At 56.2% G+C, this 112677-nt stretch overlaps 29 protein-coding genes across 29 annotated transcripts; 11 read left to right on the plus strand and 18 right to left on the minus strand.

Moving 5' to 3' along the window:
- Window positions 1-956: 956 nt before the first annotated feature.
- Window positions 957-1678, plus strand: INS49_001399 (uncharacterized protein; the record flags this gene model as incomplete). Its single annotated transcript, XM_043162228.1, has 2 exons — window positions 957-1114; window positions 1258-1678. 2 exons carry the CDS (start codon window positions 957-959, stop codon window positions 1676-1678), a joined length of 579 nt encoding a protein of 192 aa, XP_043030734.1.
- Window positions 1679-2028: 350 nt separating this feature from the next.
- On the minus strand, window positions 2029-2880 carry INS49_001400 (uncharacterized protein; the record flags this gene model as incomplete). Its single annotated transcript, XM_043162229.1, has 3 exons — window positions 2029-2255; window positions 2447-2553; window positions 2732-2880. 3 exons carry the CDS (start codon window positions 2878-2880, stop codon window positions 2029-2031), a joined length of 483 nt encoding a protein of 160 aa, XP_043030735.1.
- A 1397-nt stretch (window positions 2881-4277) lies between these two features.
- On the minus strand, window positions 4278-5947 carry INS49_001401 (uncharacterized protein; the record flags this gene model as incomplete). The annotated part of the gene is made up of 3 exons (XM_043162230.1): window positions 4278-4319; window positions 4396-5319; window positions 5393-5947. The coding sequence occupies 3 exons, from the start codon at window positions 5945-5947 to the stop codon at window positions 4278-4280; spliced, it is 1521 nt and encodes a 506-aa protein (XP_043030736.1).
- A 1532-nt stretch (window positions 5948-7479) lies between these two features.
- Window positions 7480-10108, plus strand: INS49_001402 (uncharacterized protein; the record flags this gene model as incomplete). The annotated part of the gene is made up of 5 exons (XM_043162231.1): window positions 7480-7849; window positions 7908-8868; window positions 9104-9455; window positions 9517-9596; window positions 9655-10108. 5 exons carry the CDS (start codon window positions 7480-7482, stop codon window positions 10106-10108), a joined length of 2217 nt encoding a protein of 738 aa, XP_043030737.1.
- A 2583-nt stretch (window positions 10109-12691) lies between these two features.
- On the minus strand, window positions 12692-15367 carry INS49_001403 (uncharacterized protein; the record flags this gene model as incomplete). The annotated part of the gene is made up of 2 exons (XM_043162232.1): window positions 12692-13037; window positions 13101-15367. The coding sequence occupies 2 exons, from the start codon at window positions 15365-15367 to the stop codon at window positions 12692-12694; spliced, it is 2613 nt and encodes an 870-aa protein (XP_043030738.1).
- A 2364-nt stretch (window positions 15368-17731) lies between these two features.
- Window positions 17732-20181, plus strand: INS49_001404 (uncharacterized protein; the record flags this gene model as incomplete). Its single annotated transcript, XM_043162233.1, has 3 exons — window positions 17732-18467; window positions 18523-18616; window positions 18669-20181. The coding sequence occupies 3 exons, from the start codon at window positions 17732-17734 to the stop codon at window positions 20179-20181; spliced, it is 2343 nt and encodes a 780-aa protein (XP_043030739.1).
- A 529-nt stretch (window positions 20182-20710) lies between these two features.
- Window positions 20711-21570, minus strand: INS49_001405 (uncharacterized protein; the record flags this gene model as incomplete). The annotated part of the gene is made up of 4 exons (XM_043162234.1): window positions 20711-20756; window positions 20847-21014; window positions 21303-21327; window positions 21414-21570. The coding sequence occupies 4 exons, from the start codon at window positions 21568-21570 to the stop codon at window positions 20711-20713; spliced, it is 396 nt and encodes a 131-aa protein (XP_043030740.1).
- Window positions 21571-22147: 577 nt separating this feature from the next.
- Window positions 22148-24306, plus strand: INS49_001406 (uncharacterized protein; the record flags this gene model as incomplete). The annotated part of the gene is made up of 4 exons (XM_043162235.1): window positions 22148-22175; window positions 22232-22329; window positions 22454-22586; window positions 22646-24306. The coding sequence occupies 4 exons, from the start codon at window positions 22148-22150 to the stop codon at window positions 24304-24306; spliced, it is 1920 nt and encodes a 639-aa protein (XP_043030741.1).
- Window positions 24307-25384: 1078 nt separating this feature from the next.
- INS49_001407 (uncharacterized protein) lies at window positions 25385-26046 on the minus strand (the record flags this gene model as incomplete). The annotated part of the gene is made up of 2 exons (XM_043162236.1): window positions 25385-25874; window positions 25928-26046. 2 exons carry the CDS (start codon window positions 26044-26046, stop codon window positions 25385-25387), a joined length of 609 nt encoding a protein of 202 aa, XP_043030742.1.
- Window positions 26047-26622: 576 nt separating this feature from the next.
- On the minus strand, window positions 26623-27982 carry INS49_001408 (uncharacterized protein; the record flags this gene model as incomplete). The annotated part of the gene is made up of 4 exons (XM_043162237.1): window positions 26623-26859; window positions 26914-26973; window positions 27025-27387; window positions 27449-27982. The coding sequence occupies 4 exons, from the start codon at window positions 27980-27982 to the stop codon at window positions 26623-26625; spliced, it is 1194 nt and encodes a 397-aa protein (XP_043030743.1).
- A 626-nt stretch (window positions 27983-28608) lies between these two features.
- INS49_001409 (uncharacterized protein) lies at window positions 28609-29283 on the plus strand (the record flags this gene model as incomplete). Its single annotated transcript, XM_043162238.1, has 1 exon — window positions 28609-29283. One exon carries the CDS (start codon window positions 28609-28611, stop codon window positions 29281-29283), a length of 675 nt encoding a protein of 224 aa, XP_043030744.1.
- Window positions 29284-31613: 2330 nt separating this feature from the next.
- INS49_001410 (uncharacterized protein) lies at window positions 31614-35734 on the minus strand (the record flags this gene model as incomplete). The annotated part of the gene is made up of 4 exons (XM_043162239.1): window positions 31614-31700; window positions 31777-34669; window positions 35008-35148; window positions 35703-35734. The coding sequence occupies 4 exons, from the start codon at window positions 35732-35734 to the stop codon at window positions 31614-31616; spliced, it is 3153 nt and encodes a 1050-aa protein (XP_043030745.1).
- A 493-nt stretch (window positions 35735-36227) lies between these two features.
- INS49_001411 (uncharacterized protein) lies at window positions 36228-37439 on the minus strand (the record flags this gene model as incomplete). The annotated part of the gene is made up of 3 exons (XM_043162240.1): window positions 36228-36281; window positions 36350-36830; window positions 36907-37439. 3 exons carry the CDS (start codon window positions 37437-37439, stop codon window positions 36228-36230), a joined length of 1068 nt encoding a protein of 355 aa, XP_043030746.1.
- A 1123-nt stretch (window positions 37440-38562) lies between these two features.
- On the minus strand, window positions 38563-39362 carry INS49_001412 (uncharacterized protein; the record flags this gene model as incomplete). Its single annotated transcript, XM_043162241.1, has 3 exons — window positions 38563-38736; window positions 38772-38909; window positions 38976-39362. The coding sequence occupies 3 exons, from the start codon at window positions 39360-39362 to the stop codon at window positions 38563-38565; spliced, it is 699 nt and encodes a 232-aa protein (XP_043030747.1).
- Window positions 39363-40187: 825 nt separating this feature from the next.
- On the plus strand, window positions 40188-41919 carry INS49_001413 (uncharacterized protein; the record flags this gene model as incomplete). The annotated part of the gene is made up of 4 exons (XM_043162242.1): window positions 40188-40648; window positions 40724-40908; window positions 41103-41300; window positions 41348-41919. The coding sequence occupies 4 exons, from the start codon at window positions 40188-40190 to the stop codon at window positions 41917-41919; spliced, it is 1416 nt and encodes a 471-aa protein (XP_043030748.1).
- A 3638-nt stretch (window positions 41920-45557) lies between these two features.
- Window positions 45558-51061, plus strand: INS49_001414 (uncharacterized protein; the record flags this gene model as incomplete). Its single annotated transcript, XM_043162243.1, has 4 exons — window positions 45558-45998; window positions 46056-50448; window positions 50550-50953; window positions 51038-51061. 4 exons carry the CDS (start codon window positions 45558-45560, stop codon window positions 51059-51061), a joined length of 5262 nt encoding a protein of 1753 aa, XP_043030749.1.
- Window positions 51062-52190: 1129 nt separating this feature from the next.
- INS49_001415 (uncharacterized protein) lies at window positions 52191-57437 on the minus strand (the record flags this gene model as incomplete). Its single annotated transcript, XM_043162244.1, has 1 exon — window positions 52191-57437. The coding sequence occupies one exon, from the start codon at window positions 57435-57437 to the stop codon at window positions 52191-52193; it is 5247 nt and encodes a 1748-aa protein (XP_043030750.1).
- A 766-nt stretch (window positions 57438-58203) lies between these two features.
- INS49_001416 (uncharacterized protein) lies at window positions 58204-59613 on the plus strand (the record flags this gene model as incomplete). The annotated part of the gene is made up of 1 exon (XM_043162245.1): window positions 58204-59613. The coding sequence occupies one exon, from the start codon at window positions 58204-58206 to the stop codon at window positions 59611-59613; it is 1410 nt and encodes a 469-aa protein (XP_043030751.1).
- A 542-nt stretch (window positions 59614-60155) lies between these two features.
- On the minus strand, window positions 60156-60954 carry INS49_001417 (uncharacterized protein; the record flags this gene model as incomplete). Its single annotated transcript, XM_043162246.1, has 4 exons — window positions 60156-60567; window positions 60647-60745; window positions 60826-60846; window positions 60911-60954. 4 exons carry the CDS (start codon window positions 60952-60954, stop codon window positions 60156-60158), a joined length of 576 nt encoding a protein of 191 aa, XP_043030752.1.
- A 1048-nt stretch (window positions 60955-62002) lies between these two features.
- Window positions 62003-62870, minus strand: INS49_001418 (uncharacterized protein; the record flags this gene model as incomplete). Its single annotated transcript, XM_043162247.1, has 3 exons — window positions 62003-62277; window positions 62328-62452; window positions 62524-62870. 3 exons carry the CDS (start codon window positions 62868-62870, stop codon window positions 62003-62005), a joined length of 747 nt encoding a protein of 248 aa, XP_043030753.1.
- Window positions 62871-63149: 279 nt separating this feature from the next.
- INS49_001419 (uncharacterized protein) lies at window positions 63150-63847 on the plus strand (the record flags this gene model as incomplete). The annotated part of the gene is made up of 4 exons (XM_043162248.1): window positions 63150-63185; window positions 63269-63336; window positions 63398-63445; window positions 63517-63847. The coding sequence occupies 4 exons, from the start codon at window positions 63150-63152 to the stop codon at window positions 63845-63847; spliced, it is 483 nt and encodes a 160-aa protein (XP_043030754.1).
- A 1964-nt stretch (window positions 63848-65811) lies between these two features.
- INS49_001420 (uncharacterized protein) lies at window positions 65812-68840 on the plus strand (the record flags this gene model as incomplete). The annotated part of the gene is made up of 2 exons (XM_043162249.1): window positions 65812-66299; window positions 66356-68840. 2 exons carry the CDS (start codon window positions 65812-65814, stop codon window positions 68838-68840), a joined length of 2973 nt encoding a protein of 990 aa, XP_043030755.1.
- Window positions 68841-71331: 2491 nt separating this feature from the next.
- On the minus strand, window positions 71332-71999 carry INS49_001421 (uncharacterized protein; the record flags this gene model as incomplete). The annotated part of the gene is made up of 3 exons (XM_043162250.1): window positions 71332-71337; window positions 71394-71485; window positions 71903-71999. 3 exons carry the CDS (start codon window positions 71997-71999, stop codon window positions 71332-71334), a joined length of 195 nt encoding a protein of 64 aa, XP_043030756.1.
- A 1658-nt stretch (window positions 72000-73657) lies between these two features.
- On the minus strand, window positions 73658-75982 carry INS49_001422 (uncharacterized protein; the record flags this gene model as incomplete). Its single annotated transcript, XM_043162251.1, has 2 exons — window positions 73658-75786; window positions 75883-75982. The coding sequence occupies 2 exons, from the start codon at window positions 75980-75982 to the stop codon at window positions 73658-73660; spliced, it is 2229 nt and encodes a 742-aa protein (XP_043030757.1).
- A 7753-nt stretch (window positions 75983-83735) lies between these two features.
- INS49_001423 (uncharacterized protein) lies at window positions 83736-84744 on the minus strand (the record flags this gene model as incomplete). The annotated part of the gene is made up of 2 exons (XM_043162252.1): window positions 83736-84001; window positions 84471-84744. 2 exons carry the CDS (start codon window positions 84742-84744, stop codon window positions 83736-83738), a joined length of 540 nt encoding a protein of 179 aa, XP_043030758.1.
- Window positions 84745-89851: 5107 nt separating this feature from the next.
- On the plus strand, window positions 89852-90604 carry INS49_001424 (uncharacterized protein; the record flags this gene model as incomplete). Its single annotated transcript, XM_043162253.1, has 1 exon — window positions 89852-90604. One exon carries the CDS (start codon window positions 89852-89854, stop codon window positions 90602-90604), a length of 753 nt encoding a protein of 250 aa, XP_043030759.1.
- Window positions 90605-91470: 866 nt separating this feature from the next.
- INS49_001425 (uncharacterized protein) lies at window positions 91471-98040 on the minus strand (the record flags this gene model as incomplete). Its single annotated transcript, XM_043162254.1, has 14 exons — window positions 91471-91519; window positions 91701-91931; window positions 92010-92976; window positions 94193-94348; window positions 94415-94523; window positions 94546-94748; window positions 94818-94860; window positions 94923-95557; window positions 95614-96650; window positions 96679-96768; window positions 96878-97032; window positions 97104-97570; window positions 97703-97781; window positions 97951-98040. The coding sequence occupies 14 exons, from the start codon at window positions 98038-98040 to the stop codon at window positions 91471-91473; spliced, it is 4311 nt and encodes a 1436-aa protein (XP_043030760.1).
- Window positions 98041-101948: 3908 nt separating this feature from the next.
- INS49_001426 (uncharacterized protein) lies at window positions 101949-103203 on the minus strand (the record flags this gene model as incomplete). The annotated part of the gene is made up of 4 exons (XM_043162255.1): window positions 101949-102703; window positions 102770-102836; window positions 102896-102958; window positions 103042-103203. The coding sequence occupies 4 exons, from the start codon at window positions 103201-103203 to the stop codon at window positions 101949-101951; spliced, it is 1047 nt and encodes a 348-aa protein (XP_043030761.1).
- Window positions 103204-106616: 3413 nt separating this feature from the next.
- On the minus strand, window positions 106617-110696 carry INS49_001427 (uncharacterized protein; the record flags this gene model as incomplete). Its single annotated transcript, XM_043162256.1, has 6 exons — window positions 106617-107227; window positions 107349-107943; window positions 108005-108304; window positions 108355-108448; window positions 108537-109038; window positions 110531-110696. 6 exons carry the CDS (start codon window positions 110694-110696, stop codon window positions 106617-106619), a joined length of 2268 nt encoding a protein of 755 aa, XP_043030762.1.
- Window positions 110697-112677: the final 1981 nt, after the last annotated feature.

Consider the following 112677-nt stretch of genomic DNA (forward strand, 5'->3'; position numbering starts at 1 on the left):
GGCCTGCTGCCGGCGTCTACTTCGGTACCGCGTGCCTAGGTGGCCAACCAGCGAAGCCTGCCTTGAACGAACTACAAGAGGTCGCCCGCGTTCATCTGATGGCCACGCTGCTCACAGCTGGTAGGAAAGCGGACCCTGGCCTCAAGTCCAGGCCGGCCCGTCGTTGATCACACTACGCCTCGATCGGCTGCTACTGCAACAGACATGGAATCTTCAAAGCTCAAGGACGAGGATGAATATATGTCAGAATAAGGTCGATGGGTTTTGAACCTGCCGTCTCCATCGCCCCTGGACTCCGGAGCTTCTCCAGAGAAGCTTGGCCCTGGCTTTGACTCAAGGGCCTGCCTACATCGCTGCATGGATCCGTCGATCACATAGTCTACGTGCACACACGAGGCAAGTACAAACAAGGACCACAAGGATTCGCAGCTGCCATCGTTGCGTTGCCGCCAGCACCTACCTGCCTTGCATCTGAACATCTCGCAGAATTGGTTTTGAATTTCGTTTTCGTCTTTCCTTCCCCTAGTCAATTAGCTAGTACTCTGCTGCACTCTTCTCACTTACCTTCGACAATTGCTACGAGGTCCTGCCCCAACCCTTCGGATTATCCCCCTTATGCTGCCTTGGTCTCCTGTCTTATTAGGTTCGGATGGGTTGCTGGCTACCTAGGTAATTCTTATGGATCGGTCAGCAAGCCGTCTTTAACTGGCAATATATGTTGCTGTGAACTTCTTCGTAGTTTCACAGTTGATGGATCGAACGCTAGCTCGTAGGGCTTTCGATGGGCTGAATGTCCCACTTCGGCCGCCCGGCAAGGAAGGGCAGGTCTGGGTCTTGGCTTTGACCTAGGTAAGTACGTCATGTCAACATATCAAGGTACCCGCCCTCAATCCCAACCGCCCGCAGACCAACAGTCACTCCACTTGCAGCATTGGCATACGATGTACACAACACCCATGTTTCTGGCACGGGCAGCCACGCGGCCACTCCCAAGCTCAGTCCTGCCAAAGGCTGCTCTGAACGCAAGACCAAAGGCCGCTTCAAGGCCCTCCCTACGCGCCTGTTTCTCATCCACGCCCAGCCAGCAGCAAACGAGGAATAGAGTCTACTCGTCGTAAGTCGCGCCAGCTGCATTGGGAGCCGTGAGATCCAGCCTCGTGCTCGACAGTGCCCCACCGTCCGGTGACACACATCTGCTGCAGTCTCATCCGTGGCAACGCATCAAGCACAGTGACAATGCATGCTGACAGACCTCAGTGTCCGCAATGAAGACCAGTTCAGGACCTACCTCGCCGCCTCCTCCAGCTCCCGCAGGCCCCTCCTGACACTATGGAAGACGAGTTGGTGCCAAATATCGCCCCTGTTGAAGTCACTTGTGGACTCGGGAGTGGGCGAGGCGGAGGGAGGTGTTGGCTACTGCGAGGTCGAATTTGATGCGCCGGACGTAATGAGCGCTGGGCTTGGTCTTACTTATATGATCAGCTCTGTGCCCACACTGATGAGCTTCGACGCCGGCGAGGCCCAGGTCGAGACCAAGGTCGCAGATGGCAATCGATTGAAGGACCGGAGGTTCCTCGAGGAGTGGATCAGGACCGAGGCCAGGCGCCATGGTGGGAGGGGAGGCGGCGGCGGAGGCGGGCCCATCTTTGGCGGGCTCTTTGGAAGCTTCAAGGGCTGATGTACTTCAGACGTGCACGACTGCCGCGTGGGCGGGACTTCATGCTGTGTTGCCGTCTGAGGCGTCGACGGTGGCCTCGGGATGGAGACACTGAGGGACAAGCGCGAGGATGCCGTGGGCTGCGGGCGGATGTGCTACCTGTACAACGTGGCCTCAGCGAGTGGAGTCTTGAGCCGTCTATTATCTGAGCCTGGCACCCGACTGAGGCTCCCTTCTAGTTCCTGACACCAAGCAACAAGAACCACCAAGGCGATATGTCCACAGACCGATTAAGAAGCCTGCCCCTCCCGGAACAGCTCGGCACGAAAGGAGAAAGGCGACGGCAAGCAAGCAAGCAGAACACCACCCAATTAAGCCTGGTAAAAGACCTCCTCAACGGGCTTCCACCACGACGGCTCGCCGTCCTCGCTGCTCTTGGCCCCGGGGACCAGCGACTCCTGGAACTCGTCCGTCATCTTCCACCACTCCCGCACCTTGGGGTTCTCCCTCATCCTCTCCATATCCCCGGCGTAATCGTATCCGACGTATTTGAAAGTCGCAAAGAGGATGTTTGAATCGGAGTCATGGAAAATGCTGTCTGTAGGAAACTGTCAGCCCGCCATCTGGCCCTGGTCGACATGAGGTCTTGAAGGAAGCGCAGCTGGGGAGCTACAGCCAGGGGTGGGCCGGGTTGCTTCCCGCCCCCGGATGACTCGGGCTCGCGGGGCCAGGAGCAGCTGTCAAGCGCGGGACGGGGGCCAAGTGATCTCATTGACGACTAAAACCTACAGTCGACGATGTTGCAAGCCTTGATCTGCCTCAGCACCTCGGGCCAGACGGCCGCGTGCACCTCCTTGTACTTGTCGTAGTACTCGGGCTTCAGCTTCACGATTTGCCTGCGTCGTGGGGCCGGGTCAGCAAGCCAGCTAGCCAGTCATCGGCGGGGTTGTCCGGAGCTTCTCTCGGGGATCACATGTCCTCTGATGGGAATCCATCCTCCCCCGAAAGCACCGAAGGTAAACAATTCGTCCCTGGACAGCGAAGCGCCAGATGTAAACAAACACCGTCACTCACGCAAATCGCCTTCCGGGGTGGCGGACCCTCGTCTGGGCCTCGGAGAGAGGCGTGGCTGAGGGGTTGTGGGACTGCGACTCGGGTATGGCGGAGGGCTTGGCCCAGAGGGCCGACGAGGACCCCGTTGGCTTGGTCCAGAGTTCAGACATGTTTTTGCTTTGGGAGAATGTGTATATATGTATGTATGTATGTATCCTCGTCACCAACAGACAGACAGCTTCTCCAGGCGCCAAATAAAAACGGGAGAGGATTCTGGAGGCTGGAGGGACACCGGAGCTCGGGGGAGGATACAGCAGGTAATAAGCGGGGAAAGGGGCGGGCGCGGGGTTCGAGCTTGGTGCTTGCGCGTGTAAGTGTGGGCTATGAGTCCCACCGTCTGCTGACAGCTAGCTGTATGTACAGTTGTCTGTCTCGGTGTCGCAGTTGAACGCGGACGGAATAGGACCTGGGCTACTTGACTCCCGAGAGAAATATGTCCAGCGCTATGCCGCTGGTGAAACAAACAAGTACTACAGAAACCAGGGGCGGCTCGTCGTTGCACACGAGGCCAATCCGAGGGTGTATCAGCGAGATCATCCTCATCCCATCTACAAAGGCCAACCTTGTGTGTCCGTGTATGTGTCTCAACGGATTCCTGATGGAGGAGGCCTGCGCACAGACAAGGGGCGAATGGAACTTAGTAATCCGAGTGGCTTCTCCTGTCGCGCGCATCGGGAGATTCCATGAGTCTTGGTGTTGGGGAGGTTGTGTCCGCGGTCGGCCGTGCGGTCAGGCCCGAGGCTCACAATCTCGCGGCATTGAACTCCGAGCGGATCTGCCCCGGGGGGATCCGCTGCTGCAGCTTGACAGGCGCTGTGGCATGTTGCGGTGGGAAGGAGCTACACCTTGGAGGCGCTATGGAGACATTAACAACAAGAATCAGAGTTGGGAATATTACCCAGGCAGCCATACATGCCTCAGTGTGAACGAATGCTTTCAACTTCTGCAGCCAGCATGCTGCATGGGAGTGGACTTTTCTGCCCGGCTTGGGTAGGATTGCTGCCGGGCCTGCATTTACCCAAATTTGAGTATGCGAACCTACCGGATGTTCAGTGGGAGAATCATACCCCGAGTGTTATACAGCCTCGACACAGGACATGGAAGAGAGGGGCCTTAATCAAATACAGCTTCATTAAACGGCGGGGTGTCCTATTTCATACAAGGGAGCCATATATAAACCTGTCCTTTCCGCGGCCGTTGCCAACGACAAGAGCCCGACCTGTTTTGCCCAACGCTTTTACTCTTTTTATCGACAGAATTACCATTAGATTTCCATTGACTCCGCCTATGCAAATTCCTCAAACGAAACACACTTGCCGCTTCCAACCGCTTTGCCCGTGTGCCTAGGTGCTACCGCACCTGCAACAACGCTACATTGCAAGCTGCTGTGCGGCCTAGAGGGTAACAACCAGGTAGAAAAGTCACGGCCCCATATTATAAGGAATTTAAGTTGTAATGCGATGGGTGGGAGCTGCTGCTGAGCACAAAATCCGTGTGCTTGTCCTTCCTAGGCCCACAGAGCTTCGACCAAGTATATGACACCGAATATCTGGACCCGAGTTAGGATATTGGGGTGTGGTAGGGCAAAGCATATGCCCTGAAGCAGCCTCGCGAGATGAACTTACCAAAAATGCCACACTTCCTCCCACTGTCACGACTCTGAGAGACACCTTGCCAGCGATGGCGCGCCCACCAATGACCGCGACACCAGTACAGCATGCATGACCCAGCACGGCTCCCAGGGTGACCCACCAGTAGTCCTGTCCAGCTGCCATGGCGATCGTCGCGATCTGGCTGCGGTCGCCCCACTCGCCCAGGAACGTCATGACAAAGGTCTGCACCCACGCTGGGCTCAGAAGCAAAGAGAAGAGGTTGCTCGCGCCGTCGAAGACGGCCCCGAAGGCGCCCCGGCGGGGACTTGGGCTCCTCTCAGGCGAGGCGGACGGGCTGCGCGGCGGCGTGGGGAACCGTGACTGGGAGCGGGACTTGCGTGTGTGCGTCCTATTCAGACCCATCTCGAGCGCATAGGGTGATATAGAGGACCGCCTCCGGCCGGCCTTGCGCGCCAGGGTCTCCTTCTCCTCGAGCTCGAGTTCCACCTCGGCCATCTCGGCTGTCACTCCCTCATCCGGGCTCATGGCCAGCCCCTCCCTCAGCATGCGCGCGCCAAACACGAGGAACAGCGCCGCGGCCAGGAAGTTTGTCACCTTCTTAGGGATGAGCGTGGGCACGGCGTGGCCGAGCACGGCGGACAGGATGGTCATGGTAATCAGTGCGCTGAAGGCGGCGGAGAAGACGACGAGGCGATCGTGCTTCATGGCCATGAGCGCGGCGACAAGGAAGGTCTTGTCGCCTATCTCGGAGACGAGGATCATGGTGTAGGAGAGGAGGAAGGAGTGGAACGGCTGGATTATGCCGTCGGGGTCATCGATGGGCAGCTTGCTAGAAGACTTGCCGGTCGAGGGGGAGACATCGAGGTGATTCTTGTTCGCGGAGTCGGGTAAGGGAAGGGCCTGTTCGGAGGTCTTGCCAGGGAGGTCCGAAGGTTTCTGGAAAAGGAACATCGTCAGTACGGTTGAGTACAACACAGCAAGAACCGATGCAGATCGTAGTGGCACGTACCTCAAGCCCGGAGAAGTCCTCTGTCTTGCCATCCGGCTTGCTCTTGTCCTTGGTGGCATCCTCCTTGCTCAGTATCTTCTCTTGCTCGCTGTGTGGCAGTGGAGGCGCCTCTTTTGGCGACTCTGGCTTGTTCTCGGCCTTTTCACCAGTCGCGCCCTCCTTCGCCTTGCGCACCTGATCCTTCTCGCTCACGCCGCCGGACGTGCCGGTGGTTCCCTCTTTAGCCTGTGACCGATCCGGATCGTTCATAACGCCGTCGTTGGTCTGCGGGATCTTAACACCGTCGACGATGGTAGGATCGACGGGGCGGCCTTCGAGGGGTGGCAACTTCTTGAGGTCGCTGCCGGAGGTCAGGTGTTCGACCTCGACGAAAGGGCCTTCGTGAGGTCTGCCATCCTTCCCGTCCACAGGCGCATCCTTGGTCCCTATCTTCGATGAGGATCCCGTGGCTGGGTTGAGAGGTACCGAGTCTAAGGACGAGGCCAGGACGCTGGTGGCAGCGAGGGAGGACAGGAGCAGAAGGCCCAGGGGCGCCCGTCGTTGTCGGATCCTCATATTGATTGCAGCGAGCGTGGCAGACAAGTAGTCAAGAGGCAGAGGACTTTCAGATTGTATTTCGGTGTCGGGGTCGACGGGGAGGAATGCTGCTGTCGAGGGACGGCCGTGTTGAGGCGGGACGAATCTCTGACACGGCAAGATGCCCTACACTTTGGCCTCTCGAGAGTCAGGTTTGGCAGATGGACCAACCAGCCAGACAGCTTCTCCTGGCTGTCAACAAGGCCTTGGATCGAGAAGGCGAGGAGGGGTCCAAAGGTAAAGACGGGACTGATAGAAGGAATAGGGACTATAGAAGTGTTGACTTTTTGGGAAGGCAATGATGTTCGTTTTTCCCGGGTCAGGGGAGACGTTGCCTGCTCGGGGCGACGGTATGGAATAGCAAGGCTGTCAGTGGCCACTATGGGTACCCATGCAGGGACAGTACCGCATACAGGGTACCATAGTACAGATATAGCACAGCACCACGCTTCGCACAGCCGGCTCGGCCAGGGATCTACGTAATCGTACAGATCTGCATACGGGAAACACGACCTGCCCAGGCCAGCCAGTTTGCCAGGCCTGCATGTGAATAGGGGGAGGGCCAGACCACCACAAGATCCCATCACCCAAAAGATCTTGTGCGATAGCATAGTATGTCTCTGTGGCTGGGTAGCTATATTCTCGCTGATACCCTTGGGGATTTGATACATCGACAGCTCAAATCTGCACACAGAGGCCCGAGTGGTCTTCGAGTCCAGTAGCTATTCGGTTCGAGACCACGTGTAAACTCTGGTACAGCGTCCGGGGAACCCAAGCACCGGATCTGGCCTGAACAAGATACACTTTCGCATGGAACCGGTAGAGTAGAAATGTCTCTGCACATGCCCGGTATCCGAGTGCCTGTCAAATCTTGAGACTCGCCTGACCTGTACGGTACCTAGGTGCGTAGCTGGACACGCCAAGACATCACTTTCCTTCTGAGGCTTACTGGGTACGCAAGTACTTACCTATCTGCCTGCATGAAAATCTACCTGGTGTGCTCCTTCTGCAACAAAATAGTAGGCGGGGCCAGAAGACACGAGTGTCACAGCTTCTGTTCAAGTTAATGGATAAGAGACGCGCTACTGTGTACCTACCTGCCTGGTCGACGCAAGTCTGGATTCAGTCAGTCGCGTCCGTTGGAGACTGGGTTTGCAACCTGGGGCTAAATCGAATTCCCTTAGTGGCTACACCCCTGCTCCTGGCCCTGGTGGGCCTGGCTTTTTCCCGCCCTCTGCCTCTCCCCTCTCCCACTCGCACTCCCACACTCTCTCCTCAAACCCTGAAAACCCCTATCCCTCTCGTCTCTGTCCATGACAGTGGCATAACCCTCGCCGCGGCCAGAACCTCCATCGCGAGCATCTCTCATCAGAGATATTCAACTCTCATCTCTAGGTTTCACGGTGTTTTGGAGGCCAATTGGCAGCATGCCTCCACGGACAAGAGGAGGGCGCGCTGCTCCCGCCAGCTCCGCTGCTCCCGGCAGACAGAGCACGCGTATTGCTGCTCAGATGGAGGCAGCACAACAAGCCGCCGGCCAGCCCGCCCCCGAAGAGACTGCGCCCGCCCCCGAGCCCGTCATCACTGCTGCTGCTGCTGCTGCTGCTGACGATGACACCGCCCATGATACCGATGCCTCTCTAAATGCCTCTCCTGGTGATAATGATGATGACAACAACGTCGATGACGACGCTACCCCAGAATCTCCTGTGCCTCCAAGCTCTACTAAGGGTGGTCGCGGCACAGGCAGAGCCCCAGGTGAGCAATATGCTCGTCGAGGGACGCGCCGCGCCTTACGCGAGACCATGGCACCCAGCGTCTACAGCATACCCAGCTCTGGCGCGCCCGCCTCCTTGCCCCCGACCCAGCCTGATGCGAGAGGTGAACACGAGCTTCTGCATAGTTTTCGTCATGCTCATTTGCTAACCATGACCAGAAGGACCTATGACGCCGCACCAGGTGAACCCGGCTGTCACATATGATCACCCTGATGCGGGAACTCCTTTTCTCACGCCCAGGACCAGAGACGCCAAAGTCAACTTAATGAATAAATTTGTCGACAGGCTCTACTACGCTTCTACGGACATGCTGACCCACCTGGCTCTTGAAGGTCCTGAGAGGGATGAGGCCTGGGGAGACGAACTCCAGACTCACAAGGACATCTTTGAAAATTACTACAAAGTCTACAATGAGAAGTCCGACGATTTCATCGACATCAATGTCGTCTCGGACAAAACAAAGGCTGAAGAATCCCCCCTCTGGTCAAGGATGACCAAGGCCGTTGCAAACGCCAATCTTGCAAAACTGCTGAGCAGCATTCAAGAGCTGGAGGACGACCCGAACCTGGTCCTCGAGCGCCTGCCACGCCTTGAGAAGATTGATGGCCACTTTCCGGTTGCGTTCGTGCCCGGAGGCAGTAAAGGCTTGGATGCCTCCGTACCTGATGATGATATACTGAGGCAAGCCTTCCACATCCGCACCCAACGTTACATCGAGACCCTTCGCGGGGTGCAGAACGCCGTTCCCCTCCGCCTCTTTGCTCGCGTCTTTCTTGATATCAACCTTGAGGGCGTGGATGACGACTCGATCAGCGGATACATTGAAGGAGCGCCCCTCAGAGCTTTCCCCGGATTCGATATCTCCAACGACAACGCGCAGAAATACCGCGATGCCATCGACGGGTTCCGCGCCATGATCTTGGAAATGGACACGACTGCCATCATAAGTAACCTAGACCAAGAGTACCCGTTCCAAACCTTCTTGGATGAGCTGAAGGATTGGATCAAGTCATTCGAGGCCAAGCTCGGCGCACCCACTCAGCCTGTGTCCCTGAACGGTGACGGATCCTACTCTGTGGAAGAACAATTACAGCAGGACATGAGAGCTGCGCACATAGGAAAGTGAGTTCACTGGTCCCATTATATCACCCACCTTCCACACATCTCTGGGTTGGTTTCCAGCGAGACTGACTCTTGCCTTGAGATTCTCCCGTGCCGGTCTTGAACGTATCCGCCATCACATGAGGAATGCTTCTAGCGGAGAGCAACCCTTTGATCTCTCAGAGAATCGTGCATCTCCAGCGCCCTCATCCGCCAATTTCAGCCTAGCTAGTACTGACAACTTTGCTGCCCAAAGGGCCCGCGATCTTAGCCAAGCTGCAATCAGAGGCAACGATGGGTCTATGTATGCAGCCGCCGCCGCCGACGCTACGAGACGAGTTCGTAAGCGAGGTCGAAAGAGCGGTCCCGAAGAAGACCCCGCAAGCAAGCGAGCCCGGGCGGCTGATGCCGCTGCTATGCCTCCTCCTCCCCCTCGCCAAAACGCAGGTGGAGCGATTCCTCCATCTTCCGCAATGCCCGAGCCTATACCTGGGCTCATCGATGTCGTAGCTATGTCACGGGCCTCCCAACTTATCTCAAAGGCCAATCGAAAGCCGTCGCAGCCTAAGCAGAGGAGGCCGTGGACAGCACACGATACTCAGCAACTCGTACGAGCGGTGAATGTGTACAAGGCGAAGTGGAGCACCATTGAGAGGGCTATCAAGGAAGATCACATTCCCTTCAATGTTCCAGAGCGTGATCAGCAAGGCCTGCGACAAAGCTCGCCTCGTCAAGGTCGACATTTTGAAGTAAGTTACTGCCACGGGCTCGATCCTTTATTGTACGGGACTGACTCGGGCTACGCAGGACCGATTCGCATCTTCCGCCCGGGTTTGACCTTGTTGTATTAGGCAGGAAGGAGAAGGATATGGTTATTGCTGCTGGAAGGAACCCCGAGCGCAGAGAAGAAGACAATGATCCCGACCAGGGCCCACCACGCAATACGCTTTATGACCCCGCGGCTCATCAGAGACAAGCTGCCAATGAGGCACCAGTGCCGCAAGATTACCAGAGTGTCGCCGCCGACGCTGTCGATGACGCTAATCTCCGAGCCCTCCAAGAGGCCCAAATGCAACCCGAGGCCCCCATTGGGGGAGGCGCGCCCACGGCTCCAATGCTGGCGCAAGAAGGGATTGGCGGTACTGCTCCCAGCGAGTCTCTCGGCGATTTCGAGCCTCAGGACCCGCTTTCAGTTCCTAATGGTGCCATCATTGACGGTGCTCTTTCTGAGGCAGGTCCGAGCAACGCGGTGAACGCATAGGATGTTTTTCAAGCCGCACTCGACCTTCGCCACCATGGGAACGATCACCTCAACCCCAGCTGGTTTCAGACCAGCGAGTAACGGCATGATGAGCTCGCTGTCAAGATGGTTAGCTGCGAAATTGTGTAAAGATTACCGCTCGTCATATCACTATCACTCTACAAACCACTCGAGGACAACAGCGATAGAGTCCACAGTGAAGGGCAAAGACGTTAGCCGCAGATCTGTGGAACGGCGTCTTGCATCACAGCAGCCGTGGAATGCAGGCCAATGCTGAAGTTGAGGTCCACAGATTAGGAGAAGTTTGATGCTCACCCGTTACCCCAGCCTTTTCATTCTTAGACATCCGCACGGCTTCGTGCGAAAGGACCGGCGTCTCAGGCTGCGCAACTTACTGGAGAGCACTGCTAGCTTCAATGACGTTGTCACAGTCTTGTGCAATGTTTTATACCGAGGCCAAGTGGACTGTGGCTGCGAGGCGAGCGTCTTTGTTGTGACCTCCTGTATGATACTTACGCTCATCCACATGTGCTCATTTTCCTCATCGCCTGTTGCTTTGATATAGCGTGCCATTCTCACTTCTCTACGTCTATGCTGCGATTCTGGAACTGTGGATGCCCAAAATGTGCACCCTCAACAATGATACAAGGGGCAGATACTACCTTACACTGGTGCGATCTCCAGCACAACACGTGAGGCACAATTTCGTGCGTCACTCGCCTCGGCTTCGCACGTGGACTGCCGTGAGCATCATTTTCAAGATGAAGCTGGATGGTTTCACGGCACCGCAAAAATCGTTGAACGTCAGGCTGCCCGATTCTCATACCCGCTCGCTCTCCACACGTCATATCACATCAGCGATTCTGCACACAAGCCTGTATATATCCTTGGCTCAGCACAACCTTTCCGTACAGACACCTCGTCGTCCATCGGCCTCGCTGATCGGGCCGGGAGGGCCCCTTCTAGATTCAAGCAAGCCAAAGTGGGTGGCCCTCCGAGCGCTTAACGGTGACCGCCTCTACACTGAACCACGCCCATCGATTGCTTGCATTCTCCCTTACCAGAACCAAGCAGGCGGTGTAAAGCTTAAGATATCCACAGGCAACCAGCGAGATAGTGATTTACGACATTGCTGGTCATCCCTTGCCTCCCATGGATCAACACCCTAGCCGCCCAGCCGGCCTTGAACTTGCTTCTGTCACTGCACGAGGGGAAAGAAAGGACACAGAAATTTATCTACCTGCTTCGAATCATCAATTTTAAGCCCAGACAGCAATCAGAGGCGTACACGATATACCCTGAGAAGTGGGCACGCAATAATCCCTCGCAATCTTGACCTACCGGGATTGTTCCCAAGAAAACACGCCCCATCTCGCACTTTGTTCTCACCCCTCCAAGATCACGACAAAGCCAGGGCCCAAACTCGAGGTACATCATCGAACAGAGCCCAGTTACACTGAATAAGAGACACAAGGATAAAACAACAACCAATAAAACCTGGCGAGATGCCCTACTCCGACTCCAACTCTCGGCCACCTTCGCCCGAGCCCGCGCCAGCTCCTCCCCCAAACTCCCCCAGAGACGAGGCACGAGGTTAGCGAAGGCTGTTCGTGATGGCGGCGGTCCCATTGGGGACACGGGCGTGCTCTGCCTGGGGGACTCGTTCTGTATCGGCGAGAGCGTGGACGCCGCGGTTTTCCGCGACAGTAGCAAGGGGGTTCGATCACCTGGGAGAACATAGAGTGAAGTGAATCAGATCACAGCCATTACCAACGACCCTAAAGCTTAGACCGCGGAGAGGAAGAGCTCGTGGGTGAGAGCAAGGAGGCAAAGTCGTTATGGTGGATAAACGTCAACTTTTTAGGAGTTTCTGAAACGGTTTATTATTTCCAATCCAGTCCAGTCCAGTCCAACTCCGCCCCGTCCAACGTGACAGGGTCCATCCGCACAATATAAGCGCAACCATGAAAGGGGTTATAACCACTGCCCCAATGCTTCCTTGGGACATCCGGAAGCCACCTCATGCCTCGGCTCCCCACTTCTCTCTTTCATAAGATACGAACGCGGAAAGAAGCATCCTGTTCCGCTGTGCTGCGTGCGTCTAAGCCCCAGTGACATCTAAGCGCAAACATACCACTCCAAGCGGTGAATGATCCCTCGCCCTGTGTAGGATGTGCGGAATGCGTGCCTGCCCTTGTCCTTATGCTCCTCCCGTGCCATGTCCATTTCCTCCTGCGCCGTGACCCGAAAACATGTGATGATGATTAAACAAAGAAGCAACGCAACGCCAAACGACACGATGATGTAGAGACAGAGAGGGGCAAAAAAAAAATAAGGGAGGGGGGAAAATCAAGACTGATGCGCGTGGTATCTTAGCGAGTGTGTGGGTATCGAGTTGGAACAGGGCCGCCCGTCCCAGGTGAAAACAAATATGCATGCGCTCAAAGCGGGAATCAAAGTTTGCTGACGGGCGATCTGAAGGGTGTCTCGTCTCCATCCTGCGCATGTCGAGCTTGTGAGTGTCCATTTGCGAGCAACCACGCATTTTTTGACAAATCTCGCGGCTTGATGGTGTCAGGCTTATCATCGGTCACGGTCCTCATCTGGGACCCGAGAGCGAGAGGATGACGCGGAAGCATTGGTGCCAAAGCTGCTGGATAGCAAACCGAGCCAGCCGTCTGTTCTTCCGGTCCTACGAGAAATGTTTCGCGGTGCCGGCGACAAGATGCCCTCTTCAACATCCGCATCCTGGGCAGTCGGTGACCTCCTCCCCGAGCCTGAGGCCTCTGGTTCAGCGTCATCCTCTTCGTCGCTATCGTCGTGATATGCTTCGTATCTCGGGCTGGATGGCGATCCGCGTGCGAGAGATCGAACGACGTCGCCTTTGCAGATGGGACACGTGCGCCGTCTGGTTGTCAACCACGGTGTGCTACAGACAATCTGATTAGCGAGATATTCCTGAAGGCACGTTTGGGATTGGTCGTGGACTTACATGCACTCGGCGTGGAACTCATGACCGCAAGGTAGACTCATGACACGGCTGACACCATCGACATATTCTTCCAAGCAGACTACGCACTCGACCTGTCGTCCCATGTACTTCTTCCACTGGCTCTCCTTCTCATGGGGCGGCGACGCACGTGATGGAGACCTTGATTGCTGTAGCGGCGAGTCAACACGCAACATATCGTCAGCTTCCGGAACACCAGTAGTAGTCCGTGAGCGCGGTCTAGGGCGAGATGAACTTTGCAGCAAAGGCGTTGTCGGCGACGAGCTTGTAGGTGATGGCAGCCGTGGTGTCTGGCTAGGGGTGGTCGATGCGACGGTGTGATATGTACGGACGGGCAAGCGCTCAACCACGGACTTGGGAGCGCGCCACCTCCGCCTTCGGATCTTAGCCCGCAGGATGAGGAGCGCGTACACAACGGTCAACGTGATCAGTGGGCTGACAACCAATACCAGGAGTGTGTCGAAGAAAGGCGCAGTGCTGCCGGTAGGCGTAATGGTAACCCACAAACCCTCATGTACAACCTCCTTGGGTGTGGGCTCCTTGGTCAGGGGCGTATTTATCGGCTTTGGTGGAGGGTTTGCTTGAGCGAAGTCCGCCCCGTCGTCGTCGCCAAAGAGCTTGGACATCAGGCCTGATGAGCTGCCTTGATGTTTTCCTGTCCTGGACGATGGAGTTTGCCTGTCTTTGGACGACGTAGGAGGATACTGGCCACTTCCAGGCGTGATACTGCCACCTTTTGGCCCGTTCGCGTCCTTCGGCGATGCGGACTTCTTATCTGATCCTTTTCCGGAGCTCCCTGCCCCTTGCGACTCTCCACTCACATCCTTGCCCTTGGTATTCGAGGCCTTGCCTCTGTTCGCACTCTTGTCTGCCCCTGTCCCGGAAACATCCACCAAGTCAGGATCACGCCAGTCTTGCACACCGATCTGGAACCCATCTCCTGAGGTCTTCTTTGCCGAAGTCGCAGCAGCTTTGTCCTTCTTCGAGGCCTTCTCTAGGCTGCTGCGAATCACCTTATCCTTCTCGTCACTCCAGTCATCAACGAGGACCCAGTCATGCTGACCGCTACTCGGAGGCCGGCTCTGCTCGGTTGCCGCCCTGGGCCCGCTGCCATCGCCGAACAAGCGTGCCATCCAGCTCCTCGACCGTTGTTCTCTGGGGAGGGTGTCGTCCGCAGCAATCGAGGACTCTTTCCTTGTCACCTTCGATTTAGCAGACTTGGACTCAACCACAGGTCTGGCTGCTTCTTGGGCAGTATTAGTCTGGGTCTTAGCCTTGCTCTTCCGCAGCTTGTCCGACTGTTGCACCTTGAGAACCGGGTTGCCATTCTCGTCGAAGATGTCTTCGATAAAGCTCCCAGGTTGCATCAGAGAGGAGAGGAGGTGGGCCGTCGTTCGAGAAGTGAAGATGGCGGGGATGGTGACGTTGGAGGTGTCGCCTCGTGCGAACATTTGGATGAGCGGGCTGCCTTTCTGGTTGTCCCCAACAATAACACCAACAGCGCCTCGCCGCTGGGCCCACTTGACCTTTTCCAGGAAGCCACACCCTCCGCGACTGAGCAGAACCACCTTTCCGGTAATCTCTGCCGTCTCTTGAATGGACTGTATGTCGGCATGGCTTGACGTCACCGTGGTCATCTCGTAGCCGGGAGCCTTGGAGGCGAGCGTCTGGTGTAGGTAGTCGTCGGTGCCGTCGTCGACAGGGCCGGTCCTATCCTTTTCCTTTGTGTCGATGACTGCTGCAGGGTCAACTGCAGGACCCTTGGGCAGGTTCGACCTCTTTGACTTCTCGCCCTTCCCAGCAGCGGCGACGGCTTTGGCCTTTGCGCTCATGCCGCCGGTTGTACCCTTCAAGCCTATTATGGCTGTCCCATCCCCGTAGCCGGGCAAGTCGCTGCAGCCCAGTTCGCCTTCCCCCTCGCCATCCGGGAGGTTCTCATCGGCAAAGCCGCTCCCGATCCACAGCTGGCCGCTCAAGCCCTTGGCGGGCAGGGGAGGGCCGAAGGCGGCGGGTCGTGCAGGGAAGAAGGTGCTGTTATCGTCGGTGAGGGAGATGGCGGCATTTGGCGGGAAGAGGGTGAAGGGCGCGGTGAAAGAGAGGAAGGACCGGAAGGGCGTTGCGGTCCTGTGGGGGCTCAGGGGCGCGGCGGGCGACTGGTTGGCATCCCGCAGCGAGACGACGGAGCGGCAGAAGAGGAAGAGGGAGGCGGCGAGGAAGAGGACGAGGATGGCTATTCTCGGGGGCCGCATCTCGATGGACAACAAAGCAACGAGCGGCACTGGGCGTTGTCCGTGGAGGATGGGGGAGAGGAGAGAAGAGGGACAGGGGGAGAGGAGTCAACAGAGCGATTGTGTTGTCGTGTGATGATGGAGTGGGCGCAGGATTGCTGGGCTATGAAGCGCCGACCTGGGCCGGCCTCGAGCTGGCAGACAAAACAGCCGCGGAGGGGTCAGTGTCTTGCAGGTCAACACGCGCGTAAATCATTCGCAAAGGTCTATGAACACGACAGCCGCACAAAAGGGGCGGGCCTGGGAGAATTATACACAATGTAGAGATCGTCGAGGTCTAGGTTTTGCAGGTGTCGAGAGAGAGGGAGAACAAAGGAGGGCTAGAGGGTGTAGATCCGGCGAGTCGATGTAATCGGACGACAGGGCAGGTGCCAAGCCGCGCTGTTTGGGGGAGGAGAGGTGCTGTCGGGTGGGTGGGCAGTCCAGGTCACCATCCGTCCCGTCGACTGACTGACTGGCCGGGCTGCATGCACCGTACTACTGTTACGTAGAGGGGAGGGGCTGGCCGCTGGTACTCTCTGTACCCGGGCGTATGAAAGCATGTACCCAGGTACCCCAGCTCAGCCTGTGGCAGGTGCCCACCACTGCTGCCCCCCCCCCCAGTGTGAATCAAGACGGGGAGACCAGGAGACCAGGAGACCAGGAGACCAGGGGCCTGGCACCTGTGCTCCTGTGCAGTGCCGCAGGCGGCTAGTCCAGACCCATAACGTTGCGGCAGCGGCCTGAGCGTCTCTGTGGTGCAGGTGGGAACATTCACGTATACCCAGGCAGTCTGGGCCCTGCAACGCCGGTCGTCCAAGTGGTGCCTGACTCTCGTGTTCTCGACAGTGCACGAGCTGTGGCTGATAAGCCGGGTGTTTGGTGTGTGTGGTGGGTGGGTGTTTGAGATAACTTACCTAGGTACCTCACCACTGATTCAACTCCTGCTCTTGGGTTACATTTGACCGGCCTTCACATGGGGCCACGGGATGTCCAAGGATCATGGGGCAGCCCAAGGGACCAAGTACTCGTGAGCCTTCGTACCTCATCGAGCCCAACTCCATGGCATTGGACTACAGAGGACAGTCTACCTAGGTACAGTATCTACCCCTTCCTCGGAGATTCCAAGTGCAAGGTACAACGGTGACCTTCCATCGCCTCGCCTTCGAGGTTGGGTCCATTTGCGGAAGTTGACTGTACAGGGCAAAGGCGCCCAGTGGTCAGACTGTCCTGACTGTGGGCACGTAGTCTGTGAGAGACATGATTCCTTTGACATGGCTCACGTATCGTAGTGTCCTTGGACCGGGTGTGCGATTTGATCAGTGGCTGCATTCGATGACGGCGACAAGGGCACTTTATTAGCAGGTGTCTATCCCAAATGACGTTTCCGGCCGCCTCGAGAAAGCGTCCCACCATCCCACCCTTCCCGCCAGTCCGCCCGGCCACTCGCGGAGCCCTCCTGGAGTCAGAGGACTGCCTGTGGCAAGCTCCTAAGCTTTACAAGCGCAGTCGCCGGACGAGTCAACGACCGCCACACCCTGCAGCATGGCAACACAGAACTGAATAGCACGGACCAGGACAGAACAGAACAGAACAGAACAGAAGACAGACGACCTGGACTACTTGTAGTCAGTCTAGGTGTGCAACCACAGACAGCAAGCGTGCTTCACTTGTACCATCGACTCCCGGCGGTGGGGCACTTGTTGTTTTAGCTCCACCTTGTCTCACCTGTCAGAGCCATTACTGCTCGATCCGGGGCCCCCTTCGTAACCCCGTGGTCCGGAGGCCCCAGCGCCCCTCGGGAGCTCCCATATGAATGAGCCCCTGGCTGACATCTCGATGAAACCTCTGACAAGGGGCTTGTTTATCCTCTCGAGAACTCGGAGTAAACGCCCAAGCTACCCAGGTAGGGCCACACACATGCTTTGACATCCGAGGCCGTCTTGATGGAAGCAAATTATAAGCTTTGAAACCCGCAATTGACTGCTAAGTCAAGCACAGTTGCTTGGCCTAGGTACCCAGGCAGTCTGCCAGGTCTGGTGGTGCCGCACAGCGGCGCTGGCTCCAGGCCAAGCTCGGCAGGTCAGGTACTGGGCGTGCATGTACCTGCGGTAAGATCGCAACTTCCAATTGGTCCAGTTCTACGCGTTTGCATCGCGACTTCCACTGCAGCCTCAACACACGGCAAGACGCTGCCAAGCACTCAACGTCGCCGTTGAGCAAGGCATTTCAATCTTTCAGGTTTCTCACAATTTGACATGAAGACCACTTCATGGCTTTTTATCCCCCACGATAAGTCTCGTGACCCGTCATCTTGAGCACAGCACAGATGCTCAAGACCCCACCATGTCTCGATTTCTCATGCCTTCGGACATTGGCCTTCTGGTCCTTGTCGAGCTTTACACAGAAGGCGCCGTTCCTGGCGACGGCATCATCCCCGTCCTGTCCTTCCTGGCTTCTCACACCGGCACCGACGTAAACAAAGACCTGCCAGGCCCCCAGGGACTCTGGCAGAAGGCTCAAGATGACATCGATCTTGTGAAGTCCATCAAGACCTTCGAGTCTCTGCTGCTCCCCTTCTCTACCGCCGTCGGTCTGCCCGGCCGCCGACTCTGGGATCTTTTCCTCTCCAAATTATGGGCCATCGATTCGTTAGACGCTCTACATGACTTCTTTGACCGACGGTCATCCCTACTCGCAACCAAGGAAGATATCCAGCAAATGGTCGATCCCGAGCCCGGCGCCCAAACAAGTAGAATACCCCTCGTGCCCAACTCCCCTCTGGCCTTGTTCATTCGGCGAGCACAGCTGGAGTTCAACAGGCTGCAGTTCTCGGATTCCTCGAATTTGTGGAAGGATCTGATCGTCTACCGACAACCAACAGCCTCAGCCTGGACCAGACGCAACCCTTCCTCGGGCCCAGTCCGGTTTGACAAGGTTCTCGACATCTGTCGGCAGGATTGGGGAGAGGGCGCCGCCTCTATCGAGTCTATTGCCTACGGAGATTTGAGCTCTTCTCATGTTCCCGTCAGCGCTCACTGCTTGGATCGCCTGATCGAGTTCCAAGTGGCTCAGATGCAGAGTAAGTACATGCCTCGCTGAACTATCCAGCAGCCATCTAACACAGCCGCCACCAGGATATGGCCTTCGCGTCCCTCGACCAATCCAGAGACAATTTTCTGATCTCCTGGAATCGAGCCGCACAAACCCCAAACTTGGGCATTATCTCAGGTGAGACCATCGATCACATCAGCTTGGGCGCAACCACTCTAACCCGGGCTAGGTTCCTCGAGGCTTGGAAATCAGGAGACTACCCCACGTCGTTTGATTACCTACATCGGTATTTTGACTACACCATGCAGAACAGTGACAGAGAGCACTACCATTATGCCTTGTTGAACCTCGCTGTGCTCCAAGCAGACTTTGGCTGCTATAAGGATGCTGTGTCCACTATGCTGGAGACAATTGCGACCGCCCGAGAGAAACGGGACCAAAACTGCCTCAACTTTGCCTTGAATTTCTTCTACAACTTCGGCCTCCAGCATCCACGCCTGGTGGAAGATCTAGAGTCGAGCAGCATCAGTGCCACCGGCCGGGAAACACTCGCCTTCCTCCGAGTGAAAGCCAAGGAAACGGGAATGTGGTCAACCTGGAGCTCAGCTTTGCTGAGCGAAGCTAAGCAGGGTCTGCTGAGTGGCGATAGTGTTGCCACTGCACTCGAGAACATCGCGCGCAGCTCACATCTCCTGGTCGAACGGAACCTCGTCAACATGATTGGCACCCACATATCACTCAACATTGCCGTCTGGGACAGAGTCGGAGTTGCCTTCCTGTCCAAGATGATGTGTGAGGTTTTTCTTCGTTGCCATGCGCCCAACGCCATGCTGGATGATACACTGAAGATCACATGTCGGCTAGCAAGCATCCTGGCAACCAAGGGCAAGTACAATGAGGGAATGAAGTTTCTCGAAAGCATCAACGAGGACTCCCTGCGGACATGGAGGGCCAAGAAATACTGGCAGAAATTGCGTGCGCTTGTCAAGCTGCGCAGAGACCTCCACCGCAATGATTTAGACGGAGTAGAATACCTCCTCTCACAAATCATGCAGTCCAAGCCTGACGACCTCGAATCCGATCTCACCTTCGTCGTCGACTCGCTGCATTACGAATTGCTCATCCGACGTGGCGACCTCCAAGCCGCCTTCGCCAAAGTCGAACAGCTGATTTCCGACAGCCACGACCAGGACAAGGACGTTGGCGTCCGAACACGCCTGCTCCTCATGAAGGCGCAGCTATTCCAAAAGGCAGGGCGTCCCCAGCGCGGCTTTTCTGCCGCCATGCGCGCTGCCAACCTTGCCTGGAAAGCACGGCTTATGAATCTGCTGTGGCAATCCATGGGTACCATAGCGGACGTGCTTATTTCGCTCGACGAGTTTGAGGCCGCAGAGAAGCTTCTCCTTGTCGTCATACCGCGGTGTCTCGAATGCGATGGGTCTTATATGGCCGCGACCATGTACTCCAGCCTCGCAGATGCCCACGTAGGCACCGCAGGCAAGATGGCGCCAGCGCCTGGCGCCGGTCCTGGTCCTTCGAACAGGAGGACGGAATATCTCAATAAGGCCATGGGAGCCTTGAGACGGGCTTTCGATTACTACGCAGCCGTGGAGGACCTACAGAAGAAGCTGGAGGTAACCGCTAAGATGTCGACGATCATGAGGGTAAGAGGCGACGTCAAGGTTTCGAATGACCTGGCGGCTAAATTCATCGAGCTAAGGAGCGAGGCGACGAAGGTTTGAGCGACGCCAAAGGCGTCGTGTATGGAGGCACATCGTTCGTCGCCAATGCCCACCACCCAGCCACTTCTCGACACGGCCAGCGGGCCTCGGTAATCGCATCCGTCACAGAGAATGGGCTGCTTGGATCGCCGCGAAGGGCTTGCTTCTCGGAAGTGAACTGGGTGTGGTTTGTCCAGGGCAAGGTAGTTGTCAGTCAGTCGCATCAGGACATGGCTAGGTCAGTCATCTTCCAATCTACCTTGGCTTGACGGCAAGTGGATAGAGATCATCGCGGTGGCTGCTGAACATGTTCAAGAGAGCGAGCGACACCGTAAGCGTAAAGTGAGCAAATTGCCGCTGGTAATATAGCATGGCCACCGTGTAATTCAGACACAAATGCCCGTCATATATGAATGGTATAATCGATTGCTGTGACTCTAGGAAAACATGTACAGGTCGATTTGTCTGCGACGGTTGTCCGGCGCTCTATCTCGCCATGCCAGCTCTCGCAGGCTCCTCCTCCATATTCTGAAATAGACTCGTCCCCAGCTTAGGTGGTCTTGTCCTTGTTGTGGTAGTTGACTGAGTCGTTCCAGCTGCGAGGAGGTATTAGCGAACTCCGTGCCAGACTAGCCGCGCCTGTCTCGACTCCGCCCAGGCTGGCGACAACGCGGAGCCAAACTTACAAGAGGGTCTTGTCGCCGTCTCCCCAGGGGAAGTTCTTGGTCCGGATGTTCTGGTAGGGGTACTCGGTGCGCTCCTCCAGGGGGGGCATGTGAGACCAGTGCTCCCAGTGCTCCGTCCACAGCCAGTAGGCGTTGGCACCGGCGAGGGCGAGCCCAGGGATGCAGGCGCTGTAGTTCGAGTTGGTTAGCACTCCGTGTTTCATGATGGCTGCGGCGGAAATGCCGTCGTCGTATGTGTGCCCATCGCCCTTCCCTCCGCTGGCCCGGCTTCTCCCGGCTGCTCCCTGGGGAAATCGTGCTTGCCGTCCCCAGGACGCTGGGCCGCCCTTCTGATTCCTCTTCCCCGATGGCCTTCCTCCGTCCCACAGTAGGCTTCACAGCTTCGGTTCGCGGAAATGCAATTGGCACAGCTTGGTGATGAGGGATGTACTCGGGGCAGTGAGGGTGATGTCATACTAGATGGAGATCTTCTTCCAGAGTTCTGTACGGGCCCCGTGTCAGTCTAGCTGCCCCTCTGCCAGCCAATTGGCCGGCCCCCGTACTCCTCGGGCCCTCGGAGAGACTCACCAGTGGTGCCGGCGGCGTGCTCCTTGACGGCCTCGCGCTCCTTGACGAAGGCGTTCTCGCCGGCCTTGGGGGCGGGCGAGCTCATAAAGCGGCGCTGGACGGCGGGGGAGCGCAGGAAGCGCGGCGCGGAGCGCATGATCTGTCGCTGCGGGAACATCTTCGGCGGATTCTCGATGGTGGTGTGGGAGTGGAGAGGCTCGATTGTTTTCGGTAGTGGGTATTTCGCTGGGGAGAGGAGGGATTCGGGCGGTTGAGGTTTGAATCAGACCACTGACGATTAGGAGATGGGCGGCCGCTTAGTCAGCGAGCTCATCCCGGCTAGCCAAGCTCTGGCAGCTGGCTCTCTCCCGCTCTAGCGCGACCGCGTGTGGGGTTCGCGAGGGAGATGGCTGAGACGCCGCTCCTGCTGTAAGTGGCGAACGCGACTCGGGAGCTGAACGGCGGATTGAAATACGCGGAGGATATCTGTTGCCAAGGTTGAAACATCGCCGTGATACTGTGGGAATTGGGGAGATCAAGCTGTAGTCTCATGTTCCTGAGAAGATCCAAGCTCTCTTGTTTGGGGAAGTCTGTTTCTGTTACCCTGCCTCTCTGCCACCTTTCTCTTCCGTCTACTTGTTGGGATGTCCGCGAATCCCGAAAACCGCAACCACTCGCACGGCGAGACGACAGGAGACTGAGACAGGCAGTCGAGCACTGCCGGCCGGACCACATGAAAATTTACAGCCGCAACAATGGGTCTGCGTATTACTACTTGGAATGGTGAGCCCCCGCACCTTCCTGTCCTGGTGTTGGTCCGTGACTGACCGGCGTTGCAGTGAACGGCATCAGGTATGTTGCGCCTGAGCTGGGCTGCAGGCCGCCTCCCAGCTCTCTGTCTTACACATATCGAGAGGGATACGGACCCAATGGCCATGTGCTTATCCTCTTTCTCCCAGGAACCCGTTCGGATATGCGCCATGGAATCAGAAGCGGTCTTTCCAGGCAAGCTTCCCCATACTCGATCACTGTTGAAGACGAGGAAGACTGACAGCCCTTAGGCCATGTTTGACATCCTGGAGGCGGACATTGTCATCATGCAGGAAGCCAAGATCCAGCGGAAAGATCTGACGGATGACATGGTGCTGGTTTCCGGCTGGGACGTCTTCTTCAGCTTACCCAAAGACAAGAAAGGTAGGTGCACTGGGCTCGCATGTTCTTGTTCCTGGACATCCGCGCTGACATTTTTTCAGGGTACTCGGGAGTTGCAGTATACACGAGGAACTCAAAGTGTTGTCCCATCCGAGCCGAGGAGGGCCTGACCGGAGTGCTCTGCGCCCCTAAGTCTACAACCAAGTTTCGAGACCTCCCCGCCGATCAACAAATTGGCGGATATCCCCGCGAGGATCAAATCATTGGACCAGTAGACGAGGTGATGCTCGATTCCGAGGGACGTTGTGTTGTCCTCGAGTTCCTTGCCTTTGTCCTCATCGGCGTCTACGTGCCTGCCACCCGAGACGACACCAGGACTGATTTCCGCATGGGCTTCATGAGTGCTCTTGATGCGAGGATCCGGAATCTTGCTGCCATGGGCAAGCAAGTGGTTCTTGCGGGAGACCTTAACATCATACGTACAGATATCGACACCGCTGGTTGCGCGGAGCACCTCCGAAAGGAAGGCATGACCTTGGAGGATTTCCTCTCCTCCCCTTCAAGGCGCTTCTTCAACCAGCTCGTCTTCGAGGGTCAAGTTATCGGAGAAAGGGATGAGGGACGAGAGGAGCCTGTGATGTGGGATACCACCCGATGTTTCCACCCCGACCGACAAGGCATGTTCACCTGCTGGGAGACCAAGAAGAATGCCCGGCCTGGCAACTTTGGCAGCCGAATCGATTACATCCTATGCACGGCCGGCTTGAAAGAGTGGTTTGAGGACGCCGATATTCAGGAGGGCTTGCTGGGATCCGATCACTGCCCTGTCTACGCGACCCTAGCGGACTGCGTCAGGAAGGGAGGCCAGGGTGTCCATCTTTCAGACATGATGAACCCCGAAGGCATGTACAAGGAGGGCAAGCGGCTCAGGGATTGGGACACCAAAGATCTGCTACCACAGTCAGCGAAGCTGCTGAATGAGTTCCACCGTCGCCGCAGTATCAAGGACATGTTCACAAAGAAGCCCGCTCAACCGACCGTAAAGCGAACTCCGAACCTTCCCACCGGCACCGAGTCCGTCGGCGAAACTGATGAGCTCCCCAGCACACAGACATCCAACGTTCCACCATCTCCGTCCCCTGCCGCCACCCCCATTCGGCCCTCAGCTTCGTTGACGACGGACTTCAAGTCCCCAAGCAAGACCACATCCCCAGCGGCTCTTCCCAAACGTAGCGCACCGAGCGTATCAAGTCGGCCTCAGAAGAAAGCGAAGACGGGGACGGGAAAAGACACAGTCAAGTCTGGTCCGGCGCAGAGCAGCTTGATGGGCTTCTTCAAGCCCAAGACATCGGCGCCGAAGGCTATCGCGGAGGAACAGGGAGAGCAGGAGAATGGAAAGGCGGCTTCGACTACCATATCACAGTCGGACGGTACGATTGACCAAGACGAGGAGGCAGACGAACCTGCAAATGGTGGCGAGGGAGACCGCGGGAGGGTGTTTGACCCTGTAGAGTCTAAAGAGTCGTGGTCGAAGCTGCTGGGCAAGAAGAAGGTCGCACCGCTGTGCGAGCACGGCGAGCCCTGCATCAGCTACGTCGTTAAGAAGGCCGGGATCAACTGCGGCCGCACATTCTACATGTGCTCACGGCCGCTGGGGCCGTCCGGGCAGAAGGAGAAGAATTCCCAGTGGCGCTGTGCCACCTTCATTTGGGCGCGCAGCTCGGACTCGAAGGAGGGGGGCACACCGCAGCAGCAGCAGTAGTCACATGTAGCTTAGGGCACACACACCAGACGCACGAGGCTTCACATCGCACACACGAAATTCTTTTGGTGGCCTAAAGCCTTTTTTTGATTTTGTACTATCTGGATCATGATGACTGGCCAGTCGAGCCGGTGCGAACCGAGCCTGAATCCTGTGGTGAATGGGGGGTTATGCTGTCCGTTTCCATGGTAACATCCTTTCCAACGCCCTCACCGACGCCGTACTCCAGATTCCAATGCATTAGTGGAACTCGCCCACCCCCTCGTAGTGTCGTGAAAAGTCAAACCTGAATCCATGAAAAACAAACCTGCATGCCCTACTGACGAGGCGTGCCAAACTTTTGAGTGATGATGAAAGGGGTGTGTCGTCCGTTTTCATGGTGAACTCCTTTTGCAACGCCCTCAACGGTGCCGTAGTCCAAATCCCATGCATTAGTGGAACCTCCACCCCGTTCCAGTGCCAGTGAAATCAAAACTGCATGTCCTGCTGACGAGGCATGCGAAATAACTGAGTGATGATGAGGGGGGAAAGTGCCGTCCGTGTCCATGATGAAAGTCCATTCTGACGCCCTCACCGACGCCATACTCGCAGGGCTCCATGCATTTCCCAGATCCATCTCAGCCCCCCAGATCCTTCGTCGTCGTTCGGCTGTACTAAGAGATGGTGGTCGTGGTTGTTGGTGTGTCTGTCGTTTCGAGTTTCCTTGGTTTGAAGATGGCGCCTCCCTCATCTAAGAGCAATGGCACCCCAAGACGTACACTCGCTCACCTAAGAGCAAGGCACAAACCGTACTTCGAGTCGACCGCCTTATGTATACCTTCGACCTCCCTGATCGTTTTCCTGGTGAAGGCGTGGTGCTGCGATTTTGTGCAGAATGCACGATGTCGATCAATGTCTTTTCTTTCTTTTCTCTTTTTCGTTTTTTTTTTTTGGCTCCACTCTATTATGTGTTAAAGTGCCGTGCCTCCCTTCCGAGACGCCGCAAATTCACAGATTTGAGTGAAGGAGAGGAGTGAGGACGTAGGTATAGTTGTCCGGGTCATCTTGCTCCGTGTGTCTTGCTGGCTCGCATGTCGCCTCACGGGTTCATGTCAGCCACATGCTTCGCTAACTCCTGGTAAAAGCCCTTGACCTCGTCGGAAGCGGCCTTCCACTGACGAGACGCCTCCTTCGAGACTTCACCGAAGGAAATATCGGGGTTCTCTTCGCGCATCTCATGCAACTTTTCCTGCATGAAAACGGTCCACGGTGTGGGTGGACGATGGATCTTGTTGGTGCTCGCACCTGAGGCAGCAGGGTCGGCAGAACCGGCAGGGTCGGAGGGACCAGCAGAGCCGGAGGGACCAGCAGAGCCGGAGGGGCCAGCAGAGCCGGAGGGGCCAGCAGAGCCGGAGGGAAGAGCAGGGACGGAGGGGCGAGCATTCGGGAGCCAATCGAGATCGGTGATGTGCTCGTATCGACCAGGCCTGTCCATCAGTTCCTGCTTGTAGAAGACAGGACCAATGCAAAACATGCGCGCATTCTTGTCGAAAAAGACAACGCAAGGCTCCCCACGGATGGCAATGTGCCTTCAGAAGCTTTGATCAGTCATGCACCTCAGAGCTTTCGCGGCCAGACTTACTGATATCTCGGCGCGATGCGCGACACGACGTCCTCCTGTCCCAAGCTCTCGTCAATGTAGAGAGCCATCCTGCCCTGGCCATCATGGACGGCAGTCACCTTGGGCTTCATATCAGCCATCCTGGGTCCTGGTGTTGAAGTTTGTGCGTAATTTGGCTGTAGGAGAAACGCGGAGTGACCTTGACAACGTCTAGACTGAGGAGATCGTCAGGGAGGAAAGATACAAGTTTGGATATTTGAGAGTGTGGAAGGGTACGGGTGCGGGGGCACGAGTATGGAAAGGTACGAGTTGGAAAGCTACGCGTGTGAATAGATGGGTGAAAACGTGGAATGGTGAAAACGTGGACTGGTGAAAACGTACAGGGGTGAGTGTGTAGTGGGGCAGAGGGTGGGAGACTGGGACATTTCAGGTAGTTGTGTTGGAAGAACCAAGACCTGCGTTTGTGGTCAGTCAAAATCAAGAAGGGCTTGATTGCCATTCGCAATGGAGCACCCAATTATGTTCAATGAGCGGACTTCAATTCAGGCTCGTGTCTCTATCTCATGCTGTAGTCTTCTCGGTCACCTCGGTCTGGTAATTCAATCCCAAGACGCATTCGACTACTCAACTTGCCATGAAACGCCTCGATCTGATGTTTTTCTCAAAGCCTGTTCAAATACCGGGTTTACCGGTTGACCTTGATTCATTACTTTCCCTCAGGGCACCTCCTCATTCTCAATGTTCCGGTTCATAAGAAGGCGGATGCCGTGATCAACAGTAGGGACATTGTGCGGCATGTTGGTCTCGTGATGCTTCATTGCCCGGTTGAGGTCCTCTGGCTTGAACTTTCCTGTTCCGCTTCCGAAATTGACCTGCCTCGTGGAAGTTCCTGGCTTGATCCACACATATGGCCGAGTTGCGTTCTCAACCGGCTCATCGTGGGGCAGTTCTTTCTGGTACATCTCAGTCAAGACACACCACGTAAATTAGAAATATTCAGTACTCACCACAATCGAGAAACGGTCATAATTCTCACCAGATGAAAGTGCAAGCGAATCTCCAAGCAACTATAGAGATAGGTTAGCGCTGAGCTAGATAGTGAAGATGTCGATTCAAACCTTTTGCTCTTCCTGAAATTCTGCCTCCTGCTCCGGGCTTCGGTAAGGCATACGGCCTGAGTTCATGACGATGTTCTCGGCATGAACGTATCTTCTGGTGTAGTAGTCCCGAATCTTGACCAAAGACGCGGGCAGGAAGAACTCGTTCAACTCGGCAGAATCCTTCGGCTTGTTGGGAGAAAAGTACGGACCATCAAAACGCAGAAACTTGTTGTAAGAAGTGGGGTAACGGATGTCTGGGTCGTATCGCCAGTTCAAGGGCTGCAAATCACCGGTCTGGGGGTTTTTCTCCGCGATAGGGACAACCTTGCCATCCTTGTACTTCCGAGGCTCCTGCAGCTCAGGGTTGGGGGCACCTCGAGGCTAAAAGTCAAGTCAGTCGAGGTGAACTAGCAGCGTATGTGTGTGGGAAAGAGGCTCTTACACCGTAGGGAAGTTTGCCTGGACCAGGGGGTCGAATCATTCCGGCGGGATTGGCCATGGCCGCAGACCACACGAGGCCTGTAGTGAACTCTCGCTGCTTTGAGATGCTGTTTTGAAGGGAAGATCTGGCAGTATCACCAAGTCCGATGCCATGTGTGCGGTGGTAGTCCAACCAGAGGCCGACTCTCTTTGCGTACTCATCCACGAAGTCTGCAGCGTAGCGCACGTCCTTCATGAGGCGCTCCAGACGGGGATGATAGCCTACGTACCGCAACTTCTCTCTGTCGCAGATGTCGAAAAGTTCGTCAGTCAAGTCGATAAGTTTCTGCTCCTGTCCATTGAGCTGATCCAACAGTCGGGCGACTCTCAGGATGCGTTGGTCCTTCTGGACTCCTCCCTGTCGGAGGATCTGGATGAAGTACTTGTTTCCAGCCATTCGCATCGAAATGTCGTTGCGGTACGCCTTACCATCCTCTCTGCTGGCATGAATGACTCTGTCGGGGAGATAGACCTTCCCATGATTCTCGATGTCCATCTTGGCTGAGTAGCACCGGCCAGGGGCGCTGAACTGTGGTGGGTTGCGACTTTGGGTTGCAAGTTACGAGTTTTGCGTCGCGTGTTGCAAGTTTTGCGTCACGCGTTGCGACTTGGAAAAGGTAGGTCGTGGGTAAGAAGGTGGATGGGTGGTCGCTGACGCGCGAGGTTTGTTTTGAGTGTGTGTGTAGTGGGGCAGTGAATGGCAGCTGTGGGCAGCTTGGGGGTAGACAATGGCGAGGGCCAATTGTATGGTCCCTTCGAAATTCATCTGATCTTCCAATTAGGCCCCAAGGGAAATATTCTGATTGGCTGCCAAATGAATAGCAACAACAAAGGTACAATGCGCTTCTCAATTTTCATCCCATCCCTTTCCGTAATATTTCAATACAACCACCTCCTTTCTCAATCAGCGGGCCTGATTACAATAAGATTCATCTTTCGCTTCTTTCCTCTCAGAACTATTTAAACCCTCTCTCCCATCCTTCTTCATCCATCGATCTCTGTGAGACCTACCTTGCCCCAGCAACATCAACCTCCAGCAACGCCAACCTCAGCGAAACCAACTTTCAGCAAAATTGATCACTCCAGCAAAGCCAAACAGCTGAAACTTCAATCGCTGTCATCATGGCCACTCTCCAGCAGAATCTGGTCGCCTCCAACGCGGCGCTGAAGAGGGCTTCTCTCCCCATCGATTTCCATGTTTCCCCCACCCTCACCTACGTTCTGAACTTCATCGGAAGCAATGGCACCATCCCCAATGGCACAGGCAACCCTTTCGAGTTCCTCAACATCATTGACAACATGGGCATCCAGCTCCATGCTCACAACTCCGCCAAGGTTTGCGCCGTGGACGCGGTCGCATGGGATGGCTTGGGTCAGAATGACCAGCAATTGATCATCAAGATTTTCGACGAGATCACCCGACTGCAGTGCATCGCGGTCCGTGACCTCTCCTGTCCATCCCGTCTTTACGTTGGACCCGAGAAAATTCTTCGAGCTGTCGATGTCTTGGTCACCAACATCAAGCTGCCCCGCCCGCCTAACCCCTTCATCATCTACCGCACCGAGCGACACCAGACTGTCAAGGAGGCAAACCCAGATGCCAAGAACAACGACATCTCCAAGATCCTTGGCCAACAGTGGCAGAAAGAGCCGGAGGAAGTTCGCGACGTGTACAAGCAGAAGTCTGAGGCCATCAAAGAGGAGTTCATGCGCCTCTACCCTGACTACAAGTACCAGCCACGCAAGTCTTCCGAGGTCAAGCGCCGCAACAAGAAGACTACGAACAACTCCGAGTGATCACTACGAGCGGCTCAAAGATCGATCGGCGATGGGAGAACGAGAATGTTTGGAGTCGACTTCAGCCGCCTAAACAGGGCCTCGACAGTGGCAGATATGGACAGTGGTCATCCGTTGTGGCAAACAGTCACCAGGATGTGGTACATTCGGGATGCACCGACACCATCGGCCACCGTCATCGGATCACGACAACAACAACAAGAAAAAATCACAAAAAAAAATAAGGGCACAAGGGCATCGACATTCAGGGTCTGGACAGTGGTTGTCTAGGGCACCAAAATGGTACCCAGGACGTGGAACATTCGGACGGCTTTCACAAAAGTGGGCAACCTCGTCGAGAGTCAACAGCTGAACAAAAGAGATCGGCCTTCTCAGGGGGCCTTGGAGGATCTGGGCAGTGGTCGTCCGTGGCGGCTCATGTCGCAAGGGCGTGGAACACTCGGACTTCACTGATTGATTGATGGTTCTGCACAAAATGGAATGGACTCGCGGGACAACTGCACATTATTCTTAGGTACATAGCACTGGAGTCACAGCTCGAGCATCACCAGCTCGCAGCATTGAACCAAATGGAATTCAATTGACTCACAGTTTAAAATGAACGCATCCCCACCTGCTCGTGTGAAGCCGCCACCCTCCCTTTGGAGGCCCTCCCTCATCAGTTCCGTTCCCTGTGACACCCTCCCAAAGCCAGCAGGCACAACAAGAGCAAGTCGGGCGCGTGAGCAGTCACAACTACGGGGACAAAGGATGGTGTGTAGTCAACCGGCCGGGCGCCAAGAGAAGACAGGGGACCCGCCGTCATGCATGAACGTCGATCTTGGCCCGAGGTTTAGCCCGGGGTGCTGCAGAGCCGCAAACTACGGGAATCTGTGTGTGGTGGGACCCAGTGCAACGCTAACCCGCAGCCGGATCGACGACCCCCACAAACTCTAAAAACCCTGTGCCTGAGACCGGACACGGCGTGACGGGCGGGCGGGCGCATTGCGCAGCTCTGCAGGCTTGCCTGCTCGCCCATGTGCTTCCCCCCCCCCCTTCCCTCGCGCAGCTTGCCAAACCATTTGCCCACTTGGTGCCTGGATTTCCCAAATCGCACGATTTGTGCGTGTGCCCCGAGCTTCCTAAGCCCTGGTCACCCATGTCTGCCCCTCCACAACAATTCTCGAAATGCCAGCCCCTCGACCTGGGGTGAATGGCCGAGGGAGCTCCCCTCAGCCTGCAGGAGAGCTTCACTGAGCTGGGGCGGGGTCGTCCTGGCCCAGCCAACCGCACCGAAAACCTGGCCAGTGAGCTGCGGCCAGAGCTCCAGGCCCGCCCGATCGGGAAATCCTGACTGGCCTGAATATTTCCCACCCGGACCTGACCAATGAGAACATCAGACCAGGGCGTGTCACCACGGCGACCTTTCTACACCCACGCCCACACCCGCACCTTGCTCCCCTGCCCTCAGAATTGCAACCCCTCAATTGCAGCAATACGGGCAGCAATGGTGGGACAGTGGATCTGATGGGTGTATGGCCTACGAAGAGCTCAATTCACCGGGCATCACCTCCCCCGCCCGTCATGGCCCAGCTCCCCTTGGCACCTGGGCAGCTGGGCCGGCTCAACAAAGCCAGCACTCCCAGTGCACCCGCCGGGCTTTGTTGCACCAGCCTATCCTGCCCAGAAAGCCAAGAGGAGGGAGCTGTGTGCGTTGGCGGAGTGGGGAGGAGGAGGGGGCCAGGGGCAGCTGCGGCTGGCTTTGCATATCTGACCGACGGTGAGGATACGGGCTTCATGTGTCTCACCCCGTGACCGGTGGGCAATGCGGGCGGAAATGCAGGCGCCACATGCGTATGCACGCAGGGACCCTTTGAGCATTAGCTGCCGTTCTTTCGGCTCCCGCTCGCCCGCCCCTTGTTTTAGTCCGCGCCACTCTTGGCAGCTAGCCTAATGCGTCCGGAATGAGTCCTGTATGCCCTCGACGCCTCAGACGTCGCCCTCATTACTGGGATCTCCAGGGGCGTGTCCAATCGGGGCGCAGTCTGCAGTAGCTGAAGGGGTGGCTCGGCCATTTCTACGGTTGACATCCGGGCATAACCCAGGAAATCAGCCACTTGGACCTGACCGATCATTGATGTGCGTGCAATGTAATGTGATGGCTCGGTCATTCAATCTAATTTCTCTCGTAATCGCCGCGAGCACGGCCTTCCGCCGATGGCAATGTTCCGCAGGGGACACCAGATGTCGGTAGAGGACGAGCATGCTCGTGTCTCGGCAGTGCACAGATCCCAACTTCCAAACTGAAGAAAGCCTCCCTTCCCCGTACCTCAGCTCCCCTTTCCCACAATTTATTCCTCCTGGTACGAAATCTTGCGCATCTCTCCCAGCCGGTGCCGGGCAGATGACAGAGCGTTCTCGAGCTGTAGGATCTCGACCTGTGAAGACAGACACGTCAGTAAGTCCGTTGCTTGACCTATCATCAGAACCAAAGAGAGTCGACCCAGGGCTTACCTGCTGCTCCATCTCCCGCACCTTGAACTCGTGCGCCCCCAGCTTGGTGTAGTCCACCTGCTCCTCCTCGCCCTGGCGGTCCTTGATCATGGCTTGCACCTGTCGCACCAGGCTGCGGCACGCCGCACCGACAGCCTTGCTGGCCTGCTCCAGGCTCTCCTGGGACTTGCTCATGAATCCAGCCTTGACGCGAGATGCGGCCACCAGCTGCGCCGTTGAGGCTGCCACGTCGTTAGACGCCACGATCAGCTGCTCTGGGCTGTTGCGCCCAGAGAGCACGCCGTCGGCCGTCTCAATCAGCCGGTTTGTGGAGGTTGCCACGGCCTTAGCGGCCGAGATGAGACCCTCCGTCCATCGGTTGTTCTTCTTGTAGAATGCCGTGCGCGAGGATGAACCGCGGCCAGCCTGCACAATTTCGTCCTGCGTTGCGGTCGCCGCTTTGATCAAGCGCGTGATGGCGTCTGTGATTGCTAGAGCTGCATCCAGGATGGAATCGTGCACCTTGAGCTCATATGACGAGTAGCCGTCGCGAGGCTTGTTCTTGAGCTTCGCCAATCGCGCCGCCGCCGCGGCGATCGCATCGGCAGCCTTGCTCAGTTCTGACTCGACGAGGTCGCCGAGGTCACCCTTGTTCGCAAGCTTGCCAAATCCAGGCGCAAATGTCTCGACCAGCTTGTTCAGCTTCTGGAGGTTCATCTGAACATCGTTGTTGCTGTTGATGACAACATCGGTCTTCTGGATAGGATCCATGCCTTCCAGCCGGAAGCTTTGCAGTCCACGGAAGAACTTGACCGTCGACAGTGCAGACTGGCGTGCCCCGTTTATCAACGACTCGCCCTTCTTCTCATCCGTGGCGAGGCGGGTGAGACCCTTGGTATTGTTGCACACATCGGCGATTGAGCTGGCGTACACGTTGATCGCCTTGATCAGATCGCCGTAGGCAGCATTAGGTCCATCGGCAATGAAGTTGTTGAACGCCGTCGCGAACTCCATGGCGCTCGAGGATGACTTCTCAATCTGAGAAAGCACATACGATGGAGATGCGTTCTGGTTACCAGCTTGCATGGTGGAGTCAAGCTCGTAAGTGGCGTCGTCCACACGAGCGACACCGGACTGGAGGACTGAGTCGATGATCTCGTTGATCTTGTCCAGGTTGGCCATGATGAGGGCGTCCAGCTGCCCATCGAGGACCTGGTCTGTGTCTCCCTGGTTCTGCTTGAGCTCATTGAGTTCAACCAGCGCCTGGTCCATGCCGGCCTTGTAGACCTCGAGCTCCTCCTCCTTGTCACGCAGAAGCTGCTCTAGGTCGGCGCTGCCGTTTCTGACATTGGCCTGTGCCTCCTCGAGAGCACGGTTTTTGTTTCGCAACGCCTCTTCGAGATCTGCCATCTCCCGGTTGTACTTGGCCAGCATCGTAGAGAGCTCGTTGCCCTTGCTCCGCTCGAGGTTGTCTGCGCGGTCATGTGCCATGCGCAGTTCTCGCTTGAGCTTCTCGAGCTCGTCCTTGTTTGACCCCGTAAGTCGGTCTTTCTCATGAAGCGCCCGGTCTCTCTCGCGGATCATGTCTGCCAGCTCCAGGTTTTTGGTCTTGATCTCGCGCTCGAGCTTCTCACGTCGGTCAATGGCTTCTTGAGCCGATGCCGCCTTCAGCTGTACAGACTTGAACTTCTGCAGAAGATCGAGGTGTTCATGCCGCAGCTGCGAGTACAGCTTCGCCAGCGCCTCGTACTTCGTGCGCCAAGTGTTCACCTGTTCTTGCAGAGCGCGAACCTGGTCGTCCTTGCTCGAAATCTGCTGTCCGTAGTTGTTCTGCAACTGCTGCAGTTCTCCCTCGAGAGACTTGACTCGCTGGTCATACTGCTGTAGCATCAGCTGGTCCTGTTCGTACTGAGCTCTTGCCCTGAGGTTTTCCTGTTCCAGCTCTGCAAGGCGTCCCTGCGTAAAAGACTGTGCCTGCTGAGCCATCAGAGCTTCTTGCTGCATGCGCTGTTGCTCCGCTAGTCGTCGCTGCTGCTCCTCGAACTCGCGCTGTGCCTGAAGCGCCGCCTGCTGTTGCGCCTGCTGTTGTGATAGCTGCTGCGCCTCCAGAACTCGCTGCTGTTCCTCGTATTCTCGGTTTTGGCGCTCCAATTCGTTCTTCCAGAACTCGGAAATTTCGTCCGGCTCTTCGTTCTTGGGCTGCCGCGGGGGTGTTGGTGCTCGCTCAATCTCCTGCTTCGGCCTTGCAGGCAGCTTTGGCGCATTCTCGTCCTCAGCAAGCAGGTTTGGTGGGTCCTGAGGCAACTTGGGAATTGTGATCAAGCTCGTGAGGTAACGAAGATTTGAGCATTCGTAGTAGAATTTGACCAAGCGATAATGCTGGGCGTCGTAACGGGAACGAAGCGGCTCCAACACTTCCACGTCACCGGTCATCGAGTGCATGGCTCTCAGCATGCTAGTGATAAACTTGTAAATACCATAGCTTTCTGCCACCAGCGGTACCAGGGCTGATATCCTGCACTCGTTGCTGCCGACGTTGCGGAAGTGGGAGAAGATCAGTTTCTGGAACTGGTCTATCTTGTCTTGAAGGGTCGCGAGGTCTGAGATGGTCTCATAGCCCTCGTTTGGATCGTTGGTTGACTTCAAGCTGAGGTACTCTTCGTACTCGAAAGTTCCGTTGAACTCGGGATGTTGCTGGTGAAACGAGAGCTTTGCGAGCAGGAAGTAGACATATTCCTTAATAAGCGCGCCGTATCCACGCATGCCCTCTCCGGCCATGCCTCTGTTCAGACTCTCGATCCATCCTCTATTCGCCAGAGCTTCTCTGATTACGTTGGGGTGGCCTTCTTGAATGACCTTGTGGACCATAATCAAGGCTTTGAAGGTTTGGACCTCGTCAGCAAGAATGGGCTGTCTACAGATATGTCAGCGCATTTCCCATTAAGTGCAATCGCAATGGATCATCGCCGCCACTGGTGATGTCTTCTGCTCTGTCCTCACGATGAAGCTTCCACTTGGAAGATCGGCCTCCTCTTGACTGTTGCCTCCTGTGGTTTGTAACCAGCGCACCAAGCTGTGATGGGGGACCATGGGCCGCCACAGCTTCGCCTGCCATATGCGCACTTCACACGACGTGCGTGCGTCTGATCTGGATGTTCGCGCTTCCTTCTGGGAGATGTTCCTTGTAGAATCGGTGGTGGTATGTCTCCTCGTCTCGGGGGTGGAAGAGCACACGCTGGGGAATAGACGCACACTTTCAAGCCGGCCCAGAAGGACTGGCCGGACTTGTGGTCCCATGTGTACACGATGCAACTGCGCACATGCTTTCGTTTGGGTGCGGTCTCGTCCGGGTTCGTCGCCTTCTTGATGTTGATTGCCAACTCCTGCTCGGACCTGCGCAAAACTTCCGGTCAGTCTCGTATTCCACAGAATGCCTCCCAGAGCCACGGAGTCGATCAAACTTGCTTGGAATGGTCCAAGCTACGAATAGCAGCCATCGAAACGGTCTAGAATGGTGTTGCTGAGTGTCTCGAGGCTGGTTCCGAGGTTTAGGCCGATGTGTTGGGGAGCTCCGTCATCAGCCGGGCCGAGAGCTGTGAATTGCCTCGTCTCGAATAGGGGCAGTCGGCAGGGGTAGGTCATCCGAGGAAGCAAAGATTAGGAAAGAGATGCAACAAGAGTTAAAAGAGGTTGCCTGCGACACAGAAGAAGCTACGAGGTGTCGCCAAGCATGATGGATGCGAGACACGTCGTCAGCGTGGAGTATGATGCTCTAGGCACTGCCCACTCTCCTGCGTGCCCGCCTGTCCGCCCGCTGCAAGCTCTCAGGCGCACCTTCTCCACAGCGCCGGAGCCCAAGTCTTGGGGGCAACGTAATTTCTTATCTCCACACGGCCCCTAGTGACACTTAGCCTGCCATTGACCGGCCCCCTGAATGGTGAGATTACTCTTCATTGCAGAATAGAGCCGAGATGAACATGGCAGTGAGCAATGAACATCTCAGTCTCGTGACTCGTAAATAGCTGTGACTCGGGGCTTATGAGGTCATAGGCTGGGACGACGACAACACATGCATCGGGGCTCGCACTCCCGGGAATTGAAGCCGAAGGGTTGCGGCAAGCAAGAAGACGGCCCGACCGTGTCTAAGCCGAACCTTGTACTTGGGTACCAGGAGTAGGTATGGAGTAGCACAGTGTCTCTGTGGTTTTTTGCGAGGCTACATTCAAGAAGTGAGACAGCACATGTCGCGCATCCGAGTGGCTTACGCATCTCAGAGTTGGAGCACAAAGGCACCCGTATGATTATTCCAATCCGGACCTAACTCTCGTGCTGCCCATGACCAGATACATTCTTGATGCCAACGCCGATCCTATAAACCTGCACCTGGAGCGCTTCACGCTAGGTGCGGCTGCGCAAACTTAGATTCCTTCTCAACGCCGAAGGACAAAGACAAAGAAACCGCACTCCTGTGTCTAGACACCCATGGTGAAATCATGTTCGATGCCTGGCGTCACGCTCGCGATGAACTGTAGTCGAGCAGAGTCAGTATTTGTAGCCACCACCAGCAGGTTCCTTTCGCTGCAGCGGTACATACCTTGAGGAAGACCACCAGGTACTGATCTACCCGAATGGCAACCTCGTCGTCCGTGTCATGCCCGACCTCCTCCCACTCATCCCCACTCCCCTTGCTCTCCGCCGCATCAGACGCGGCGCCACTCACATCGAGCTTGTTGATCTCGTCGACGAGGCCCTCCATGCCCTTATCCACAGAGCCCGTGGCTGTGCCAGCCTTGAGCTTGTCGCGCCGGATCTTGAGCGCCGCATCCGCGCGGTCCAGGAGCGTCTTCATGACTGAAGCGTGCTTGCAGGGGTGCACAGAGGCCATCTTTATGTTGTTGGCGAAGAAGGGAAAGTCCTCGAGCGTGACTGTCTTGTCTTTGTAGTCGCCCACAATATCCTCCATCATTAGGTGTGGTGGGAGTGGTTGGCTGTTTGGCAGGTAGCCGGACATGTAGAGCCGTGGTGTGCGGTAGTAGGGCGAGTACATGATGTAGAGTGTATATGTTCGACGGCCACTGTTGCAGAGTATCAGTCAGCTAGAGTGCCATGGACATGTATCTGCGCGCCAGCAGCTCCGTGGCGCAGACATACCTGTTGAAGCCATCGCCTTCCACATCCCGGATGATGGCCTCATCATCGTCCTCGTCCTCCATGTCAGGGATATCATCATCATCCTCCACGACCTGCCCGTCGCCCACGTTGCCAGCGTCGTCTACCGTCCTGATCTCCCTAACCTTCAAGGGCTGGCTACTCGACAGTCCGCCCGTCCTCAGCCAACCGTCCTCATCGCCGCCCTTCTGGCCCTGGAAGTCGTCGCCGTCGTTCACGAGCGCCTCCTCGTGCCCGGCATCACCCGCAAAGTCGGCATCTAACCTGCGGTGGCAGGGCACGTTGCGCGTCACCAGGAACTGCTTCGCTGCGGGCAGGTAGCTGACGCGTTTCGAGGAGGGGTCGGCGTCGGCCCAGGACCAGGTTGGGAACTTGAAGACGAGGTAGTCGCCGGCGGCGAGGAACTCCTCCGGCGTGATCTGGCCGGTCTTGCGGAAGGTCGAGGTGTTGCTGACGGGTGTATATGTGTCCCGCAGCTTGTTGACGATGGAATAGAGTGGGTTGCCGATGTTCATGGTGGGGATTGCGCGATCGGCGCCGGGGGTTCGCCTTGTGAGATTCGGTATTGCTCGGAGAAATGAGGGGTTGTAGAGAAGCTGTGTGTTGCAGAAGAAGGGATGTCTAGGCTAGGTTCGCTGATGAAGAGGCAGGAGGATAGTTCTAGGTGGATGTAAAGTAGGAACCCGCGGTCTTTTGGTCCGTAGGTCATCAAAACCCGAGGCTGCCTGGCGGCTCGATAAGAGAGGGAAACACGTCTGATGATGCAACTGACCAGGGGACAAAAGGCGAGATCACATGGGACGAGGGGCAGCTGCTGCACCCATCCAGGCATGGGTTGCTTGTCCTGCTTGTCTCAGCTGGGCTGCAGGGCTGCCTCGCTCAGGTGGGGGTCAGCCTGGCTTTCAGTAGTGGATACCCGGTTGTCTCCTAGCGACGCCGGACACGCTCTATGAAATGGCGGCTTTATGCTTGCATGAGTCGAACTGTCAAAGGGCTGAAGCGAGCAGACCGTATTTACCAATGAAGCATACGAATCCGGACCACTTAGGGTAGATTTAGAGGAGAGCCTTTGAAAGATGTTGCATGCTTCGAGACCAATTCCATACATTGCACTATCCAGGCACCTTGCTCTGCCTGCATGACTTATAACAGTACCTCACTTCAGGAGTTATGCTTTTTTGGGAATCATCATACGTTTATTCTGTCTCATTATGAATAGCACCAAGACTGGACATAAATCTTTGATAGCCCTCAGGCTTAATCTCGTTTGGAGAGCTGCAACTCTACCAGAAAATGGGGCCCCAGACAGCTTCCGGGCAACCTGGCCAGCCGTGGGCGCTACACGGCTACGGTATGCCAGCGTCATGCTCGCGTGACCCATCCCTACTCCCCTCCCTCCTCATCATCACTACTGACTTCCTCGCCTCTCTCGATAGCCTCCTGTCTCCTCTTCGCCGCACGCTCCCTCTTCTTATCCAACAGCTTCTGTAACCTCTTACCGAAGTTGAACACCCCGTTCGTGCCCGCGCCGCATTGCGCACAGCTCGGATCTCGACGATACCGGTTCAGCGCACAAGGCTCACAAAAGTAATGACCGCATCGCGTAATAACGGGCGCCTTATAAGGTCCTCGGCAGATCTAGCAGACAAACGGGATGTTCTCCAGCAGCGCCTCCTCCGCGTCGTCCTCGTCCTCCGCGTCATCCTCATCCTCCGCCGTCCTGTTCTTCCGGTCCGCGCTAGCCACCACTATCCCGCCGAGGTTCTTCTTGCCCTTCATGACGTCTTCCCACTCTTTATCCAGGGCCCACGACTGCTTATAGTCCTCTCTGCTGTGGAAGAACTTACAGTTGTCGCCAAAGCCGCGAAGCCGGTCTGCTTATAGTCTTTACACACGTCGGGGGCGTAGTCCATAACTATGATCGTGCAGATGTTCGTGGGGGCCTTGATAGGGCCAACCGTCTTCTTGGGTGCATTGGGGTTCTTCTAAATGAAGGAGGTCTGGTTTGCCAGCCCCTTGTATGTGCCATCCGGCGCCTATGTCCCCGGCACGGCTCGAGTTAAACCCAGGAGGTTCTTTGCTAACAGTGCATCCTTCGCTTCCTCGTCATACCAGTTACTCTGCTTCATAGCATCATTGGAGTTACTTATGGGTACGCTGCGGTCGGCACTAAAGACAGAGGCGGACAGGTCCTTATCTACCGCTGGGTTGTCCTTTGAAGATGCTGTGACAATACCCGTGCTCTTCTTCCTGCGCTTGACCTTCCTGCCTTGGTCATCTTCTGCGGAGGTATAGTCGGAGTCATCGCTATCGCTGTTTGCAGGTGGTGGCGTCGCAGGCCTCTTTCTGAAATTCATCTTGGCCTTTGCGCCTCGCTTCTTGAAGACAGCGACGGGCGCCGCAGGCGTCTCTGACGATGCAGCCTTGTTCTCCTCCATAGTTTCTCGTTTCGTAGTCCTCACGAGGTGCTGCAGTGTCAGGATGAAGTGCCGGTGAAAGTTTAATCGGGTAGAGGTGCTTACATTTCAAAGCCGATGCAACGGCGGCTAAGAAATCGCCGCCGCCGAAGCAAAGCAAAACGTCAGGGTCAAACAACGGGGCCGAACGGGGGTTGCAGATCTGGTTGGTGTAAAGGCCGGCGGCAGCGGAGAGCAAAAAGCGCCCCGACGAGGTCGTTGAACAAGGCGGCTATGTCATTGGTCGTCACACAATGGGTAGCCCGTGCTCATAGTTTGTCGGGTGCCTTTCTGCCCTCCGCTCCGCTCTCATGGTTCCTTTAGCACTCTTGAATGTCTCGTACCCCCTGACCAATTCAAACTTGGAATCACCCCTTGAGTTAGCAAAATTTCTCGCTGTTCTGTTTGCTCTTTTGCGAGCATGCCCGACTCGTCGCACGTGGAGAAGACCCGGGCCTGCGCCAACTGCTCCCCGGGCTAAGGTGAGGTGTGTCTGGCCGGCCACACAAGATGACAGTGGCCATGTCTGCCAAAGGTTTGCTATTCTCTCCCTGTATCTTGGTTCAGGTCATCCAACCATCCTGAAGATGCTTTAAAAACAGTCTTTCTTGCTCTAAGTCGCGCCCTGTCTCAGACAAGAGGCGAGGCAAGGCGACGTAAGCTCCCTGCCCCTCCCCTACCTCCCCAAGGCGAAATGGACGGTAACGACAGAATCGAGAAGACACACTGACGAGTCGCTCATTTGTAGCCGCGCAAAAATAATCGTAAAAAAGCTGGATGACATTGCGATGCTCCTGGATCGATACCATGAGCGCCCGGCTCCTGCTGAGCGGTAGACCGAACACGCCTCCCCTCTCGAAAGAAGGGAACAGCAACACACCAGCCACAACGCAAGCATCGGACCAAGAGTTTTCCTCAATCCCATTGATCCAGCCTGTCCAGGCATCATTTCCACCGCGATCTGGCTCTATTCCCATAGTTCCAGGTTTCGAAATCCCTTTCGTTGAAGCGGACCAGGTCCTCCAAGAATACGTGACCTTCATGCTTCCTCAATTTCCTTTCGTCCCGCTGCCCTGCCACAACGCCTACGACATGTTTAAAGACAAGCCGCTCCTTCTGAAGACCATATTGCGGGTTTGTAGGCCTCCGAAGCCGGAGGCATCCGCTGCTTTTGAGAGCCGGTTGCGACAACATATTGCACATCAGACTGTGGTTCTTGCGAACAAGAGCTTGGAGCTTGTCCAAACTATTCTGGTGTTTCTTGCCTGGTGAGAACAACCAATGATTCGTCTCTCCGCAGCTGTTTTGTTACATATTTGGTTACTGATGGGCTTACTTGCCAGGAACAATATATATTTCTACGCCGCGTGTAAGGATACAAGCCTTTTGCAACTGGCGATAGGCCTGGTCGGGGATCTGGGCCTCAACAAACCCCGCCGGCCCGTGAATTCCACCTTTGCATCCATCGTCGAGGACGCGGCTCAATTGAGAAACGACCTCCCACCTCAGCCCAAGCAAACCAGCGACGGTCATCGAGCTATACTAGGCGTGTAGTATATAACGTCTTCGTGAGTCCGCCCCCCCCCCCCCTTTTGTCTCTCGCCTTCCACTGTACTCATCACGCAGCCCACTTTAGATTGTGCGGCCTCGTCGGCACACGATCGAGACTCGAACACACCTCACACTTGGACCAGTGCTGTAAGCAACTGATACAGGACCAAGAGTATTCTACTGACCCATTGCTGGTGAACCTCGTCCGCTTGCAGAATATCGCGGCTAAGGTGAATGATGCTTTTTGGGAGACCATTGAAGTCTCCAATGATGGCGTCCATCGGAAGTTTTACTCTATAGCCGTAGCTTCTATTCGAAGGGAGTTGGATGATTTCATGCAACAGTTACCGGATCATCTGAAGTGGAACCGTTAGTCTCTCCATGATCGCCGGGAGTCACAGCTGACACCTATCTAGACCTCTTGCGATCCCACGGCGCCGCCCTTCGCATTCGCTTGTTCGAGCCTTTCAAACACGGTGACAGCAGTGACGTACTCGAGAACACACAATTGAGATGTCGCACCATGTGGGATTGCTTAGAGAGCACGCAAGCGCTTTGCGACGCTTTTCGCTCGGTGCCGGTCGAATCCTACCCTTCTCTCACTTTTGTCTCCATTCTTCATCTTGCTCTGGCCATCATCAAGGATTTCAGGCTTCTGAGCGTGGAAGATCGTGGCTGGGACTTGGAGACTGTGCGGACGATATACAACCTTCCCGAAGTTCTGCGTCAGCTGAGCAAACTATTTGGGGCCGCCAGCTGCCTGGGTAGTCCCCGATGTGCAATCGTGCTCCACGGCCGGCCCATTTTCGCCGAGTATGCCGAAGCATATCGAAGTATCGAGCGCTGGTACTTGTCAACGCTGAATCCGGGGGTCGCTCCTGCAGATCCGGCAATGATTGGGGACATAGTTGCGCACGGCGGTGGCCAATATGAAGGGTTCGAGTTCTGGAATCAATTGTGGGAATTTGCGTATGGACTGGCGCCCTAAGATCAATCGGAGTTCACACTCCACTACTATAGCAAGTTTGGGGGTTCAGGGGACAGAATGTCTACAATTATGTTGATACAGACAAAGGTCAACATTCGAGACGACTCTGTTGATATATTCCCTAATGGTCTATGTCCGAAAAGAAGTCCTTGGCCTCTTCCAAACAGAAAATCAGTCTGTACAGAGAGATTTCCTCCAACGAGTGTTAAGATCAATAGAGAATCCTTTCCCAGTCACCCTATTTAAGAGAACGGATATTCGCACAGAAAGAAACGGATGGTATACAGATATATTACACGCTTATTATGCTTATACCCAAGACACCCATCTCACGAGAGGGAATACAGAGACAAGGCAGCTATCCTTAATACATTAATTCAAAGCAAGACAGCGCTACCTTTTATGTAAGGAAGAGCTCCGAATGCTTTTGAGGGAAGGAGCGTTTTACTGGATAGATTTCTCTGGTAAGATGGCCCATCTGTTCAATGAAAACCCCTATGTCTAAAATAAACACTCTATTCAAAAGGAAGATCTCTGTTTAGGCTGGCCTTCTGTTCAAAGAGACTCTATTCGGTCTATCAAAATACTGATACGCCTATTTAGAAAGGGCGATTCTGGCGATACTTAGATAGACTGGCCTTATATGCTAGGCTTGCAGGCGCCGTGTCTGCTGGCCCCTCCGACCCGCTCTGGGGAGCGTTTGCAGAGGAAAAGACTCAGGCGCAATTGAATGCATCGTGGTACTGTTCGCGGAATCTCAGGCAAACCTCTCATTCAATATTGCGCCTCATGTAGATTTTGTCCAAGCCCTCGAGATATATGCTACTTTCTGTGCGCGTGAGGCTATGATATGGACGCATGTGGAAAGCACATGAATATAATCTTATGTCCACCAAGTGCTGCATGCTGACTGACCTAGACTAATTAGTCTATTCCGTAGTGGGCACATTCTCTTGCAGGGGTGTGATGTCTAGAGGATGACGTCTCCTTGGTTCAGATCGTACGGCCCAGGTTGTGAGCTCATACCATGTCTCTTCCTTCGCCGGCCTGTCGCAGCCGCATGACCGCAATCTAAAACTTTTTTTTCTTTCTCTCTCTCTCGATATCATGAGAGTTGACGTCCTCCAAGTAGGTGATGCACAGACTAACAGTGCCGGCTGTGGATACGCGAGTGCACGCCAAGGCCAGAGATGTGCAAGGGGGACCCCTGAGCGGTTAATGAGTAGAGCGTGTTTTGTTATGCACTCTTCTTCACAACAGGCAGAGTTGACTCACCTCCTGCCAGCGCATCGACGATGGGGTGGGTGGTGAGCACTTGCTTCTTCAGGACAGTCGTTTCGGTAGCACGAAACGCTTGCAGGTTTGTGTGTGTGCGCGCGTGTGTTGTGAATCACCGTGTCTAGGCTAGATAGAGGCTGAAGGCGTGGCCGCGTGGTTGCTATGGAGAAGGAGAGACAGCTAGCTGTGTCGCGCGTGAAGGCCCGCACGCATGCGATGTGAATACGGGGAAAGTGGGCTTTGTGCATCCCTCGACGCTGAAAGCCCCAGTGCTCTCACACATGCACATACCCACAGACGACAGATTCCCGTGTTTCTCCCTCAGCAGCCGAGATCCCGCTTGCCAACTTCTGCCGGACATGCCTCTGCTCCACACCTTGATGAAGATGCGCCGTGATGAGCGCACGTTTCACACGTGGCCGACAGCCGGAACCAGACTTTCTTGGGGGTCGGGTCAGGCTCGGCCGGGCTTCCTGTGTCGATGCACGTCACACTGTTCTTATTGGCACGTAGTCTACCTTGTGTGTCGGAATGGGTTGTCACTTTGCTAGCGGCAGCACGGGAGAGCGAACTGCCAACGCTTGCGCAGGACCTGTGAGCGGTGTTTCGATGTTCTAGTTCCTGTCGGGCTGGCTCCTGGGGTCGGGCGAGACTGGATGTCCCCTGCAGCAAATTACTCATCCTGACAATCCCGCTCGTCCCACCCCGGTCTGGCCTGTGTTGACATTGAACATTGGCCGATATTGGTGCTGATGTTGATTCTGCTGATCCCGCATCTGCGTTGTGGCAGTGAGTCGGTTGGGCGAGTGAAGATTGATGGTTCGCAATTCTACGGTGTGCAAATATCTAAATCTCAAACCACCGTACCCAACTCATCCCGGCCTCGCGCGTCCTCTAGGTGTTGGCCCATGTCCCTGGGTGAATATGGAAAATGTGGATCACAGGCTCAGCAGGCGATTTCGTTTAGATCCCCACCCTGCTCTTCCGGCCCTGTCGACGAGGTCTGTTCCCTTGACCTCAATCTCAATCTCTCGCTTGCTCGCGCGCCCACCCCCTCCCTCTATTCTCCTTCTTTTGCTCCTCGCCCGCGCCCCTTCCCTCACCGAGACACCGTTGAGAGTGAGAGAGAGACTGTGTGAGAGGGAGAGAGCCGAGTCGAGGCCAGACATCTTCTTCTTCTTCCTTTTACCCTAACCTTCGACCTCGACCTCGTTTCCCCCCTTTCCCTTCCCACTCCCCTTCGCCCCCGTAGCTCCAGCCAGACTCTGCCTTCCACGCTGGGCTGGGCTGCGGCTGTACTGTATCATTGTGTATCTTACTTGACCCTTTTTTTGAGTTATTGCTTGCTTGCTCTTTGTTGCTGTTCTCACCACGAGCCGGGACCCTGTTCTCCCGCTCCATCCACTCCCTCCACCAGCACCAGCAGCGATTGCGACCGACCTTGCTGGCTTGTCCTGCCCACCACAGTCGTCTTAACCGGCCTGTACTGCGGTGTCTCTCAAGCAGCAACCCGAAGACCGATTTATAATTCTTCTAATCGACTCAACTGGAGTCAGTTCGACCGATTCTTTACCACGACACGATTTCGTGCCGCGTGGCGCCGCTTTTTGGACGCCACCAGTTCGCCCGCCTTGTTCTGTTGCGCCTTTGGCCACGCCCCCTAATTCGTTGTCGCTACCCTGCCCACCCCGGCTCGTCCCAACTCCGTTTCGATCTTCCTCCTGCAGGTTGCCGCATTCTGACCTGCCGACCTGGACTGAGGGGCCTTGTTGACTGCAACCATCCCACCTGCACCTGCACTGCTGGGACCGCTGCACCGCACCACACGCCACAACATAAGACAAGCAGCCAGCTGCACGCCCAGCTCGACACCCCCCCTCCCGCTTATCACGCAAGCCCGCTTGCTAGCCGGAGCCTAGGGACTGGCCCAGGTCAACACGACAACACGACATAACACACAACACCCGGGACCAGCACAGCACAACACAACACAACAACGCGGCTCATTCGTTCATTCCAGTCCTGCGTCTTTTCGCTGACGGTCGCCGTTTTCTTCACCGTCTCGTTTTTCTATTCACGGCCCGCCCCTTCGCGTGCTGTTTCATCTCTTTGGCTGCCACCACTTAAACAGGATTTCACGTGTTTTCCCCCTTCATCTGGGCGGACTGGATCCAGCGCGGGGTCACTCTCCCGTAGGGTGGAAAGGACAATTTCCCCTTCGGGCAGTCCTCAACGACCCGACTCCTTCCACAGACCTCCACGCTCTCGTCTGCACTCCTTTGTCCATGGTCTAACAACGCCTCGTTGTTCGAAGGCATCGTGCTGCTTTTTGTGTCGCTAGCACACAAATGGCTACCTCGATGGCTTCCGATAAGCCCTCCCTGGTCCTCGGCCAGGGAGAGCCCGATCCCTTCCTCTCTACCGGCACTCCTACCATCCAACGACACGCCGGCTTCGACTCGCATACCTTTGCGCTCGGCCCTGGTGCTTCAGCGACCTCAGCGAAGCATGCACTCGAGGCTCACCTTGCCGACACCGACAGACGCATGGAAGAAGCCGGCAAGCTCGGCACGGCCTTGGTCCAGCAGCGCAAGGAGCTCGAAGATCGACTCAAGGAGGTGGAGCAACTCGAGGCCGAGGAGGAACTGTCGCCGGATCTCAAGAAGAAACTCACGAGCATCGAAAAGGACTTCAACGAGGTTGCGCGTGAGAGTGCTAGGGCGTTTCTTCCCAAGCAGCGACTTCCTAGCAACGAGGTGGCTGTGGGCACGCCTTTCACTCCGGATAAGAGCGGAGTTAGGGTAAGTCAACGTGAATCCGTTGCAGATGTGGGCACCAGCTAACGACTTTCTCCTCAGAGGTCCGCCAGCCCTTCAAAATTCGACAAGTTCGAAAGTCTAGCCACTGGATCGCCCAGCAAGTTCAGCGTACCGAACCGCAAGTTGCGGAACCAGCCTGCCAATCGCATCCATGATATCGAATTTGCCGCCGAGATCAGTACATCACTCATCACCCAGGTCCGAAACCTGCAGGCCCTCCTTCAGGAGAGGGACGAGGAGCTCAAAGATGCCAAGTCAGACAAGTCCGGCCTCCAGAGGGAGGTGGAAGGCTTCCAACAGCGGATGAGGGACCTGGATGAGAGCGAGATGCGCTACAAGGACGAGAATTGGAACTTGGAGACGCAAATCCAAGAGCTCATGGCCGCGCAAAAGGATGCCTCAGACCGGGAGAAGAAGTTGACGAACTCACTCAACCTCCTCCAGGCCGACAAGAACTCGACCCAACGGGAACTCGACGAGATCAAGACGGCGCACTCAAAGCTTGCTGATGAACATGCGGCAGCTGTCAAGCACCACGATATTGAGCTTGGCATGGCCAAGCGCAATGCAGTGATAGCCGAGGGCGAGCGCGCAGAGATGCAGCGCAAGATCGACGAGTTGACCAGCCAGAACCAGGAGCTTGCCAAGGCTATCTCAATGGAGAGGGGAAGGACCAGCCAACGAAACACACCCTCTGGAAGTAGTGAGGATGACCTGGAGAATGCCGGTGGTAACCTGACCCCGGAGCACTCCCCTCCTCCTTCACCCATCAAGCCGACCCCCAGACATTCGGGGCTTGAGAGCGAAACTTTGAAGACCTCCCTTCAGCATGCGCAGCGCACGATCCAGAGTCTTCGCACCAACGTTCACCGAGAGAAGACCGAGAAGCTCGAGCTGAAGCGACTGCTCCAGGATGCCAGGGATGAAATTGAAAAGATGCGCAGCGATCCTGCTGAGCGACCTCACCACAGGCGTGCCAGGGAGGCCAAGTCCCGCGAATTCAAGAAACCAGCGAAGCTTGACAAGCTGGGCACTTCGCGTGCCGTCAAGGCCGAGATCCTGCACTTGGAAGATCCCGAATGGGAGGAGGTTGCGACTCAGAAGGGCTCTCCGCCCCTCGGGCATTCATCCCGGATGGCCGATGTTGCTTTTCCGTCTACCGAGACAGATGAGTTTGAGACGGCTAATGAGGCGCACGAGACTACCGACGCTTTCGAGACAGCTCATGAGCGTGGCACTGAGACTGACGACTTCCAGACTGGTGCAGAAGACTTCTTCAGTTCTGACACCGAGACTGAGAGTCCCACAAAGAGGGCCACAATTAGGGCCAATGCTCTCAAGCGAGCACCTATCCTCGCGGCCAACCAGCAGTACTCGTATGAGAGCACTGCTTCGACGTCTGCGAGCGAGGACGAGGGAGACTACATGGATCCCACGAGGACGCCCAACTCTCCATCTATGATGCGATTGCGTTCCAGTCGTAGCACCATGTCCCGACGCTCAAGACAGCTCAGTGACGGGCCCTCTCTGCAAAGCAGCCCGGCCACCAATCCCAACGGCAGCTTCTCTGGGCCAAGTGGCATGCCACAACAGAGCTTGTTTGCCGAGCTTAATGAGCTCGAAGGTAGCGACGAAGACTCGGTCATGAACACACCCGGCCAACGGAGCCTCCGCTCTGTCACGCCAGGATCGACCGCAACAGGGCGGACCGCGTCGCTGGCTTCTGCTGTGCCAGCTGTACCCAGCATTCCAAGGGCCATGATGGTGGATAGCGGCATGATGACGGAGCCGGTCGATGTACACACCGTCTCAGCGGCCGGGACTTTACAAAGACCCGTGTCCCTTGACTCGGTCGCCAGCGCTGTTCGAGACCGTCCTTCGTCGACAATCTCGTATAGTGATTCCGTGGCTCAGCATGATTCCGAGATGGATGAAGCATCCGCTCAGGCCACTAGATCCCCGCCCACAATCGGCGCCATACCAACGCCGCTTCTGCCACCGCCCCAGACGCTCACCATGTCTACTGTGCACGCCGAGGAGGTTGAGCCCCTGGCGGAGCCTGAGGCTGTACCCGAGCCTGTTCTCCCTCCAAGACTTGGCCTGTCCGGCGTCGTCTACGAGCACGTTGAACCCATCCCTGAGCCTCAAGTGGTGCCTCCTACATTGAGCATGTCCGACCTGGTCGCCTGGGAGGTGGAGCCGATCGCCGAGCCTGAAGTGCCACCTCCTGCTCCTCCTACTTTGACCATGTCATCGGTAGTGGCGGAGCATGTTGAGCCGCTGGCTGAGCCGGAAAAGCCACTGCCTCCATTGGCGTTCTCCTCAATCTCTGCCACGGACGTCGAGCCGGTGGCCGAGCCAGAACAGCCGTTGCCGACACTGGCGCTCTCCTCAATCCTGGCTGCAGACGTTGAGCCCGTGGCCGTGCCCGAGGTTGAGCCGCAGATCGTACGTGTTGTGGAGTATGTAGATGCGCCAAAGCCACCACCCGCGGAGCTGGTACTCTCCTCGATTTCTACCGCGGAGATCGAGCCCGTGGCCGTGCCTGAACCTGAGCCGCGAACGGTTCGCGTTGTGGAGTACGTGGACGCGCCAAAGCCACCTCCTGCAGAACTGGTGTTCTCCTCAATTGCCTCTACAGAAGTTGAGCCCGTGGCTGTACCCGACCCAGAGCCACGAACAATCCGAGTCGTGGAGTACGTGGAGGCCCCCAAGCCGTCCCCGGCGGATTTGTCGTTTTCCACCCTCGTGGCCGAAGGCATTGAGCCACAGGCAGAACCCGAGACTCCTCTCCCTTCACTTTCTCTGTCTGCGATAGCTTCAGAGCACGTGGAGCCAAGAGCTGAGCCTCAGCCGCTCCCAACTCCTCTCTCAATGTCCTCCATTGTGGCAGAGAACGTTGAACCCCGAGCTGAGCCTCGGCCTGCCTTGTCTGTCTCGGGTATTGCTTCTGAGCACATTGAGCCAAGGTCAGAGCCCAAGACGCTCCCGCCCCCGCTGAGCGTATCGTCTATTATCTCCGAGCACGTCGAGCCAGTCCAACCTGCTCAACCCAGCGAGAAAGAAGTCGTCGCGAGAAAGCCTGCGCATGCTGCGCTCGACTTCTCATCAATACAGTCCCTGGACACTGCACCGGTGGATTCCCAGTCAAGCACCGGTGGAAAGCAGGTTGTTGCTCCGCTTGGCTTCTCCCGCATCGAGTCGTTAGACACCGAGCCTGTCTCGCCTAGAAGCCCGAAGAGGAATGCATTCATCATCCCACGAGACCAGGACGAGCGGACGTCGACTCCATCAAAGGGTTTCTTCGACTCTCTGTTTGGACGAGGCAAGGGCCAAGAACCCGAGACGCCATTCATCGCCGAGGATGAGACTAGACAATCGCCAAGAGACACACCTTTGACGGGGACGCCAGAATCGCAACGTCCATTCCGGGAGATCTCGGCCAATGCCAACACCAACGCACAGCCTACTCTCAAAGAGAGCGTCAAGATGTCTGACTCGGGTGCTCAGACCTCACTGACAGCCGACGTTATTGATCAGATACTCCAGGCTAAGAGCAGACCACAAGCACATGGCCACCGGAAGTCCGACTCTGTTGTGAGTGCGAACAGCGTGGGGACACCTGGCACTACTGTCCGCGTGCAGCAGTCACATGAAAGCCTGAACAGTATCCTCAAGCCCAAGACTAGAGCAATGGAGGCCGGCGCCGAATTCGCTGCCGAAGCTGCCTCTCGCAGACCTGACAGCGCATCCAGCGCTCGTGCTTCGCTGAAGAACGCGCCGCCACTGCCGCCGAACCATAAGGAGGCCATTGAGGCTGCAAGAACCGGCACTGCCAACAGCGGACACGGTACAATTGGCAGCATGGGGCCACCGCTTTTCCCTGCTTCTGCTTACAAGAACCCGTTGACCAGGCCTAGGACGCCTATGTCAGCCAGGTCCGTCAATGCAAGCGTCAAGGGCACGCCGACGCCTCGCCAGGACAGGATGGACTCTGCGCACGGAACTGTAGAGGTCCACTCACCAACACGGCTCACGGCGAGAAGCCGGAAGTCGTCTGTCTCGAGCTTCGCTTCCGAGGTGGACGCGCGCTTCCAGAACATCGGTGGAATGGGCATGGATCCGCACGGCTTTGGGCCCAACACCGACCCGCGCATGATTCAAGCCATCACTCAAACCATGATTGGCGAATACCTGTGGAAGTACACTCGCAAGGCCGGCCGCGGCGAGATGTCGGAGAAGAGACACCGTCGGTATTTCTGGGTCCACCCGTACACCCGGACTCTGTACTGGAGTGATCGGGATCCCAGCAATGCTGGCCGGTCCGAGCTCCGAGCCAAGAGCGTGCCGATCGAGGCGGTGCGTGTCGTCACAGACGATAACCCCATGCCCCCTGGGCTGCACCGCAAGAGTCTTGTTATCATTTCACCTGGTCGAAGTGTCAGTTTACCTGTACCACAGGCCAGCGGCACGAGACATGGTTCAACGCCCTCTCTTACCTGCTTCTCCGGACCAATAGCGAAGGCCAGGCAGATACGGAGGAGATGGTCAACGGCATCACCAGGGAAGATGTTGACGAGTTCAACCCACAATACGGTCGCCGCCCGGCAGCTGGCACACGGCCACGGGCGCCGCCTTCCATCTCGTCATACACCTCCCAGGGGACGCGCAGCCACTCTGCTATGAACCTGGACGTGCCTACCTTGACGCCGAACCACAAGAAAGCCTCATCTTCGGCCAGCATCTCGCGGCCGTCCTTCACTGGCCGGCTCAGCGGGTACTGGAAGTCCACCCAGGACTCGATCAGCACCCTGAAAAGCCGCAGCGGTCCCCAGGACCAAAGCAGCTTCTACGACAACAATGAGGTGCATGATAGTGCGGAGGACCTGAGGTTGATGTACGAGAAGCAGGATAGGGAGGCCGACAGGCTGGATAATGTCCGGTCATGCTGTGATGGTAAGCAGAGACGACATGAATGCAGACAAGTTTATAGATCAACCTCGCTAACATGAGCTGAACAGGGAGGCATGATGTTGGCACCCTAACTCGCAAAAAGGGTAGTCGTCAGTCCCAGCACGGTCACGACCACTCGAGTATCCACTCTCACCCGTCTCGAGCGAGTACGCCCGGCCCCTCATTAGGGACGATCAGATCTGGGTCATGATCTAGTCATCATCCAGTCTTTATCGTCTCAGTCACTCACTGATTATATTTCCTTTTTTTGTCAACGGAGCACACATACGGCAAATTGCAGATCGAACGCGGTCCAGAACCCGCCGCTTCTATGCCTATTACTACTTGCAATACATCCAAACCGCCCACAACGAGCGTCACGTCCTCAGAATCTCTTTTACGAACTTGATGATGCCTAATCTTCTTTTGCGTGTCTCGGCATTGGAAAACTCGTTCGGCATCTACGCACCGACTGGTCTCACATCAAACTCTTTACTGATACCTTGTGGGCCTGACCTCGTCACTGGTTCTCCCACCTGAGCTTTTAGCTTGCTGCCCGAATGTCTGTATTGCAGACCTGATCGGAGGACAACCCTACCTGAGGTTTGTTTCCCATTGTACCAGTACGCACACAGGAATGACGGGGCAGCTGGAAAGGGGAGTTTGCGGAGTAACGTGCTGCCGAGGATTACCCATTGCTACATTTACGTGCTTCCTTTCCTTGAGTCTCTTTTTCTTGCTACATCGATCTTGAACTGATGGGATGGAAACGGTACGGAGTCTTCTTTCTCTGCTGCTCTCTATCATATCACACGGCTCGAAATTGATTGTCTTGTCATCTTGCATTGCGACAGGAGGAAATGGGAGGAAGGACGGCGGTGGTAGGTAGTCCCGTTGGTAATCGCAGCAGCGGAGGTAGACAGGCCACTTGTCTAGGTGATTGAATGACGATCCTGTAAATTGCACTTTCTGGAATCGCTCGTGAAATTAGAGGCTTGAATTCTTGTCTCGCACAATGATCTGACATTTAGTCACTATGTTGCCCCTCACGCCATACCGCCCTGCGACGCCGTAACCACGACCTTTTCCGAATGCCTTGCCTTGTATAATGCACCCGAGGCATCACAGCCATGACAGCGTCCTATCTATCCTACTCCGGCCATCCGACCATAGAAACCAAACAAAGTAGACCACCGGTTCATCCTAGCCAAGCGCTGAGCTTCACCACTCCAGCTCTCCCGCCGCGGCAGCGAGCCTCTTCACAACAGGCTCAACGATGCCCCTCTCGCTCCTCAGCCTGGCCTCCTGCTTCCTCCGCGTGTAGAAGACAGGGCAGTCCTTGCTGTCACAGGGGACGTCGTCCAGCGGCGACAATCTCGCGCAGCTCTGGCAGACCTTGACGACCTCCATGTACCTCCTCTCCTCCGTGTTCAGCCTCGTCTGCAGCTGCAGCAGCGACCCGGCCGTGTCGCGCCGGCACCTCCAGCAGAGAGCGACGTCCTTGCCATCCTCTTGGCGGCTACCGCCGCCGCCGCCACCGTTGTTGTTATCGTTGACCTTGACCTTGGCCCCGCAGACGACGCAGCTCGCGCTATGGAGGTAGCTCTCGAGGGTAAACTTCTTCCTGGCGCCGGCGCCCCCCGCGGCCTGGGCGTCGACGCGCCGGATCCGCTGCACCTTGGGCATCTCGTCGAACCACTGGCGCACGTTGGCCCCGACCAGGTTGAAGATGCGCTCCAGGGGCGGGATCAGGTTCTTGGTGATGTAGTACTCGGCGTCCAGCGTGACGTGGTCGTTGTTCAGGAGGTCCTCGGGCGCCACGCACCGGTCGATCAGGCGCGCCCCGGGCCCGCCCGTGATCACTACGTACGGCACGCGCTCGCCGTACTGCGGCTCGGCCCTTGCGTCCTCGAGCATGCGCTTTGTGGAGATCAGCGCGCCTGGTGGAGGCGGGCCCTTGTCAGAGTACGTCCCCAAGCGAACCTCCTTGGCGAAGCAGAAGTCCTGTACGGATACCTGCCCGCGCATGATCTTGTCGCACTGGCTTTGGAAGTAGCTCTTGATCTGGCTCAAGTCGGCTGTCTCGAATAGTATCTTCAGCGCCTTCTCCTCGATCTTTTGCTCGGCGGGTGTTCCATCGCGGCGGACGGTCTCGATGCCCTTGGCGTCAAAGTCAGGCTTGACTTGATCGCGGCTCTCGTACTTGTAGCCAACATAGCGCTTCTTGGCTAGCAAGACGCAAGGGTGGTAAACCTTCTCAAACTTGAGTTTGATCGGGCGTGGGTTCATATCGGTGATGGCCTTGGCGATCTCATTACCTATGTCGAATGCTTGCAAGCGGGTTCGCCCCTTGAGATATATGAAGAGACTGTCTGTGTCGCCGTAAACGACTTCGGCACCCCATTTCTCGACCGAGTGGATGTATGCAATGGCACGCTCAAGGGTTTCGCGGCCAGTCTGAACAATGCTATCAGCTATCTCGGAACAGGGCATGCGTCCAGAGAACGATGCTGACGTGTATCCATAGGTGACGTTTGCCAGGAGCTTGAGGGCCAATTGCCTGTTGTTCAGGAGCTGCTGTAGCGTCTTGTCTTCCCTGTCTTGCTTCATACCGCTCTTGACCATGACCCTGGTTTCCAGGATCTCGGTAAGCATCTTTGCCAAGAGAGACTTTCGAATTTCGACTTTGGCGTACATCATGCCATTTGGTGTGATGTTGATATAATTTAGTAGGAGTTCGAGCAGCCGCTCTTGACGTTTGTAGTCGGTGAAACCCATCTTGCTTGTGCCTCGCCAGTTCACGATTCGTCCCAGGAAGGTGGAGTAGCATAGGTTGTGTGCAATCATGACACTGGGGTACAGACTCTGGAAGTCCAAGACCAGCAAAGGGCTATTGTAGAAAGCACTCTGAGGCTCCATGACCAGAGGTAAACACTCCAGTGCATTTTGGCCGCCGACCTGCTTTCTGCTCGGAGAAACAAGGACGAAGTTCTCTGGTTTAGCAATTCGGAACATGATGGACTCGACCTTGAACTGTGAGCCTCTCGAGAAGACCGAGAAGAAGTCGACGCCCAGCAATCGAGCTTGCTCGCTGGTACGAGGAATGAGCTCATTCTCTTCAAGTATCTGGATGTCCATCTTCGTCCGCGTAAGGTAATACCGCAAGACTTTGGCCAGATCTCTCTGACGGCCGTTGGTGTACCAATCCGACAGTGTCCGCCATGAGTAATGAGGGATGCGCCGATGAAGCAAATGCCACACCACATTCTCCATTGTGTACTGAAGAAGATTTAATTCCCCTCGCATTGCCCTCCAGATGTTGATCATGTGGCGGCCTGTGACGCGGATGGTGGATGTGGTGTTGAAGCCCCAACGATCGGCCTCTTTGCCGAAGCGACCGTGAGACTGTGTCTTCATGCGAGAGAACTCATCACAAAGGTTGTAGTCATACTTATGCCTGGCTCTCTCGACCAGATAGCCCCAAGAACTGCCGTGCACCTCAAAGCCTGCAAGGACATCAGGATCACGAGTCCTGACAATTTCGATCATTCGGACCATGGCGTCGAGTTCTGAAGGCTCTTCTATCACCTCTACTTTCGTTTGACGTCGTATGCGCCGCGCGATTTCACCATCCTCTGATACCACAACGATACCAGCCAGAGTGCTGTCTGGTAGTTGGCTGCCGTCTTGCGAGTTCTCGTCTGACTTGGTAGCCCAAAAAATACATTGTATCTCGTCTTCTTCTGGGTTAGGAACGAGCCTTCCTCTGGAATTGACATGAACCTCGAGACTCATAGTACTCATATACTGAGCCTCATGTTGTACACTGGTGGTTCTCTTCTTCTGGGAGTACTTGAAGCCATGCTTGTTCTTTGGCGTGGCCCCAAGTATCTGCGAGAGGAAGGGCTTCTGTGTGGCAAAGGCTCCGGCAGAAGTAGCCTCTTTGTTCGGGGAACCAGGAGTTGGGGTCTCTTTCCTCTGCTTCGCCAACCACCAGTCATAGACTTCTTGAAATGTCGGCGGCGGCCCTGCAATTTCCCAGCTCCTCAACGAGCATTGCCGGCTTCTCTTCTGATACTCCTTCTCAGGCTGTTTCTTGCTGTTCGGATTGCCCTCTACACCCAGGCCGTATGTAGCAGGCGATTGGCCAGTAGCGTCGAAATCAGGCAGGAAGGGCAAAGAGATCCCCTCAAGGCGGAACTCTCTGCCGGCATACTCCCTCATCCTTGGCGGCACATCTTTGTCCTGGCTGTAAAATGCGTCTTGGTAAATGACATCAGGCAAGCTGTTGCCTTGCATGGTGGCACATACGTCTGCTGCTGATGGCGGCGGTTGATCCAAAACGAAGGTCCAGGATTCCCCAAGGTCGGAAAGTATCGTCGGCGATTGCGCTTGAGCTGAATTTGCCACATGGGTTTTGATGGAGGAAGTAGAAGACACATGCGGATAGGACTTTTCACTGCTCGAAGTAATAGGGGAAGCCTCCTCAGCTGAGCTGGAAAGCTTGTGGGGCTTCTTGTCTGCCTTGGTCTCATCGCTCTTCTGTGAGCTGCTCTGTTGGCTCAAGCGCAATTTTGTAGTCGGATCATTAGGGTCCTTGACAACAGGGAAACCAAGGCTCTGGTAGTCCTCTCTCTTGAATTTGGTACCATTCCTAGGATTCTTTGCTGTCTGTGAGGATTGGAATCTCACATGTCGCTGGGTGTTTGTACTGGGGCGACGTTCTAAAGCCCTCACGTCTCCGTTGACGAGCGCCGTCGTTGCCGACAGGGCTGGTGCAACAACAGAGTCGATCTTCGGTCGTTTGGCACTTGATGGCTCGATACTCGGCTCATTCGGCCGCTTCGATGGGAGGCTCATACTCTTCAGCCCCGCTTGGGTCAGGGGATTCTTGGAGATGAGGCCATCTTTGTCGGCTGCATCGATCAACTCCTCCGTAACAGGAAGCGTGGGTAGCTGGCCCGTCCTCTGGCCACTGAAACAAACACCCTGAGGCAGGCCATCGAAAACTTGTGGTCCAGCAGACCCAATGGTTTCAGACACATACCGACGACCGACTCGTCTCACAGAAGGCCCGGAAGTGGTTAGCTTGTTGATTGTCGTCCTGAGCGTCACTTTCTCAGCTTCAGCTGTCTCTACCTTCGGCTCTGCAGTCTGTTCAGAAGTATTCTGGGCAAGCGCCACTCCTTGGAACAGCTCCTCGTCCGAGTCATCCGGGAACAAATCCGCATCGCCCTCTTGGGTTGCTGCGAGGATGCCCTTCTCGTCAACTACCACGTTATTGGCGGGATTCTGGTCCTGTTGGGCGAGCTGAGACGACTGGCCCAGGCTCGGTAGCAAGTTTTGGGGGAAGAGATCTTCGACAGACTGCAGCGTTGTGTTTACAGTCTCCTCAAATGGTATGGGCTGTACAAAACCGTCGAAAGATAGTCTGGTACCGTTACTGGCTCTCGCCTCCTCGGTAACAAGGTTCTTGATATCTTCCACATACTCCTCTTCGTGAACCCATCCCTGGGGTTGGGACTCACGGGGATCGGCGGACATAGACACAAGGACTTCAGGAGGAAATGGACTGCTGCCTGGGTTCGTGACGTGCATCCTTCGTTTCCGGCGCTTTGTCTCGTCTCTCCATAGACCAGCCATACTGTGCACCAGCTTCATGCTGGCTGGAACAGGGTGGTCCCTCTCAACAAAATCATGGTGCAGGCGCCGCTCCTTTACCATCTTGCGATTTAGGATATCTTGGACGCATACATCGACCTCGATCGAGCAGTGGCTGACGCGAGGTAAAGTATAGTCCTCGGTGATGTTGTCAGGAGAGACGGACTGGCTGTGCCAAAGATGTAAGGAGCTCTCATCCTCCTCGCTGTACTGAGGCACCGGAGAGCGGAACCTCACTTTGGAACTCTCAAGATAGTCACAGCCGTAGAGGTTGTAGTCACACATGAACTGCAGAAGATACTGCAAGTGTGCCTCGTACGGCTGAAATTTCCGCTTCATGATGACGCCCTGGTGCAGAAGATCGGCCAGTCTGGTCATGACGATAGGATTGAACATGTAAATCTTGAGAAAGAAGCGATATCCGACGTGAAAGCCGTAGAACGGCACGCCCTTGGTGAGTGTGATGCGCGCGACATATTTGGCATGGTCGCTGTAGGTGTCCTTGCGGTAGCTCACAGCCAGGGCATGGTCGATGGACAGATGCAGGCGGTAGATGTATGCGCCCACTTCCTCAGGCGCAAGGCTGCCAGTGTACTCGATGTACAAGTACGGGAACGCACCGTGGACATGGGTACAAACTTTCTGCCCAGTCTGGGTCGAGCCGAAAATGCGGATGACGGGAACTTTTGGCTCCTTGGATAGCTGGTCCGGGCGTATGTCATTGCGAAGCTGAGGGTCGTACTTGGTTGGAGTCGCTTGGTAGAAGTCGATGCAGTTCTGCCGAACCTTGAAGGGCAAGACATCCATGACGATCTGTGGTTGCCCCTGCCAGAATCAGGCCAACGTGAGGGCGGCTCATCGTCTCATTTCACAGTGAGTTGAGGAGCGAACCGGTATCAAAGGGCTGATTTGATGTAGAATATTGAGCAGGACGCCTTGGAGCTGGGCCTCAAGAAGCGCTTGCCTTGTTTCCTTGACCGTCAGAGACGCGCTCCCTCAGCGTGTTAGTGAGTCGCGGCTACACACACTAATAACTCCGGAGCCTGCCGTCGCCAAATCAACGCCAACCACACGTGGAATTTGCTGACCAATACCCGCCTACTTGTGAGACAGCGTTTTTGAAGGGTAACTTCCAACGGGAGGATACTAGATAAGATGCACCTCTAATGGGATGGCCTGCAATGAGGTAAACTATTCGATAGGATAACTCTTAACGCCTGTAAGCAGACAGATACCTCGGTCCAAATCTACATATGCCATGCCAATTGGTACCCGCAGGCCTCTGGGAACCCTACAGGCTTGCATGAGACCCTGACCCTGACCCTGATCCTGGACTGCCACTCCAAAAGGCCGGGAATGGGGCAGGCAGAGGAGCATTTGTGAGCGACGTCGATTGCGATCTTCGACAATTCAGTCAACTTGCATCCATTTCCTCAACTTCTTCCTTGAGCATCAAGAGAGACCTGAATCTCCTGCACGCACCTGCGAATACTCTGGAACGGCACGCTGTCAACTCCTTGATACCTCCCTACACTCATCAACCGACTTTCAGCACTCCGTATCATTTGCCGCCATGCCTCCGCCGCCGCCGCCCTCCCGGCGGGATGCCTCGACTGCGCCCAACAAGGAAGAGAACGCCTACATCCCAAACTTCATCTCCAAGCGACCATTCTATGCCGGCGAGGGGGAGGAGACAGACTACCTTGAGCATCAGCGTCTTCAAAAGAAAGAGCAAGACTCAACATGGTACGACCGAGGCAAGAAGGGCAAAGCCGCGACAAAGTTCCGCAAGGGTGCATGCGAAAACTGCGGCGCGATGGGCCACAAAGCCAAGGAATGCCTCGAGAGGCCCAGGAAAAAGGGTGCCAAATACACGGGAAAGAACATCCAGGCCGACGACGTGGTGCAGGAAGTACAGCTCAGCTGGGACGCGAAGCGCGACCGGTGGAACGGCTACGAGGCCAAGGACTACAAGCATGTCGTGGAGGAGTACGACCAGATGGCGGAGCTCAGGCGGCAGATGCGCAAGAAACAGGCGGGCGAGGACGGGGAGGACGCGGACGAGGGCGATGCCGGTGATAAGTACGCCGAGGACGTGGACATGAGCAAGCACCAGCCTACCTCGACGAGGCAGCTGCGTATACGGGAGGACACGGCCAAATACTTGCTGAACCTGGACCTGGAATCCGCGAAATACGACCCAAAGACAAGGACGCTCGTCGACGGCGGTGCGACTGCCGACAAGGCTGCCGAGCTGTTCGCGGAGGAGGGCTTCGTGCGCGGGTCAGGCGATGCCGCCGAGTTCGAGCGCGCGACAAAGTACGCATGGGAGGCCCAGGAGAAGAAGGGAGACACAAGCCAGCATCTGCAGGCGAACCCGACAGCAGGAGAGTTCTACCGGAAGAAAGAGAGTGAAGAGGCCGAGAGGAAGAAGCTGGAGAAGGAAAAGGAGCTACGCGAGCTGTACGGCGACAGCACACAGGCAATGCCAGCTGCGCTCAGGGACATGACCGTCACGGAGAACGAGCACTTCGTCGAGTACGACGAGCACGGTTTAGTCAAAGGGGCGAAGGCGTCTGCGAAGTCCAAGTACCCGGAGGATGTCTACATCAACAACCACACGTCGGTATGGGGCAGCTGGTGGTCAAATTTCCAGTGGGGCTATGAATGCTGCCACTCTACTATCAAGAACAGCTACTGCACAGGCGAAGACGGCAAGAAGGCCTGGGAGGCATCAGAGAAGCAGCGGAGCGGCGCAAATCTGCTCGAAGAAGCAGCTGAAGATAACGGCGAGGAAGAGGCTGCCGCCGCGGGAGCCATTGCGACGGATGAAGCAAAGAGCGAGAAACAGAATCTGAAACGGACGAGGGAAGAGATGGCGAGTGGCATCACGGAGGAGGAGCTTGAAGATTACCGGCGAAAGCGGACAGCGGCTGACGATCCGATGGCCAAGTTCCTCGGCAAGGATGAACTCGTACATTAGCAGCTCTTTGAGAATGGCATCCACGGAATTTCAATGCACGATACCATGGGCGACAGCCTTCAATTGGAACTTTCCAGCCATGAGTCCAGCTTGTCATCTCGTGATTCAAGTCCCATTCCTATGTTCTTTCGCGTGTCTTGCTCCTGGTAAAAGCAAGCCGCCCCAGAGCCGACTCCTAGCAGTTTAGAGGCAATTTACAGAGAATTGGGCCGAACGGGCTAGCTATAGACAATCTTGCGTCGGCATGAAGTTCGATATGGTGGAGGAACAAGTTAAGCACAAGTCATGGATATCGAGAGGCTGGCTCCCGTACGAGGTGTTACACTCACAAACAGGCAAAGATACTGTCACGATATCTGGGAAGAAACGTGTCTTGTCATTCATTTATTCCATTGACCTAATGGCGTCGCATCGCATGCCTTGATCGATGACGCAAAACTCCGTTTCCGTTTCCGTGACCAGCAAACCTAGCTGCCCAAGCCCAAATGCATTTTTATTTTCATTCCGTCTGAGAGACCCTGGTAGGAGAGTATGGGTATAATCTACTCCTCCTCCTCCTCCTCGGCGTCGCCGCTGCCACCCTCGGCGGCCTTGGCCTTCTTTCTTCGGACACGGCCGGGGCGGCCACCACCGAAGGGCGAGGTCAGGGAGAAGTCGATGTGCTTCTGGGAGTCGAGTCGGACGATGAAAGAGGGCACGTTGACGATCTGCTTGCCGACACGGATGTGGCGCTGGCGGATGAGGACACGGGCGTGGTGGATGGACTTGGCGAGGCCGAGCTTGTAGACACAAGTCTGGAGGCGACGCTCAAGGAAATCCTCGACCTTGAGGGCGAGCACGTAATCGAGCTTCATGCGGGACTCGTCGAGCACACCGACACGCACGAGACGGCGAATCAGGGCGTTGCCTTCGAAGAGACGCTTGGGGTCCTTCTCGTCGAGGGTGAGCAGCTGACTGCGAGGTTGTTAGATCTTCGAAGGCTCAATGACTTGGGGCACGTGTCTGTGCATCGTGTAGAGTGTAAAGTGCATACCGGGCAGCACGACGAATCTTGGACAGGGTGAGCTGGACACGCCAGACCTCGCGCTTGTTCTTCAGACCATACTCGCCGACGAGCTTCAACTCGGAGTCGCTGTGTGATGATGGTCAGTTTGGGTGCACCTTCGACATGAGCAGAGACAAGCTTCTGCTCAGTGGCCGGGCTATACTGACAGACGAGCGGCTTCGAAGGGTCTGTTGAATTGAGAGTTAGCGGGTGTCAACGACGCTGATTGAGTTCTTTTTGAGTTGACTGTACCTTCTGGGCACCTTGGCCGTCTTGGAGTAGGAGAGCGGCGCCATGTTTGCTGGTTGTGTCTCTCGTGGAGGTTGACGGAGGTGATGGTTTGGCGATGGAATTGGCGGTTGAAAGTTTTCAGGCACTGCTGTTGGCAGATGTGCGGAGACGGGTGGTGGGAATTTCCGTGCCGACTTGCCCCACCTTTTTTTGGCGCCAGCGCTTTGGATGTCAGATTTCTTGCCAGTGTCGTAGGCTGAGCTGCCCGACTCTCGTAGTTTGATTTGTCTAATTCAATTGTGAACCTGGCAGTTGTATCCCATTCCAGCAATAATTGAGTTTTCCCAGCCATAAATGCGCCCAGTCCCATGTGATCCGCCCCATATTTTTTGAAGCAAAAGTCCGTTTTCCTGTGATGCCTGCCAGATTCGACCATTTGCGACAGGAAAAATCACCCATTTTGGACCGCGTCCAATATAGCAACCGTAAATCTGGCAAATACGCCCCCATCTGAAAACATTCCGGCACCAGATCAGTCAACGATGAGCGGTTAAGGAGCCGTTCATCACCCATTCGCCATTAGGAGACACCGGGAACCTGTTGCGATACTTGGTGTACTGTAGGTGCACACTTGGATTGCCAGGTCTGCCGCCTGTTGTCAGTTTATCAATATTTTGGAACATCCATTGGCAGGTTTACTGACCTTTTGCCCCATTGTATCGTCCTCCACAGCTCAAGGAGTTCCCGAGCTCGTCTGGTTCGCCGTTCCAACAGGTCGTCGAGTCGAAAAATTCTAAGTCTCATACCACGACATGTCGGTGGGAAAAGGTCAACAGCGCCAGGATCTTGTAGTTCCGCCCATTGCCCGTCACGTATGCTTGTGAAGAAATCCCGCCAGACCAAGATCACGAGGCAGACATTCAACAGAGGAAACCATTCTCGTAGCTTTGCCAGGTTTCCGACATCTGTTGTCAGTCCATCAACGCCGAGGACTAGAAATATGACAGAAGTTCCGTCAGGCAATCGAGATAGTACCTGGGCCAATTCCATGATCCTCTCAGCCGCCGAGGTAGTCCTGGACCGTCGTTCAACCCGCCACCTGACGCTCAGCTTCTATGCCTTCGCGCAAGGAGAGATGCGAATCCAGGGGTAGATCAGGGCTGGCTGTTGCAAGAAAAAGGTGATAAGAAAGCTGGCAGCTTCAACAGCCCGGTCTACCATTGCGTTGTTGAAACTTTTGGACACATCGGCGCCAGTGCTGAACCGTATTGCCGGTATGATGACAACAGGCGCCTGGCCCGCTGCCGGACGGGGCAGAAATGGTCCGCCCACGCTGAACACTCGAAGATTGCCAACTTCAGTGTCAGCCAAGGTTCGTAGATCATCAACTGCGTGCCAGGTTAGCTCAAATTCCACCAAGACTGGCATCGAGACCTACCCTCAAGTAGGACGCTGTCCGAAACAGCATCGTGGTCGTTGTACTGGGTGGGCGTGTAATTGACAGGCGTCCGGAGGGGGTGTAGGCCTGACTGGGACATCGGTTCTTCCATGGTGCGGCTGGTTCTGCGAAATCTGGCATATTTGGCAAATCTGGCAGGGGTACTATGGGCCGGGGGCTATCTATCGGCCAGTACCTGTCAATGTGCTGGGTGATCCGCTCGCCGATATTGGTCAGATCCCATGTTGGCTGCAGGTCTCCGGGCTGAACTGCTGCCAGTCTGGGGGAAACTACGACCTGCGCTGGTGCCGGAATTTGCGCGGGTGCCGGTTCTGAGCCGAGACTGGCAATAACAGTTGGTTCGGGTGCCGGTTGCAAGTCATCACCATCAGATGTTTCGTCATCATCCGACGAAATTGATATAATTTCGACGTCGGCCTGCTGGATTGGGTTGACAGTTTGAGGTTGTGAACGATTAAGGAGGCTCAGGAACCCGCTGTAAGTCGTCGGGTTGTTGGCAGGATCGCCGGCGGGAGGCGCCATTGGTGCCGGATTTGTTAAATATACTCCGGGTGTGAATGACTGGCGGTCGATGGTGGAGGAGTGAAGCCAGAAATTGACGGATTTGTGAGGTGTAGGCGTAGGCAAGCATCAGCCAATCATGTGGGACAGCGGAAATTCTCATGACCCGTTCCTCCGCCGCACCAATTGGCCTAGCACCCGAACCTGCCAATCTCGTACCCGAAATCTTTGACAGCGCCCTAACCCGACGACGACCACCACGACAACCTCTTCAACTAATTACCCAGCAAATCAGTCAAGATGGGTCACGCCGCTGGTCTTCGTGCAGGCACTCGCGTACGTATTGCACCGGGTCAATCGATGTCGAGGGAGACGGGATATGGTCTGGGACGTCGAAATGCTGACTGTTTGCGAAACAGTATGCCTTCTCGCGGGATTTCCGCAAGAAGGGTATGATCCCTCTGTCCACCTACCTGCACCAGTTCAAGTAAGCCGAAACCGAGCTCGAAAAACGATCTAGGGAGGAAGACACCTAACATCTGCTTCAGGGTCGGTGACATTGTGGACATCAAGGCCAACGGTGCCGTCCAGAAGGGGTAAGTTTCCACAACGAGCCGCTGCGACGAACCTCGACAGGATCACGGAATCCTGACATGTGCGAATGTAGCATGCCCCACAAGGTCTACCACGGCAAGACCGGTGTCGTCTACAACGTGACCAAGTCCGCTGTCGGTGTCATCATCTACAAGCGGGTCAAGCACCGATACATCGAGAAGCGTGTCAACCTCCGCATCGAGCACGTCCGCCTGTCGCGATCTCGAGAGGACTTCCTGCGCCGAGTGAAGGAGAACGCCGCCCTCAAGTCCAAGGCCAAGGCCGAGGGCACCACCGTCCAGGTCAAGAGGCAAGCCACCACCCCTCGCGAGGCCCGCACGATCTCGTACAAGGAGAGCCGACCCGAGACCCTGGCACCTGTCGCCTACGAGACCACCATCTAGGTTGGGGAAATCAGGGAGGGGTTCCGGTGGTTTACGATTGCTTGCTTTGTCTTTGCACGGGGTTCACATACGGCACGGAAAAATTTCTAGCATGGTCCGGTATGGAATGTGGCAATGCTTTTAGGGAAATTAAAAAAAGATGAACCAACGACACATCCAAGGCTCCCGACCGTGTTTTCTGGTGACAGAGGATTAGGCGTGGGGATGTTCGTCTGGGGGCAGACGACCGGGCACACTCGACGTGTGGTCTAGGGTGATGGTGTAGGCTCTTGAGAGGAATTACGATTCCCAGCCGCTTTGCAAAGCGACAATCAACAAAATCTCGACACGCGAACCTGACGAGCGCTGTGAATGTGCCCAAGGACTGAAGTGAAGGAACACGGATTGAATTCGAGTTCTCCAGCTGCTTGATCTCTCGGTTATTGGTGATGATCGACCGAGGGATGGATCTCTACTCCCAGATAATCTTCCAGGGCTCGTTCGTCACCACGAGCTTGTGGCAATATGGTTGACCAAACTTGGAATTCCCGTCATCTGGTATCTCTACATGGAAGAAACCCACCGCTGGGAGCAGCTCCCCTGGATGGATCCCTGGGCTCAACTGAAGAGCCAGACGACAGGCATTCCGTTGAACATCAGTTGTCCTACAGGTCAACTAGCCTCAAATCTCGTGCGCTGCATTAGTCTATTCCATCGCTTCAACATTCCTCCTGACCTCCCACCTCCAAGCTCCTTGTCTTCCACCGTTTAACGTCGATCTCCTAATCTCCTAGTCTCCCAACTTTCCAACTTCTTCGCCTCTTTAGAATCCAACCACCAAGCACCACCTTTTCCGTCTCGTGGCCATCTGTTCAGCCTGTGAAATTTCTCACCACGGTTGCCGCCCAGATATGTTCCTATGTTTAGTTTGCTGACCGTCGCTTGTAATCTCGGAAGACTACGATTTAACATGGACCCCTTGCAATAATTCCGAGCTGCCCGAGCCGGTGCTTCCATAGACAGTGTGTCAGGCACTATGCCTTGAGATCGGCATCGTGACTTTGGATTCTACTATGACGAAGCCGAAATCTCACGGTATCCCCCACGTTGAAAGATGTCCGTAGCGAGATCATAAACAAATATATGTACCTATATGAGGGACTCGGGTGCCAGCTGTACCATCTCGTATTTGCACCGTAATCCGATCATTTGCAGTTATGTGATCAACCTACACCAGCGTCTCCCTCGTCGATGACATAGATTATGCTCAACTGGATGCGCGGGATTTATTAACTGGGGTTCCTGAGGAAGAAGCACTGAGCGGTCGGGCTTGCAGATTTTAGTCCTGTGAGATGTGCATGGTGCCATTATGCTGTTGTGTGACAGGTCCACACTATCAGGCTAGACTCCCACAGACGAGGGGCAATCTTTCTATGCTTTCATAGACATGTGTTATTAGGATGCTTGGATGCAATGCGTCCGTCCAGGCCATCGAATGCGAGTGATTTCAAATGCGAACTGATAGGGATGTGCAGAAAATATGCCCAGTAATAATCACAAGTATAACCACCCCTGAAATCTCGGCGTGGCATGTTCAAGACTTGAGGCTCATCTGATGATCCTGGGCCCCCAAGCGGCTGCGTCACTGCGGGACTGGGGCCTCGGAAGCTAGCTCCCAAATTAGCCAGTGCAGCAGCGAGGACCTTGCCAGACACGCCCTCCAAACGCGGCTGATGATAGGAAACCGACACGTTGGACGGAATCCTCTCTCTTCCTCCCCTTCGCGCCCTGGTCTGACCCAAATTCGTCTATACTCGAGGCGATGCAATGACCGCGTCGAACCAGTCGCCCAGAATCATTCGACTTTATGATTTCATGCTGCGTACTGAGGCGAGGGAGAGCGTAACACCTCGACCGACCTTCCGAACCCGCCTTAGAGCTGCTGCAGCTTCGCCGGCTTCCATCCCCTCCCCAAGAACGCAACAATGGGGGGCTGGACCACCTTCTTGCTGACCTACCTCTTGGGTGGCGTCACCTTCCTTCCTCTTCTTGTCCTTACGATATTTCTGCATGCCCACTTCACCTTACCTCGTCGACAAGATGCCGATCTAAGCGGGGACACTGGAGCGGACGATCTCGTCCAGCCGGGCGACGACCTCGCGCCTCTGCAGGCTGCTCAGAAAGAAACGAAGGAACAGGCAAAGTCCAAGGCCGCCAGTCTCCACGATGCAGAGACTGCAGCCGGCTACTTCGCCGTCTGCCGAGAGTACACGCCCATGGGCATCAATGCCAAGCCCATCGAACGATCAACGCCTGTTGGCTCCACGACAGTAGCAGCTCCCAGTCAGAGCGTGTATCAGACTATGTATCGGAGCATATTCGACAGAAAGCAGAACCCAGGCCCCTTAGACAACGGCAAGAGTGTTAGCCTGCGGCCAAAGAAGGCTGGAAATGTCTTCTATGTGGTGTTGAGGTACAACCCTCCCAAATCCCTCGTGGCCGTCCCATGCTGACCTTGCTTTCTTGTAGACATGGCCATCTCATGCTATTCGATGACGACGAGCAACTCGAAGTCCGACATGTCATATCTCTGACCCACCACGATGTCAGTATATATTCCGGTGGCGACGTGACACCGGAAGGGGAGCTTTTCATCAAAAGGAATGCTATTTGTCTCTCGCGACGGACTGTTGTCCCCTCAGAGTTGCCGCCGGATAGCCAGATTTCCAAGCCATTCTATCTCTTCTCGGAAAACTGCTCTGCGAAGGAGGACTTCTACTTCGCCCTGCTGCGAAATCAGGAACAGGCATTCCCCACAGGGGAGAGAGCGGCTCGGCCACTAACTTTCGACGTCAAGAACGTCATCTCTTTGGTGCAGAAACTCCATTCGTCCGAGGAGCACCTACAGAGCAGATGGCTGAATGCTATGATCGGGAGGCTCTTCCTAGGACTTTATAAGACTGCGGACATTGAAGCCTTCATCCGAGAGAAGCTGACCAAAAAGATCAGCCGGGTCAAGCGCCCTGCCTTCTTGTCCAGCATCGAGATTCGCAAGATCGATACCGGGGAGTCCGCTCCCTTCTTTACAAACCTCCGTCACAGAGACCTAACGGTTGAAGGAGAATGCTGTATGGAAGCCGATGTGAAGTACACGGGTAATTTCCGGATCGAGGTTGCTGCTGTTGCTCGACTTGACCTTGGAGCCCGGCTCAAGGCTCGTGAGGTCAACTTGGTCCTGTCCGTCGCGCTGCGGAAGATGGAAGGCCACTTGCTTTTCAAGATCAAGCCACCCCCAAGCAACCGGGTGTGGTTTTCCTTCTCACAGATGCCCAAGATGGAAATGACCATCGAACCTATTGTGAGCTCCAGACAGATCACGTACACCGTGATTCTTCGGCAGATTGAAGCTCGCATCAAAGAGGTCGTCGCCGAGACACTCGTCCTGCCATTCTGGGACGACACCCCGTTCTTCAAGACCGAGCATAAGAGATGGAGAGGGGGCATTTTTGAAGGGGACGATGCCGTGGAGCCATCCTTGGACCCGGAGACCACAGCAGCACAGGTCGGAGAAGTCGACGATGTGGAGACTTTGGACACCGGGACGCCTCCAAACTCTGAGCTGCCGCCGATGGAGAAGAGTCAGAGCATGCCTGTGATCGAGCCTATGCAAACGTCACCATCGACCAGCCTATTTGGGCTCAAGCTGGGCAGAGGCAGCAAAGCCCCGCAGACCAATCCATCTTCCCCTACAGTGGACAGTATAGAGCCTAAGCACATAAAGGCGGACGCCTCGTCTACAAGCATCGACGTCAAAAAAGAGACGCAGGCGAAACAGCGTCCTGTCAGGTCTGGCTCTTTTGTTGGGGAGCCAATCCCAATTGTTTCAACCGAAACCGTGAATGCTGATGTATTCAAGCCTTCGTCCCCACCAGGAGAAAGCTCAGCAGCTACTGCTATGGCCAGACTTTCGTCCAGATCGAAGGCTGCTTCTGGCTCGGGCTCGCCCCTCGCGTCTCCGCACAGAGACTCGATAATATCGATCGCCTCCGGGCATTCCAACACCTCATCCAAAGAGAATACGGACAAGGAAACAGATCAAGAGGAGACGCCCAAGCTGCCGCGCCGGGGTACCGCATCTTCGACCAACAGCAACCCGGGCGAGGGCAGCTCTGGGACTGGTGGCTCCCCGACCCCATCTGTCAAATCTTCGAAGACGAATACCGGATCGCTGACGCGTGGGCTCTTTCTGAAAAGGGAGAATACCACGGATTCTGCGTCCACAACCGCGACAGGGAATTCCAATACGGATTCGACCAAGCGGATCCCGACCAGTCTCGCTGCTGTCTCTAGCGCGGCTGGGGCGGCGCGACGATGGGGTCTGAACGCCCTACAGCGTCACGGAAACGACCCGGTAAAGAATGGACATGGAGGAGAGGTAGAGCCTCAACTTGACCTGAGCAAGCCGATGGGCGGAGGCAGACCGCTCCCTCCTCCCGGAATTCCTCTACCCATGCCGGATAAGAAGACAAAGACAGCAATACCAGTGCCCAGAAGGAAACCGGTAGCTGCCCCTCCGCTGCCTGAGCGGGCATCTGTTGATGCGAAAGCCCAGGACACGAAGCGGCGACCCGTTCCACCGCCTCCGTTGCCTAAGCGGCGGCGGCGCACAGATGAGGACATGCATGGACAGGGTGAGGACATGCTCGTGGTCGAGGCTCCCATCGCCGACTCGGAACCAACAAGCCCGCTACCTGATGAGGCAGATGCATATCGGCATCCTTATGTAGAAGACGCGGAGGAAGATTTGGACCCGTTCGTGATGGATGGGTCACCCGGAGATGATAGCAGCGGGACGCCTCCCGCCAAGCCTTCCGAAGAAAGCAAGTATTCCTTCGGCACCTCCACTCCGCAGGGTGAAGGCGCAACCGACGACGAATACGAGGCATGGATGGAGAATACAGGAGAAGACGAGCCTCCTCCAGAATATGTCACCAGCGAAGGTCTCGCGCATTAGAACGAGTGGGCTGTGTACTGGTGGAAAGTATGATAGAAACAACCAGGCCATTGGAATTATTTCACCATCTCGAGCATGTACATACAACAAACACACACCAGCACAACGTCCCGGGCGGTACAGGATAATGACACAACGGGTGTCGGTCAACATGTTTAGGAGTTTGCTTGCGGGAGTTTACACATGGGCAGGAGCGTCTGTTAGGCATTACATACATACCCCAATCAGAATCAACGATCGCACAAGGCCTTCAGCGAGCAACGCACGTGCGATTCGCCTCTCCGGCTCAGCAGTTTTGACTTTGCACAGTCCGAAAGCCAAGTCCATGAGCCTCGCCAGATTTAGCCGGCAGCCGGGCGAGGCAAGCCAAGAAGACAGGTCTAATCAAGATTTCTCGTCTAATGTATCCTCGGGCTCGCCCAGAAGGGATCGGGCGCAGGTCATTCACAGAGGCCAAATACCCCCCCGAGACAAATGGAAGAAAAAGCCTGGGGATGTGGTGATGCCTGACAAGCTTTTGCCGCGCACTGCACGCACCTTGGTCCTGGGCCTCACTGGCATCCCTCGGGGGGGGGGACCGGGCAGGGCTGCAAATGCAGGAGGTGGGTGACGACTGCTCTACTTCTCCTTACCGCTCTTTTCCCATCCCGATCTCGAGCACAAACAGCACGCACGCACACAGACAAACATGGCCCAGGCAAGCAGTCCCTCTTTCAACTGCCGGACGGGATCGAGGCCCTCCGGTGCTCGCGCCAAGCTGGCCACTTGCGTCGCACTCGGGCCTCTGGGTAGGAAAGGCTGGACGTGTGACGCTGGCTAGCCACGGTGGCAGAGCAGTTTGGGTAGTATAGTAATAACGGAGAGGAGGAGAGAATGTATTGCTTTTCCTGGGCAATAACGAAACACAAGTTAGGTGTGTTCGTGTCCGTGTCGTAGTCGTCGTGGCCGTGTTGTGTTGGGGGGAAGGGTAGTCTAAAGGGTGGCTTGTCACATTCTATAGGCGACTTGGCGGTTCAACGACGCGACAGCCGCCGATTGGCGCCAAGCCGCCTAGGGAGGGCGGCGATCCATATATGTAGGTACGGTGACGGGGGTTGGCATTTGTTTCACGGGCGAAGCACGCACACGTACGCGCAGCATGTCTATTGTTGAGACGATGCTTCATCTTGGGCGCACAGCGCCTCGTCCCCTCCGGACTGGGAGGGCGCGGCTCGTCCCATCGGTGAGCTGGCAGGACTGGCAGCGTGTCTGGATGTCGGTCTGTCCCCTCTGTCTGCTCTGCCCCTTCCTTGCCCGCTCACTCCGCGCTCGCATTCCGATGGGCGAATCGCCCGCTTCCCCGGGAACAATGACGAGGGGGGGGGGGGGGGATCTGATCCGGACAGGCGTGTGTGCGTGTGAGCGTTTCTGTCCTTGCGCATTACCCGTCTTGGTATGCGTCTAACTTGTTTAAAATTGATTTGGGTTCTTGTGCTCTCCTGTGCCGGCTGGCAGGGCGGTGCGAGGCTGGCGCCCAACTGGGGGAGACAGGAGCGTTCTGGACCCGTGCGACAACGCCCCGATGCGACGCCCGTGACCGTGCAAGGCTGGGCAGAGGGCACACAATAGGACGGACGGACGAATCCCTCTCTCTCTTTCCCTGTGGCCCTCGTCGAGGTACCCGGCTCCAGGGGGATTTGGTTTCTGATCGGCAGTACAGCCAAGGCTTTCAGCTGTCGTGGGTCGCACGAGACGTTACGGAAACGGTGAACCGACGGAGGACGACTCGAGATACATGGGCTTGTCCTTTGGGTACTGCCCGGAAAGCTCTCTCTCGCGGGCTGCCTGCTTCTGCTGGTTATTCACCCAAGAAATTCTAAAACCGCCCAGTGAGACTGACACTCTGGTAGCCGGGGCAGCCGTCAGCAAGTGTCTCACGACTCGTTCCGGAGTGACGACTCTAGGGGAATTTGTGACCTCAGAACTGTGTCGGTGGCCCTCTGGACCATTCTCAGCCGCAAGGGGCCGGCATTGGGGCTCGGCGGTGTCCTTCTCCATTGTTCTATCCCATGCCCGTGTAATAGGAACACTGCCTGCTCGGTGATCGATCAACGTGACGGATCACCACTTAGTCACTCGGGGTCCCCGTGGGGAGAGAGCACACACATACCCAAGCACCCAAAGATGAGCGAACACACACACACACACACAATACACGCGTCCCGCAGCCCCGACAAAAATAGATCAGCGGCGACGGGGCATCACTCTGGTAGATCCGGAAGCTGATTCAAGCTTCCAAATAATAAGATCTGCGCTGCAATGTCCAGGTCATCGCCCAAAGGGGCTTGAGCCTCTTGGCGACACCAAGGGCTGAGGTCAAGAGTCAAGAAGCTTGGGGACGGGACAATCCTGGGATGGCAAGTGCGGCCCGCCGACGCAAGACTTGCAGGCCAAGGATCCGATCCTAGCGGCACCGGCCGCAGTCGACAGGAAACAAGCTCGACCGACCCGGTCAGGACTCCTACAGTAGAGGGAGGTGAGTTAGCAACGGGCTGCCCCCACTGGGGAATTCACATCGGCCGACAGTCGGCTTCCGGGGCGGTCGCCGGCGACTTCGTTCATGTTCATGTTCATGTTCATGTTCATGTTCATGTTCATGTTCATGGCTATGTCATGCTCAAGCTCAGGTTCATGTATGATGTGATTCAGTGAGCTTGGCTGGCGAGCGAGCATCGTCGCAGACGACTAGTCCGAGCTCGGGAATTTAGTGTTTTGCAAACAGGCAGCCAGGCATGCCTATTGCTCGTAGATAAGGACCAAACGGACTTGCAGCATCGGAGTTGGTGCCATACACACAGACACACGACTCCTCATCGACGGCGGACGCAAGCACATTGCATCTGCATCTGCATCTGCATTGCATCGCACCACACCACCACCACCACCCCATGGGGCTGTCTGGGGCCGGCCAGAAGGAACCGCCTGGCTGCAGGCGACAACGGTTGCAGGAGGGAAGGGAGGAGGAGGATCTGCTCCTCGCGTTCGCCACGTATCGGAGTGTCCCAGCTGGCTGCGAGGCTTACTGTCACCCCCGAGACCGATGACCGCCCTCGACACCACCGGCGTGGCAGCATCATCACGATCCCGCACCGTCCCAGCCTGCCACGCCTGGGCTGGCATGGTGGGGTCGATGGATGCATGGATGGATGACGGGGGCGAGGCGGCGACCGTTAAAGTGACAGGCCCGGCCTCAACGGGTGACTTGACTTCACATAGCAACCCCCGCGCTCTCTCTCTCTGTCTCTCTCAATCACCGAGTGGCTGACGGGCTGACCAGCTGGTATGCAAATCGCTGACCGCACGAGAGAGGGCCACCGCCTCCTAAGCTCCGATCCAAGGTGCTCCCCCCCCGGAGCGAACATTCCAAAGCCACGGTAGAAAGCTGCTGTACGACACCAGTTTCGCAAAGCGAAGGTAAGCCAGCCAGGCAGGCGAGCCAGGAAAGCAAGGAAGCAGAAGAAGCAAGGAAGCACTAGCGGGAACGTCCAGAAGGGAAAATCCGGGGAAGCCAACCATGTCATGGAGGGGGATGGGGGAACGCCTCTTTCGTCGTCTCGCCGGTCCAGGTGTGGTAGCACCAAAAAAGGGTGGGAGGGGCTCCAAACCAAAGCAAGACCACCTGCCAGTACCGTGCGGACTTGAAGATTCCGGTGCGGACTCCCGGGAGGCGCTGGTCGCTGGCGGTAGGCAAGGCCGTGGGGGTCACACAGATTGTCTGACTTGCGTGTGCCAAGGTCGAGGGACCTGCCAGGGGCGGTCATCGATCGTCAAACTTGAGGCCTCGGGGCAGGCTGTGGGAGTTGCTTGGCAGCGTGGACTGTCACTCCTGAGGAGAACTATAGGACTAGTGAAGGTTATTCGTCGGTCGGTGTCTGGAAGAGGACGGGCACAACGTTCGGTGGACAAGATAGGGGCAATTAACAACCGCTTCTCCAGTGTTCGCCCTTGCATTGGTCCATTGTGCTTGACATCAGCTAAAGCTTCAGGACGGAGGGGGCAGTGAGGAGAGGGAGACGGAGGAAGAGAGTGGAGGCCCTGCACTTACAAGGGGAGGTTTTAGAAGAAGAAGACGGCGGCAGCACGACATGGCCACACATGACGGACAGGTTCACCTTTGTACAATGGCAACCTGACGCGGTGTCGGACAAGGAGGCAAACTCTAATCTCAGGGCGCTGCCGACTGCTCTGCAATCAGGGGCTTAAGTTAGCCATTCCATGGCAGTTGGAAACTCACGATGCTACATCCCGCGCAGGTCCAGGCGGGAGGTCAAACAGTGATCTGTATGTACTGCTGTCGATTAAAACGAGACTAGTAACGACGCGGGTAGACGGCTTTGATTGGCTATGTACATTTGGGCTTCTGCCGATCGATTAACGAGGTTCTCTTGCTGTCCTCTTTCGCCCGGCACCCATCACTTCCGTGCTCTTGCTCCTGTGAGTCAAGCTATAGAATCGGAAGGAGTGGGCGGGACCCTTGCTGTATTATACGGGGTCTAGCCCACATGAACCAAACGGAAATAACACTTGTTCCAGTTTGTGACGTTGTATAGCACAACCGCTTCTCACATTTCCCAAAGTCAACGCGCCCAGAATAACCATCAACGCCTGTGCCAGTGGCTGCAAATGCGAAGGTCGCCCAGGTCTACCTTGCCTGCTCCGTTATACCCATTGTGGATCTCGTCCCTCGTGCCAGGCTGCCATGCCCATGTAAGGAATTAAAATATAAGTACTGCCTCTGTCCGATTCCGCAGTGTCGCCTGAATTGTTGGCTGCCGTTATCAGTAACCAGCCTTGCCGGGCATCGGCGGCAGGGAATGGCTGTTCTCCCACTTGGGTGGCAAGTGGTTATGGCAGAATGTCTTTGTGGTCTTGAGATTGAACGATGAACTCTTGGTGGCGTCAATGACCACGTCAGGATCGTCATAGCTCTCCGGCTGGCAGCACTGGATATTCTTCATGAATCGGATGTTGGCGATCTCAGTTATGGTGGCCCGCTTCTTGGGGTTGGGATTCAGCATCATAAGCAAGATCCGACGTAGTGCTGGCCTGTTGACACCCTTGTCGAAGGGCAAGTATGTAGGATAATCGTTCTCGGTGATAGTTGCGTTGCCGTCGATGTGTTCGGCATTCCACTTGTCAAACGACTGAACGAGCATATCATAGCTCCGACATCCCTGTGCGCCCCAAACGGCCTTCTCCCATAGGTTTGCCGAGGTCATCATGTTGAGCATCACGCAAGCAGCACTCCAAACGTCAAGCATGCGCGGGTCATACTGCCGATCCCTGGCCAGGACCTCGGGGGCCATGTATGGCTGACTTCCGCAGATCCCAGGATTGCACATCCGAACTTCTCCATTCATCTGTCGGCCACACTCGCCGCCTGATTCCCTTGCGGCAGGATGGATCCCACAGAATACCTCTGTGACGCCAAAGTCGGTGATTTTCAGTTTGCTGTCGCTGGTCATGAGCAGATTCTCAGGCTTGATGTCTCGGTGCGCGATACCGTTGCTGTGCAGGTAGTTGAGCCCCTGGACCAACTGCTTGAACAGACAAAGGCGATCCTTTTCCCGATCCTCATTCAGGAGGTACTTCTTCGTGAGCAAGGTGTGGAGGTCGCCCTCAGAACAGTACTCCATGACGTGGTTCCATCGCCCGTGGTCAATGCACAGGCGCACAGTCTCGACGATGTTGGGATGGTGTAGGCTCTTGGCGAGGCTATACTCGGACTTGATCTTCTTCTCATATTCCTCCTTCGTGTCTGACTTGTCCTTGCTCCGGAAGCACTTGACCGCGTACAATTCCTCCGGGAAACCCTTGCGCGACATGATCCGGACGGTGCTCGTGGCGCCCTTGCCCAACGTCCGCGTCAATTGTCGTGCGAAGGGATGCTTGTGCTTGTACTCGAACTCGTTGAGGAGGTCGCCAACGTCAATTGTCAATTCGTCGGGCAGGCTCAGGCTTAATCGCCGGGCCTTGACGCCAACACCAGCTTCTGGTCTCGCGTAGAAGACTGCCGCAGGACCGAGCTGGCCGTCTTGTGCTTCACGGTTCTGGCCACCATCAAAACTGCTAGCCCGTCTTAGACTGGCTTGCTTCTTCGAGTTGCGTCCATTGCCGGTAGCAAAGTTGACTGCACGGTTGCGGAGCGTGAGACCTGTTGAGGCGCGGTTCTTCTTGTGGTGCAAGAAGTCCTCAGGCGTCGGAGCTAGCAGATTCTTACTGCGCTGCTTGTTATCGTACGTCTGTGTGCCGGGCGAAGGTGGTGTATTGGAGCCAGGCGTGGTGGCTGTTGACCTGTTCATGGACCACCTCCGGTTGGCCTCGAGGGAGTCCTGGTGAGCGACAACGACCACGGGCTGGTCGTCGTCGCCCTGTTGGCCATTGCGCTTGAAGAGATTTGACATGGTGCGTTTAAAGCTGGTAGAGGTACGCGTGCTGCGTCGCGAGTCTTTCACGGAGCCTGGCTGCGACTCGTCGGCGGATGTCCTAGCGGTGGAGGGCGGCGAGATTGGTCTCGTGGATATGCTCTTCCTGGGACTGACGGGCGTCCTTTGAGGGGCGACTGAGGTATCAGCAGCAATCTGCGTGTTGATGTTGGCCTCGAAGTTATGGTTGGCGAAGGGTCCTTTGCGCAAATCGATTTTCGACTGTGGAACAGTGGCGCCGTCGGACTCTATCGAGGGAAAAGGGATCAGAGAAGAGTCAGTGATGTCGGGATGACCCTGGTTGTCGTGGGCCCTGTGGGTGCGAAATTCCGAGGACTGTCTGCCGCTCACGGGGGTCACTGGTTCGTTGTGTGCGACACTCTCGGAGTCTTCATCGCTCTCCTCATATATTGGATTTGAGAGGTTCGTGGCAAACTGGGGCGGAGAGGACGACGACAGGCTGCAGTCGTCTTGTGCAGGTTCTAGAATAATCGTAGGAGTTGAGTTATCTCGAGTGGTTTAGGCAGTCTGGAGTGAGACATGTTGACAAAGAAGGCAAGGGATGGTGGAATAATTACCTGAGGTTGATGTTGCAGCGGGTGAGGCTGGAACTGCAGAGATCGGGGCGGAGGGTTGTTGAGACAATGCAGGAGGGCCTAGCATGGTCGAGGATGCCATTACGGACTTCGGGAAGGAGGAAGGAAGGAAGGAGGGAGGTAGGTTAATGACTAGATTGAGTTTGGAAGGCTGTCCGTTTCGAGGTGGTGCCGCTTGCCCCAGTAAAATCCCCAAGGCCTGGTTCACCCCCTCACTCTGGGGTGGGAGGCTAAGACGTCAAGAGGCGGCTAAGAAGGGCCGGATAGCAAGATTTGGAGCGGGCACAAGTAGAGGCGCGCTGGAACTGGCAGAACCGGAGTTACCGAGTCCAGACGTTTCCCGTTGCTGACAGTGAACGAAGTCTGGCAGCTCGTGGACGAGGCAGCTGAGCGTGCCCGCGGGCGTGATTTAAGCAGTCGACACTCGCACGGTGCAGGCGAGGTAAGTTCACCACCCTCCAAGACGGGTGGGGGCGAGGGGGGCGGATGGGGGCGAGAGTTCGATGGGGAGGGGCCGAGGGGCTCAGCGGAGAATGACTGCTGCGTCTGGCCTTCTCTGCAGGCTTCTCTTGTCTGTTTCTGCGTTGCTCCTTGACGACGTCGAGAGGGAATGTTGAGAGGGAGGATGCTCTCAACAATGAGGTGTCAGATGGTGGACAGCAGCCCGAGTGGTTTATATGTGACGATGGGACTTTGAGACAGGTACGACCAATGCCGAGAAATTGATACTTGTTGCCAAGCAAGTACGTCCAGATGCAGACGGGTTCGTGTAGCCAGCGAGACAGCAGTGTGATATGGTGATGATACGGTAGGTCGAGGTGGCGTCGCGGGTGGTACCTGAAACGGTGCGAGATCTACCGTCGCAGTGGAAGAAGGCGAGATGGCGAGTCGTCGAGAGCCAAGAGCCGGGGAATATTGTGGATTGGTCGGGGTCGTGGCTGGGGTATCACAAATAAAATCAGATCCAAGGGTAGAAGGGCGATTGCTTCTTCTCGATCTCACAGGATGTGGGAAGCAGGAAGAGTAGAGGTCGAGTTTTGCAAAAGACAGGAAAGATATTCCAGGAAGATGGGGAGGGTCCCGTTCAAGAGGGCAATGCTAGCTAGGAGATGTAGGGTACTAGGCGCAGGGCCCAGGTGCGAGAGCGGCGAGGCGAGGCGAGGCCAGTCCAATATGCAATGCAACTCGACATCCAAAGAAATGCAGGAGAAGGGGACAGACGGGGGTTGTGACTGAGGGTATTATTGGATGTGGGCATCCTCTTTGCCAGGCTTGTTCGACACTCAAATCAGTCAGTGCGCCAACAGCGATCAGTGACTGGCAGCAATCGGTCGCTTAGGCTCTGGGGAAAGATTGTGGACAAGGTGGGACATTTCTTGGTCCGCAGCACCGTGTTGGTGCGGACGCGAGCGATGTACCGGCCCAGCCTTGGTGTAAGCCGGCCAAGGAGTGGGACAAGTCTGGATATCGTTGGCTTTGCCCTGATACCGAGCACAAAGGCCCCCCCCCCCAACTAACCGTAGACGGGAATCGTCTTTAATGAGCACGGCAAGGTACCCATCGCCGACGGTGCTATACACGATCATGGGCTCCAACTGCTAGGGCATACTAGTGCGACAGTCGAGAGATATGGACTGCGCTATGCCCTCGTCTCAACAAGCACAAGCACATGCACAAGCACCAGCACCGGCGACTAAGTCCTGCCCTGGCCGAGTCCTCTGGCCCTCTGGCCCTCCGTCATTCTGGCACATTATGATCTTGACATGTAGCTGGCAGCTCTGGCGCCCTCCAGGAGCGGCTTGGGGATGACGATGGGTCACGGCAAGCAAGGTTGAATTGTTGGCAGCTTCCTCCCAGCCCTCCCTCCGCCCCTCCTCCGCCCTGCTCCCTCCCAAGCCTCTGGGCTCCCCCAGAACCCAAGACCCAAAGACCCAGCCCACAGATGCATGCTGTCGCAATAGCGGAGGCCATGCCAGCGGGAACACCTGACAGACTGGCTGAGGGCATCGACCCAGGCCGATCAGTGAGGCTTGGCTTGGGGCCAGCGCCTATCTCGCACCAGCAGACTGGAAGTGAGCAATGCCAATGCCAATGCCATGTAATGCCATGCAATGCCAGCCGAGGCCGTGCTGGTCTTTCCCCCCCCCCGTGTCCAGTTCGATTCGACAATAATAATGGAGACGATGGCCCCCCTCGAGTCGAACAGCTCATTCCTGACTGTCCTGTCATTGTCACTCCTGACCAGTGTGGATTCCAAAAATGAGCGATTTTCGAGTCTTTGGCTATCTGCACCGTCCTCTGTCATATCCGGCTCCTTATTGCCGCGCGATACGGCTGGAAAGCGCACCATGCCTCTCCAGAGCAGCCGAGCAGCCGGGCCAGTCGAGTACCCTGACTTGCGAAACCCGTACCGCCGACAATTCAAGCGAACCCCCGGTCCCTGGCACCTGCCTAATCATTGGACCGCCACGGCAAAGTCGGCTTCAGCCAGACTCACAATGCAGTCAGTGGTTTTTTGTTTGTTTGTTTCGCCTTCAATCGCCTCGCCCACGTGCGTTCTGCCTTCTTCTGTCTTGAAGCGGCAAAGTACTTCGGAGAACGGGCATTGTCTGCCTGCTGCGGATTTCAAAGCAGGCGTCCTTTGTCAGCTGGTGCTCAGACGCACCTGCCAGCGAGGGTCACGATCGAGGGACGGTATTCCGTCGTAGCGGCCTACTGCCCGTATTGCTGAGATGTCCATTGGCCAATTGTGTTGGCTCGGCCCGTGACCTCGACCTCCCACGCCTGTCAGATATTGTCATCGGCCGGCCAAGGCCCCGTGCCCAGAACTGGTCCTTCGGGGCTACTTGCCCAAAGTTTGGGGTCTGGTGGGTTCTTCTTTTGCTCCTCCATGTGTGCAGCCAACGTCTTGGGTGAAGCGCATGTCACGGTCATCCATCAGTCATTGACGCGATCCTGCCGTGGCCATCTCAGCAGCAATGCAGCCCACTTGTTCACCAAGCTGGCGGGGTGGGGAAGGTCGCTGCTGAGTCCGGTCGGTCATCCGCAGAACGGAGGTTGACGTGAGGGCGAAAGGCCGAAGGCTTCGAGGCCAACCAGTCCTGCCTGTCAAGCAGCCAGGCGACGCGGCTCCTCTCCCCTGGGAACGAACGGTAGGACAGCACTGTCAGACGGTACATGGCCCTCGCGTACAAGTACTCCGTCCACGGCATTGCTTGGCGATCCGCACCGTTTCGAGAGGAGTCCAAATCATCGAAATCGGCAACCCCACGAAAGCATCCAGGGTTCAAGGGCAGTGGGCAGGGCAGGGCAGGGCAGGCGCGGACAGGGAACAGGGCTCTGTCGTCATCTTAGCAGGCTCACGAGGTGCTCGCCATATCCTTGTCAGCCTCCCTTCTCCACATTTCGGTCCCCAGTCGAATCTCGTCTCCAGATTTCCGACTCTAAATTGGTCTTGCACGTCTTGATCATTACAAAGTATGCGTACGTACAAAGAAATCCAGCGAATGGCCCTGGGGACCCGGGAGATCTGGCTATTGGACTGCTACGGCGCCCCATTACATCATTGCCTCTGCCTCGGTATCTGCCCGCTCGGGCGCCGTCCCAGGTTGATGGCGCTGCCGACTCACTCGCCTCAATTCACTCACTGGCGCACCGCGCACCCGCCCACACCCTCCAGCTGGTTAGCTGACGTGGCGAGAGCACCAGATGCCGTCGTGGGTTTGTATTGACTTTGATCCGTCTGTCTGGGCAGAGTGAGCCCAGACGACGCAATTGTGGGAGGACGCACCACGCAAGCCTCCTTCGAGTGCCAGCCAAGGCCCAAGGCTCCAAGTCCCAAGGCTGCGAGACTTGGTACTCCCCATCCTCGGTTCGACTTTGGCCGCCGCTGCTCACCGCCGAGACCTGGTGTTTGTAATTTGCGCACGCGGGGGGCTCAGTGCAGCGATCAACCATGACCCCGACCTCTCATCCGACGAGGCCTACCCGGATTCCGGATTCCAGACCTGCGCACCGCGACCGCAACAATCTTGTCGATAATTTTCACGTCGCTTCGCACGCCTCCTCCATGACCGCCTTTTCATCCGGGATGCTCGAATTGTCTGGTGATCAACCGCTGATGCAGGTCATCCTTCAGATGACTGACTGTCTGTCCGGATAGTCACCGAAGGGGCCTTGGATGATGGTTGTTGAACTCAATCAGTCTGCACGTAGCAATCCGAAACTTGAGAATATGGTGTGCTTCTCATTTTCCCGCGTCTCGCGCGCCTCACCCACCGTTGTTCCTCCAGGCCTCAACATCGGGACACCACCAAGGCCTGGTTATACCGATGCGCCCAGCCCTTCGAGAAAAATTCTAGGCAGTCTGGATCGATCCAACATGCACACGAGGTTCTGGGAGTCCGTCAGGGGACACTTGGGACTGGCTCAACCACATGTGCCAAGTCGAGCATACAGGAACCGCTCGCCCAAAGTGACGAAAGGCTGCACCCACCAGCTTCGGTCCTACCGCTGTGAGCCGACGGCTCAATGCAAGCAATTCTCTGACTCTGGGCGCCAATACTCAACGGCCGAGCGGAGGATCTTCCATCAAACAACAGCAGACAACACGACGCCAACAGCGGCATGCTCGGCTTCTCGACCAGTGTCACATAAGGCGCCAGTGTCAACTGGTTGTCGGCAACACTGGGATCACAGTCCGCATGCCCTGGTAATGCTTTCTCACCTTTCCCAGTAGCCCAGACAATTCTGGATGCGCCGAAGAGTTCGTTTTCGGGATCTGAATAAATCGATGGTGAGCCGACACCGATAAGCCGTCTGTCCCAGATCCGCAACCCGGATGAAGCACGGCGGTTGGCTCGCTTTCCATGCATGAGCTTCTGCACATGTCCTAAAACGACGGTAATCCTGCGACTCGCAGGGGAGACGCTTGATACGCCGGCTCGAGACGATTGGGTTCCGCTAGTGTCGACTGCTGCAGCCCTCTCGTCTCGTCACGCGCGGGCCTGCATCCCACCCACCCCCTCCCTCTGGCTCCTTAGTGCCGACGCCTGGGAAAGATGCTACCGATGTGTCGTGCAAGCGCTCCTGTGCCGTCCCTGGCCTATCTTGCCCGCCAAGACGAACACATTTGAAGTAACCGGATCTGGCACGACGTTCAGTGATCGACTCAGGACGCAGAAGACAAAAGCTTGTCTATGCGGCTGGTCTTGGCTTTCAACCGCAAGGCTGAGAGAATCTATAATTCCACGTTCGGTAATACAAGATATCGCACCTAACGAGACTGCCACCCCAGGAGCTCAACATGCTTGGGTTGAGCTCATGGATGCCGTCCTACGGAGAGCGATCCATCTTCATGTACGTGCTGGGAGCCGTTCATCAATCCTGCAAGTGCAAATCGAGTGGTGTGCGAAGTGCGTCCGCTATCGCAGCTTGGGTCAAAGGGACCGGGCTGGTGTACTTTCTGTCTTCTCCTTCAGCGTGCATCAACGGCCTGGGTGAAAGCCTCCAATAGCCGCTGCTTCATCGCCATCATTCAGGGAAATCAACGGGGACGATCACAAGTCCAATCCCTACTGGATGGCTCGGTGGTGATCGACGTTGCTCCCATCGGACGGGCCAGCGCAGACTGCAGAGCTGCACATAGCATCACAGGGTTGATGGGGTGCAACCCAACGTGCATTTCTGCGCCAGCTGCATCTCCCGCGCAGTGGCTGGACGCACAAGAAAGCAGCAGCGCACAGTTGCTTGTAGGGCTGCGTCAGACCGATTACCTCCCATCCCATCCCATCCTTCAGCGCAGTCGAACCCCAACAGGCGGTGAGTTGCGGGGCGATCATCATCAACAGCGTAACGACCAGAAGAAAGCCAGCGTTTACTGCTTCTGGCTCGGGACACTTCTGTTTGGCTTTTTTTTCCCTTTTTTTTTTTTCTGGTTCACGCCACGGCAAGATGTCCAAGCGATCGTGCACAGTTCGATGCGCAGATTCTCCCGGCTGGGCGGGAATGCAACCACGGGAGTGACACGTTTCGCTTTCATGGTTTCTAACCACATTAGCGATGCGCGTTGTGGCTCCGTGCGAGGCTGCACGGCGGCTGCATCAGTGTGTGTTCGGGCCTGCTCCCTGCTACTTTCTCACCGGTAACAAGGCGCCTGAGGTTCCACGGCAGCGCAAGCCGAGATGTCGCTCACCAGCACGAAGCCGTGCTGTGCGATTGGTCATGAAATGCCTCAGAACGGTCGATGAGATGTGCAGATACGTACTGCACGTCCACCTGGTCTCATCTCCAACATACCCAGGCTGATCTTCTGCGGGTATCCGAGACCTCATCGCACGTCGTCTCTAGCATGAAGGCCTGCTGTCCTGTGCTCTCCGTGTAGCACTCCGAAAAGCATCCTAGTGCTCTGGTCCGCCCATGAGAGACAGCAAGCTACTGCTGTGGCCTGTTCGACCGGTCAGTCCTTTTCGACGCCAGACTCACTGGACCTGCCGGCGAGCTTGGTTGAGAACAAGCTTTCCGCCTATGCTGTAGCTAGAGCAGTCCGTCTTGCCCTATCCCACGTTGTGTTACGTTGACCAGCGAGTCTGCAGATGCTAGCACGCTTACGCGCAGAGAATACTCCGCACACTTGACATCGAGGGGCATGATCTCGCTGGGTTGTAATGTCCTGCAGAGCACGAAGCCAGCAGTCGTGGGGTGTCGATTTCCACTGGCTGAGGAGCAAGAACAGCAGCTGCAGGCCCAGTTGGGTCGGCCTGCCCGTTGTGCGCTCCCTCTAAAGGACTGGCGTGGAACCTACGGCTGTACCAAGCATGTTGCGGTGCACCATCACATGGGCCGCGAAATGGTCTGGAAAGACGACACACGATTCTCTGCACAGTGGAAGCCAACGAGAAGCCGCGGAAGCACTTTGTCGCGGGAGAAGAATGGACGCGCGATTCTAGCTGGCATGGTCTCCGTCTTCGTTGGGCAATTCTAGCCGAAGTCCATGGAACGGGCAAACTACAATCTTTCGTCACCGACCTCGCTCCTGCTAGCGGAGGTTGAAACATCGGCAGAGGCAGATGGCGTCGAGCTTGATGGCGAGCGAGAGCTATTGGTGCACGCTCTGTAACTCATATCTGAGCTTCCTATTGAGCGCCTCGGGCCGCCACTCGGAGAGCTTGTGAAAGCTGTTATTAAGCTCTGCCTGACAGAAGCATGATATCTCGGACAGTGTCGGTGTCACGTCCACCATCAGAGAACAATGCCCCGTCCCCTCAGAAACGTGTTTAGGAGGGGTGGGGGTCCCAGATCAATCCAGATAACTGGCCCGGACTCTTACCAGCCCGTATGCAGCTACTTGAGTCGAGTCAACGTTGCCCTTTTTTAGCTGCGAGTGAGCTGGTGAGCTGTCTCTGCGACGATGTCCCCTGGTTACGGACAAGGGGACTTGGTTTCGAGGTGGGCAAGGTAGCGTTGCAGCATCGCATTGGTGCACCGTTGGTGCAACTACAATTAACTTGACAAGGCTAGATGGGTCCCAGCTCTGGGAAGCGGCCAGACCATGAGCGAGCAACGTGCGCGGGGGAGTCAACCGCAGTTGTTGCTTTGCCGGTAGTGGTGGTGCTGGTGAGTAGTAGTTGGTGACCTCTTTTCGCCATGTGCTTCGACACATGACGGATCCGGCTCGGACGAGTGAGGGACTCAGACTCCGGCCATACGGTATAAACTCGGCCATTCATCCAGCTGCGTCGTATGAGTCGTAGAGTGCCCCTCTAGAGCGTGGGGTTTGAAGCTAGCTGTATCTCGTAGGCAATCACCTGGGCGGGGAAAAGGCTCCCATTACGTCTTCATATGTCAAAGTCGCCCGTGTACGCTGCCAGCCAGGTGAATTCGACCCTTATCCCGGTGCTGGCGTCGACCCAGCGAGTTTCGTTCGAGGAGCCGTGTCGCCGCTGGCACGTGAAAGTCACCGTCCTGGTGATACAATCGCCTCTGACAGTCTTTCGTGCACTGGTCCCGGGGGAACGCCACTTCTGCCGGCCGTGTTGGTCCCGGGAGGTCTCATCCCGGGCGAGTTTTGCCGGGCCCGGCTCGTGATCCGCCGTGCCCGGACCTGCTCCGGCCCAACAGCACTTACAACGCGGGCGCACGAGGGTGCCAAGCACGCGGCCGATGCCTCCCGGGTGCTGATGCGTTGACTCGAGACGAGGCGACTCGAGGCGAGACCACATAACAAGCTTTCTTTGTCGAGCGAAGCAGGACCCTGAATCGTCGAGGGAGCGAGGTTCTGGGGATGGTCGGACCAGGGCACTCCCTTCCTTCTCGGGCATCAAGGCATGGCTCGAACTGGCAATCAGACTCAAATTGATTGCGTGGCAGGTGTCATCTTGATCCAACTGTGCAGAAGGTATGTGACTATATACAGGCTTTTGCCACGCCGGATGAGGCAATACCCAGCTCTTCCCCCCGGCGAAACTGCGGAGGGGAGATGTCACGAATCTATCCTGCCGCCCACCGCGTGCCAAGGAACCAGAAGGCTACTACTGCATGCACGCGCATCTCACACCCCTTGGATCTCGTACACATCTGACGACCAGTCAGGGCCCCCGGGGGACGTGACGCCGGGGAACTCTCGTAGGGCTGACGCGTTGGTGAATTCGCCGATGAGCACCTCTCGTCCAGGTTGAACCAAGCGCGCTCAGGAATGCCGTGATCGTCGGGCGTGCCACAAAACCCGTGCATCGCCCACGATGGGTCGCCCTTCGCGCCAGTCGGGAGGACCGCTTGTGGAATCTGACCGCAGGCTCGGAGAGAATGCTCCTGCTGTATGCCCTTCAAGATGGCTACGCAGTCCATTGCGATATCCACCAGGAAACGATCGCGACAGAGCCAGACCAGGGCGAGGACGGAAGGGAGATTGGGACATGCATCCCTGCAGGCCTCCGACCCAGTGAGTTAAACCGCTGTCGACGTTCCCACCGCGTATTGTCATGATCACCATGGTATTATCCCAATAGCTCGCTTTGGCTCCCGCCGACGTGTCCGCGCCACCGGTGGTTCCGGAAAGTGGCCGACCCAACAAGCGAGTCAGAAGGAAGGCCCGAAGAGGCCCCGACAGACTCGTCCCCGTGGGCGCTGCCTCGGGACGTTTACTCCCTCGAATATTGGGCCCACTCCCCATTCAACCCCCAACCGCGATCACGGAGGCAGGGGCCTGTCGCCGCGCGAGAGCGGAGCATGGCACGCAGACGTGGGACAGCCGATGGAAAGGCAGGCAGGCAGAGCTGGGTGGGTCCCGAGGACCGGTTCCGCAGGAGCGAGGTCGTCGTCGGGTGCTTGCAGTGTCCCGGGTGCTGCAGCGCCCCAGATCCTGCGGGTCAGATTGCCCGCGGAGAAGTCAATGTTAGTAGGCCGGAAGCAGACAGAGCACGAAGGGCTCGGGGGCCAAGTGGCTCACTCGAGGCGGCCGTCGGGTTTTCTGGTTGGCAATTAGTGAAGCGATATTGTGGGGAGATTGGCAGCCAAGCGCTGCGAGATGACCTCGACACCGAGATACCGCGAGTTGCCCACCGGCTCTCCGGGGTGGGTAGAGAGACCGCCTCCTCAGGCGAAGGCCGTGCCAGCAAGTGATCAAGGAAGAGGAGGGTGAGGAGGAGGAGGAGGAGGAGGAGGAGGAGGAGCAGCAGCATCAGCAACCAACACATGCGGTCAAGCAGGACAGACACGTTCGCAAGACTGCGAGGTATTCCCCTGCGTAGTCTGCATACTTGAGCGCGTTCCGCGTGGGTATTCGGTCGCCCGCCGAGCGAGAGGTGCAGCGGAAAATTTTCTGCAAGCAAGCAAGCAACCCTTGGGATATCTCTGCGCGAGAGAGAAAGCCGACGCGTCTGCGATCTGGACCCTCAACCAACCGCACCCCCCGCAATCCTGCGGCGCCTTGAGAGTTGTTACATGCTGAACAGGGCCATCGGGAGTTTCGGGCTGGCTCTTGGAGAGATCTATCTTGCCAAGAGGCAATAAGGCCGCGGTGGGCGAGCAGGCTAGCTCAAAGCAGCAGCCCAACGGGGACACATGACCGACAAAAGTGTAACCCCCGGTTTTTTACCCCAGGCTCTCTGTCAGGACCTGGAGAATTGGATTCCTTTCGGATTAGGGGTCCAGATTGGGCTGGGGGTGCGGGATGATGGTCTTGACGATCAGCCTTGGGGGTTGAGAAACAAAGATACTGTGTCGAGGCAGTGTCTGACTGTCTGAAAGACGGAGAGGCTGGTTGACAGATTGACAGACTGACTGACTGACTGACTGCTCGGGGCTGCCGGGTTCAGGCTGTGGATTGATGGACATGGCATGCAAAATATGTGGATTCCGTGCTGTATGCCGAATGGCCCCAGAAAACCCGAAAGTGCTTACAATAAGGTATTGCCACGAGGCTCCATCGATGCCGAGATCATCGTGAAACTCAAATGCCATGTCTAAAATCCATTGTTTGGACAAGATGCCGGTGAGGGACTTTATCTGCTAGGCCATGGCATCCACGTACCACAATGTCCTGACATGGTAACCTACTAGTGCAGCACGGGATACCCAAGCACCTGGACAAGGACTACTCTCCGGCGTCTTGTCATATGGACAGATACGTCTTGACAGGTACAAGGCCTCAAAAGCGACCATGTCCTCCGGCAGAGCTCATATACCGTACGAAGACGGAAAGAGCGAGAAGGAGAGGGAAGACAAAAGGAGATGGGACAAACATCTCGGTGCATCAATCCCGACAATTCGATGTAGGCTGACCTCTCGCTGACCGCCTGGGAGCCCCTAATGAGGAGTGTGAACACGTTTTCGTCTCCCGGGCTAGCACGAGGGATTTTGAGCTACCGGTTGCGAGGCCCGAAGAAAGGGGCGGCCGGCGAAGGGTTGCACAGGGCCACAGGCTGCCGTAGCGCAGGACGGGCGGATGAATTCCTAGCCTGCTTCCCGCTGTCAGTGACCCATCCTGCTGGGGCGGTAGGGCCGTCGTGGTGGTCCTGGTCGAGGTTCTATGTAGTTCTGTCGTGCTCTCGTCACGCACGAAGTGCGACGAAGCGGTATGCAGGCTGGGCTGGGCTGAGCTGGGCCGGGCTGAGCTGGGGGAAGGGTGCTGCAGATCTCAGTAGACAGGAAAGGGGCGCGCACACGGCGAGAACAATCATGACTGTGCCGTACTGCATTCTAGGGGACCAATTGCCCTGCAAGGGACAGCGAATGCATCCGGAGAATATGCAGGAGTGGCAGTCGGGAGGGCCAATGAGTGGAGTGGTGCTGACGGCGGGTGGGAGCGTTTGTGGGCTCACGGCTGGAGGGTGGGCGTATGAGAAGAAGGGAAAAGGGAGAAGGGAGGCGTGGCAGGCGGGCCGTCCCTGAGTTGCCTTCCTCGAGGGGCTTGGGATGGGCTGGCGGGCGGGCTGGCTGCTGGGTTTTGCGCGAATCGGCGCAACCTCAAGGGACTGCCCTCCCAGGTTTTGGGATCGGGGTGCATTGCAATCTGGAGAGACGAGCATAACCAAACCCGACGGGGTGGTAGAATCTATCGGTTGTTGGCGTGCCACGTCTCTGTCTTTGGTCAGCCCGGCCAATGCAATACGGTCGAATCCAATACAGTCCAATCCAGTCCAGTCCAGTCCAGGTCAGCTCAGCCCGGCTCAGCCCAAACCAGACGGACGTCCTCAGTCTGTGTAGCGAACGTGCAGGGTCAAGAGAGGGTGTGTGAGCTGTCTGCCCGCCCTGACTAGGGAGTGGATGCCCCGGCGACTGACATGTGAGAGAAACAGAGAGAGGCCCATGTTTCCCATTCGGCCCGGGAGCACGACTGAAACCACGGGCGCGCTGAGGCGACCTGAGGCGTGTACCAAGTTGCGTGCTGGTGCTGAGGCCTACCAGGCCAAGGTTTGTCCCAGCCAGCCACTGCGTCCGTAGCATGCAGCCTGATGCCAGGCGTGCCAGGCCATCGCTGGTCTGCTATTGAAACGTGTCGAGGTTAGAAGAAAGGGTTCAAAGCCCTTGGAAGGCCCAGCCCAGGCCCCCGACGGCGCAGGCGGGCAGATCGGTTGGATATCCGGGAAGCAGGAACCCCTGCCCTCCCTGTGCTGCACCTTCCAGTTTTCCCCGGCTGCGCTCACACCGCCCGCCAACGACACCCCACCCCCTCACCCCTCCCCCCCTTCGCGGCCCTGAGAGAGCCTTTGGCACTTGCCGCAGGGTACCTAGGAAGGAGGTCGCGTGTGTGTGCTGTGTGCCGGACCGCTCCTCAACGTTAGTGTGCCTGAGTCTACTACCCTGCGCTCGGTATTGGTGCGCGCAACAGACACACACACTCTGTCTACACGCACCCAGTCAGAGTGACGACGCCCTTGCACATCCCGTGTCCCTCGATTTCCTCTTCCTGTCTACCTCCCTCGAGCCCTTTTCACGAACCACAACCTGACAACTCACGATCTTTTCCTGTTCCCTCATTTGCTGCTCCAGTCCAACTCGACACACTTCCCCGCCTGCACACAGCACAGCATCCAGTACCTTGCATTAATTGTTCTGCCGCCCGCCTCCACCGGCCCAAGCCCAAGCCTCGAGCCCAAGCCAGCCCCGGCCAGGCATGGGAAGACCCACTCCGAGACGAGATCTAGCAGGTCCCTACTACTCTACCGCTCCGTACATACATTAGAGTCAACGCCCAACCTACAACCGGTGTGTCTGGCAGCAGCAGTTCTCGTGGCATCACCCGACCCTCCTCCAGACCGCCACCACCAATGACCTCTGCCCGGCCGCTCGCGCTTATATTCGCACTGCAATAACGTTCCGGAAACACTGAGCAGTACTTGGTTGCTTCGTCCGCATGGCCCACATGTTGCCGTGATAGCGACCACCCAATTGCAACGAGCCAATATCCACCGCCAGTGGCATCGTGCCTTTTCTGCCCTGCCCTGCCCTGCCCTCCGCCGCCCTTGGCAACAATGACGCGCTTACCCGCCGACGACTCGTTCTTTCCCTCGCCTGCTCTTGACACCGACCAACTCCTGAGCTCCACGTCCGGAACACCCAGCGCTCAAGCCGCGTCCTCGGTTATATCACCTCTGAGTTTGCCCGGTGCTGCTCACTACTTCGAACAAGCGCCTCGCGCCTCTGTCACAAGTCAGCCACAGCAAGGCACAAGTCACAAGTTCCCCCTGATGACCAGAGAAACTTGTGGGCCCCCTCAGGCGCAACCGCCCAATTTTCTCTCGCCACACCTTACACCGATCCCGTCCCACGCCCAGTATCAATTGCAGTTCCAGCGCCACCCCCAGCAGCGCGCAGCCAGCCTCTCGCCCACCAGGAGATCCTGTGCCAGAGGGTGTGGGAAGATGGACGGCCAACACTCCGATGTCGATCTGGCCCCCAGGAGCGCACCAGGCATTCCCGTGCCGGTGGATACGATTTCCGGGACCGGTTCTGGACTCATCACCATTCGGCGGCCTGCGGTACGGACGACGTCTACGGAAAACTCGTCTAGCGAATCGCATTCCTTGTCTCTGGAGTAAGTACTAGGAGCAGCCGATACTTCAAAGTCTGTTTGGGACCCAGCAGCTAACGTCGAGCTAGGGCAAGGATGCGACAGGCGTGGGACGAAGAACGGAGAGCACTGCAGGCAAACCGCGACAGGGCAGAGGAATTGTACAGAGACGCGATAGAAGCGTTGCAAAGCGAGCATGCATCTGCGCAATCCAAGTGGGAGGCCGAGAGGTACAAGTTGCAAACGCAGATCATGCTGCTGCAAAATCGACTCAGGACGTCCGAGGCGCGCTGGAATGAAGCGTCTCTGAGGGGTGGGGGTTTAGATGCGCGGTCTATCTCATTCCAGGGCAGCTCGTCATCACAACTGAGCCCCACAGGACAGTCAGACTCCTTCCTTCCCCTGCACCACGACAACAATCCTGCGGATCAAGCAATCGCCATGGATCACGAAACGCCCTCAAAAGTCATCGATGTGCAGGAGTATCACAAGGACTTGGAGGGTATCCACCTCAAAGTGAACGCCGTCAAAAAGGCGACTTTCACCGACACGCCATCTAGCAATGGGTCCAAGACGTCGAGCGGGAATGGATCACCATCTCACACCCCAGAGGAGCGGCGAGAGCTGGCAAGAGAGCGTTGCGTACGCGCACTCAAGGCCGACCCGCTCTCGAGGCTCACAATGAATGCTGGACACACTCCGACCGTATCCATGTCCTTTGCAAGTACTGGTGCGACCAACACTGTCACCAGTAGCGGGTCCAATACACCAACGCTGGTTAGTGGTGACGGGGCTATCAGCTCCGATGGGAACGACGGCAACGATGGTCGCGAGTCTAAAGAGCCTGCTGAGCCGGTGGGGACCGCCATTGACGATGCCGACCATGGCCCTGCCATCATGGAACCCTCAGATGAGGACCCGGAACTCAAGGGCCCACTGACGCTGCGCAACATACCTGCCAAAGATGAGATCTTCCTGCGAAAACTAGCAGACAAGCTCGAGAAGGTCGGCACTGGTGAGGACGCAACGCCAACCGTGCTGAAGGATGCCGAGTACGAGAAGGGTGAGCCAAGTGCTCAAGCAGCACCCGCGCTCGCACCAGCAGAGGACAGCGACAGCGAAGATGCCGAACCCGAAATACCCCTCAAGCTGCGAGAGACGTCAAACTTTGGCAAGCCGCTTGGTTCGCTTTAAGTCAGGATCACAATCTTGTCCGCTTCCTGTACATAATATAATCTCATGGCGACAGCTCGCCCATGGTGATCACCGCAGTCCCGTATTCCGTTTCTTTTGTCATCTGGGAGCCAAGGGATGGAGAACAGGAGCGATCGGGCTGCTGTCGCCCACTCAAGACTGGAAGCCAATTTCATTTGTCTGGGCAAAATAGGAAACTAGAACTGGTTTCATGGCATGGGACGGATCTGATTCTTGTCATGAGCGGACAAGGGAATCCCCCGTAGTGCACGGGAGGAAGGGAACATTGCGACGGTGGTCTTAGGATGGACACTGACGGATTAGAGACTTTGCACAGTTTTTTTGCACAATACCCCAGGTACTACACCAATGTTTGCATACATCACTTGCCTTCTATCTACCTCCTAGACCTCCTAGACCTCCGAAATCGAGCCGTGACAAGCTGTGCAAATCCTGGCAACCCAGCCTGGAGTGCAGGTCCTGCCAGGGAGCCATAATATGACCTCATTGGGCAATGCTCCCTGTATGAGCAAGCATCAACAAGTTCGTCTTCGACAGCCACGTCAACAAAGGCCTCTCCCGAGCTTAAAAACTGGAATGATGTATCAATTCGCTCCATAACCGTCGTAACCACAATGCAAGAAAAACCAAATGCGCCATTTCATTCCCGCCACAAGAATTCCACACAAAACCATGTAGACTAAGTCATAGCGCCAACTCAAAAGCTGCTGCCGTCCGCGTATCATTGCTCGCACATTCAGTCGCTGCGAACCACATACATGCATACACAGATAGCAGCTGTCATTCCGCATCCGCGCCGGCTTTGTCTGTCACATGCCAAACGTGTGAGCACACTCCACGCATACTCAGGTCAGCTTCTTGTACATTAGGTCGCCTAGCTCGTCCAGGAGGTCGCTGCGACGCATTGTCAGCAACAGTTGACAAGACCGCAAGACGGGCGGAGGTTCAGAGAGAAAACCCAATGCAGGGGAATGCAATAGAACGTCTTGAAACGGACAGGGATGGAAATATGTGGATCTTGCAATGATTGTTGTCCATCGAGGAGTGGGATAGAGGGGGGGGGGGATAAACGTACACCGTCTCCTCGGGGCTCGCGATCCACGCCGTGGTGCCGACGCTGCGGGCGCGGAAGTCGTTGGCGCCGGCGCTGAGGAACTGGTCGCCCACGTGCAGCGTGTTCTCGGGCCCGAACTGCAGCTTGCTGCTGCCGCCGCTGTTCTGCGACTGCTTCTCAAAGTACTTCTGGCACACGGTCACGCCCCAGGACTTGTCGCCGATGTCCACGAAGACGTCGCGCCCGCCGTTGCTAGGGGGTTTTGTTTTGTGAGCCAGGGGTGGCGAGATATAGGCAGATATAGATGGATGTGGTGGGCCGAAGACTCACAAGGCACAGAAGGGCACCCTCTTGGCGCGGCCGGCGGAGCTGAGCTCGAGGATCTTCTGGGTGACGAGGACCGTCTCCTCGAGGGACTCGCGCGGGATGCGGGCGCCGGGCGGGTCCGGGATGATTCCGACGGCGCGGTCCTTGCGCATGAGGACGGCCGGCAGGTTCATGGACTTGACGCACTCGCGCAGGGCGGCCTCGGCGTCGTCGAGCAGGGCGGCGATGTCGGCGCCAGACCAGGCGGCCATCTCCGGGGTCAGCCACTCGTGGCGGGGCACGGGCCGCAGCAGGTGCGGGCCGGCCGACTCGTCGAAGGCGAAGAGGTAGTTTGCCTCGCCGCCCATGACCAGCAGGTTGGACTTCTGCTGGGGGGACAGGGAGGGAGAGGCGGCCATGGCGTCGAGGAGGCCGTGCAGGCGGGCGTAGTAGCGGTCGGCGGTGGTGTAGCCGGCGGCGGTGACGATGCCGACGCGGACGTTGCTGCGCAGCAGGTCCAGCAGGCGCGGGACGAGGGGGCTCGAGGGCTCGAGCGACTGGCCGTCGTCGTAGAGGGTGACGTCGCCGTCAAAGGTGGCGAGGTGCAGGGAGCTGTAGGTGGTGACGGCCATGATCTGGGCCGAGTTGAGGATGAGGCGCACGTCGTTGAACGAGGGCGAGACGAAGCGGCGGCTCGAGATGTAGCGCTTGCGGTCCTGGAACTTGAAGGCGGCCTCGAGCGGCAGCCGCGTGAAGAAGGTGCCCACGGTGGGCACCAGCAGCTTGAGCTTGGACGGCAGCGGCGAGTCCTCGTTCTGCAGGCCGATGTGGTCGTCGATCATGACCTCGACGTCTTTGCAGATCTCAGCGTACCTCCGCGCCGACTCCTCGGCCATGTGCTCCAGGCTGGGCGCGTGGCTCCTGCCCAGGAACACCCCCTGCGGCTGCGAGTGCAGCACGAACGGCACTGCGAGGAGGCCCTTGATCCATTCTGTAGGGTTGGCAGGATGTCAGCGAGGCATCTCGTAGGTTCATGCTGCGGTGAGGGGAGCGGGAGCCCATGAGGGGACCATCGTCCCGACGGTGAACCACGGGGAAATGACACCAAGGGATGCATGAACGGCGGGCAGAATTGATAAGAATACACGATATTCGTACCTATCAACTGGTCTCTCCTATGGGTTTTGAGAGCATCTAGAGAAGCGAGTCAGCCCAGCCGCGGGAAGCCCCTCCGTCTCTCTCTCTCTCACCCCGCGTATAAGCAAGTAAAGTATGAGGATAGCCGCGGTTGCTCACATTCGACTCTGTACCGTGAAGTCATAATTGATCCGTCGCCTTGCTTCTTTGTCCCACAAACAGAAGGGAGTATCCCGTGATTCCTTTATTCCTTGGATCGTGTTGTCTCTCCCCCTCTTCGGTGTTTACAATCAAGGGAGGGAAAGCGCAACGCTGTCCGTCGTTTGACCTAAACGCTTGGGCCATGTCATCCCACTGCAGGCGCCTGGGCGGTGTTCGGCGCACTCCTGAATGAATGAATGCCCTCGTGCCGCATGTCAATCCCCAACAGTGGAATTGTGGATATTACACCAAACAACCAGAACAGATCACTACTACCGGTTGGGGTCGGGTAGCGACAACCACCACCAACATTTACACACCGCCGGTGCAGCATTTCTCACAGCCATCTTGGACGCGGGGCTCAGACAAGGTTGATGATGTTTGCACTCTCTAATGTCTTCTCGTCTCATCCTCTTTTTCCAGGCATGCCATTTGGGGTGGGTGGATGGGATAGGTTGGGGGAAATCTTCTCACAGAAAAAGAAAAATCAGCGGATACGGCCAGAGAAGAAGCCATCTTGTTCCCTTGGGCCTCTCCTTCTTTATAACCTGACTTGACAGGCAATGATAATCAAACCCAAGAAGCTCCCTTCGCCTCATATTTTTGTTTTCGGTTCCCAAGCTCTTTTAAATACTTCTTTGGTATCATTCGATGCATATCCCAACCTCACGTCTCTGATCTAGACGCTGCATACTCTCTCAGCCACCGGCTTGGGCTGATTCGGTGCTCTGCCTTCCCCTGCTACTGGTGCGCGAGCCCACTCCACCACACCCAACGGCCGCGAGCTGGCCCGTGGACGCACCATGCGCGTGCGCTTTTTCTCACGATTGCTCTTGTCTCAGCCGCACCGACACAGGACTAGCTGGCACCGCCGTTGGCTCCAGCGGCAAGCTGCTGGGCTTGTTGTTGTGCAGCAACCGAATTTGCCTCGGCTTGCTGTACTACAGACTGGATCACACCTTGTTCCTCCGCTGACAGGTGAGAAGACAGCCCGGAGTAGAACTGCGGCTGTTCTTGTTGCAATCCTAGAGAAAAGTGTTAGCTCAGCCGAGACCATGGGTGGGGGAACAACCTACTCATCAAGCACGAACTGAAAATTTGGTACGGCTCGAGCTTGTCAAGAGGAGACTCGAGTAGCACGCTATGCTCCCCGAGTTCATCGTCTGAATCTTGTTCCTCGAGATGACCGAACTTTTGCGCCTGCCATGGTGTTAGCCAGTACTCGAGCATCGCTCTTGCAGGAAAGACTTGCCTCCTCGTTGAGGAACTCCAGATATGCCGTGCTCTCGTCCTTGGCATCCGTGGGCTCCTCCTCCTGCTCCTCCTCTGCTGTCCATGCAGCCTCGTCGTCGCCCCACTCTTCCTCGTCGTCGTACGAATAGTTCGCATCAAGACCGTAATCGTCCTTCATAGCGTCCTCACGGTCTGGGATCACAGTGTTAGCGTTCTACTGAATTGCTCCGTTTTGGGGGGGGGGGGTGGATTGAATCTCACTTTTCAACGCATTTGGGAGGGTCTTGAACAGCGAGGTAACACCCTTGGAAAATGTTAGCAAGTATCACTAGCCGGAATCTAGGTAAGTGATTGCAGATGACATACCTGGAGCAACCGAGGCCATCCGACCGCGACGCTTGGCGGTACTTGGTCAGGGTTTAGGCCTAGAAGTGCCACGATGGCGACAATGCAGAGCTTCTTGTCGTGGACTCGGTGGAACGATTCCATGCTGCCGAACCACAGACTGAAGAACTTGTTCGTCCAGCCTTTTGTCTCAAGCACCTGGAGCGTCAGAATCGGGTTGTAGTAGATGGCGTTGATGATGATCTCCATCAAGTGGATCTTGTACGACTTGATTTTGACCTCCTCGGTCGTCAGCACCGACATGGCCATGTTGATAAACCCATTGACGCAGTTGTCAATGTGACCAGGCAGGCTCAGCATCATGGCCTCGGCCAGTTTGCAGGCGCAGATCCTGTCGATGCCGCCGACCTTGGGGTCATTAAACATATCTGAAACCATCGAGTACAGAGCCTCGACGTACTCCGGCTTCTGGATCAGCTGCGGCACGCCAAACTGCACAAAATTATCCAGGGCGGGAAGCATGTCCTCGAGGTACAGTTCGGCTCCCGCCTTGAAAGTGCGGTGGATGAGCTCGAAGGCTTGCCACATGGTGGGTGAGATGGCCTTGGCGGCAAAGGTACAACTGTCAATAATCTCGAACACCTCATTGTACAGATCTGATCCATGTTAGCATCGTATGTATTAGTGGGGTATGAATCAGCAGCAAACATACCATAGAGCTTATTGTCTAGCGTAATTTGAATAACCGGCATGAGCACAGCCTCGATGTGAAGCAGAACATCGGGTGTGCTCTCCAGGGTGAGGATCAAGGTTCCTATCGTCTGCAAGACACCAAGGGCCGTAATGCTCTTATCGTCAAGGAAGTCGCCGTACTCGTCGTCGTCCCGCGAGTTGTTCCTCTCCAGGAGCTCGTTCACGATTCGGAGGTAGGTATCACGCAGCTGCTCACTGAGGGCAACGGCGAACGGAGTCAGTTCAGTAGCAAAGACCTCGACGAAGTCCTCCATGACGTTGGCAAGAGCATCGATATCAGCCTCGTTTGCCAGCTTCAGAAGCTGTTGCATTATTGTGGGGATAGCCGTCTGCATGCTGGTGCGGATGATGTCGTGTCGGATGAGAGGCTGAAGGGCAAGGGCAGCCGTGACACGGACCGGGAGAGCTGGGTCGGCCATGCAGTCCAAGATGTTACGGTAGATGGTGAGCAGGTGGTTCTGGTCCTTGAAGTCGAGCTGCTCGAACTTCTCAATTGTGTCACATGCCCGGGCCCGGAGGTAGCCTTGAGAGCTAGTGAAGTCTGGGAAAACGTATCGGACGAGGAAGTATTCGACCTGATCTGCGATCGGAGACTTCTTGCCGAGAATGACCGGTGCGAGCGTTCCAATCATGCGCAAAGCACCCTCCTTGGCAATGTGGTCCTTCTTGTCATCCGGCGCAGATTCGTAGGTGCTCACAACGTTGTTGATGAACTGCAGAAGTTCAAAGGTCTGCTTCCGGCGGTTCTTGGTCAGCGTCACCAGGAAGTTCGTCGCCGACACGTCTGGAGCTGAGACTTCCTCGTAGAAGTTCAATTTCCGGTGGAGGTACTCCTCAGGCTCGTCCTCGAACTTCTCGATGTCCTCCTGAGACAGGCAGAGTACTGGGAAGATGAAATGGGTGACGAGGTTGGTGAGGTGAGGCCGGAGGTGTGCCCACATCTCTTTGGGCCGTACGCATTCATCCATGAAGACAATGGTGTAGGACAAGCAGGGCCTGCTCAGCCAAGACGTTTGCGACCCACTTCTCAATCTCCTGGAGGTAGTGTTTGAGGATTTCGGGTGCAATATTCGAGGAGAAGAAGTTGGCAAAGGCCATCTGATCGCCCTCGTTTCTTGGTAATTGCTTGTGGGTTTCCGTGTCTGCCGTGCGGTTAGCCTTTAGTACGAGACATCGTAGATCAATAAGCTTGCCTTATATATAGCCTGTTGAGGTTGAAATACGCCCACTTCTTTGCCTTCCACCAGTGGTGCCGTTCGCGCTCGAGGGGCTCATCCGACATTGCAATGGCAGGCGGGGTCTTGGATACCGTCTGCAGGAAGACAGTGCACCATCCTATCGTATTCTCCTGCTGGCGGAGGAAGGCGGACAGGTCAAGCTGTGGCAAGGGGTCAGAGTTAGCTGGCACGGCCACCCACAGCCCAATTCGAGGGGCGCTTCTCTACTAACCCATGTCGCGTGCTTGTATGCTTTCAAAGCAATGTGGAGCATCTCTCCAGCCTCCTCGCTCTCCTGTGCCACGAGTTCGGTCGAAACAGCCAACAGCCTGGGAAAGCTGGCCTCGATGATCTTGTCGAAGTGCGTCCTGTTCTCCCCATCACCGGCCTTGAAGCGGTAGGCACGGCAGATGGCCAGCAGACATTGCAGACCGGCAAGCACTGACAGGGGGTCGTTGGTGTTCAGTAGTTGGATGGTGAAGTCCATGAAAGTAGGCCATTTCTCGGGGAAGTCCCAGTGTAGAATTCTTTGCAGGATGGGGATGAGCTGTTGTCGGATGAGACCTTGTGACGAGGCCAGGATGGGCAATAACCGTTCGCGGACTCTCGACTTTTCGTCTTCGGCTATGGGATGCTCGTTTGGGAAATGGTCTGTCCCAGCCCAGGCTCGGTTGACGCGGTTCTTGATGTAGATGACGGCTGGGGCACGCGTTAGTCAACAGGGTTTCATGGTGGGAGGCAGCCTTTGTGGTCCCGGGCCCCTTATGAACTGAGCCATGTGGTTGGAGGGCGGTAGAGCAGAAGGGTCGGCAGGCTAGAGAAGGCACGTACTGGAAAGACGGTAATTTGTGTCCTGCTCAGACTGCAAGATGTCGAGGAGGGCGTCAAGAAAGCCATTGTGTTCCTCTGCCTGCAAGCACGGGTGGGATCAGCACGGGACGCCTCCAGAGGGGCACAGATAGACACTGGGGGCACAAAGGCCAGTGCAATAGATGCAGCAACGCCATGTCCGGGGCGACCACGGCGGCGAGGCGAGGATGGTGGGCAGCGAAGGGTGTGCGGCAGAGTGGGCATCGTACCTGTTTGAGCTGCAACTCGGCCCTCCTGCGAATGTCGGCATCGGCGTCGAGGGTCGCTATTATGCAACTTCTAATGGCGGAGGCATCCATATTGACGTCAAGATGCGGGCCTGTACATACAGAGGGGAGTGGGTTGTTTGCCTCGAGGCAGGAGAGGAAAGGGAGGGAGAGTGTGTGTGTTGATGCGTGTGTCGTCCGTCTGCTCTGCGGACTGCGTGCGGTCTGCGGTGCGCTGCGGTACGGTGCGGTGCTTATCGAGGAGGCACCTAACAAAAATTGATTTGGCGGGCAGAAAAAGAAGTCCCAGGGCCACAGCGGGGCAGCGGAACCAATTGCAGCAGAGATCCAGGGGTCTACTGTGACAGCACAGTCGAGGCTGAGTGACTGACGTGGGGTTCTTTCTCGGCCCTCAGCATCTGCTTTGCCGCGTATTCCCTAGGTCATCGATCCTTGGGCCCCAGGCTGAGGCCAAATCACGAACAGTATGCTGCAGTCGATATAGGTCATTGCAGCCAGGCTGGCACCCACGAAGTATCATTTTGTAGGGTCAGGCAGGCACAGAGCCAGGAGAGCTAGGGCCCGTGCCAGGAGGTGGAAAGTTACTCCAAGCAAGTAGTCTACACTAGACAGGCGCCTAGTGCCTTACCTACCTTGGGTACCCAAGGCACTTGCAGCAGATTTCTCTCCTGGCACCAAGTATTGAGGGTGCTGTACTACCCTGAGGAGGCTGAACCTTGTGGGCTGCCGGCAGGTCTGTGGCAGCTAACAGTAGCTCACTCATCAGCTCTTGCAGGTCCGAAAACAATCAATAATCCTCCCTGTCACAAGCAGGGTGTTCGCGGCAACACATCCACCCCCAAAGACCGACCGGGACCGATGAATCAGAAATACGGCCATACATTATATGACCTACGCTAATTCGACCAACCCCCCCCCCCCTGATGAGAAACCACGCTGCTGTACGAAATAGTAGCTTGCAGACATGGACAGAGCATGGCACCGCCGAGAAGGCTGCTTCTTGGGTTCCACCGAAAACAGCCAATCCAGCCTGTCTGATTCGTCAAACACTTACAGGCAACTTCGGTCGGTCGCCAAGGGTTGGGCAGGGTAGGACAGGGCAGCAAGGTCACCGGAAAACTTGGGATTTGGCAAATTTACTTGTACTGTAGATCAGCCAGTCTTCTCCCCCCCCCCCTTGGTAGACAGCACAAAATGAGGCAGCTCGGAAAAGAAATGGGAAACCCATGAACTACGCGTGCTCTTCACACACTTTATACCACGTGGCATATTCCTGAGAGTTCCTGTCCAAAGTGTTTCACACCTTCCTCCGAAATCATGCGCTGGCCCAGGCCCCCCCTTTGTCTGCCCCAATCGGGGATGTCGGCGGCATGAGCTCTCACGGGCAGCAGCGGAGGGCAAAAAAAAGAAGTAAAGACTGGACGAATGCCGGTCGCAGCCCACGAAGGAATGCTTGCTGGTTCGCCGGCTACCGCGCTTCCCATTATGTGATTGTCTTTAAAAATAACCACCCATCAAGGGTTACTTGAACATCATCACTCAATGCCGTGCAGGTCCTCGCTGAGGAATTTACATACAGCCACGAGGTTATAGTGTGGGCAGTCATAGCCATAGAATCAACATGCTCAAATTCAGGTGCAGCCACGTTTTGTACCACGGGCACTTTTGCTGCGGACAGAAAGCCGAACAAAAACCTTGAGGATCAAGACCCTCAATTGTGCTGATTCTAGTGTTACAGTATTGGACTGCTAGGTGGGGAGGGAAGTAACAAACAATTATCACAGCGACCACATTCCGTCATCGGATGTCCTCACATTACGCATGTCTTCAAGAGTGATCATTTCCAGAACATGCCTTCCTCATTCAGCTCGTACAGTCACAGTCACCATCGTGCCATATCATTCCAGACAGGCGGCAAGCACATGTCTACCATCCCCAGTCCCATTTTTAGCCTGCCCCGAGACCATAATTCCAGACTCCATCCAGCACAACACCAGGACGCCCCCAAATCAAACCCTCAGACCAAAACTTCCGGGACGAAGCCTTCGTCTCGTCAATGCATCCGTCTCGAGAACACTCCATGTAAGCATACCCATTGGTTTCGATCCATTCCAGGCGAACCAATCGGAATACCCTGCCTGTAACTTGTCCATAGTGTTCCTCTGGATAAATGAGAGCTGAAAGTCCTGGGTTAGCGATCCGTCCGTCGAATCCATGCCACTCTCACTAATTCACTTCACTACAAGACACTGCTTTCAGGCGGAGCCATGTCCAGAGTTGTCCGGAGTCAAAGGAAGTAAACACGAGATAAAACATACGCGTTGGCTGACCAGTTCAGGGCACGGAATGTGACTTGGCTGGGTCCCTTTATCCATTGACTTGTCCTTGGGGGGTGTCCGTAAGGTTTTGGGTCGAGAGCTCGGTCGCCAAGAGCGACATTCCTTCCAAAAAGAGTCCCAGGGTGGAGTGTAGCAAGAAGCTTGCACAAGAAAAGGAAATCAGGATCCCGGTAATTTGCGCGTTGCGAGGCCATTTGCCTAATTCTGGTAGGGTGCGACTGGTGGCAGTGTGTAGCAGCAGCTACAGCAAACATTCCCGGTCTGGAAGGCCGGAGAACCGTTTGTGTTAAGGACCAGATCATCGATCTGTCCATGTCGCACAAAAAACGTGGAAACACGGAATCCCAAGCAGCAGGAATAGGAAAGTCCAGCAATGGCTTTGATGGTCCGGATCGGGGCCTCAGCGAGGCAACCGATGTCCTTGTGTCTTACCACCAACGAGCTGAGACAGACGTCTTCATAATAGTTTTGTGGGACCTTCCCAGGAAGAAAGAAGTTCCTAGTCTCAGAGACTAGGAGAGCCTCGATCAAACGATCCCAAGGTTCGGTGTCCTTGGATTGAGAGTGTTCTGTGCTCCATCGCGATCTGAACCAGACGCGGCTTGCCTGTGAGAGTCATCCTGGAGGATCTCGGGAGCCCTTCATCCAAGGGGCTTTAGGCAATTGTAGGCTTTCCAGTGATGTTGAGCCACGGAAATTGGAGGTCCAAGAGACGGCATGTCTCATCAAAGCATGGTCCGCAATGATTTCCAGAAAGTAGTCCGGGTTCAGAATTTCCTGGGGGTCCAGTCCGTCATGTTTGACTTGTCCTTAGGGTGACCTGGGCTTGAAAGATCCAAGATGAGTCTGCGGTCAGTCAGTTGCAGTCGAGCATCAACAAGACCCCGAGCGGAAAAGTCCGGACCGATCGATTTGAGAGTTGGATGGTGCGTCAAGACTGAGCTGTATTTACAAACGCCGACCCACCTTGCTGTCCGGATGCTGACCTTACCGTTCTATCACGGATGATGAATGAATAGCCGGCCTCGGCACGTGGGACTGCCCCCTGGGCCGATGGGCCGCATCACGGTTGATGGGCAGCAGACGCCGCTTCCAGTTCCGCAAAGGTCGGGTCCGGACAGCAAAAGGTCACGATATGATCCCAGTGAGGAAAGCCTTCAGAACTCATGAGTAAGCCTCTTCCTCCGTACGTCCCGGTCCTGGTAGAAAACAACGCAACAGCAAACGCAGTGGGCCGCAGAAGTTCATGTAAATCATCAACACCGGGTACCATTCGTCCAGCCGGGATGCAAGTCGTAGGTATCATCCAGAGCAATGCAAGCGTAAATCCACGTCCAGGGGTAAAGTCCGGAAACAGATCCAATGGAACCAAGGCGCCGTGCCAGAAAGTAAAAATACCGCCCCAGTTGGAAGAAGTCCAGTCGCTCGGCAAAGGCGCAAAACTCAGTGGCTCGGAAGGTCCGCCGGGTTAACCACTTAACCCAAGGGATGCGTCCAGCAGGTTCATCCCGCAGCGCGGGTGCCAGTTCCAGGTTGAAAGAAAAAGAAAGCACGAAAATTCCAATTCGGGCAGGGACCGCGTCATCAAACATTACTCACGGAATGTTGTCTCCCGTGTGTCGAGGTCATCGTCGTGGTTCTCTATCGGCGACGAGGTCTGTCGTCGCGGTCCCGTTCGCGGTCGCTGCGGCGTGCATGTGAACTTCCACTATGTCCCGTTTGAGCTTGTGAACTGGAAGACGCAACTGGGCGGGAAGGAGGGGGAGTCTGATTCTCGTACTGGGGCTGGGGCTCATACTGGCGCTCGTACATTGGGACTTGGCTGGTGGAGGACGGCGGGTAGTCGGATGGGCTGGTACTAGATCCATACGGCTGGCGGCCAGCAAAGGCATCTCCGGGTTGTTGCGGAGGGTATGCACTCTGGTAGTATGATGACGGGATTTGACCTTGAACACCTTGACTTCCGTAGACAGGAGCCGGGTTAGAGTAGGGGTCTCTACTACTGGGAGGTGCTATCCTGCTGTCCTGGTAAGGATCCTGGGAACGATGGTGCTGCTGCGACGGAGGCGCAGCCACGAGCATGTTGGCAGCTGAATAGTAGGGAGAGTCCGACACGGGATTTGTGGGGGGTTGGGTTTGATACTGCGCACCAGCGTAGGGCGATTGCTGAGAAGGGTACGCGGACGGCTGGTATGCACCATATCCCGATTGCCTGTTGTCCTGGTGGTAAGGTTGAGATCCGGTGCTGGCGCTGTATCCCGGGGCGTCGCTACCTGGGTATCTAGGCACGCTTTCATAAGAATCACGGCTTGGGCCACTTGGATAAATCGTGCCGGAGGTATCATACTGGGAGAGACCTGCACCACTGAAACGATGCTGTGAATCGCTGTATCTCGCTGGTGGGGAGTTAGACTTTGAGCTTCTCATGAAGAATGCAGACGAATCGTGCGAGGTTAGTGTACCTCCAGAATGATTCCGCCTCTCCTGATCCCATCGAGCCGAGTCGGCTTTGAGGTCGGCGATCATGGCCTGGAAGAGAGAAGTCAGCACTGTTCGGTGTGGATCGGCTGGAGCTGAGGGGCACGTACAGATGTCAAGTTCCTGTAGGCCGTGACAAAGTAACCTTGTATTACTCGGCCGGTCTTCTTGTCCTGTCGCAGAAGCGGCATTAGCACGACGGTCGACAGACGACACGAGCAAGCTTGGTCCCGCGCGGACGGCGTGGCTTTCATACTTCGTAGGTGCCGGGCCGAACGAGTGCGTCGTTGCCGAGGTAGCGACAAATGTCGGCGGTGATCACCTCACGATCTATACCATCACGGGGAATGAAATACTCGTTCTGGCGGTTCGAAGCATTCGACGGCGTGCCGGAGCCATGGTCCCTTCTTGAAGACATGGTAGCTTGATTTGCGGGGGGTGGAGAGCAGGGTTTGTTCTAGACAGCCAGGAAGAGAATGAAGGGGAGGGGGAGAGGAAATGGAGGTTAGTCTGGAAGGGGAGACAGATCCTCAAGACGATCACTGGAAGTCGGCGAGAAGAGAACAGAGACACGCGAAACAGAGTCGTTGGTAGTGTAGGCGGGCGGGACGGTTGAAAAGGGCGATGATGGAGGGGAAGGACGGGGGGAAGACGTGGGAAGAAAAGGACCAGGACCCAGACCAGGACCCAGACCGAGACCCAGGACCAAGAAGACCAGAGACGGAAAGAGCTGGCTGGAGCAACAGCAGGCAAAGAGTTGGGGGGGGTGGGGCCCGCGACTTCCCAGGCCCCAGCAGATTTCGGGTGGGGAGGGGGGGTTGGAGTACATGTTGCTCCCGCACTGGTTGGCAGCTTGGCTGAGTACCTGATTGTACCAGGTGCTCGCCTGTACACGACACTCCAACAGTTGCACAAGGCGTACACACTGCAGCAGAGCGGCCCCCAGGTGGTGACTCGCAGTTGGCTGGGAGTCCCGTGGCTGGGCTGCAGCCTGACTGACGGGAGACCTCCCTGCCTGGCCAGGTCGCATGTCACTGTGTGCCTTCGACATGTGCCCAAGCGGCGCCGGGACAGGGGTTTCCCAGGCACGTAAGGCAGGCAGAGCCCACAGACTTCGCTTGCAAGTTTCTGTGGACAGCATGCCTTCCCCCTTTGGACGAAGAAGTGTTTTCCGCTCCGGTTCCATCTGTCACTGTGTGGAAAATAGTCTACATGTAGACCAAACAATGGCAATTCCCCGGCAGGGGGGCCTCTGGTGGACAGCAGCTCCGGCGAAGCAAGCTGAGCAGAGAATCAACGCGACGACCTGGCCAGCGCACCAGGCCACTGCATAACTTGGCAGGCCGTCAGCGCACATAGTACGGAGTATTTGCGTCAGACCTATTTCGTGGGATCCGGAGTCCTGGGCACGGAGTGGACATGTGCCTGCAGAGGCAACCTTGGAAGGAGGGGGGTAAAGGCCCGGCGACAGCCCATCCGTCCATCCATCCACCCACCGCGCGTGTGGTCAAGCACAGCAGAGGCCAAACCAATAGCCTGGCTCTGTCCGCACTACGGGACAGAGGTACAGCCCGGCGCAAAGCAGGCATGCCAGGCAGGAAGGAGGACATTGGGATGATTGGCGGCGATCTGCACTTGCGTGGACAGCCTTGGTTGGCTCGCGACTCTGATCCATGTTACCGCGTGAGGTGTCCCTAGCGCTGTAACGGCGACATTGGACGCAGCATGGGCTGACACAGCCAGGCCGGCCTGGACCAAGACCTAGTAAGCAGCCGGCGCCAGAGTGACAACGATGCTGCGATGCAGCCATAGCCATGGTGATGGTGAGAGCAGGACTACCACGTACCGGCAGTCGTGATTTGCCTAGCCGTGGTATCCCCAATGAGCGGTGACGCCTGGTACACAGTAGCTCTCGGCAGCGGAGAAGACCAGCGTGTGTTCCAGGCAAGTCTGCGTCGGACACAGCGGACGGGATCACGGCCGGCGTCGACACAAGCTGGATCCGGCGACAAGCACGAAGTATGTTCTTTCGCTGCCTCAGGAGACCCAAGCGGAGCATTCGTCTTGTCTATCTTGGCAGTGATGAGGGCATTCCCTGACTAGCAATGATTATGGCGTTGTACTAGACTGGAGACCGTCGCCGTCGATGATGCGCGACAATGGGGCTGTCGTGCGAGACCTCCAGGGCTACGGAGAGACGTTGGATCGTGAAAGGCGGTTTCGTGAAGCTCGGGCCGTGTCAGCCATTGCTGCCCTACCTATGTCATTGCAAACCTTCTTCGGTAATCATTTCTGGTTCTTCGTCTTCTGTCCGTTGCTTGGCGCTGGCAGCCCTAACAGTTCGGCTGGCCGGCAGCAGCCCCTCGGTAGGCGAACCTGGTCTTAACAAAAGCCTAATAAATCAAGGCGCGGCAGAGACCTCTTCTATATTTACTACTGCGGTGACGGTGCGGTTCTGGCGCTCTGGCACTTGGACGCCTCGAATCATTCGATCGCTCCGCGGTCCGAGCCAGGCTCTCCATGGATCGTCCGCCTTCCTCTCCCATCCCCTTCGGCAGCCTCAGCCAGGCCAGGCCGCGTTGGTACCCGAGAAACATGGCTCTTCCCGGTGGCACGTCCCTCAATACCCGCGGTCGCCCACTCAAGTTTGTCTGCACCGCAGGCAGTGATTAGCATTTCGTGTTCATGACTGGCGCCTGGGAGCATCTCGCAATCTCTTGGACTTTCGTGTCCTACTGAGGGACCATCGTGTTCCAGGGCTGGCGGTTTGTCAGGCTGTCCTCGAACAACCCTGGAACTGGAAGTGTTTGTGAGCCGTCATCCCAACTCTTGAGCCCGTGCCCACAAAGGAGGCTACAAACCATTGGGTCGGGTTCACCACGTCGCGATCCCCAGTGTGGCCACTGAAAAAGTGGGAACCTGCGGCGATGGTCCTTTGGGTATCAATGTTTTATGCCGCTGTGCCTAACGGGACCTGCAAACAGGGGTGGGGCCTAAGCAGTTGGGGGCGGCTCAAGCCAATCAACCTCACGTTGGCCTCGGTCACCCAAATAGATGGCCTGATGTTGAGGACTGGCATTCCCGTACCTGACCCAGCTGCCACTCTCCTGGTCCCGTACGGCAGTTACGCTCATCGGTACATTTCTAAAGGTACATTTTTAGTGCGCAAGTCGTGACGATCATTTGCTGGCATTTTGATATCCAGAGAATGACAAGACGACCAAGCCTCACATGTGTTCAAAGTCTCTTATTGAAAACCGCTTGTTGATTCTCGTATGCGCAGCAGAGTCTGGACACAACGTGGTCGATTGTCGAGGCTTGAGCCTGAGCCTGAACCCCGAGTCCGTCAGACAGGGGAAGCTTGGTCAAACCCTCGACGACTTTGCCAGGCAGCACAAGCTCCAGCCCAACAGCCGGCCGGTTCTGCTCAGTCACGGTCCTTGTGCACGAGTCTCGACGAGGGGGACATGTGGCCAGCTCTGTTGAACGGTGCGGATGATTAGGCTGCTGTTCCGTCTGAGTCGTCGGGAAATGGCTTCACATCTTGCCCAAAGACGCCCGGTAGTCGCCTATGATGTTTCTGCTGCATCGTGATACCCGGAGTGATGTTCCGAGTGTGGGCGGCGCCGCAGTCGAAGTCATAGGAGCAGGGAACTGAAGTAACCATCCACCCCTCTCTTCTCATCTCCTGAAGCTGTGAATGATCTCCGAATTTGTCAGGGTATCCCGAGACGACTGAACCCGGTGCTCAGCAGACTTCGCTCCTGTTTAAATTTCACCCTGGCGTGCCTAGGCAACGCAGGTGAGACCTGGGAGACACTTTGTAGCGCGTCATCCAAAGTTCAATTTGCTCTGCCCAACCTCCATCTTCTTTCGTTTCGTAGGCCGTTTCGCTGTTGCAGATGTGCCTCTGTTGTTTCCTGTGGTTGCAGGAGAAGAATGTCCAGCAAATGTGTGGCTGCCACGTTCCTCCTCATGAAGATCTCTGGCCAGGTGCTCGTCTTCATGGCACTGGAACTCTTCCGCGTCCTCAAGGCTTATGTTGCATCGACGGCATAGGTACGCACCTGGTTCCTGCAGTTGGCTGTCTTTGCTGGCTTCTTTTTGTGCAACTTCATCTGCAGGTTCCCTTTCTGACATGGAATTTCCGGTATGCTTGTGAGATGTTTCACCGCCGCTCATCAGGCTAGTGGCTGGGTTTAGAGCACGATTTTCATCGTCGTACTTGATCGGCGCCGATTTCGAAAAGAATCGGTGGATACCTTCTTTCTCACTTTTTCTGTGTTTCTCTGGCTGCTTGGGAAGCGAGGCCTCCATTGAGCCTTCTCGTGAGCTTCTCTTCAGAGACTGTGCCTCCTCGCCCTTAACCAAGAATGCCCCTATTCCCATATTCCCGGTGATCCCTTCGTCGAATCCCCCGACACTGAGTGAAAGATTTGCGCCTGAGTCAAATTGTCAGCTTTTTCTCATCCAGGGGACGGGTGCGGACCACAAGGTGTAGCATAAGACACAGTAGCATGGGGTTCTGCCGACGTGCGTAATGCCAGCCACGCGAGTGCTTACATGGCCATACTTTGCCCTCAAGGACGATTTGATTAAGAAGATTCTTGGCGAGGTCAAGCAGCAACTCCTTGTCGATTGGCCTCCCCTGGGGTATAGGACCCTGCCTCGACCGTGTCTGGCCCCCATGCCGGTGATGGAGGTTTATCGAACGAGGACGGCGCTTGTTCTCAAGAACGCCCTCCTCGACTAAGCGGGAGAAGATGTCGCTCACAAAGATTCTAAGCCACTTCACTGCTGACTCCACGCTGTTTATGCTGGGGCGAAATGACTTTGCCGACAGCATTGACTTGATCTGAACACGCGAGTTGACTTCACTGTTGTCAATGCCTCTGATCGTATTATGGACCCAGACCCCAGTATCGTCTCCGAGCTTGGACTTGAACTGCTCTACCGGGACCAGCAGAAGATCGCTGACGGACTCAGTGTTGAAAGTCTGTGCAATCTGGTCACCTAGCTTTCCTCCCAGGTTCCGAATCTTGGTAAACTTGAAGCTGGACAGGAATTGCCGGACGGCTCGATGCCGTATCACCGTCTGCCCATTAGGCTTCTTGTGACCGGAGCCCAACTTGCTGAGCATCTTGTTGCTTGCGACACCCTGTTTCACGCATTGTGAGCCTGAGAAAGGGGAGGCCAGCCTGGCTCTGGTTGGTACTAACCGCGGAACAAGTGTACTTGAGTTGGGCACGAATAGCTGCTCGCACATCGCGAACAATCTCGGACCCTATCAAAAGAGCAACATCATTCCAGTCGGGATCATCTGTTTCCGTTTCTGTGTCATCGAGGTCAACCAGTGCATCTGCTTTCCAGTCGAGCGCTGTCACTGGGGGCATTGGCAGTTTCTCAGTCGGGTCATCGTAGGGGGGCGGCTTCCCGAGCTCAGGAAAGCGATCCAGAAGGATTGCGTGCACTTGAGCCGACAGGTCGAGGAACTTGAGGCGTGTCAGCTCTTGGAGGCCCTGCAGGGAAACAAAAGCGGGCGAAGATCATAGTTCCAAGGCATGCTTACCACCTCGTCTATGGAAGCTTTCTCGACCCTCTGAAGGCTTGCCGGGAGTGATTCCTTGATCAGGGCAAGAATCCTTCTCGATTGCAGACGATATCTAGATTTTATTTTTACATTTATTAGAAACTGGACAGGTCAAGATGTTCCTGTCGAGGGGGAAGCCGAATAATCCCGTGTGCACTCACGGGTCCAAGGAGACTTTGTCAGTACTCATGACATGATCATCACGGTAAGCCCAATTTTCCTCGCCCTCCCTCCAGGTTGCCACGTGTTGGCAGATCAGGTTATCACACAGCTCCTTTGCTTGAGTGATGTCTGTGAACCTTCCAACACCACGATCCCGAGCAGGGTAGTTAACGGCAATAAGGCCTTGCCATTGTTGGACCGCAAGTGGCTGGCCGTCAGGGATATCAAGCCGACGCATCTCACACTGGGCGTAAAAGGCGTCAAGATCAATGTGGGCGATGACTCTCAGAGGACAAGACGTCGAGTAAGAGGCCAGGGTGTTGAGGTGGCGATAGGTGAACTGGGACCTTGTTCGCCCAGGAGCTCCGGCTGGCGAAGACTCCCGAAAGCTTCGCGGGGATGAGGACATCTTGCTGACGGATGCATTGGAAACATTCGACTGGAAGTTCAGCGCCTTATTGGACTTGGGTATGATGGTGCCAGAAGTCGTCGATGGCTGGCCTTGTCGACGCGGGATCGAGGCGACATCAGTCGCGTCAAGCACGAGCCGCTAAGCACGACGCCTTTCACTTTCATCCAGGGGACCCTGCTCCCAGCACCTTAACACTGGTGTGCGACAGATGCACGGCTACTTGTTAGTGGCCCGTCAACGGAAGGAAGCTGTCGACGTACTTCAGTTCGTCCCAACTATCTTCCCTTTTGCAATCGATCATCTTTGACGGCGCTCAGTTCCACCTGAAGCGTGGTCTGGCATGTTTTCAGTCAACTCACCTCCCTGGGCTGCCAGCCAGCCAGCCAGCCAGCCAGCCAGCCAGCCAGCCAGCCAGCCAGCCAGCCAGCCAGCCAACAAGCCTACAAGCCAGCAAGTAGCACTAGCTTGACCGTAAGGGGACTGACTGTCCGCCCTTGAGCAGCTTGCTGAGAGAATCCCAACGCAGGTACACACTTGGGGGTCCATGCTTCAAGGAGCTTGAGTTTTAAGCACCTTGAGCTCTCCTCTTCGGATGTGCACAGCTCAATTGTCGGCAGTTGGCATATATGCTGGCCACATGATCGCTAAACGAGGATGTTGTGCAGCAGTTCCTGCAAGCGCGTGCGCCACATACGCACATTGCACAGGAAGCTACTCGATCAATTAGCCCATACTTAACAAACATCACAACCGGTGAACCTCCCTCAATACTCCGGCGACGAGTCACATAGAGGCCGAGTTGCAAGCAATCCGTGTCATCTCATGTCGATGCCAGGGGCTCACTGTGTGCAGCTTTTCATCCAGCGATGTTTCGAGTGGGGAGACGGCACGCCCCAATTCTTCGCTGCCCACGCTGAGCTGCTTGCTTCTCCTTCCGAGTACGACACGTGGATGAGCGTTGCCCGGCTTGCCGCCCTCAGTTTCGGGGTGCAATTGGGAACGGTTGCTGATACAACCCTGTCTCGTCTCGCCCAGATGCACGCAAAGTTGCCGTCGCATCACATTGCGCGCGGGAAGCGACCTAATCTGGCGTCAAGTTGCATTGCTTTAGAAGCTGTTGTTTGACGTGGCACGCAGCCGTTATCCTTCTTTGAGAAAAGTCGGCAGCGATCCCTTTCTAACTGAGAAGGCGCTCGTCTGCGGCCTAAATACCACGGCATTCGTCCGACTGGAAGGCTTGATATTCCAGACTCGCCTGTTCCTCTCGCCTGCACCAGAACTGGGACACGGCCCGGGCGACTCGACGCGTTCGTGCAGTGCTCAGTGCGCCATGGCGTCGACGAATGGCCACCAGAATTACTCTGAGACTCCAGCCACGGCTCAATAGCAAGAGAATGAGGATTCCCCGCACCTCCAGGAAGATGTGAGACTATCTCATACTACGTACGCCCTCTTGGATGTTTGCTCTTCTGTCTGTTCATCTGACTATGTTGGCTGGGCGAACTTGCTAGAGTGGCCTTGATTCTTCGCCCTTTCTTCTTCCCCGACTCAATGGGCGGGAGAACATAACTCAGGACTTACCCTGCCGCTTCACAGGCGCCTTGAAACCTCGTACGGCAGGTTTTGCCTGCTCTGTGACAACCCACCACGAGCCTTCCGACGCTGAAAATGAAGCTGTTGCTCCGGATAGGCGGGCGTAGGGCACATCGAGACCCCTCAGGTAAATTCGGTTGCCCCAATATTCCATTATCGCACAATTGTCCTCAGTCATCGTCTGCTGACCTCCGCTGTACTAGGCAGTGCGATTCACTATAAGCCTCGCCTTTTCCTCCTCCACTATATCGACTTTCTGGATGTCTGAATATCGCGGGACCATGGTCAACGGAAACCACGACAGGCAAGAGGACCACTCCCACTACAGTTGTCGAAAAGATCAGCCGCTTCCCCCCACGGGACGGGGACTATAGTGTCATGCAAATCTGTAAGCTTGCAGTAAGTACTAGCGTCACATCTCCTGGCAAGGCTGTGTGTACCCGGGTATCTATGTATCGTCATCCACCGGCAAGGGGTCCGTTCAGTTGCTATGTCTTTGTTGCCCGGTACTGTCCGTCTCGTGTTGCTTCTCTGGAGGATGTCGTTGGGTCGGGTACGGTCACTGAAAGGCGCACCGACGCTTACTAGCTCGCAGCTCTCGGTGGCCTTGTACGAAAGTGCATCACCAAGTGGTCGAGAAGAGTTGGAACACAAGCCGGTGCTTCCTTCAAGGTGGCTTGGGTAACCCCAGGTGACAATGGCGCCTCGACATCCTATCACGATGTGGTTCCAGGCATTTGTGTACCCATGTGATGAACACCAAGGAGCCCGACTACGCAGTAGGGGAGAAGGAACTGTGCATGCCCGTCCGCCTCTGCCGGACCAGTCAGGCTGTGAATAGAGTTGTCAGTTTGCGGCTCGAGGTCTCGCGTGCCGAGCATTGCCCGAACGATCCATCATCCCAAAGTGTTGCGGCCTCTGCTGAGCACCGCAGCACAAAGAAGCCCTCTATGCATGGTAAGCACATTCTTGCCCTTCTCTCCCGACTGACATCGCACGAGCGGGAGAACCACCTATCAGGCTCTGACGAAAGTAGGCATCGTTGTGGTCTCGGTGCAGGGCGGCACCGCCGACTCGGTGTTGAGCCACCCCTGACTGACTCCCGCTTCATTTGCCGCCCGCCCAACCACATTCTATCGTCCAACATCCTGCCTCAAGAGAATCCTTCAACGCCCTCTCCGGACTCCATCCCGTGACGATCCAAGCCGCTTTGCAGAGTCCGGGGCCACGAAATGTTCTTGAGTCACCCGCGGTGGGGAGCACACAGCACAACGGTGAGGCAACGTCGCATGCTGCTCACGGATTCGAATCCTCTCTAAGCCTTAGAGGGCTTGGATTGCCCGAAGGTTCGACAACGCCGACGTCTCTGAATCGTCGAGACGCGACGGGATCATCTCGGTTGTGCCATGGGGCTGCCCTACTCCGGGCACCGTGGTGGCTCTGAGCACGGAAGGATGATTATGATTATGTCTGCGATCGTGGGCTGAGGCACTGTACAGACCGAGTCTTACGCACCAGAGAGCTCCGTGGCCGAGAGTATAAAATGGCCGACATCACGACGAGAATGACAGGCAATGGACATCAATCATCACCAGCTCGCAATTCTCGCATCAAGACACCCGTCGACGAAAGCCAACAACAGTCACGCCTGCCAAGTGTCTCCTCTACTATATTTGCGTCAATTTGAACTCCACTACTTTACTTCCCATCGCGCAAAAGTTCACAAGATATACAGTCCAGAATCATGTCCGTCCCCACGCAGATGAGGCTGTGCCATCACTGGCGACTACTGACAACCTCTCACCAGGGCGGGCTACCCGACGGCTTTCAATGGAAACTGGTATTGTTGCGTGTGCAAGAGAAACAAGGGACTGCTTCAAAATCCGAACAGCGTATACAGTACTACCTGTGAGGATGCAAGCTGCAGCCACACTAGGTGCTCAAGCTGCCCACAGGCCTGAGGTTGTGGCACGGAGATGACCGAGCCAGAGCAGTGATGGAGGGAGGTCGAGACGGGGGGGGGGGCAGGGTGAAAGGGTTGTATGTATGCTTTGCTAGTGAAGCTACCCATGTGAAACCGTTTGGGGGCCGGTTGTGATAGTGTGAAATTCCAAGGAGACTTTTGCGCCCTTCTG

Source organism: Diaporthe citri (assembly GCF_014595645.1).
Source record: "Diaporthe citri strain NFHF-8-4 chromosome Unknown scaffold_1, whole genome shotgun sequence".
Taxonomy (NCBI): domain Eukaryota; kingdom Fungi; phylum Ascomycota; class Sordariomycetes; order Diaporthales; family Diaporthaceae; genus Diaporthe; species Diaporthe citri.